The sequence below is a fragment of the Peromyscus leucopus genome, chromosome 6 (assembly GCF_004664715.2).
Source record: "Peromyscus leucopus breed LL Stock chromosome 6, UCI_PerLeu_2.1, whole genome shotgun sequence".
Classification (NCBI taxonomy): Eukaryota; Metazoa; Chordata; class Mammalia; order Rodentia; family Cricetidae; genus Peromyscus; species Peromyscus leucopus.
In genome coordinates this window covers 68,920,277-69,051,856 of record NC_051068.1, presented here as the reverse complement: position 1 = coordinate 69,051,856, position 131,580 = coordinate 68,920,277, and the positions used below count along the sequence as shown (strand labels likewise).

Here is a 131,580-nt window from a genome sequence, read left to right as displayed (position 1 = left end):
ACTGACATGGAAGTAAAATACATCACTGGTGGGTGGGGAAAGGTTTGCAAAACATTGGTCAGTTAAAAAATAAAAAATGGACTTCTCTCCTTGACTATATAATCTCAGGGTCAGGAGGTCTGTAATTGGCTTTCATCTACTCTGTCCTCCTTTACAGTCCCTCCCTCCCTCTCTTCCTTCCTGGATAGGGTCTCGTTATGTAACCCAGGCTGATCTTGAACCCTGATTCTCCTGTGTCCGGGTCTCTTAGGTGCCGAGACAACAGGTGTGAGCTATCGCATCAACCTTCAGTCTCTCTGCTTGGTAGAGTCATAGCCCATCAGACTAGACCCTTTCAGTCATCTGACTCCTCTTTCCATTTCACAATCGAATTATATCCGCTTTGTCGACATGCCAAAGTCACCTTTCTTGAAGAATCTCGCATGTGGCCTGTCCCATGGTCACAGCCCACCCTTAGCCTGTTGCCTTAAGCCTGGATTACTAATGAAGGCATGCCTTGCTGCCCTGCACCTCTAGTTACCACCGAAGATTTATTTGAATCTTGTCTAAAAATATCATGTACTTGCCTATGGCAGCGCACTCACAGCTGCCTGTAATTCCAGCCTCAGCGGATCCAATGCCTCTGGCCTCTGTGTGCACAGACGCACACACATAATCACAAATAATAAAAATAAGTCTTTTAAGAAAAGAAAATGCAGAGATTGTTACTGCTAGGATATGGGGGGAAAGAGGCAAAGGAAGAATTTTAAAAATAAATAAAAACCCACCGCTGTTATCTGTGCAGCATTGAGTCAAGTGCTATAGGATGGGCTGTGTTGGGTGGGTAGGCTCCAGATGAGTGGCTGGACTGACCTGTGAACAGGTGAGTGATAGTGAAACATGAGGAAAGCCAAGAGACAAGAAAGGATTCTACCTTAGATCTGAGCCTGGAGGAGCTGAGTCTGGAGGAGGAGCTGAGCCTGGAGGAGGAGCTGAGCCTGGAGGAGGAGCTGAGCTAATGGAGCCTAGGAGCCTGAGCTGAGTGGAGCTGAGCCTGGAGGAGGAGCTGAGCCTGGAGGAGGAGCTGAGCCTGGAGGAGGAGCTGAGCCTGGGAGAGGAGCTGAGCCTGGAGGAGGAGCTGAGCCTGCTGAGCCTGCTGACTGAGCCTGAGCTGAGAGAGAACTGAAGGAGGAGCTGAGCTCTCTGCTCTGACTGGAGGAGGAGCTGAGCCTGAGCTAGCCTGGAGGACAGCTGAGCCTGGAGGAGGAGCTGAGCGAGCTGAGCCTGGAGGAGGAGCTGAGCTGAGGAGCTGAGCTGAGCTGAGCCTGGAGGAGGAGCTGAGCCTGAGGAGCTGAGCTGGAGGAGGAGCTGAGCCTGAGCTGAGCTGAGGAGGAGCTGAGCCTGGAGGAGCTGAGCTGAGCCTGCCTTGAGCAGGAGGAGCTGAGCCTGGAGGAGGAGCTGAGCCTGGAGGAGGAGCTGAGCCTGGAGGAGGAGCTGAGCCTGGGACAGGAGCTGAGCCTGGAGGAGGAGCTGGAACCTGGAGGAGCTGAGCCTGGGAGGAAGCACGGAGGAAAGCCCACAGTGGAAATCAGCTGGCATCCCTGGGGGACAGGGAGCCCAGCTGAAGGTCTTTGGGGGAAGTGGTGGAAGTGACCATAGGCCTTCTTTAGGACTCTTGATCTTTATTTATTTTTTTTTTATTGTTTTTTTTCTGAGACAGGGTCTCACTACATAGACCTGGCTGGCCTTGAATTCAGAGATCTAGCTGCTTCCGTCTTGAAAGTGCTGTGATTTACAGTATACTTTTTATCAACTACAAGTAGGTTTTTTGTTTTCGTTTTGCTTTGGTTTGTGTTTTTGGCGACAGTCTTACTACATAGCTCTGGCTGTCCTGGGATTCACTGTGTAAACCAGGCTGACCTCGAACTAGTGCTGGGATTAAGATCATGTACTACCATGCACAAGTATTTGATGGATTGATAGGCCAAAGGGGAGGGCATTTGAGGTGAAAGGGATGGTGCCAGCAGATGTGTTGATTGGACTCGGCAGGAGGCGTGGGGAATACAGCCTGGAGAGAGGAAACCCAGGATGATGAAGACTGAGAGTAGCCAGGCACCAAGACACGCCCACTTCAGCAGCATGGGTAACACACCGGAGTGTTTATTTCAGCCTGGTTAGAAACAGTCTTTTTCCTTTGGCAAAGCTGTTGCAAGTGTCCATAAGATTTCCTGCCTGACTTTTACCATTTCCCAGATGCAGCGTAGCCTTCAGAACAGGCATTTGTACTGGATACAAAATACTCAAGCGCAGTTCATCCTCACTTACCCATTTCCCTATTGTGGAACATGTTAATTTTTTTGTATGTTTCCTTTTTTTCTGTGTATCCCTGGCTGTCTTGGAACTTGCCCTGCAGATCAGGCAGGCTGGCCTTGAACTCACCTGCCACAGCCTCCCAAGTGCTGGGATTAAAGGCGTGCGCCACCATCGCCCAGCAAACATACCACATTTTAATTAATTAATTAATCTATTTACTTATGATATTGTGATAAACACACAACAAACCTGTTGTGCTGAGAGAAATGGAAAGAAACTGAGTCTTTGATGAGCCCTTCAGTATCTCTGAGCCAGTAAGACAGCTTTTATTTCCCAGGCCAATTGTACTGACATTTTCTCTGAATTGCCTCCTACCTTATCCCACCTGACACAGATCCCCAGGGGCAGGCCCACACTTGTTTTACAGCTAGGGCCCTTCCTAAGTCTTCAAGGCATGGTGCCTCACAGAGATGGGAGGAGCTTAATAAATATGTGCAGAGAAAGACTGTGACCTCTCTTAGTGGGTCCTTAGTATTCCTATTAACTTGTTTGTGTTTGTTAACTAAATGTTGCCGATGCCTTTTTCTTTTTAGTGCATTGGTGTTTCGCCTGCATGTATGTCTGTGTGAGGGTGTCAGATCCCTTGGAACTGGAGTTACAGACAGTTGTGAGCTGCCATGTGGGTGCTGGAAATTGAACTCCGGTCCTCTTGAAAAACAGTCAGTGCGCCGGGCGGTGGTGGCGCATGCCTTTAATCCAGCACTGGAGCAGAGCCAGTGGATCTCTGTGAGTTCGAGGCCAGCCTGGACTACAAGTGAGTCCCAGAAAGCGCAAAGCTACACAGAGAAACCCTGTCTCGAAAAAAAAAAAAAAAAAAAAAAAAAAAGAAAAAAAAAAAAAGAAAAACAGTCAGTGCTCTTAACCACTGAGCCATCTCTCCAACCCCTGTAACTGTCTTTTTAACTTCATTATTTAAAAATAATTTAAAAACTCAATTTTTATATTTTGGGCTAAAATGTTTTCCTTTGTGATCTTGATAAAACAATTTTTTATTTTAGTTTCTGTATATAGTTGTTTTGCCTGCATGTGTGTCTGTGCCCCATGTGTGTGCCTGGTGTCCATAGAGACCGGAAGACGGTGTTAAATCCCCTAGAGCTGGAGTTACAGACAGTTGTGAGCTGCCATGTGGGTGCTGGGAATTGAACCCAGGTCCTCCAGAAGAGCAGCCATCTTCCTCCAGAAGTGCCCTTAACCCCTGAGCCATCTCTCCAGCTCCCCTTTGTGATCTTAATATAAACATTCTAAATATATATCACCTTTATATATGTAATTGTATTTCTTTCTAGTTTTCTGCAGTTAATTTAAGTATTTAATCAACTTACTAGAGTTTATTTAGGTGTGTGGTTAAGGCTAAGTCCTGTGTGTACATAATACACATAGAACTCTAAAATAGTAATTCTGTGTATATAAGAATAGTATATATTCACGTTGCTTAATGCGGTATTTCAACACATGCCTACAAGGTGTACTGATCAAGGTAATTGGCATATCTTTTATCCCAAAATTGTAAGCCACTGTTCAAATGCCTTTCCTCCCACTGAGCTGCAGTATTAATATGAAGTTGGGTCTATTCTGTCTGGCTAGAGTGCTAAATTGATGTGCAGGCTGCATAATGTCTATTTGTCAGGCCTAACTCTCTGCCACTTAAGCTCTTGTCAAAGGGTTTGCTTTGCTTACGCTGCCTTCTGTGTGGTGGGCAAAGCCAGAGTTTCAGACCCTTGAGGCAAAGGCTCTGCAAGAGGAGCTGTGTCCCACTGTCTTTAAGCTTTGCTCTTTTTTTCCTGTTTATTTTTCCAGATGAATTTTAAATAGTGATATCCTAATTAACCCTAAAAATATTATATTGAATTAAAACATAATTGACTGTAATTACACCAACCAAAAAATAAATAAATAAATTTTTAAAAAATTCAAGAGCTTTATAATTTAACTTTTTCCATTCAAGGAAACTATTTTTGTTTTTGTTTTAAAATTTGTGTGTGTATAGTTTGAGGAGCAATTTAAATTATCATTGTATGTAAGAATACAAGTATAAATTAAAAGTCCCATAATGCACCAAATTTTCCTTTATACAAAGTATTAAAATATATTTTTAAAGGAAATTATATGTGCACAGTTGTAAGTATGCTAAGTCAGCGGCTGTACAGCCGTGAGAAAGAGCGGGGCACACATAAGTGCAAACGAACATTCCTGAGTTCCCTTGTCTCACTGCACGTCAAAACCCATCAATCTTAGCTCAGATTCACTCCTTGCCCATTGATTCTTAGGCATTTAAAAAGAATCGTTTGTTGTCGAGACAGAGTCTCACTGTGTAGCCCTGACTAATCTGCAACTCCCTATGTAGATCAGGACTGCCTCAGATTTACACATTCCCACCTCTGTCTCTTGAATGCTGGAATTAAAGGTGTGTGGCACCATGCCAGATTCTGATTTTTCTTTTTCTTTCTTCTTCCTTCTCTTTTTCTTTCTTTCTTTCTTTCTTTCTTCTTCTTCTTCTTCTTCTTCTTCTTCTTCTTCTTCTTCTTCTTCTTCTTCTTCTTCTTCTCTCCTCCTCCTCCTCCTCCTCCTCCTCCTCCTCCTCTCCTCCTCCTCCTTTTTTCGATTTTGTTTTTTTGAAACAGTTTCTCTGTGTAGCCCTAGCTGTCCTGAAACTCACTCTGTAGACCAGGCTGGCCTCAAACTCCCATAGATCCACCGACCTCTGTCTCCCGGGTGCTGGCATTAAAGGCATGTGCCACCATGCCTGGCCTGAGTTTTCTTCTTTGAGGTCCTGCCAGAATCCTCAAACCTGTGCTGTGTCCCTCTGGAACCCACCCAGTCATGCACACCATCTGGACCATCCTGTTGTAGAACACAGTAACACTGTTTTGCGTTATAATCCAGACCTTGCTTGTTTCTTTCCCTAATTAGACTGCAAGTGATTAAACACTAAGGCTGTCATTAGTCCACACAGTGCCCAGCCACACAATGACTTAGAAGAAACCAGGATTTTTCTGTGCTGAAGGCACTTGTTTTTGTTTTTGTTTTTTCAGATTTATTGATTTTTTGATATGTATGAGTGTTTGGCCTGCATGTCCGTATAGGCACTGGGTGCATACCTGGTGACTGAGAAGGTCAGAAGAGGGCATCAGATCCCCTGGGACTGGAGTTACAGGTGATTGTCAACCACCATGTGGGTGCTGGGAACCAAACCTGGGTCCTCTGCAAGAGCAGCTGATTCTCCTAAGAGCTGAGCCGTCCCTCGGGACCTGCACCACCCTGTTTTCCTCCCCTTCCTCCAGCTCCCTCTTCCGCTTTGGTTCTAACAGGGTCTCTCTGGATAGCCAGAAAGACCTCACGTGCCCCAGCCTCCCAAGTACTAGGATTGTGGGTATACACCACACCACACACCTTTTTTTTTTTTTTTTAAGGGTCTTGTATAGTTCTGACTGGCCAGTTCTTGAACTATGTAGAGTATAGCTTTGACCATACCGTCTAATCCACCCACTTCTATCTCTGAACTGCTGGGATCCGTGTGTCACCATGCCCAGCTTCAGTTTCCTTTTTAAATAATTCTTTTCAGCTGGGCATGGTGATACATCCCTGAAATTCCAGCATTTAGGAGGCTGAGGCAGGAAAACAGCCTGGGCCCAATAGGGAGACCCTGTTTTAAAAAAAATACTTTGTTGGGAGCTGGAGAGATGACTCAGCAATTAAGAGCATTAGCTGCTCTTCCAGAGACCCCAGGTTCAATTCCTAGCACCCACATGGCAGCTCACACCAGCCTTTAACTCCAGTTCCAGGGCTTCTGACACCTTCACACAGACATACATGCAGGCAAAACACCAATGCACATAAAATAAAAATAGATTATTTAAAAAAAAAAAAAAGAGTGTTCTTGGGCTGAAGAGATGGCTCAGTGGTTAAGAGCACTGGCTGTTCTTCAAGAGGACCTGAGTTTGATTCCCGGCACTCACATGGTGGCTCACAACTGCCTTCAGCTCTAGTCCCAGAGGATCTGACGCCTTCTTCTGGCCTCTGAGGGTACCAGGCATGCAGATAGTGCACATACATGTGGGTAAACACACTCATACACATAGAAAAAAAGATAAAGAATTTTGTCTACTCTCTTAGTTGATCCCAGGGGATGAGAAACAGGTAGATTGTGTGTCCCAATATGCTTATGGAAGAATCAAGTGCCAAGCACCAGCAATAAAGAATCTCATTTGATGGGAGCCATAAGCCTAAGCGACCCTTGACACACATGCTGCCATATTTAGGCTTCTCTCCTCTTTTCTTAGATCTAGGCCTTGCTTAAGTCTCCATAGCATCAGAACCTCTTCTCACAGATACCAGAACCTCTTCTCAGATATCAGGTGAATGAGCTGCAGTTAAGCAATTAGGCAGTTAGACAAGGGTAGAGAGATAACCCTCAGAGCAACATTTCCTGCTGGCCCAACAGCCCATAATTTAGTCCCTTCCTGCTTGCAACCCCCATTACTAAGTCCCTTCTTGCTTGCAACCCCCATAATTAAGTCCCTCCCTGCTCACAACCCCCTTTGCCTACCTATATATGCCTTGAGAGGAAAATAAAATTTCGGAGCTTGATCAGATTCCTGTCTTGCTCTCATTCTTTGTATCTCTTGTCCCTCTCATTCGCCGACCCTCCCTTTAGGTCCCCATTGAAGACCCTGCTTGCCGGGGCACTCATTTGTCACTCACTGTCCTTGCATTTGGTCATCTAGCAGCAGTGATTTAGACATTTAAAAAAATTGTATGTGTACAAGTGCTTTTGCCTATATGTATGCTTATATACGCGTGTGCAGTACCCACAGGGACCAAAAGAGGGCATCAGATCATCTGGAACTGGAGTTATCGATGATTGTGAGCTCCATGTGGGTTCTAGGAAGTGTATGCTGGAACTTCACAGCAAGAACAAGTGCTGTGAAGCACAGAGGCACCTCCCCAGCCCCCTTAAATGTCTCTGTTCAGACCACTGCTTCAGCTATGAGGGAGTAAAGCACAGCATTACACATGGAGCTATGGGACCAGACTGCCCGTGACCTCGCTCCATCCATTCTGTCTATCTGCATCCTTCGACTTGCTCTCTTGTGTCTCAATTTCTTCCTCTGTCAAATGGGAACTAGATGGTGCCTAGTTCACTCTAAGCACTCAGTAAATATTCCTAGTAAGTAGACATTATCATCTTGGTTTTACAGATGGAGAGATTAAAGCTTAGAGAGTTGAAATAACTTTTCCAACTAGCAGAGCTAGTAAAGAAGATATAACACAATAAGAGCCAAAGCCCGTGATGGTTCTCTGAGCTCATTGCTACACAGTCTCACTGTGTAGCATGGAGCATGTCTGGCACACTGTGGACACTGAATGTGTGATTTATTGTGAGTAAATATTTCTGAGCATTTAATATATAGGGCTTAACTGTAGGGTTACAAGGGAAATTCAGCGAACCTGTCCTTAAATTGCTATTAATCTAAGTAGTACCACAAGACATCTGTATGCCAGCAGGCAAGTAGTCACACATCATTTCTAAAAGAAAGCTCAGAAAGCATACAATCTGGATTTAAGGCAACAGGGCACAAAGGTGGGTGTGGGTACAGGTGGGCATGGGCAACCGAGGGCTACTTTAGGTTAGAGTTGGGACAAGAGTTGGGATCCATAGTAGGGGCTTGGTTTTCGTTCTAGGAAGAGCATCCTAGAAAGAGCTGGAGAAAAGTCCTGACCTGTAGACGAATTTCTAAACAGTCTTTTAACATAAGAAACACAGAGTCAAATATAGGGGTGAAAGCGGTAGAGATCAGAGCAATAGCCGCCAACTAACCTTAGCTCACCATGTTGTGCCATAGCTTCCCAAGACTTCCTGTCTAACCTGTGCCTTTATTGCCTTGCTGTTCTGCCCTCTCATTGGCTCTTAGCCCAGCCACATCACTTCCTCATCACTGCCTGTCTGTACAGACCTCCAGGTCTCTATGGTTGGTACTGGGATTAAAGGCGTGTGTCACCACGCTTGGCTGTGTCCTTGAACACACAGAGACTCTGCCTGCCATGTGATTGGATTAAGAGTGTGTGCTACCACTGCCTGACTTTTGTTTATGGATGACTATCTATGTCCTCTGATCTCCAGGCAAACTTTATTTATTAACATGCAAGTAAAATATCACCACATTTCAGCACAAATAAAATATCACCATATTTCCCCCTTTTTTCTAATAAAAATAAAAAAAGAATAAAAAAGTTATAACTAATATAAGAAAAACTATATGCAATAAGTACAATAACTATATATAATATAAGCAATAAATATATCAACACTATCCTAACTTATATTACTATCTTATAATGTCTTTCAAATTTATACACTTGACACCTCTTTAGTGAATTTCTTTTCTGAAATTCTTTTTTTTTTTTTTTTAACTCAAGCAGCTGGGCACATCAGCGAGGGATTTTTTTCTTTCTTTCTTTCTTTTTTTTTTTTTAGATTTATTTATTATATACACAGAAGAGGGAGCCAGATCTCATTACAGATGGTTGTGGGCCACCATGTGGGTGCTGGGAATTGAACTCAGGACCTCTGGAAGAACAGCCAGTGCTCTTAACCTCTGAGCCACATCTCCAGCCCCTGAAATTCTTAACAAGGAAAACTATAACTATCTAATTTTCACTGACCCTGTTCTGGGATAGCTTAGAGTACTGTCCCTTGTAGAAGATTGGGGTGCAGAGAGTGAGGGATGGGGAGATGTCCTGCTTTCCCCAAGTTCCTCCCGAGCCTTTCGGATCACCTGACTCACCTGAGTCCCCAGTTGTGTGTGTGTGAGGGTGCTGGGTTCAGTTCCCAGCACCTCACACATTCTGGGTGGAGCTTTACTACTGAGCTGTATCCCCAGTGACTCCACATTTAATTTTTTTTCCTGTGAGTTCTTATTTACATTTTATGTGTCTCAGTGGTTTGTTGTTTGTGTGCAGTGTCCTCAGAGGCCAGAAGAGGGTGACAGATCCCCTGGGATTGGAGTTAAGGGTGGTTGTCAGCCACCATGTGGATTCTGGGAATTGAACCTGGGTGCGCTGGAAGGACAGCCAGTTCTCTTAACAGCTGAGCCATCTCTCCACCCCCTTGTTGTTTTTTTTTTTCTTTTTAAAGATTGTGTGTGCGCGTGCGTGCGTGCGTGCGTGCGTGCGTGCGTGCGTGCGCGCACGCCCACGTATATAAGAGTGCAGGTGCCTGCAGAGGCCAGAAGGGGGCATTGGATCTTCTTGGAGCTGGAGTTACGGGTGAGCCCCTAACATGAGTGGTGAGAACCCAGCTCCAGTCCTCTGCCAAGGCAGGAAGCGCCCTTACCTATTGAACCATCTCTCCAGCCCTCAAGTCCCGAGTTCTTAAGTGCCATTGTGCCTTTCCACATTGAAGAGGTGACTGTTTCTCTTTCCCCGTCCTCTATTGAGTGTGGGCTCTTTGCCTGGCTCCTTCTCTAACCTCAGTGTGTCCATACTCAAAAGTCTTAACCTCTCTGAGCTTCAGATTCTCTACTATTAAAAAAAAAATGGTGTGTGGGGGGGAGAGGGTAGAGGGGGAGGTTAGACTGAAGTCCCTTTCAACTCATTTAAGAGTTTGGCGAGCCCAGTGGAAGGACTCTGCACCTCCAGGTTGAAACCAGTAGAGGGCAGCATGTCCTCGAGCACCTGGGCAGGTGGCCACTACGAGCCCCGAGGGACAAGCTGGAGGCCTCAGTAGTTCTCATGCTGTAAATACCAAATTAATTCTTTAAAATATTTTTTAGCAAAGGGCAACAGCTGAACTAGGGTGAAATGAGGGATTTTTACAAATTAGGTCCAGCACCAGAAGAAGAAAGGCCAGGCCTAAAAAGAAGCTGGATTATAGGGAAGTAAATTTTATTTAAAAACTGCACACGTCTCCCTGTGCTGGTTTTGCTTGGTTACGTGTGCCGTCAGAGGCAGCCCTCTGGGAACATTCTAGAGGCTGCAAACATTTTGATACAATGAAAGCTGATTTTAAGATCTCATTTATAGCTAGACAAGATGGGACATGCCTGTAATCTAGTGTTTGGGAGGCAGTAGAGGTAGAGGCAGGGGGATTCAGAATTCAAGGACATCCCCAACTACACAGCACATTGGAAGACAGCTGGGTTATATGATACCCTGTCTCAAAACAGCGACAAAAAAGGTCTCATATATGCTGCATAGTGGTGGTGTATGCCTGTAATCCCAGCACTCGGGAAGCAGGGGTAGGTGAATCTCTGTGACTTCGAGGCCAGCCTGGTCTACAGAGTGGGTTCCAGGACAGCCAGGGCTACATAGAGAAAGAAAAGAAAAAAAAAAAATCTCATTAATAAGGCTTGGTGTTGAACCTCCTCTTCTTAGAGTTCCTGGATAAATGTTAGTTCATTTGCTCATGTTAAATGAATTCATGAAAGAATTGGTTCTGGAGGTTTCTAGAAAGCTCGGTCAAGTTCCCCCCCTCTTTTTTTTTTCTGGAGAGGATGCTGTAGCCAGGATTCTCTTGCCCTCGCTGGATGCAGATCACAGCCTAAGCACGCGTAGGGGAAAGCTCAGCGTGGGTGGTCAGGAGGGCGGGGCGCTGGCGGGGCTTACCCCGTGGGGACATGGTAAGGCATTTCACTAATCTGAACCCCAGGTCCTGCTTCTCTCAAATAGCAGGTTGTCTGAGTTCCAGTCATCAACGGTCACATTTTGTATAATCACAAGCTGCCTGAGAACTCAAGCTGGGTGTGGTGGCACGTACATAATTGTAATGCCAGCACGTGAGGGCGCGAAGGTCAGAGGATCAAAAGATTAAGGTTGGGGGCTGCAGAGACGGCCCAGTAGTTAAGAGCATCTGCTGCTTTTACAGAGGACCTGAGTTCAGTTCTTAGCGTCCGTGTAGGGTGGCTCATAAGTGCCTGTAATTCCAGCTATAGGGGATCCAACACCTTCTAGTGGCCTCCATGGGCATTCACACTCATGTGTGCAAACACATGCATACACACACACACACACACACACACACACAAATAAATACATATTTTAGCTTGGTGGTGGCGGCGGCGGCGGCGGCGGCGGCGGCGGCCCACGCCTTTAATCTCAGCACCCGGCAGGCAGAAGCAGGCAGATCTCTGTGAGTTGGAGGCCAGCCTGATCTCCAGATCGAATTCCAAGACAGCTGGGACTACACAGAGAAACCCTGTCTCTCAAAAAACAAACAAAACAAAACCAAAAAATACATTTTTTTTTTTTTAAAAGGAGTTCCAGGTTGGACTAGTGGGTCAAATCACTTATCCTCTGCTCTCCACATGTGCCTGCCCCTCCCAAATAAAGGAAGAAATAATAAACACCTGTTCAAAAGGTGTGGCCGCCTGAGTTCAATGCCTGGCATCCACGTAAAAGCAGAAGGAGAGAAGCCACTCTGAGAAGTTCTCCTCTACTACGCTGCCTTGTAATCGTGTAGAGACCACAGGACAGACTTAAGGACGTGACAGCCGTATAGAAAGATAATGGTGCTCACTCAGCAACCACGGCTGAGCTCCCCTCCCCTGGCCATGGAGATGTGACAGCTGCGATTAAGCTTTCCGGACTTCTGCTACTGTGCGGCGGCTCGTTTTCTGAGATACCGGTTACCTTTCCTCACTTTTTTTCTGCTGTATGCTTTTGCCTTCTTCCAATCCCCACTCAGAGCCAGGAGAGATAGTTGGGGTAGGGGGCTGGAGGTGAGGAGTCTGTTACCAAGGCTAGTGACCTGAGTTTGATCCTGGGGACCCTTGTGATGGAGAGCACTGACTCCTGAAAGTTGTCCTTTTAACCTCCACACTCACACTATAAGCCAAAACAAACAAACACAACCCTGGGCCAGCAAGGTAGCCGGCAGGGAAAGGTGTTTGCTGCCAAGGCAGGCAACTAGAATTCAATTCCTGGGACCCATATGGTGGAGAGAAGCGATTCCCAAACGTTGCCCTCTGACCTCTGCAGATGCACACGGCAGGAACACCCCTCCCAAATAAATAATGTTAAAAAAAAAAAAAGAAAAAAACAAACAGTCCTGAGCAGTAATGGCGCATGCCTGTAATCCCAGTCCTTGAGAAGGGAAGGCAGTGGGATCGGGATTTCATGGTCAGCCTTGGTTACAAACTAAGTTGGAAGCTAGCTTAGGCCACAGGAAACCCCATCCCCAAAAACAAAACAAGGGCTGTGGACGCAGTTCAATGGATAGAGTACTTGCCTAGCATGCACAAAGCCCTGGGTTCAATCCCTGGCACCACATAAAACCAAGCTACGTGACAAGTTTGAGGCTAGCCTGGTAAATGTGAGACCCTGTTTCAAAACCAAAGAACACCCCGACAGCTGATGCCTGTTGGTGAACCCCCACCCCACCCCCAGGATGCCGGACAGTGTTTATCATCCTCTACCGTGTTCTCTCAGCACCTGGTACATAGTCTCCAACTCCACAGTACTTGTTTGTTGTCTTGTCTGCCTCTAGCCCAGGCCGAGGAGAAGTCGTAAACAGCAGAGGTGATTTGTCTCCCTCTCTCAGCATTGGTCCAGTACCTAGTAGCTGGTGGGCACCAGTGTTGGGAGAGCCACAGTGAAGTGTCTGGGACTAGCAGGATGTTTACAAGGTGGCTGTCCTGGATCTCTGAAGAAAAGATAATCGCTCCTGGAGGGAGCCCTGGTGCACTTGCCTGGCACCAGGGGCTGAATGGAGAGACCTGAGTGCCGATATTTCATGTCTGTGCACTGGAGGGCACATATTATTTAGAAATGATGGAGCTGGGTAGGGAGTTGGGAGACACAGTGGTTATGAATTCCAAGCCACCCTAGGCTACGTAGTGAGAATCTCTCACAAACCAAAACCAAGTGCCAGATTAGTGTGACACCGTGAGTTCCAGGCCAGCCAGGGCCCCACGGTCTTGGAAAACCAAACCAGAGCCAAACCAAGCAGAAAACTTGATAGAAGCTGACTGAAACCCATTTTAACTCCAGAAGAGATTTAAACGAACTTTTGGGGGGCTGGAGAGATGGCTCAGTGGTTAAGAGTGCTGGCTGCTCTTCCAAAAGACTTGGATTCGATTCCCAGAACCCACATGGTGGCTCACAACCCAAAGCTGGGCCGTGGTGGCACACGCCTTTAATTCCAGCAGAGGGAGGCGGATCTCTGAGTTTGAGGCCAGCCTGGTCTACAAATCGAGTTCCAGGGCAGTCAGGGCTACATAGAGAAACCCTGTCTAGAAAAACCAAAAACAAAACAAAACAAAACAAAACAAAAAAAACTCAAAACAAAAAAACAAACAAAACTACAACAAAACCCACCAACCCCCCACCCCCAAGAAACCCCCCAAAAAACTAAAAAAAGCTTCTCAGAGTAAGCACCAGGGCTTGGGTTTGAGGGGTTGGGGAAGTCTTAGTCAATGATATTTTCTAGGAAAATTGCCTGGAATTACTGAATTGAAGTAAACAGACAATGTCTAATTCCAGGTTTATAGACTGAGCCAGATAGGCATTTTGCTGAGCTCTGGATATGGGACACAGGCTGGGTTTCAGTAGTGTGGTCTGGAGTGTCCTCAAGCTCCCTGACATGGGTGGTGGGAACTGAACCCAGATCCTCTGGAACAACAGTGTGTGCTCTTAACCGCTGAGCCATTTGTGTGGGGGTCAGACCCTCACGGCCATTGCAATTCTCAGCACGGCTCTCACAGCTTTGCCTCATGTGCAAACGTCCAAGGGACTGTAAGCACGAATACATAGATGTTGTCAGTAAACAGACTTTTCGGGAGCTGCAAACACCCACTCAGGCTTTGTGCCTGGGCTTCTTTGTGGCTTGGAGACTTCCTCTCTGCCTGCCTGTCCCAAAGGCTCTTGGCATAGATAGGAAGTGAGCCAGCTATGTTGAAAGAGGACAGAAAACAAAGGAATAAATGAGCAGGTGACCTTCAAGGGGAATTGAAGTGGATATGGCAGTTGATTCCAGTCTGCATACAACATTCCCTTACAATGATTTTATTACTATTATTATTTAATTTTAAGGGTGGTTCTTGAATTGTATCAGTCAAAACAACTCTGGAAATGTAACTGGGTATGGTAGCACTCACCTGTAATCCCAGCACCTGGGAGGCTGAGGCAGGAGGATGATTCCAGCAAAAGATTGTGAAGCCATTGAGAACCTATCTCAAATAAGATTAATAATAATTCCAGTAATAATAATAAATAATAATAATAATAACAATAATGAAAAACAACCCTAGGGCTGGAGAAATGGCTCAGTTGTTAAGAGCACTTGCTGCTCTTCCAGAGGATCTGGGTTCAATTCCCACCACCCAGGTCATGCAACTCATAATCACTTGTAACTCTAGCTCCAGGGAAATCTAATGCCTTTGGCCTCTGTTGGCACTGTACTCATGCACATATTCACAGAGAGACCCACACACAAACACATAAGTAAAAGTAAAATAAGTCTATAATAATGATAATAAACCACATGTCTTAGTTACATTTCTACTGCTATGACAAAACACCATGACGAAGGCAACCCATAAAAGAGGAGTTTATTTGAGGCATATGGTTTCAGAGGACTAGAGTCCACGACCATCCTGGTGGAGAGCATGGCGGCAGGCAGGCAGGTATGGCATTGGAGCAATAGCAGAGAGAGCTCACATCTCGAGACACAACCTCAAGGCAGAGAGAGCTAACTAGGAATGGCATGGCCTTTTGAAATCTCAACTCCCACCCCCAGTGACACGCCTCCTCCAACAAGGCCACACCTCCTAATCCTTCCCAAACAGTTCCACCACCTGGGGACCAAGTATTGAAACATACGCATTTCTAGGGGCCATTCAAATTCAAACCATCACATCCTAGCACTCAAGAGGCGGAGGCTGGAGGTTCAACATGAGTTTGAGATCAACCTGGTCTACACGGTCAGTGCCAGGTCAGCCAAGTTTAAACAGAGAAACTCTACCAGTAAATACATTAAAAAATAAATAAGGCTGGGCATGGTGGCACAAAATTTTAATCCCAGCACTAGGAGGCAGACAAGTGGGTCTCTGTGAGTTCAAGGCCAGCCTGGCCTACAGAGGGAGTTCCAGGACAGCCAGGGATACACACAAAAAACCTGTCTCAAATAAACAAAATAAATAAACAAAAAAAATAAGAAATCAAAAAGCCCATGAAACCCACCTGAGGGTCTGAGGAAAGGGGACGATGGTGCAGACTGGAAACAAGCAACGGCTAAGGCCGGTAAATGGTTCTCATTCACAGGTGAAGGTGGGTGAAGTTCGGCATAAACGCTGTTGGAAACAGCCGTGTACTAACACAGCTTTCAAGCTGAACAAAATCATTTTGCTTTGTGTCTTGAATATTTTCACTGCTTTCTCTATGTAGCCCCAGGGTGTCCTCAATTTGGCTACGTAGACCAGGCTGGCTCGAACTCACAGAGATCCTCCTGCCTGTGCCTTCTGAGAAAGTCTCTCTTATTGTGGTAAGTTAGATAAAACATAAAATTTAACATTTAGCCAATTTTAAGTGTGTGGCTGTGGCACTAATTATTTTCACAGTGTTGCGCAGGCACCCCGCCCCCACCCATCTCCGCAGATTCTCGCACCTTTCCCGATCCAAATTCCGTACCTCTTAAAGATTCTCTTCCCGTTCCTCCCTTCCTCAAGTGCTGGTAACCGCCATTTCACTTTCTGTCCATGCCACATAGAAAAATAACCACATCATGCTATAACTGTAAAATTGTCTTTTGTAACTGGCTCATTTCATTCAGCATTATCTTCAAGGTTTACCCTGTTGGAGCATGTGCTTCATTTTTTTTTTTTTTTAAATTAAACTATTTTTTGTAAGTGCCCTGTAAATTCTTATTGATTGATTTGGAAGTATGTACATGAAGATGAAGCGGCACCACGTGGCAGCTTATCCAAAACCACCTTCTTGCTGCCACCCACCCTTTGTATTTGAGTCTGGTGTTCCCTGGAAACTATACGTCCCTGTGACAGGTCTACTCTAAGCCCCAGGAGGAAGAATTGACTAAAACTAGTCATGGTCGTTGTTTTTGTTTTTGTGTGTGTGTGTTTGTTTTGTTTTGTCAGTAGATGGTTTAGCACATTAGACGGGAGACAGGAGGGAATGCTGGGAAAAGGTGGCTGCTTGGGAGCCTGCCGCTTTCCTTCCTGTGTGTGTGAGTCCCACCAGTAGGTAGGCCTGTGCAGCACTCGCATGCCTGGCGCCCTTGGATGTCAGAAGAGGGTGTGGGATCCTATGGAACTGGAGTTATAGATGCTTATGAGGCACTATGTGCGTGCTGGGAATCGAACCCGGGTCCTCTGCAAGAACAAGTGCTCTTAACCATACACGGCCAGTTCATTTGTTTTCCAGAAGCTTACATTCAGCTTGGAAAGGTAAAGCCCAGCTAGACCCTTGCTGCTGTTTCTAAACTGAGTTGTGCTGACCATAACTGATAATAAATGCAGTGAAGGGTTATATTGATTTTTCTTTTGCAGTATAACCAATTACTACAGACTCAGCAGCTTAAAACGCCACGGGCCCTCTATTCAGATCTCACTCGGTTACAATCAAGGTGCTACTGGACTGTCCTTTGTGGAGCTTGGATCCAAGAGGAAGACCACGTGTTATGTGCTTGTTGGCAGAGTTTCATGAGGGTATAAGATGGAGGGACCTACTTTTTTGCTGTCCCCAAGAGCCACTCAGGTCCTGAAGTCCCCTGAAGCTTCACATATGTGGCTCTCCATAGATGGTTCTCAACCTTCCACTGAGCCACCAGGACCAGTCTTGCCAAGAAGGAACACTGATTGCATAACACCGCAGAACCATGGGTGTGACATGGCTGTCACCTCTGGCACATTTTATTGCCCAGAAGCAAGTCACAGGTCCTACTCACCTTCAAGGGAGGGGGTTGCACAAGAGCATGACTCATGAGGGGTCCTCTGGAACTGTACTTGCCTCAGGAATTTAGAAAAGGGAAATGTCAGATGGAGCTGGAGTCTTCAGGGACACCGGAGGGAGATTTCGGCTCGGGCTTGGACGAGGAGACTTCAGAGCAGCAAAAAGCTAAAGCATAAGACCAAAAGGCTGTGTGAGCGGAAGTGCAGAGCTGGGCTTTCCCCCTAGGAATCCCTGCTGGAAGGGAGCTGGGAACCACTGCCTCTGCAGGGTGCAGGAGGTAGGGAGAACTCATTCAACCAAAAAGAAGATGGACAGAGGAAAGAGAGTGGCCTGGCTTCGGTCGGAACATCTGGGCTCAAGGTTCAGTCCTTGGGTTAATGAGCAGTGTGCCTGTGGTCTGCTGTTATCCAAGCCTAGTTCCTTGGGATGATTTCTGTTTACACGGTTATTGTGAGGGTAAACTGAGTCCCAAGGTGGGGTGTGCTCTGCAAACAATGAATGGTCCAGTCTGATGTTGAAGACAGTATCACTGACTTCCCAGACTCCACTCTGTCTGAGTCCCCTGGGTCCCCGGCTCCTCTTAGCCTTTCACTGATCTCTTTCCTCATCGAGTCTTCTATAGTGTGGCTAGAGGTTCTGCACTCAGCACCCATCTTAGCTCAATGTGTGGTCTACCTTACTCTGTCATTTGTCACCACCCAGAGCCAAAGGCTCCCAAAACTGTGCTGTGGCCCAGTGTCCAAATAATGGCTAGACAACTCCTCTTGGACCTCTCACAGGCCCTTCAAGTCTACCTGGCTCCAAGTACTTCCTCCCCTGCACACCTCCTCCTCCTTCTCGTGCCTCATCTTGGGGGACTGTGGACCATCGCTTCCTCCCTGTCCCAGGGCTGAGATCCTCCCAGGCTCCGAGTCTTCCCTCTCCCATGTCCCCCTCCTTGTATCCCCACTGCTACTGCCCTAGTTCGAATCCCATTAACCTTCCTGCATCACTGCAGCTGCTTCTTAATTATCTATCTCAATTCATTCTCCACACGCCCTGTAGCATGAACTTCTTCAAGTGCAAGCATGATGATGTTTGGATGATCTACCCAAGAAGCATTCAAAGGCCCCCTAAATTCTTAGGAATGAAATTCCAATTCCTGGGCATGAACAAACAATATCCAGTCTCTGGAGCCCCGAAAGATCTGACTCTCTTGTCCTCCTGCCCTGACCCCTCTGTCCCAGTCCTACTGAGCTGCAGATTCTCACGCTACACTGATGGTCATGCAGACCTCAGCGTCCCCCACCATCATGTTCTGTGTTGTGAGCTCTTCTCCTGTATAACGACATCTCCCCTGTGTCCTCACCTCTAGGTCTGGAAGGCTTCTTTCTCCTAGGAGCTTGTGCAGGTCTCTGTCACATCTCTCATTGTGATTTAATTGTTAGTATTATTTTGTCTTTTGCTATTAAGATCTTTGTGAGTTCAAGGCAACACTGGAAACAGAGCCAGGCAGTGGTGGCACACACCTTTAATCCCAGGAAGTGATGTCTGGACAGAGAAGGGTATATATAAGTTGTGAAGAAACAGGAACTCATTCTCTTTAGGCTGAGGATTTCATAGAGGTAAGAACTAGTGTGTGCATGTGCGTGCAGATCTGCTTCTGTGATCCTAAGGGAAGTTTATTAGGGTACACAATATATCACCACATTCATTCTACTGAAAATTTGGAAGTTAGAGAAGAGTTAATGAAAAGGAATAATGTGAAAAGTCTCTCTCCTACTTCTGTTCTCAGCCTGGCTGTCTAGTCTCCCTTCCTAGCAGTAATCCATGCTATCAGTTTCTTGTGACTATCTAAAGATACAGTTATATGGTTCCTCTTTTATACACAAACGGTTCTACAGTCTGTGTTCCATCTCATTCTCATGGAACTGTGCACAGTCTCTGTGAGCTCATTTCATGCCATACCATAAAGAGCTTCCTTATTCCTTTTGTTTAAAGTGATTCAGTTTTCCATTGCGGATGTATCATAATTTAATCAATGACTGTTATTAGGTTGTTTCCAAACTACTGTGAATACAAACAATACTGAAATGACTTCCTTTATAAAAGTGTTATTTCCCAGGTGTGCGAGTGGAAATAACTCTGAGAAATGGAACTGCCACATGAGGGGCAGGTGCAGTTTTATGTTTGACTACATACTACTGATTTTCTTGGAATCTGTAGCCATCTCATTTTTCTCTGCATCTCTCATCACTGTTATAAAGCCTAGAACAGAATGTACACTCAGTGTGTGTGTGTATGCATGTGTTTATATATATATGTATGTATACACACACACACACACACACACACACACACACACACACATATGCACACACAAGAAAAAGGGTCTCTTATAGTCCAGGCTAGCCTTGAACTTGTTTTATAGCTGAGGATGATGACCTTGAACTTCTGATTTTCCTAAGGCCTCTATGCTCTGAGTGTATCACATCTTGTTTATGTGATAGGAATTTAAGCAGGGGCTTCTTGTGTTCTGGTAAGTGGTCTACCAACTGGCTAACATCCTTAGCCTTATTCAGTTTATATATTTTTTTAATTTTTTATTTTATTTTTTTTTAAAGATTTATTTATTTATTATGTATACAGAAGAGGGTGCCAGATCTCATTACAGATGGTTGTGAGCCACCATGTGGTTGCTGGGAATTGAACTCAGGACCTCTAGAAGAGCAGTTGGTGCTCTTAACCTCTGAGCCATCTCTCCAGCCCCCAGTTTATATTTTTAAAAAGGTTTATTTATGCATATGAGTGCTCTATTTGCATGTATGCCTGCATGACAGAAGAGGGCATCAGACAGAAGTGGGCATCAGATCCCATTACAGATGGTTGTGAGCCACCATGTGATTGCTGGGAATCAAGATCAGGACCTCTTGAAGAGCAGCCAGTGCTCTTAACCACTGAGCTATCTCTCCAGTACTCATTCAGTATATTTTTAATAAATAAATTACAGAGATTGGCTAGCCTCTGCCTCCTGAATGCTGGGATTGAAGGCATGGGATTGACAGAAACTAGTTCTTTCAGCAACATGTTCTTTCCACCCAGTGTTCAATTATGATTAATTATGTTGGAGCAAAGCTCATTGCACCTTTACTCTTGGAGCATTTGAAAACTAACCAAGGATCTTCTTTATTAGCCTTGTTGTAAAATAAGGTCACCTTTATTCCTTTTGCTTATAATTCAAAACATTTTTTACCTTCATATGCAGGCTCTAACTGTAGTGACTTTGTGACTCCAGTATTTTTCAAAATTTCTAAATTCCTCTATGACTTCCTCTATCACCTATAATCCTAAGAACTCTGCATAGCCCCTAAACTCTTTCAGGAGGGTGTTTGCTGCTTTTATAAATCGCAGCCTCTCCAAGCATCTTTATGCATCTACAAAATAGGGAACATGATAGTGCTGTAAGGAGTTAATGAGCTACAGATGTAAGTGCTTGGCACATGGTAATGTTGAGAAAGAGTTCTTGGTACTTCTGCTCATCTTCTGCTGTATGCCAAGAACGCAGACTCCTGGCTGGTTACTCCAGCATGGTTATTTCTCAGTTGTGGGGTTGTGTGAGCATGTGGCTTTGAAAGATGAAGTAACGTATCCCTTTAGGACAAATAAGTTTCCTTCCTTCCTTCCTTCCTTCCTTCCTTCCTTCCTTCCTTCCTTCCTTCCTTCCTTCCTTCCTTCTGTCCTTCCTTTCCCTCCCTCCCTCCCTCCCTCCCTCCCTCCTTCCCTCTTTCTTTCTTGTTTTGTTTTCCATGTGTAGCCCTGGCTGGCCTGGAACTCACTTTGTAGATCAGGCTAGCCTTGAACTCAAGAGATCCACCTGCCTCTGCCTTCCGTGGCATTGAGTAGGCCACTAATTGATGTCTGTGATTCATTGAAGTCTTGAATAGCTCATTCATTTGTATATTCATCTTGGGCGATGACCCAGCAACCGAGTGATAGAACCAGATTGCGAATTTGGTTCCTTATTTCATGTATTAGGAAACGGAACCTTAGTGTGGCCAAAGTCAGCAATTATGTAACACAATCTAAAGCTCAGTTATTTTTGCACAACTTTTTTATGTATTGCACCTTCACATAAACTATATACAGGCATACAAAAAGTGTGTGTGGAGGAAAACAACAGCCTCCATGATTTAGAACTGGATATTAGAGTGGTCAACAATTTCAATTTAGCAATAACTTCAGTTTCGAAGTTGACTTTATCTCATTTTTTTTTTCATTTTTTCCCAATAGCACAAGAGAATTCTTTGAAAACATAGCAATTGATGTTTTTGGCTACCTACCAAAATATAAACTTGATGATGTGCAGAGTTCCTGGTCACAACAAGAAGAGTAAGGCCAGAGTGATGAAAACCGCAATCTGAGCAATTACTACTCTAGTCTGGTGTTTGATTTTACCCCACTGATAAGGTCACAAGTTAATCTGTTACTGTTTAGTAGATGTTGTAGAACACACAAGATTTTACAAATCAAAGACAAGGCTTCAGCATGTGTCAGTTCTTACCCACCCAAGCACCATGTAAATAAAGAGATCAGATGAATGCTGGTCCCTTAAGTGGTCAGGGCCTAGGACACTCAACTTGGAAATGTTTCCACTCTATAGAAAGGAATAAATTAAGCCAGGAGGTGGTGGCTCACGCTTTTAATCCCAGCCCTTGGGAGGCAGAGGCAGGAGGACCTCCGAGTCCGAGGCCAGCCTGGTCTACAGACTGAGTTCCAGGACCGCCAAGGCTACCTACGGAAACTCTGTCTCCGAAACCAAAATCAAAACCAAACCAAAACAAAAGATGCTCACCACCCAACCAAGGAAACCCCTGCCAGAGCCCAAAGCCCAATAAACCACAACTCCCAGAAGGCTTTGTTCCCGGATGCGTCACGCACCCGCCCCCTCCCCCGCGAACTACATCTCCCAGCAAGCCCCACAGCGCCCAACCGTCCGCTTCCCCCGCCCCTGCTCCCCCTTTCCCCCTGCAGCGCGGTGGCCGTCTGGCTCCAGCGGTCGGCGGGGCGGGCACGCGCCGGGGTCGCGCGGCTGCCGAAGGAGGGCGCGGGCGGGCGGGCGCGCGCGCAGGAGGAGTAAGAGGCGTAGGGGGGCGGGGGACGGCTCGCTTGCTCGCAAGATGGCGGACGAGGACGGGGAAGGGATTCACCCCTCAGCCCCTCACCGGAATGGAGGCGGCGGCGGCGGGGGGTCCGGGCTCCACTGCGCCGGGAACGGCGGCGGGGGAGGCGGCGGCCCGCGGGTCGTGCGCATCGTCAAGTCCGAGTCCGGCTACGGCTTCAACGTGCGGGGCCAAGTGAGCGAGGGCGGGCAACTGCGGAGCATCAACGGGGAGCTGTACGCGCCGCTGCAGCATGTGAGCGCCGTGCTGCCCGGGGGGGCGGCCGACCGGGCCGGGGTGCGCAAGGGGGACCGCATCCTGGAGGTGTGAGTATCGCGGCCGCCACGCCCCGTCCCCTTCCTTCCCCTGCGCCTGCCCTGGCCCCCCACCCTGTCACTCAGGCCTCACCTCCTCTCCCCCACCCCCCTCCCCAGCTCGCGAGCCTGCCGCGACCCTCGCCCCCGGCGGGCCTTCGCGGCTCGCCTCGGAGCCCTCTGCCTTCCTGGCGTCTCGAGTTTGTGCCCTGGCCCCGCCATCCCAGAGCTCTCCCCGCTGTCCCGCATGCCTTTGGCTGCTCTCAACCCCTGCCTTTCCCTATGGCATGCTGCTTTCTGCTCCTTCCTGGCGGAGTCTCCCTTTCCACCCAGCCAGTACTGTGTTCTCCCCAAGTTCTCATCTTTAGCATCATAGTTTCCTGGTCTCTGCCACTCCCCTCAGACCCTGTGGACCGTCCCTTCTGCCCTCTAGACCCGTTAGGACCTCTGGTCAGCTCCTTTTCCTCTGGAGGCATCGTCTCTTCCCCTCCCCGAGCCTCCCCCTTCTCCCCTTAGTTACTCCCCCCCGTTATGGTAAAGCACACCGACATTTTTGTATCCACCGCTTGGCCTTTTCTCCCTGCTTCTTTGTAGTCACACAATCTCGAGTGTACCTTATCATCCTCACCGCATCGCATCGTTCTTTTGGGGGGAGGGGTTGACACTAGTTTTTCTTCTGATCCTGGTATTCCAGCCCGATTTTCAATCTGGTTTCTCCATGGCCACATTCCTCGGAGTGCGCACCTTTTCTGGCTCCCTGTCTCCCCACGTGCACCGCTCCTTACACTTTGGAGTGCCGTTTGTGGTCGTGCTTTCCTAGTTCCGACTTCCCCCTGAACTGCAGTCGCCTTGGGTCTTTGCCTTCTCCATTTTCCTCCTGGTCTGTGCTGTTGCAATCCTACCCTTTATCTTATTTGTTCCTCTAGATAGTTTTCCCTTCTCTTCCGAGGGCCCCTTCTGCTCTTTGAACCCACCTTCTACAGCAGTGTCTTCCTTCATCACCACATTCCTTAAAGCTCCCAGGATGTTGCCTTGTCTTGGCAGTTTCAGCGCACACTTCCACCGCCCTGGCTTGTTGTGTTTGTGATTTTGTACTTCGTGCTAAATCTGTCTAGTGGTTGCTGGTTGACTTGTAGGTGCTGTGTGCACTCATTGTCTCCATTCTCCTCCAACCCTGTACTTCTCTCCTTACTGCATCTATGTTGCGGCTCCGTCCCCGCCCCCCTCCCCCCCAAACTCAGGGGCTCTCTCCTTCCATGATGGGATTTTCCCACATCAGTCTTTTCTTTTTAAACATTTCATTTTAATTATAATTTCCACAGCTGCCTGTTTTCATTTTGTAAAACAGCTTGGCCCACGGTCTGTACTTATCTCGAGAGTCTGTCTGTCCTTGCAGAGAAGTCATTCCCTCCCCCCCTCCCGTTTTTGTGCCCATTACTCTTACTCTGTGGAATCATTCATTCTGCTTCCTCTTCTTAGAGTAGCTCTTTAATACATGTGTTTGGAGATTTTGTGCATTTCCTCTGACCTTTCTGGAAATAGATGCTTACTATATTACTGACTATTTTCTAATATTCTCTGGCAGTTATATTCTTAGTCTTTGTGGGGAGCATTAAGATATTGAATACAATAATGACTTTTTGATGCCTTGCACCTGAGTACCTAGGTATTTATTTTCTAGATAACTCAAAATCTGTGACTGGTGGTTTCTTTTGTTAGAAACTTTTAGAATTATCTTGCTTTCTCTTTGGAAATTTAACTCGATTCAGCGTTTTAACTTTAGATTTAAAATATATAAAGTTATAAGTGTATTAAAGTTCTAGGTCATTTGCTCTATAGAATCCAAAACAATGAAACTACAGCTGATGTCGTCTACTGTGAGTGTGTAAGCCAACAGACATAGTTGATGCGTTTTGCCTTTACCGTAGTCTGCAGCAGAGAGCCCAGCTGTGACCTAGTCACTGTAGAGATCGTATGAGTGGTCCTGGGGACCCTGTGAGAGGGTTGCCTTAGGCCTACGTTATAGGCGGGGAGCCTAGGAAGTAGAAGCTAGCATTTTTGGTACTGCCCTTGGTGAGAGTAGTTTTTGTCATTTTTAGGTGGCAGGGGAAAGAAACACTGCCCAGAACAATTCTCTCTGGAAGGTTGGTGATGATAGAAAATCTTCATGGTATTTGCTTTTGTACCCTGTCAGCTGTTTGTGTTCTGATGTTCAAATTCTTTGAAATTTCTATGGTACTGTTGTAGAAGTAGTGGTAGTAACTATTCTAAGCTAGTTGATAACTTCTGAGACCTCAGTATCTCCCCTCTCCCCTCTCTCCCTCCCTCTCTCCCTCCCTCCCTTCCTCCCTCCACTTAGATTTTCAAGTAAGAGGAGAAAAATGAGCTACCAACTTAACTTTAGAGATCTGTGTATTTATTTGAGGCAGGATGTCATGTAGCCCAGACTGGCCTCAAGCTCACTATATAGGAAGACCTTGAACTTTTGGTCGTCCTAGCTCCACCTCCTGAGTGCTGGGATTACAGGTGTGCACCACTTCATTGGGTTTAGGTGGTGCTGGGGATGGAACCCAGGGATGTAGGCTTCAGGCTTGCTAGGCAAGCACTCTCTAATCTACTCTGTTTATTCCCAGCCTGAGAGCTTTTCAATCTGTCTTCTTACTCAGGTTCTTAAGTTTACCTCTCAGTTGTCCTAGGAAAACTTTTCCTGTTGATGAAATACTGAGTGGTGGGGTCTGAGTTAAGCATAGGTGGATTGTTACTATGTAGCTTTGATTGTACACCAAGTCACGGGTGGGTGTCTGGACCTTGATAATTGAGGTTTGAGATTTCTCCCTATTTTTAAACTCTTTTCCCTATGTACATCCTTTACTGCAGTTTAATGTTGCAGTTTGGACAATGGTAGAGGTGTGAAAGAACAGGAACTGAGATCTAAGTGGGTACAGACTTGGATGTTAGTAAGGGATCCATTTCTGTGTGCTGCTCCTAGAGTCTGCTTACCAAGGCTCATTGCATCTCGGGATAATTGTCACCTGGAGCCAGGATTGGCTCACTTTCTCCTTCTTCCTTTTGAGGCTGACTAGATTGTGACTGGTTTGAGAGAGAGAGTCATGTTGCAGGGCTTGGTACTACACAGTGAAGATGCCCTCTGGGCTCTAAATTTTACTACGGATGGAAAGTTTTCTTGACTAACAGTGTTAGCTCCACCTTATAATTTTTCCCAGTATAATGTGTACTGCATGTCTTCCCTTTGATGTGCATATACCTCGAGGCCAGTGTGTGGTGTGGAAGATGCCTTCAATAAATAGAACCAAAATCAGTCTATGCTTGCACTAATTATATAGTACGGGAAGTAACTGACCAGGTTAAACTGTAAGGTTAAAATAGGTTGAGGACACTTGTTGATTTCTTGAGAGTTGCTTTAGGAGAGTTGCTGTGTGTAGTGGATATGGATATGGAACTGCCTACATTTTTTGAGATTATGTTTGTTGGCTTTTTTTGGCTCAGTACTGGGATCTTTGTGTGTGCACACACACACAAATGACAAGACACACTTTAAGGAGTTCTGTAAGTTGGGGCAAATTTTCCTGTCTCTACCTCCTGTCTCCTTGTGGGGTAGCTGGGGTTACAGAGATTTTCACCAGTGCATCCAGCTTTGAGGTGGGTTCCAGGAATCTGACTCAGGTGGTCAGTCTTGCACAGCATACACTTTTACCCACCAAAGCTGCTCTGGGGAGTGTGAATTTCCAGCATGGCCCCTTAGAGTTGGCTTGTCAGCATTCAAAATCATGATGTGTCTATACTATTCAGAGAGTATGTGCTCTCCTCCTTAATAGCTACCTGATAATATACCCATTAGCTTTTGCTCGTTAAGGTTAAAGCATAAGATAAATTATGTTGTATGTGACAGTTTGTTTATTGAGGGTTATTTTTTGTTTCATTTCATGTGAATGTTTGAAAATCATTGAACAAAGAGTTTGATGCAGTAGGTATTTTTACAGTTGAGTGAGTCATGAGACATTGACTGTTAAGTATCTTAAGAGCCTTTAAAAAATTGACTGATTTCTTTTTGGCTCAGATTATCCAGGTAGACTTGAATAATAGTGCTTGAAATGATTGTTGAGCAAAGGCAATGATTACAGCAAAGTTCTCACACTTTGGTGTGCACACGAATCACTTGGGGTGCGAGTCAGAAACACAGGTTTGCAGGTACACTGATGGCTGTGATTCAGTGTGTGCTGCATAAGTCTGGAATTTGTTGTCACGCCTTTGCCTGGTATAGAGACTGTAACTCACATGCTAAGCCACATTCTCAGAACAACCTAGTAGTTCTGGACTGTTCTAGACTATTCTTAGCTCATTGTGTGTTATCAGTATGGTTACACTGGGAGTCACTAGCTAGGACTTGGCTAACAAATAGTGATTTATTAAGCGCCTGAACTCCAGACTAAGGGGAAGTCAGTTCCTCACCCAGTAGTCTGTCCACTTGTACCTACTTTTGTGGATCTGGCTGTCGTCCAGCAGCAAAGGTGTACAGTTAAGAGACAGAACAAATGATAACAATCATTGTATCATCCTGCAGTATCTGTGGTGTGTTGCAGTTTGCAGTGTGTATGCATTTAACTACAGGACAGCCTCTTTAGGGAGGTGTAAAGCTCAGGGCGGGGACCGTGTTAACTGTTAAAGTTTTTTGAATCCCTAGCCAAATGTGTGGTGGTACCTAGGTTTTCTTAAGTGAGTATTTGCTGAATGGATAGGAGTGAAATTATCCCTGTTTTGTGAGGAGAAAGGAGTGCCTCATTGAGCCACAACCAGAATGGAATCCAGGTGTTAAGATGCTTTCCCATTTTTTAAATTTGTTTTGTTGGTTATTGACTTTTTTTTTTTAGATTTATTTATTTATTTTGTATACAGCATGTATGACCAGAGGAGGGTGCCAGATCTCATTACAGATGGTTGTGAGCCACCATGTGGTTGCTGGGGATTGAACTCAGGACCTCTGGAAGAGCAGTCGGTGCTCTTAACCTCTGAGCCATCTCTCCAGGCCCTGGTTATTGACTGTTAATAGTCAACTTCCTTAATTGTTATTCTTTGGAAATTTTACAGATCTATACAATGTATCTTGATCATATCTACCCCAACTCCTTCTTCCATCCCTACGTAGGATCCCCCATGACATCTTCCCAACTTCATGTCCTCCTTCTATAATTAATTAGGTAATTTTTAAAAATAATTTATTTTTTATTTTATATGCATTGGTATTTCACCTGCATGTATGTCTCTGTGAGGGTGTTGGTTCCCTTAGAACTGAAGTTACAGGCAGTTTTGGGCTGCCATGTGGGTGGTGGGAATTGAACCTGAGTCCTCTGGAAGAGCAGCCAGTGTTCTTAACCACTGAGCCATCTCTCCAGTCCCCTAATTAATTTAACCCACTCAGTCCAGTTAGTGCTGTCCATATAGGCATGGGTGGAGGTCACTCACCGGGGCGCCAGGGAGAATCTCCCAGCGGCTCTACTCCTGCCGGTACTCTTAAAGTAATTTCCTTCCCCAGCAGCCATCACCTAACTGCCTGGAGCTTCACAGCTGGGGGTGGGGTTGCTGATAGTCCACTTTTCTTGATGGAAACAGCCACTTAAAATTGTTACATTCCTGTAAAAACAGATAGCAGTTGAACTTTGTTTCTGTTTGTGAAATGTGACTTAGGTTTTTATTTATTCTTTATCTCCTTGTTAATTTGGAGGAGAGGCTGGGGGCTAAGGCAAGCTTTCTTTGCCCATGCTATTGCTGTTTTTCTGTTATCAGCAAAGGGAACAGGACAGTCATACTTGTTACTTCAAGAATACTTTTTGTCTCATGCAGTGAGGTGGCAAACAAATAACAGGCAACTTGAAAATGATATATATTACCTTCCCTCAGAAATCACTTGTATGGATTGCTGTGACCAAGAAAAGAACTTTGGTGAGGTGGTGTCACACGCCTTTAATCTCAGCACTTAGGAGGCAGAGGCAGGTGGATCTGAGTTCGAGGCCAGCCAGGGATACATAGAGAGACCCCCATCTAAACCCTTCCACCCCAGTCTCACAGAGAGAGAGAGAGAGACTTTGATTAATAGCATAAGAGCTGGTTTTTTTTATTTGTGGTGAACAGTTGTCTTTCCAGCCACCACTAATTAACCACTAACAGTTAATTGTAGTTTGTTTTAGGTGAGAGCTTTATTACCATGCTCTCATGGATAAGCATTTTAGAAGCTAAGCCTCAATGGGAATAATTCTTATGAAATGGTAGATAAGCAGAGAGTTAACTGACAAGCAAACATTTTAATTTATGATCACAGCAAAGTACTTTAAGAACAGGATCTGTGGTAAGATTATTCATTGGATGATGGCATTACTGACAAAGACTTTTGTGGTAGTGTAACTTAGAGCCAGCTAGGTTCAGTCTATTCAAATGGCAAAAGACAATCTTTAGGTATTGTTTAAAAGCTTTTAAAAAACCTACACACACTATCCCTACACTATCCCTAGCACACAGCGGGCTGAGGTAAGTGGATCTTGAGTTTGAGACCAGCCTGTGCTACCTATCTCAACAACCAAAAAAAAAAAAAAAAAAAAAAAATGAAGACAACAAAATAAATAAATTAAAAAGATAACAAAATAAAATAAATAAAAATAAATCAAAACAGAAAACCAGAATTGCAACTCAAAACAAGGAATACTTCTTCATTACAACTCAGTGTACACACAAACCAACACTAACACAGTGTCAATCAAACCACCCAAAGTAAGTTTCAAGAAAGCTGTCTGTCTGTCTGTCTATCTATCTATCTATAGAGTGGTCAAGTTTTTTAAAGCAATGTCTTTAAAAAATTTTTATTTATCAGCACAGTGCATATGTATGAATGCATGCACACATGTATGGGTATTCGTGTGTGCTGCAACATGTGTGTGGAGGTTAGAAGATAACTCTGGAGTCCACCTTTCTGTGGGTTCTGGTGCTAGAACTCAGGACAGGCTTTCCAGGCAAGGGCATTTCACAGTGAGTCAGCCTCTTCCCAGCCTACTAGTCATTGTTTGGGTTCTGTTTGTTTGAGTGCTTGTTGGGTCCTGTTCATACTCTGAAAACACTGGCTTGTCCATCCTGAGGATGCTAGGACTTATGCATGCTAGGCAGGTGGTCCACCCCTGTGAGCTTATCTCCAGCTCGAAACACAGTGATTTAGACATTTTTTTTTCTCATGTTGGCCCACTTCATGTCAACTGGTTCCACTGTTCGGCACAAACTACATGTCAAGTATCACTAGGGTTATGAGTCAGTACGCCTGGCTCTCTGCCCTTAGGAAGCCTGCTTTGCAGTCAGGGAGGTACTGGAAGCAGTTTACTCTGTGAAAAGCTGAATAAAGTAATGGAGGTCAATGAGAACTGGAGTGGGAATTTAGAGGAAAGAGTGGATATGCTTGAGAAGATTGATAAGGGGTTAGATAGTTCACAGAAGGCTTTTATAAAGTTAAAAAAATGTGTGTTGTGAGCATTCGGCAGACACAGTGCCTGTGTGTAGGTAGAGGACAACTGTATCAGGAATAAGTTCTCTCCTTCCACCGAGGCTTCCTGGGATTGAACTCTGGGTGTTAGGCTTCCGAGGCAAGCACTCTTTCCCACTGAGCCTTCCTACTGGCTTCTGCATAAGGCTTTTAATTTGAGACTGAAGGACAAGTATAATTTCAGTAGTAGAGAAAGAGGAAGAGGGTTTCATAGGTGGAGGGTCTATGGGAGGAAGGTGTAAGGGAGAAAGATGCTCGAAATCCTTAGGATAGCAAGGATCTTCAGGAAGCTGTTTGCAGGCTGATGCCATAGAAACTGGAAAGGAAGGCTAAAATGAAATACAAAAAGGCCTTAAAAGCAGCGCCAACAAGTTGGGCACCCATTCACCAGACAGGGTTTCTCTGTGTAGCCCCGGCAGTCCTGGAACTCACTCTGTGGACTGAGGGATCTGCCTGCCTCTGCTAGGATTAAAGGCATGTGTCACCACTGCCTGGCTAACAAGTTTGGAGTTTGTTCTTATGTGCTAAGAATATAGTTGTGTATATATTTATACCCATAGTTTCCTGAGAATTTTGCTTTTATTTGATTGAATACATTTCCATGGCTAGAGAGGAAAAATTGCTATTAGAATTAAAAGAACCATTTTTTCTCTTGGACGGTCTTGTACTATATAAAGAAGGGAGCTGAGGACAAGGAAGCTCTGACACCCAGTGCTGAAGCAGCTGATGAGAAGCTGCCTTTCATTTGTTTCCACACTTTGCTGCCTAGTCAAGCCAGCTTCTGAAATGTCTGTTTCCTGTCACCTTATGTTGTAATGACTGTGCTTCTGCTTATCGCTGTGTTATAGCATTTTCATCCTCACGGGCTGCAGGGCCTGCCTATGATGCCTTGTCTTAGCTATGCTTTTCTCTGTCTCTGACTGTAAGATGCCACCTGGACTTGAAATCTCTTCTGTTGGCGGTGCTGGGGAGATGGCTCAGGGGTTAAGAGCAGTAGCTTCTTTACCACAGGGTTAGAGTTCAGTTCCCAGCACCCACATGGCAGCTCATCAGCTCCAGGGGATCTGATACCTATGTCTGGCTTCTGGGCACCTGTTTTGGCTCTCACTTGTGTGAGCACACAGAGACCTATATAAAAATAAATCTTAAACCTTTTGTTTTGGCATAGCTTGCTGGGAGTTGAGGTGACTAAAGATGAGAAGTTGATATGGTACTAAAATGTATACCCGAGTCAGTCTTCAGTGTGAGAAGGGTGAAGTTCTGTTGTGTCAGGAATGGGAAGAGTACTTAGTTTTGTGAGATGCTCTTAGTTAAACGTCATTTCTTACTACTGCCTCTGCCAGCCAAGTAAGGTTCCCCTCACTGGAGGAGATGTACCTGTCACTGAGTATTTGAGTTGGTGAATGAGGTGGTGTGTTTGAGTGACCTTATGTTTGTCCTTCAGTGAACTTCTGTTATTGTGAAAATATTCTGTTTTGTTTGGGCAGTAGCCCAGGCTGGCCTCTAATTCACTACTTAGCTGAAGCTGGTCTTGAACTCTTGATCACTTGCATCCCATGCATTACCACATGCAGCTTTGTTTTATTAGGTTGCTCAAGCTGACCTCAGACTTGCTGTGTAGCCAGGTTGCCTGTCCTTGATGTTCTTCCATCTCTACCTACTGAGTGTTGGGGTTCAGGCATGTGCCATCATACCCAATGGAAAAACATATACATATATATATTTAAAGACAAGGTTTCTCTGTGTAGCCCTGGCTGTCCTGGAACTTGCTCTGTAGGCCAGGCTGGCCTCAAACTCACAGAGATCCGCCTGCCTCTGCCTCCCGAGTGCTGGGATTAAAGGTGTGCGCCACCACCACCCAGAAGAAAAGCATCTTTTAAAAAATGTTTTGTTTTTGCTTAAGCTAGCTAAAACTTGTTTTTGTTTTGTTTTGTGTTGGAGTTGAACCCAGGGTCTATGCATGCCAGAATACTCATTCTTTCTTTTTTTTTTAACTTTTCTTTTTGTTTACTCTTTGTGTCCTTCATATCATGCCCCCTCCCCCCCCAAAAAAAATCTAAGAGAAAAAAGGAAAAAAAAAAAAGGAAGGAAAAATCTCATCATGGAAGCTACAGTGAGTCACACAGTAAACTCCTTTATTCATACATTTTTATATGCAGGCATTCACTGCAGAGAATCACTGGTCTGGTTCGAGGCCCCGGTCTCTGCTGCACCATCGACACTGGGCCCTCACTGGGACTCTTCCTGGGCAGCCCGTTGCTGCCCTGTGTTGTAAAGATCCTGTAGCCCTGGGTCCGCAGGACTAAGCTCCCCATCCCCTAGGTGCTCCAACAGATCACAGATGAGGTGGATGTTGGGGTAGGCTATCTCATAACCCTGGTTCTGGGTAGTTGCAGGGTTGGTCAGCCCACCAGCTCTCCTGTCTTCACTCCCATGGTGAGCTCTCCAGCATTGCCCTGGCGAGTTCACCCCTTGCAGTGATGAGCAAGGGGTGGGGCCAGTTTTCTCCTGCTTTCACATCCTCAGGGTCGGTTCTCCTACACCCACACCTTCAGGGCCAGCTTTACTGTGTTGCCTAGGTGAGGTGTATGGCCACTCTGATGAGGGGCAGGGACAGCTCTCCAGCTCTTGTGACCACAGGGCCAGCTCTTTTACCTGCCTCAGGTGTTGGTGTGGGGGGGCATTTCTCCCCCTCCCTGTCCATGCTACCACAGGACAGATGTGTAATGGGGACAGCTCTCTCATGCTCACAACATCAGGGCTGGCTCATCCACACCTCTGCCAACAGGGTCAGCTCTACTGTGGCTGCTCAGTCGAGGTGCAGGGTCCACTTTCCTGAGTGCTGCAGCTGGTAAGGGGGAAAGTCAGCTCCCTTGTCCACCAGAGGTGGCAGGGTCAGGGCCGGGGAGGGCATCTTTCTCTCACCCTCACCACATGGTAAACAAAGGGGGTGTGGCCAGCTATCCCCCTCTTAACACCCTCAGGGCTGTCTCACCTGCGCCTCTTCCGACAGGATCAGCTCTACTGTAAAGCACTGTACCCCCAACTTCATTCAAAATGTGATAGATTGGCGTATCTGACCAGATCTATGTATTCTGTGGACTCATCCACAGCTGATTTGCTTACTTCCCTTTGGAAAAGTACAGAGCCATCTGGAGGAGTTAGCTGCTGGCATGGGTACTCTCCAGCTGCTTTCAGGCTGGTTAGTACAGAACTGTTCAATGAAAATAATAAGGAAATTGCTCCTCAGTACAGCAGAAGTTTATTAAATGTATTTTTAAAATTGGGAGACAGATTGTGTATTTGTAGAGTGTGGAAGATATGATAACCTTGGAAAGTTTGGAAATGCACTTTTGCCAGTTTACTCATCTACAAAGTGTGCAAGGTCTTTGTCTATTGAATATATTATGAGGGTTGTTGTATATATACATATATATGTATATTGAAAGATGCTATTTAATTGCAAGAGCAATAAGCCTTTCGGACTGGCGAGATGGCTCAGTGGTTAAAACACTTGCTGCTGTTGGAGAGGATACAGATTCAGTTTCCAGCACCCACATTGCAGAGGCTCACAGCCATCTGTTACCCAAGCAACCATTGCCCTCTTCCAAACCTTGTGGACACACACATACACAAGCATGCCCATAAATAAACCTTCAAGCAGGGTAAGGTGGCACATCCCATTAATCCCAGCACTCAGGAGGCAGAAGCTAGTGGATCTTGGTGAGTTTGAGGCCAGCCTGGTCCACACAGCAAGTTCTAGGACATTCACAATTATAGAGAGAGACCCTGTCTCAAAACAAAAAAGAATAAGCCCTCATCTCCACTGAGCTGTGTCTTCAGCTCCTGGAATTTTATATTCTAGTAGGAGTGAAATGAATGAGTTTGGTTTTATTATTGATAAAAAATTTTGGCTTCACAGGTAATTGCCAAACTTTTTTCCTGAATAGCTTGATTATATTTGTATAGTCTGAAAAATATCTTAAAGCCTTATAGTTACTTTCCTGAATGACAAATTGATTCATTTCCCAGAAATATATCTGCCTGAATAGATTGTATTTGTAAACTGATTGCCTTGTAATTATAGATTTAAGGAACTTTTTATTATTTCCTAAGCGATAAACCCCTGTTTGGTCTGCTGGAGGTGTTCAGTTGGAGAGGATGAGCTTTCTGTCCTTTCCTTGCCTCAGGCAGACGCTTTGGGCGAACAGCAGCCAGAGGTCAAGTTGCAGTGCAGCACATATCCTTTCCCAGTTTGGGAGCAACAGGTGCTGACCTACATGGCTGGTCGGTTTGGCCAGGGCCAGTTTTGACTGTTACTAAAATTCTCTTTGCCCAGTGTCAGTTTTCTGCATGGAAATACTTTTTTTTTTTTTTTTTTTTTGTATTTAGAGACAGGGCCTTCCTACATAGTCCTGGAACTCACTATATAGACCAGGTTGGCCTCAAACTCACAGAGATTTGCCTGCCTCTGTCCTCTGGAGTGCTGAGTTTAAGGTGTGTGTCACCACACCTGGCTGGAAATGCTTTAGAAATATTGGTAAGGGCTGGAGAGATGGCTCAGCGGTTAAGAGCACTGACTTTGCAGTCAGAGAACCAGAGTTTAGATCTTAAGCAAGGTGTCCTATAAAAGCTGTAACTCCAGCCTCTAGGGATTCGATGTCTGCATATGTACACACACACACACACACACACACACACACACACACACACAACACAAGAAAAAAAAAATTATAAAGCAATGTAGTGTATACAGCACTTCGAAGACTAAGGATGGCCATGAGGCCAGCCTGGGCTACATGGTGAGACTTAGGAACAAAAGGGAAAACTTGCTTTTGATTCTTAAAAAAGACACCGAAGAGCCCAGTGCAACACAGTGAGGCATCAGGGTCTCTAGTTTGAAGCCAGCCTCAACAAAGCAAAGCACCAGAGGATCTGTAAAAGGGCTGAGAGTGTGCAACTTGACCTGTGTGCAGATAACATTTGTTTTGTCCCTCCTTAACCAAAGATGACACCTACTTAGATTAAATCGAGGTGTTTTGTATTTGTACTTATTTATTGGTTGTGTTGTATTTAGTTTTGGTGGTTATAGTTTGAGTCAAGGTACCTTTTCTTTCTCTCTCCTTCTTCTTCTTCTTCTTCTTTTCTTTTCTTTTCTTCCTTTTTTTTCTTTCTTCTTCTTTCCTTCTTCCTTCTTTCTTTCTCTTTCTTTCTTTTCTTCTTTTTTTTTTTTTTTTTTTTTTGAGGCAGGGTCCCTATGTAGCTCAGACTGGCTTGCCTTTTCCAACAGTGAGAAACATGGTTTCTCTCACCTGCTGTACATTTTCTTGTCTTCTGTGTTATTTATTTATTTATTTGTTTGTTTGTTTGTTTTTCGAGACAGGGTTTCTCTGTGTAGTTTTGCACTTTTTTTGGATAGCACCTTTCTTGGATACTCACTCTGGTAGACCAGGCTGGCCTCGAACTCACAGAGATCCACCTGGCTCTGCCTCCCAGTGCTGGGATTAAAGGCGTGTGCCACCACCGCCTGGTGTCTTCTGTGTTTTTGCAAATGACAAAAAAAACTCAAAAAACAAAAACAAAAAACCATTCCATTCCAGTATATAGATATATTCCAGTATTCATATATAGCAGTAGCTGAATTGTTGACTCGCACCCTTGAAGAAGCAAGCTTACTGACAAATGTGTACTCCTTTTGATTTTAGGTTTGTGGACTCCATTTCCGATTACTTAGGTCCATGTCTTTTTCTCACCCTGTTTGATGACCTGAGTTTATTTAAAATACTCTGAGATAAAAGTGGATTATTTTGTCATAGTCTAGGGTTCTTCTGGTTTTAAAAATTGTGTACATTAAAGTTCATTCTGTTGGATAGTTTACAGGTTTGACAAGTAGCATTGTGCCATGTTTGCAGCTGTGGTGAGCTGCCATGTGGGTGGTAGGAACTGAACCTGTGTTCTCTGTAGGAGCAGTCAGTGCTCCAGCCAGTTTGCTAATTCATCCACCCATTGAGGGACATTCTGGCTACTTGTAGTTTGGAGCAATTATGAGTAAAGGTGCTCTAAAGCATCTGTGGAGAGTCTTTTGTGTGGATGTGAATTTTTCTGTTCACTTAGATCATTGCATAGGAGCATGATTGATGGGTTGGATGGTAAACTATATAAAAAGTTGTCAACTTGCCTTCCAAAGTCACCTTTCTATTGCTGTAAAAAGAATCCATGACCAAGACAACTTTCTCTTATAAAAGAAAGCATTTAACTGGGGGCCTGCTTACAGTTTAGAGTTAGTCCAGTATCATCACAACAGGGAGTAGGGTGGCAGGCAGGCAGGCATGGTACTGGAGAGGTAGCTGAGAGCTTTACATCATGATCCTCAGGCAGCAGGCAGACACACACACACACACACACACACACACACCACACCACACACACACACACACACACACACACACACACACACACACACGGCTTGGCACGGGCTTTTGAAACCTCAAAGCCCACCCCTAGTAGCACACCTCCTTCAGCAAGGCCACACCTCCTAATCTTCCCCAGTTTATTAACAAGGGACTAAGCATGTAAATACACAGGCCTATAGGAGCCATTCTTATTCAGACCACCACACAAAGCAACTGTGCCATTTTTCATTCTTGCAACAAGGAGAATGGTATTTGTTCCACATCTCTAGTTTTTGGTGTTTGACACGATCAGTTTGGACTTTTAGCTGTATTTAATGCCATGCTATTGTCTTGATTTGGAATTCATCCATGATAGATGTTGAATATCATTTCGTTTAATTTATTTGCCATCTGTATATCTTTAGTGAGATGTCTGCCCAGATAGTTTGCCCATTTTTAATTTGAGTTGTGGGGCCAAGAAGAAGGCTCAGCTGATAAACTTGCCACCAAAAGTTACTTGCCCAGTAACCTTAGTTTGATCCTGGGGCCCGTATGGTGGAAGGAGAGAACTGACTCCTAAAAGTTATCCTCCGACTTCTATGTGCACATAATGCCATGTACATGTCATACCCCCAATAAGTAAATAATTATGATCAATTGGGTTGTTGAGTTTGAAGAGATTGCCATGTATTTAGATACAGGCACTTTGTTTATATTTTATTTTGTTTTTTTTTCAAGATAGGTTTCTCTGTGTAGTCCTGGAACCAGGCTGGCCTCAAACTCACAAAGATCCTCTACTTCTGCCTCCCAAGTGCTGGGATTAAAGGCCTGTGTCACCCCCCCCAGCATTTGTGGACCATGTCTTTAGTATTGATCTAAAGTCTCATCTTCAAACACCAAATCACATAGATTTCTCTCTCTCTCTCTCTCTCTCTCTCTCTCTCTCTCTCTCTCTCTCTATATATATATATATGTTTTTTTTTTGGAGACAGGACCTCACTATGTATCTGAGATTGGTTGTCTTAGTTAAGGTTTCTATTGCTGTGAAGAGACACCATGACCTCTTAAAGGAAAACAGTTAATGGGGCTGGCTTACAGTTCAGAAATTTAGTCCATTATCATCATGGTGGGAAGCATGGTGGCATGCAGGCAGACATGGGCTTGAGAAGGAGCTGAGAGTTCCTATATCTTGACTCACAGGCAACAGGAAGTGGTCTGAGACACTGGGTGTGACTTGAGCATATATGAGACCTCAAAGCCCACCTCCGCAGTAACATATTATCCATCCAACAAGGCCATACCTTTCCAACAAAACCACGTCTCTTAGTAGTGCTGCTTCCTGTGGGGGCTTTTTTTCTTAAATCACGCTGGCCTTGAACTTGCTATGTAGCCCAGAATAGCCTTGAAATCAGGATCCTGCTGCCTCAGCTTCCTGAGTGCTAGGATTGTAGCAGTGTTCCCTCCCTGCAACTAAAATTTCAACTTTACAGTACTTGTTTGTTTGTTTATTTATTTATTTATTGATTTATTGGGAGTGCTGGGGATCCAAACCAAGGGCATTATGCATTGATAGATAAGCTCCCTACCATTGACTCATAACCTTGGTCTGTATATAGTACAATTTTCCAAAAATTTTGTTTACTTATGTTTAAATGTACATGTATACATGTGCATGCATGTATTTGTGTGTGTGAAGGCTAGAGGACAACTTTGAGTGTCAGCCTCAGAAATTCTGTCCACAATCTGGGAAAGGTGGATAAATGGTTAAAGCTCTTGCCACAAGACCAAGAGGACTAGAACCCACATAAATACCACATGGGTATGGGGTCTCCTGTATTGCAGCCTTGGAAAGTGGAGGCAGAGGGACACCTGAGCAAGTTGGTTGGCCAGATTAGCATGTTGGTGAGCTCTGGGTTTGACTGAGAAGCTCTTTTAAGAAGAAGAAGAAGAAGAAGTGGCTGTCTCTTAAGAAAGATTCCTGACATCAACCTGGGGCCTACACATGCATAAACACTTGAGCGAGTGTGCACTCAATAAACACACACATGAAAAAATGATGTCTGTTTCATTTGAGACATTGTTTCTCTTGGCCCCAAAGCTTACACATTAGACTGGATTGGCTAGCCAGCAAGCCCCAAGGATCTTCCTGTTTCTACTTCTCTAGTGCAGAGATTACAGTTCTGCTAGAGTGTGCTCAAGCATGCAAACACACACAGGTACACATGTGCACACACACATACACGCACACACAGTCTAACTCTATGGTGCTCTCTGATCTGGAAGTCACTATATAGACTAAGTAAGCTAGGCCTGATCTTACAGAAATTCACCTGCTTCTGCCTCTTGAGTGCTGAAATTAAAGGCATATGCCACCATACCTGGAGTACCTGGCTTTTTGTTGTTTTGTTTTGTTTTTTTGTGGGTTTTGGGAACCTAACTCAGATCTTCATGCTTGTGAGACAAGGACTTTACTGACCAAGATAATTCCTGGGCATTGGTTCTTTTTTTAAAAACACATTTATTAAATAAGACAGAAGTGTAGATGCAATCCAAATAACAGTATTTTGCTTAACAAACATTTATGAACATCTTTGGTAAAACTTGGTGTCTTGTTGGTGTGTTTGTTGCATATGGATTGTAGTGTGTAAGCCTGTTCATGTGCATGCAGAGGCCATGGGAGGACCTTGAGATCTTAACTGTATTGCTGTGTGTGGTACTTGTTCTTTTGAGTCAGGGTCTCTCACTGAGCCAGAAGTTTGACCTTTCAGCTGGGCTGACTCCTGGGATCTATCTATCTTCATCCTCCATTATTGGAATTACAGGCCTGGCTTTTTACGTGGATGCTGGGATTTGAACTCAGGTCCTTATTCTTATATAGCAAGAGCCATCTCCCCAGTGCGCTTGTCAATTAAAATCTTAGTTCTTGTGGGCACATTGCCATTGTGTTTTAATGTAGAAAGTTGAAAAGCATTTTATTGCTTACAATTATATGATTTATTGTCTACTTTTATTTTTAATTAATTTATTTATTTGTTTTTTTGAGACAGGGTTTTTCTGTGTTGTTTTTGTGTTTTTTTTTTTGGATTTTTGTTTGTTTGTTTGTTTGTTTGAGACAGGGTTTCTCTGTGTAGTTTTGGTGCCTTTCCTGGAACTCACTCTGTAGACCAGGCTGGCCCTGAACTCACAGAGATCCACCTGGCTCTGCCTCCCGAGTGCTGGGATCAAAGGCATCACCACCACCCGGCTATTGTCTACTTTTAAAGGACTGCTTTTGAGGGACTAATTGTCATTTAATTACTCTTGCGTGTCACGAGGGGTCAAAATATATTGTGCTTACTGTGTAGGAATGGCTCCTTTCCCTGGTGTCTATAGCAGTTTGCTTTGTTATATTTCTACCCATTATGTTTCATTATGTTCAGCTCCCTTCAGAAGCAGGGTACAAACCCTGACTATGTAGAACTTTCTTCTGCTTCTGGGAGTGTTTACATCAGCTCTGTAATCTCCTCGCTGGCTAACTTTGGTTGACTTGGATAGTGTTTGAGGCCACTTCCACTAGCTAGTGGAGTCAGACGGTGATCTCAAAGTAAAAAACGAGAATTGCATTAAAATTATCAAGTGCATCTTTACAATGCTGAAAACACCCAATTAATTTGAGTACCACTTAGATTCCCAAGGAAACAAAATTCTGGTCTTTTTTATGGGTTTCATTATAAAGCATTTTCTTATGAAAAATTTCAAACACCAAGAAGTTGAGTTTTAAAGTGAGTACCTGTATGCTTAGCATCTTTTAAATGTGTTCATTAATTATTTGTTTTTTGTTTGTTTTTTAGTTTTTCCAGACAGGGTTTCTTTGTGTAGCCCTGGCTGTCCTAGAACTTGCTCTGCAGACCAGGCTGACCTTGAACTCACAGAGGTCTGCCTCTCTGCCTCTGTCTGGGATTAAAGGAGTGTGCCACCACCCACTGGTTTATTTATTCTTAATTATATGAAAGTGTGTGTGTGTGTGTGTGTGTGTGTGTGTGTGTGTGTGTGTATTTACGACCACGCATGTAGGTGTCCAAGGAATCCAAAAAAGGGTGTTGGATCCCAGGAAGTGGAGTTCTAGGCAGTTGTAAGCTGCTGGTCGTGGGTGCTGGAATCTGAACTCAGGTCCTCTGCAAGAACAGAGTGCTCTTGACTGCTGAGCCATCTCTCCACCCGCTACATTTACCCTCCTCGTTCTATAATAGCTTCAGCTTTATTTGTTTAATCACCACATATTTGTTGAATTATTTTTGATAGTTCATTGAAAACACTGACTTTCTTTGTGGAAAAGCATAGATTGGTATGTCTTATCCAGTCTCAGATCCTTTTGTGTTGTTTGTGGGACTTGTGTGGTTCTCTTGTGCTTGCTTATTTTGTGATCATTTATTTTCAGATGAATTCTTGATTATGTTACAAAGAAAGAAGGCAAGCAAAACTGGTAGAAGAGGTTTTATCGTCCTGGAGTACTGAATTCTGCCAGCCCACTTGCTGGTGTGGATATCCAGTACTAATAGCTTTATCAAGTGGCTCCATGTTCCAGAGCTACAGCTTAGTCCTCATAGCCACTTCATTAGCCATAGATGTTATTGGCAGCTTTTTATATGGATTGGGGAACTGAGGCATAGTGAGACCAATAAGTTACCTAATACTAAGTAAGCTCCTATTTGTTAGATGGCGTCATTGGTATTCAAACCCCAAGCATATCTGATTCACCAGAGCACGTGCTTTGAACCAGATGTCTGCACTGCTGAAACTTCCCTTTTCTACTTTGCATTTATTTATGCCCATGTTTGTACAAGTTTGGGGTCCATACATAACTTGAATCTGGTTTAGTATTCTTGTAGAAAACAATGTATCATACCAACATTTTTATGACTAATACTTTGTAAAATATTTATTATTTTTAAGTGTGAGTGTGTGTTTGTGTGAATGAGTTTGGGTATGTGCATGTGATTGCCAGTGCTGTCAGAGACCGGAGGGGTCCTGTGCCTCTGGAGCTAGAGTTATAGGTGGTTGTGAGCCACATGATGTGGGTGTTGGGAATTGACCTTGGTCTTCTGCAAGAGCAGTATACACATGCACTTAACAGCTGAGCTGTCTCTCCAGCCCATGACTAATACTTTATGATTGTGAAGTCCTTGAAATTCCTGAGGAGGGAGGGCCCTGTTTCAGATCAGACAGCGGCCTGGAGTTTTTGCTGACTTCATTCTCTGCAGAATGAAAGACTTTCTTTCTTTGTTTAAGTTGAGGCGTACATAGCATTTCTTCTGCAGTGGAGCCAGGTCAATGTTAGCAAATGTGTTTAGGATGTGACACAAAACACTAGAAGTCCTGTCCTGTTTTGTGTTGTCTCTTTCTTTTTGGGGGTTGAATCTAGGGCTCATGCAAGCTGTGCAAATGCTCCACCACTGAGCCATACCCCACCTCTTGACTGTATTAATTTTTTTAGTGAAGCTTTTGGGATGGTAGCCAGTTGGAAGTACATTCTTGATAACAAAGATAGGGAACTTAAGCTGTTCCCTTTGCTCTCTGGCTGTTTATGACACTCACCTGAATTTCTCTGGAGTCATTCCTGGATTTATTTATTTTTGACTCAGTCTCACTGGCCTGGACCTCACTATATAGAGCAGGCCAGCCTTGAACTCACAGAGATGTGTCTGCCTGCTTCTGCTTCCAGAGTGCTGGGATTAAAAGTGTGTGCTGCTGTGGCCAGTTTCAGGGGGAATTTTTGTGAGTGACTCAAGGAGTAGTTCATTTCTCTTGACAACTTAGTAAAGTTGTGTTTTGAAATCAGTAGGTTTTTTTTTTTTTTTTCCTCTTTTGGTTTTTCAAGACATGGTTTCTCTGTGTAGCCCTGGCTGTCCTGGAACTCACTCTGTAGACCAGGCTGGCCTTGAGCTCACAGAGATCTGCTTGCCTCTGCCTCCCGAGTGCTGGGATCAAAGGTGTGTGCCACCACTACCTGGCTGAAGTCAGTAGTTTTTAATCTTTTAAAACCACACATTCCTTTTTGAAACCAATGAAAGCTATGGAACTTCTCCCTTCAAAAAAAGACACACGATACAAATATACTTTTACGTGTAGGTTTTGTAGGGTCCCTAACTCTCTTCAGGCCTGAGTGGGGTGACATGCAGGCGGGTGAAGCCCACACCAGAGGAAGTGCAGCAGCAGAACTCAGCAGGGCGAGGCCGCCTTGTCAGAGCCTGTCTGGGAAAGCCAGGAAACGCTCACTCCTCCCTTGGAGGCCCTCCTACTCCTACGTTCCTCTTCTTTAATAAATCTGTGTTTGCGCTGCTAAAAATAAACAAAAAACCCTGTAAAGGTTTGAAAAAATGGGCTCTGTGGAGACCCTGTCTCAAAACACCAAAACCAAAAAAAAAAAAAGGAAAGGAAAGAAAAAAGTTGGGAACTAAAAAAATAAGATTTGAGGATAAGTTCACAAAAAATCTTGTTAGCATCTCGAATATTATATTGTTCAGTCTCTGAGATGTCTTGTGTCTTCTATTTTATTGAAAAGTTAAAATGGATATTTGTGAATAAGCTAAGGTTCCTGAGGATAGATGAGTTCTGTGCTGATTTCTAACCTTTACAGTTTAGTTTTCTCAGAAGTACTAAGCCCAAAGAACTAGAGGAACTCCTTTGCCAACCCGTAAGTTTTGGTTTCAGTTTCTCCTTTACCTCAAATGTCTTCATGCAGTGTTCTGCCAGCCCTCAACTCCAAAGTGAACCCAGCAGGCTCTCCATGGCTGAGCTGTATACACCGCCCCCCCCAGTGGCTCTCCATGGCTGAGCTGTATACACCCCCCCAATGGCTCTCCACGGCTGAGCTGTATACACCGCCCCCCAATGGCTCTCCACAACTGAGCTGTATACACCCCCCCACGGTTCTCCATGGCTGAGCTGTATACACCATCACCCCCCCAATGGCTCTCCACGGCTGAGCTGTATACACCCCCCCCCCCCACGGCTCTCCATGGCTGAGCTGTACACACACATACCCCACGGCTCTCCATGGCTGAGCTGTATACACCCCCACACACACGGCTGAGCTGTATACACCCCCCCCACACACACACGGCTGAGCTGTACACACACACCCCCACGGCTCTCCATGGCTGAGCTGTACACACACACACACACACACACACACACACACACACACACACACACACACACCCGGCTCTCCACGGCTGAGCTGTACTCCTGCACAGTTTGCTTTCCTCCTTCCTCCTGTCTGCTCTTTGACTCTTCAAACTGTCAGCTCTTGTCACCATGCAAATAGAGACTCACTCGATTCTGCCTCCAGAGCTGAGGTTACATTCGGAAAGTTGGAATTTCATCTTCTGGTTTCTTTTCAGATTGTGCGAGTTGGGATTTCTATCAGCAAAAGGACCCTTAATTTTTTATATATACAACTGTTTTTGGTTAAATTACTACCTTAAAGAATTTGCTTATAATTAGAATTTTAGTTTGAGAAATGTCAAGACTTTTGAGGATCACGGATTTTTTTTTTAAGGTTTTTTTTTTTTTGGTTTTTTCAAGACAGGGTTTCTCTGTGTAGCTTTGTGCCTTTCCTGGAACTCACTTGGTAGCCCAGGCTGGCCTCGAACTCACAAAGATCCGCCTGCCTCTGCCTCCCAAGTGCTGGGATTAAAGGCGTGCGCCACCACCGCCCGACTTTTTTAAGTTTTTTGAGACAAGTCTTGCCATATAGCTCATGCTGGTCTTAGAATTGAGGCAATCCTCCTGCTTCAGCCTCCTGAGTGCTACAAATGTGTCCTCCCATACCCAGCTGGATTGACTGAATGTAAGGGAGGAGGAGGCTAGCTGAGGCCTCTCCTGTCTGCTCAGGTACCAGACTCTGACAGAGGCGAGCCCGTGAGAACTGCGGAAGGCTTCTTACTAATCTTAGCATTCTTCCTTTTCAGGAAGGGAAAACCCTAATGGTTTGGAACAGAACTGAAAAAAAAAAAATTAACTCAGAAGGGCTTTACATCTGTAAATGAGTTTTACATCTGAAAGTGTATTTTTCCTGTCTTCTGTGAGAGCAGTGGTGGGAACCTCCAGGCCAGCCGCCCAGGGGTTTTTGCTGAGGCAGCTCTTTAGGTCAGCTGCTCGGGAGGTGGTTCAGTTTGTCGAGGGCTTGTGAGACTCAGCATCTTTCTTGACCGAGTGGTGTTCTTTTAGATCTTACACTCTCCCTTATTTCAGCCTTTCGTACAAGTGAGCAGCAGGAACATGAGTGGGGTTGATTTACTGTGTAACTGTAGGTGTGCATTTCTTGGTTTGGGCGATTTTACAGAGTTTTGAGTGAAATGTATGGAGCAGGAAATGTGTAGCTAGAATCCTGAGAGGATTATCCAGACTGACTGGGAGAACAAAGGAAGTTGGGTCAGTTAGAGAAGTATTGCTCCTTTAAAAGCTAAGAGAGAGAGGAAACCAGTCTATATGCAGATTAATTCTTTTTAACTTTCAAGATAATGAGCTGCTATAAAGGAAGAGGAATTTGAAGATATGGGGAAAATAGATATTTAATGTAAAGGAGCTGTCTTGGGGACACATACACACTTAAATCTCTATAAAGGGAAGGTTTTTTTGTCTTTTTTTTGGTTTTTGTTTTTCAGGACAAGGTTTCTCTGTGTAGCTCTGGCTGTCCTGTAGACCAGGCTAGCCTCAAACTCTGCCTCTACCTCCTGAGTGCTGGGATTAAAGGTGGTGCCACCACTACCTGGCTAAGGGAGGTTTTTTTGTTTTTTGTTTTCTGTTTTTTGTTTGTTTGTTTGTTTGTTTGTTTTTTGAGACAGGGTTTCTCTGTGTAGTGTTAGTACCTGTTCTGGATCTCACTCTGTAGACCAGGCTGGTCTCAAACTCACAGAGATCCGCCTGGCTCTGCCTCCTGAGTGCTGGGTTTAAAGACATGTGCCACCACTGCCTGGCAGGTTTTTTTTTTCCCTCCAAGAAAATTCCTGAAGTTGGAGATATGACTCAGTGGTTGAGAGTGCATACTGCTCTTATAGAAGACCCAAGATTGGTTCCCAGCACCCATACTGGATGGCTCACAATTGCCTGTAACTCTGGCTCCAGGCCTCTGTCCTCTCCAGGCACCTGCACTAACATGCACATACCCACACATACACATAGTTAAAATAATAAAAGTAAATCTTAGGAAATTTCCGTGAAGTGTAGGTGAACAGACTATGATAAAAATGGGAGAATTATCAAGCCGCTTTGATTGTATGGTACATATGGCTGCTGATACATAAGGTGAGGAGAGTGGACTGTTGAGCTGAAAGAGCTTTGTTTCTTCCCAGCAGCACTGTCTGTCTTTCCCACGGCTTTCCTGATTCTAGGCTAGAGAGAGGGAGAGGGTAGGTCTCTCACCTGTTTGCATTTTCTCTCCTTGCCGTAAGTTCACAAACAGCGTTTCACTTTACGTTCTGGAAGGACAGACAGCTTTCCTGGAACCAGACGAATCTTCTGATTTCATAGTTCATCCTGTGACACTGGAGTGGGGACGGGGTGGAGTCACAAAGTGTTTGGACCCTCCTGGTTTATGGGATTGTTTTTTTTCCCTCTTTCCCCTTAGGAACGGCGTGAATGTTGAGGGGGCGACACACAAGCAGGTGGTGGACCTGATCCGAGCAGGAGAGAAGGAATTGATCTTGACAGTGTTGTCTGTACCTCCCCATGAGGCTGACAACCTAGATCCCAGTGACGACTCCTTGGGACAATCATTTTATGATTACACAGAAAAGCAAGCAGTGCCCATATCGGTCCCCACATACAAACATGTGGAGCAGAATGGTGAGAAGTTTGTGGTGAGTGTCAGCCCAGCTTGGTCCTCAAACATTGAGCTTTTATTTCCCTCACTCTCATGAATATATTTCAAGCAGTAAAATAAAAGACTGCAGCCTAGGTGAGTTTGTCTGTCAGGAAGTTGGGTTCACTCAGAGAACATCTTGGCACTGATTAAATTGCAGGATGGACTTACACTAATGAAGAGTCCTGTTTCTGCTTAAGTACAATTTCATTTTATTTCCTGACAGTTTCAAGTTTGTATCCTGGTCTTTTGTAAAAATACATGAATTTCTTTTGCCATATGTCTGTGCTAATTGTTTGATTTACTGTTGGCTCTGAGCTATAGACCAAGATTAATTTTGAAAGATATTTTCCAAAATATTTGGATAATACAGAGGCTTGTTATTTTGAAACCTGTGTATTCCTATACTTATTCCTTTCCATATTTTGTTCCTTTTCATTTCTTGGTGATGTCTATGTGCATGAATGACTTCTGAGTTTTTTCTCTGTGGTCCTAATATACTCTGACTGCAATTCCTGTGAGCTGTTTATACATTTCTATTTTGTAGCTATTGTAGATAAGTAGAACTCATCTTGAATTTTAGGTGATATGTGACAGCCCATTTCCTGATGCTGTTTGGTCTTCAAAACGTAGTTGCTATTAATATTCCAGACTGTTTTTCTCTTGTTTGCATTGTTTTATTTGCCTTTGATTGTTTCTGAAACCTTGACATAATAAGCATTAATTCTTTTATCCTTTGTGGAAATGCAGTGGGTTCTGTTAGATATTGGCAAACAGACCACAGGTGTTTAGAGCTGTAGGGCTGGAAGTGTGGCTCAGTGGGTAGAGTGCTTAACTATCGCGTGCGAAGTTCCGGCTCCAGCACTAAATACAAGGCTGATCTGCTGATTAAAGTTACTGCCCCTGCAACTTGGATTTGTCCCTTCTGTAGGAATGAGCCAGTGAACGCGTGAGGAACTCTTCCTCCCAGTGGGAGGTGAACAGAACCCTGAAGTTAGCTGGGGATAGTTGCACGTGGCTTTTGTGTCTGCATGGTCTCTGTTCTTAGAGCTATACACAAAGTTTAGAAAGGAGAGCTGATTGATTGTGGAACCTTTGAGAATTACCTATGGCTTTGACAACTTCTGTAGCCTTGAGACAAGGAATGAAACTACTAATTGTTCTTTTGTAAAAGGTCTGCTGTATTAGCTAAATTTCTGTATGTTTAATCATTCATCTAGCTAGAGGTCCAGTTTTAATGGTGTCCATAGTCTTTTATCTATTACCACAATAAAGACAATATTTTCATCATGCCCCAAATTTCCTTACTCTGTTTTGCAGTTATTGTTCCTTGTTAACCCCTGATCTGTTTTCTGTCTCTTTATTTTGCACTTTTTTTTTTTAATGTCAAACACATGGAAACATATAATATGTATGTGTATTAGTTACTGTTTTTGTTGCTGCAACAAAATACCTGACAGAAAGAAGCTGAGGAATGGCAGGTTTATTGGCTTTGAGTTTGAGAGGACTGCCACATTAGGGAAGGCGTGGTGGCTGGGGTGCTTCTAGCTGCAGTGTGGAAGCATCGAGCAGTTAGTCACACTGCACCCACACTCAGGAAGCAGAGAGACCAGTGCTGCTCCTTAACTCACTTTCTTCTTTTTACTTTTTATTTAGCCTAGGAATTGTGACCACATTCAGGGTAGTCCTTTCCTCAAGTTCAACTTCATTGGAAATGAAAGTTATCGCTAAGGTGATTCTGTATCCACTCAGGTTCCCAATGAAGATGTGTGTGTGTGTGTGTGTGTGTGTGTGTGTGTGTGTGTGTGTGTGTGTGTGTGTGTAGAGGCCTGAGGTCACCATCCTTTCCTCAGTTACTTTCTACCTCTATTATTATTAAGTTTTTACATTATTTGTGTGTTGGGGTGGGGTATGGATGTGGGTGTCCATGGGTGTCTGGAGGTCAGAGAACAACGTGTAGGAATTGGTTCTCTCCTTCCACCATGTGGGCTCCGGGGATTGAACTCAGGTCAGCAGGCTTGGTGGCAAGCAGCCTCACCAGCTGAGCCCTCTCACTGACCTTACGAGAAATTGGCAGAGCTGACAAGATAGCTCAGTGGTTACACTACGATGAAGACCTGAGTTTAGACTCCAACACCCCTGCAATAAGCTACATATGGTTTCTTGCTCACCTGTAACTGCACTGTAGAAGGTAGAGACAGGACTATTTCTAGTACTTGTTGGCTGTCAGACTACCTGAGAAACGAGAGCCCTTGCCTCCAACTAACAAGGCAGACAGTGATGGAGGAGGACAGTCAATGCCCACATTACACAGGTCTGCACTCAGGCACACACTCTGACGTCCACTGCACACACACAAATACATCCCTGCCAGACTTGGATTGCAGGTGTGACTCAGGGGGAGGAACTGTGCTGAGATTACATGAAGCTCCGGGTTCGGGCCCTAGCACCACAGAAACAGGTGTAGTAGAGTGTGCCTGTGATTGCGGCACTCAGGAGGACCAGCAGTTCAAGGTCATTCTCAGCTACACAGAAAGTTTGAGGCCAGTCTATAGGAGACCCTGTTTCAAAAACTCAAAAGAAAGGAAACTGACAAACTACTTTTCAAAAATGCCTTTGTCATGTTTTCATTTTCATTTGCAATAGAGAATTCTAGTTTTTCTATAACCTCGATATGTGGTATTTTAATATCCCCCCCCCCAGGTAGGGACTTGCCAGGTATCCTTGGGTGGCATTTAACTCATAGTGGTGTTGCCTCAGACTCCCAAGTGCTTCAGTTAGAGAGTGGGGTGAGGCACTGTGCCTGGCCTGTCTTTTTTGTCTTTGTTTGTCCTTTGTTTTTTATTTATTTATTTATGTCAGGACTGAACCCAGGGTGTTATGCTTGCTAAGCATAATTTCTCCCACTGAGTTACAGCCTTGAGCTTTAGTCTTTCTTTACTCTTCCTCATTTTTTTAAAAGAGGTTTATTTTCTGCTATTTTTGAGATGGGGCTGGAGGGGGGAGAGGAGTGTGTATGTTTGTGTCTGTGTGCAAGTGCCCACAGAGGCCAGCGTTGAGGCCAGAGGTGTCAGATCCCGCTAGAGCTGGTTGTGAGCCTCTAGGTGGAACCCGGCTTGGGTTCTCTTCAGGAGCAGAACATTCTCTTAACCGTGGAGCCGTCTTGTCAGTCTTTTAAGATATATTTGTATTTTTTATTTACGAGTGTGTGTGTGTGTGTGTGTGTGTGTGTGTGTGTGTGTCTGTCTGTCTGTCTGTCTGTCTGTCTGTGTCTCTGTGAGTGTATGCCAACTGTTTGTAGGTGCCTGCAGAGGTGAGAAGAGGGTGTTGGATCCCTAGGGCTGGAATTATAGGAAGCTGTGAACTGCCTGGTATGAGCTTTTGCAAGAACAGCAAGTGAACTTAACCATGGAGCCATTTCTCCAGCCCCCACTGTGGGCATTCTTGTGGGTAGAGTGGTATCCCACTTTAGTTTTAATTTATACTTAGCCAATAACTCATCAATAATGAATTGATTTCCTTATGATTAACTGCTATTCATGTGTTATCATTGATATGAAGAATCTGCTAATTTTCTGCCCACTTAAAAGTTTGAGTTTTATTATTTTGTGAATAAGAATTTATTATGTGTACTGGATATAAATTCTCTCTTAGATGTTTTGTATTTCTCCTGGTCTGTGGCTTGTCCTTTTATTTTTTAAAGTGTTTTTTTTTTTTTCTTTCTTTTTTTGGTTTTTTAGAGACAGGGTTTCTCTGTGTAGCTTTGTGCCTTTCCTGGAGCTCACTTGGTAGCCCAGGCTGGCCTTGAACTCACAGAGATCCGCCTGCCTCTGCCTCCTGAGTGCTGGGATTAAAGGCGTGCGCCACCAACGCCCGGCCTATTTTTTAAAGTGTTTTAAAGAACAAAAATTAGAAATTTTGATAAAGTCCACTTTGTCAAATTTTAATTATTGGCAGTGCATTTCATGTTTTAGTAAAGCTTCTTAACTCCAGAATGCCGACCCCCCCCATCTCCTTCAGCAGGGTCTTACCATAGAGCCTAGGTTGGCCTTGATCATGATCCTCCTGCCTTAGTCTTCTGAGAGCTGAGGCTCTAGCTATATACCACCACACTTGACTTTATTATTCTGCTATCTTATAAAAGTTTTATAGTTACTTTAACTATTTTTGTAATAATGTATAAACCATTACTATAATCATTCATATAAATTGTGTAGTTTGATGGTATTTAGAGTGTTTACAGATTGTACCACAACAGTCAATTTTACAACATTTTCATTACTTTGATGCACTGTGCACTATAGCCATCATCCCCCTAGACCTTCCATCTTCCTTCAGCTCCAGCTCATACTAGTCTACTTTCTGTCCTATAAGTTGACATATACTGAACATTTCATTTAGCTATTTTCAAGGCTTACCTGTGTTGTATTATGAACCTATATTTTATTTTAACTTTATTAGAATTCCACAACATGGTGTACTTATTAGTTAGGGTTTTCTGAACGAACAGGACTGATAGAAATTCCCTTTTAACATATATGTGGGGGGGGGCATTTATTGGACTGGCTTATAGGATGTGGTCTGGGTTGTGAACAGTGGCTGTCTCACAATGGAAAGTCTGAGAATCCAGTAGGTGATCCATTCATGAGGCTGATGTCTCTCTGGTCCCAATTTGGTGCATCCTGGAGGATTCCTGGAGAGCTGCTAATCTTCAGTCTACATTGGCATCCTAAAAAAGTTGGCAGCAACAGGACAGATGAACTTATCAACAAGAGTGCAAAAAGCAAAAGGCAAAGCTTCCTTCTTCCATGTCTCTTTTTGATGGTGGGGGAGTTGATACAGTTTCTCTGTATAGCTCTGGCTGCCCTGCAATTCACCAGGCTGGCCTCAAACTCAGAGATTCACCTGTCTCTGCCTCCTGAGGGCTGGGTTTAAAAGCATGCACTACCACTACCTGACCTTCCATGTCCTTTTATGTGAGCCACCACCAGGTATGACCCAGATTTATCTTCCTGCTTTAAAAAATACCTGATTAAGAAAATCTCTCAGCTGGGTGTTGGTGGTGCTTGCCTTTAATCCCAGCACTTGTGAGGCAGAGGCAGGTGGATCTCTGTGAATTGGAGGCCAGCCTGGTCTACAGAGTTAGTTCTAGGACAGCCAGGGCTACACAGACAAACTGTCTCAAAAAAACTTAAAAAAAAAAAAGAAGAAGAAAGAAAGAAAAAGAAAGAAAGAGAAAGAAAGTCTCACAGGAGTGCCCAGCAGCTTGGGTTTTAGTTGATTGCATGCAGATGTAGTCAAGTTGACAACCAAGATCAGCCATCACATACAGTATAGCACTTTTTTTTTTTTTTTTTTTTTTTTGGTTTTTCGAGACAGGGTTTCTCTGTGTAGCTTTGCGCCTTTCCTGGATCTCACTTGGTAGCCCAGGCTGGCCTCGAACTCACAAAGATCCACCTGCCTCTGCCTCCTGAGTGCTGGGATTAAAGGCGTGCGCCACCACCACCCGGCCTAAGCACTTTTATGTTTTCAAATCTGTGATCCACTTTTGTTGATTTTCTGGGTGTATTATGAGGGTCAAGTTTACACACACACACACACACACACACACACACACACACACTATTGTTAGTTCTTTGTTGTGACACCTTCTAGGAGGTTGGCTGAGTCAGAATGAAGGCAATCTCTCTTTCCCAACTACTGGCTGTCAAAAACCCATTGAAGTGGATGATGAATGCAGACTTTGTACTTTGTCTGAGAATCGAATGGCCACAGAAGTAGCCGCTGGTGCCCTGGGTGAAGAGTGGAAGGGTCACGTGGTGCAGTCAGTGGTGGGAATAACAAGGTGTCTTGACTCATGGCGGAATGTGCAGCTGCTGTTGACTGGGAGCATTCTTGTTACAGACCCAGGAGAACAGAACCACGTACTGTGGATGTCAACCTGAGTGTTCTCAACTTGGTTAATATTGAAAAGGATATTACTGGATTTGTGCTTTGGCAGTTGCGGTCCAAAGCATAATCTGAAAGCATTTCAATCACTCAAAAGATGATACCCACCAATATGTTGTCAGAAAGCCCTTAAACAAAGGTTGGAGGTTCATTACCAAAGCACCCCAAATATAGTGTCTTGTTACTCCATGTGTCCGTCCTGCAGCACAAATGCTATTGAACTACTCTGAAGAAACAGCACACCAAGAAAAATGAGGAGGCTCCAGAATATGCTAAACTTTTAGCCAAGAGATTGTTGTTCAAATCTTAGATGGTCTTTTAATAAAAAACCCAGAGCCAGGGTGAAAGCTGAAAGATCAGAGAAGCAGAACAGCCAGCCACTAGTTCTTACCTCACAAAACCCTCAGCCTAAAGAGAGTGAGTTCCTGTTTCCTCACACCTTATATACCTTTCTCTTCCCTGCCATATTATTTCCTGGGATTAAAGGCATGTGTGTGCTTCCCAAGCAAAGCATGAGATCTCAAGTGCTGGGATTAAAGGTGTGTGCTACCACTGCCTGGCTGTTTCTCTCCTATACTGGATCAGTCTCATGTAGCCTAATGTGACCTTGACCTCACAGAGATCCAAATGGATCTCTGCCTCCTGAATGATAGGATTAAAGGTGTGTGCCATCACTGTCTGGCCTCTATGTCTAATCTAGTGGGTGGCTCTGTCCTCTGATCCTCAGGCAAGTTTATTGGGGTACACAATATATCACCACAAAAGAAAAACTCCAGTAACAGATTGCTAAGAGACATAGGCTGTCTTCACTGAGAGCTACTTCTAAGTCCGAATCCAGTCAAAAATAAGCCCATAAGAGTAACAAATAAATGACCAGACCTTGACTCTCAAAAAAAATTAACCCCCTTATTATAATTTATTCCAGTCATTACTATATATGTACTTAAAAATCTGTAGCAGATCTGGGGGGACTGCTGAAAGTTAAAGGCTAGCTTAGTCTACATGTGTTCCAGACCAGCCTGGACTAGACTACTGAGTGAGACACTGTTTCAGAGACACATATGTGTATGCATACACATTCGTGTGTGTGTGTGTGTGTGTGTGTGTGTGTGTGTGTGTGTGTGTGTGAGAGAGAGAGAGAGAGAGAGAGACAGAGACAGACAGAGAGAGACAGAGAGACAGAGACAGAGAGACAGAGAGAGACAGACTATGTAATGGCTCAGGTTGGCTTCAAACTTGTTATGTATTGCTAGCAATTCTTCTAACCCAATCTTCTAATGCTAGGATTATGAGCATAGGTTATCACATCTGGATTAAATATATTTTTTAATATTAACTGACACAGTCATTTTACATAGTTGTGGGGTACAGTATGCCATAGCAAATCCTTGTATATAATGTGTAATGATCAATATAGAGTAATTGAACATATTTGCCTAGTTCTTGGTCGTAGAAGAACAATTTCAACTTTCCCTCATTGATGTGATTTAGGCTGTGGGTTTGTCCTATATAGTCCTGACTGTGTTGAGATACAATCCTGGTATACTTTCCTGAAAGCTTTTTTTTTTTTTGGAGGAAAGCTGAACTTCAGCAAATACTTTCTCTGAATGTGTTGAGATGATGGTGATTTTTAGTATTCATTATTTGATAGGATGTATTTATTGATTTGCATATGTTGAATCATTTTTTTTATTTGTTCATCTATAATTTTATGTATTGTTAAATTTGATTTACTAGTATTTTGTTGAAAAGCTTTTACATGTCTGTTCACTAAGGATATTGACTTTTAGTTTTCCTGTTTTTGTTGTATAGGATCTGGTGTGTGCGTGCATGTGTGCGTGTGTGGAGAGGGGGGTAGGTGCATGCCAGGTATGCATGCCAGGGCACAGATACGAAAGTCTAGAGCACAACTTGTAGGAGTCAGTTCTCTTTTACTGTGTGAGTTCCAAGCATTGAACCAAGGTCATTAGCCTTGTCAGCAGCACCTTTACCCACCGAGGCATCTTGTTCACTTTAGACTACTTTTCATGTATTTGTACAGTTTGTAAATCTTGTAAATTAAATCTTATTTTTGACAGTTTCATGCTTACAAACAATACAATGTATCTTGATGATAATGCGCTCCAAATCTCTCTTCAACTTCCATAAAGCACCCTGACATTTCCCCTTCCCCTTCATGTCCTTTCCTTATTGATTGATTGATTGATTGATTGGTTGGTTACCCACTGAGTCTTGGTGCTTCTTGTTGGAATGTTGACTGATGTTGTGTAGGTGACCATAACTGTAGAGAGTTCATGTCATGTCCAGAAGGCAGCATTTCACAGCACCCTTCTCATCCTTTGGCTTTCTCTCTCTCTCTCTCTCTCTCTCCTCTCTCTCTCTCTCTCTCCCTCTCTCTCTCTCTCTCTCACACACACACACACACACACCCTTACACATTGTTTCCTGAGCCCTGTGTTGAGGAAGAATTAATACAGATGGTTCATTTTGGCCTGAGTCCTGAATGGTTACTTAATCCTCAGCACTTTGACTGATTATCATTCTGCATTAACTGCTGCTCATTGAAGAGAGCAGCTTTTCTGGCTAGGATTGAAGGAAGCATTTATCTGAGTGTATAAACATAATTATTTAGAAGACTATTTGACATTTAGCAGGACCACAGTAATAGGTTGCTCTCTAGAACTTATGACTCCCTTAGTCATGGCCTTTTGACCAGATTCATGTAGTAGGCATGGATTTCCTCCTGTAGAACAGGCCTCAAATCCACTCCGACAATCATTGTTGGTTACCCCTTCTGTGTGCCACAAGTGCACCAGTGGGCACATCTTGCCTGATATGTCAGTACTGTAGCATGCAGGTTCACTGCTAGGAGTACAATTGGTGGTCTTCTCACCCAGTAGCCTGCAGAGGACCCTCTCAGGCTGTGAAAGCTAGCCAGTAAGTTTTCAAGTCAGTTCCCGCTTGATTTCTCTATGTCCACAACCTAAGTATGTTGTATCTGCAGCAACAGAGTTTGATCACCTCGTTTTGATGGGCAAGCAGGAGCAATGTAGCAGCCTGTGTTTTGGGGGCCTCTGGAGCATCCCTGACTAACTTACAGGGAGGCATTCCATACCTCACACTGAGATTTCATTAATAATTCATGCCTGTTTAAATTATACTTTTAATTAGCTTACAAAATAGTGGGTTTCCATAAAGGTTTTCATGTTGATTTCTTGTGTGTGTGTGTGTGTGTGTGTGAGAGAGAGAGAGAGAAAGAGAGGGAGAGGGAGAGGGAGGGGGTGGGGTATTGGAAAAACAGGTTTATTATCATTTCTTTGACTTTGTTGAAACTTGATTTGTAGTCTAACATACAGTCAGTTCCATAGAATTCTATTTGATGATGAAAAGAATGTGTGTGTGTTCCATAACTCTTAGATAGAATGTTGTATAATTTTTTTTGGGTGTTTTTAGTCCTTAGAATAGGTTGTTGATATTTTGGAGAGGTCTGCGTGGTTGCCCAGTAATGAAAGTGTGGTGTCAAGTTTCTAGCTGTTAGTGCATTCGAGTCCCCTCCTTTTAGTTATAATAATATTTGCTTAGATAATTGGATGCTTTGGGGATTATATTATCCCCTTATTTCTTGTTGAATTTGTCCCTTTATCATTATATATTGATGCCTTTTGTCTCATACAGTTTTGGTTTTTTTTTTACATAAAACTTATTTTTATGTAAGAATAGCTACTATTGCTTGCTTTTATTTTATTTTTCTATCCGTTACTTTTGATCTTTGTGTTTACTTGGTAAAGTGAATTTCTTAAGGTAGCATAGTGTTGGTCCTGTTATAATTCATTCAGTCTATATTTTTTATTTTATTTTTTCAACTAGATAGGGTTTCTCTGTGTGTCCTTGGCTGTCCTGGAATTTACTTTATAGACCAGGCTGGCCTCAGACTCATAGGGATTCGCCTGCCTCTGCCTCCTGAGTGCTGGGATCAAAGAGGTGTACCCTTCCAAGATTATTGATAAGTAAAAATGTACTCTTGTCATTTAATATTCTAGTAATTTTGTGCATTTTTTTCCTTGTTCATTTTTGTGGTTTGAGTTTCTGTATTATTAAGGTTTCATTGTTTTCTCTTTTTATGTATATATTGTGTTAGTTTTGTGTTTTCATGATGATCACCATTTTTTCCCCCAATGGAGGATGCCTTTAAGCATGGCAGTAATGAATTTCTTCAGGTTTTTTACTTCTCTTGGAAAGACTTCATTTTCTTTCTTTCCTTTTTTTTTTTTTTTTTTTTTTTTTTTATGAAAAGCTTTACTGGTATATTTGGTTGGCAATTTTTTCTTTCTGGACTTTAAAAATATCATCCCTTCTCTGGCTTATGAAAAGTTTCTGCTGAGAATCTGATGTTAGTGTAATGATTTTCTCATTCATGATTTGACTTTTTTTTTCTTTTTTTCTTTTTTAAATTATACTCATGATATTTATTAATTACACTCATGATATTAATCACATTTGTGGTATTCCTAGATTACATTCGCAGTATTCATTCAATTATATATATATATATATATATATATATATATATATATATATATATATTTAATTTTAATTTTTAAATGCCGAATGTCATTTATTGAAGGAGGGAGGAGGTCTTAAATACAGGCTTACAGCACAACGGGAGAACCCCAGAGGGCTACTGATGTTTTACAATCTTGCATCTAAGCTGTTAATGTCCATTATTCAGGATACACAGACAAGGAACTTCCCTTAAGCATTCAGGAGGGTGGAACCCAACAGGGAATTAGCATAGGGAGGATATCAAGGTCAAGGTCAGCAAGCAAGGTAACAGTTACCCAAAACAGGGGGGGGGGGTGGGGCAGGAACCTATAGGTCCCCCTTTTATTAAAAATGAGCTTCTTTCTGACTTGGGTTGTGTGGGACGTCAGCAGGTCACCTTACCCGTCATGGAGACGGCTGCCCAGGCCATACAGGTGCTCTGTCTTAGGTCTCTGAATACTCATTATCATACAGGCTCACATGATTTGACTTTTATTTTAAAAATGTATATGGGGTTGGGGGTTGTTTGGTTTTCCCATCGTTGTCTTTAAAAAGAGAAAGGATTTATTTTGACTCATAGTTCTGAAGGGGATGCAGTGCACCATGGTGGGGAAGGTGTGGTGGCAAGGGCATGAGGCTCACGTTCCTCAACAGTCTGGGAGCAGAGCTGTGGTTTCCCTTTTTTTTTTTTTTTTTTTGAGGCAGGATTTATGTAGCTCAGGCTGGCCTCAGACTCAATATATAGCTGAGGATGATGCTGAACTCATTGTCCTCCACCTTCCAAGTGCTGGGATTACAGGCCTGCTCCACACACCTGTCTCTTTGTCTTGTTCTTCTGACATGTGACCACAAGGTGCCTCAGAGAAGACCTTTTATTGCTGAAATCTACTAAATTTGAATTATCTTCCCTAAGATTTGAAAACTTTCCATCAGCTTTTATTGACTAGGGTTTCTCTCTCTCTCTTCCTCTCCTCCCTCCCTCTTCCTCAATTATATGTGTATGAGAGTTTAGTCTATATGACTGTATATGTACCATATGGATGGCTGGTGTCCAAAGACACCAGAAGAGGGCATCAGATTCCCTGGAACGGAAGTTACAGATGGTTGTGAGTCCCCATGAGGGTGATGGGAATCGAACCTGGGTCTTCTGCAAACACCAGTGTTCTTAACTGCTGAGACATCTTTCTAGCCCTATAATTGTTTTTTTAAAATTAGTTGAGGCTGGGGCTGGTCAAATGGCTCAGCAGGGAAAGGTGCTTGCTGCCAAGCCTAATAATGCCCCAGAACTCACCTAGTAGGAAAGAACCCACTTTAAGTTGTCTTCTGACCATGCACACACCCCTGTTTAAAGTATTAGTTGAGGAAAAGAATTCATCCTTTGAATCTCCTTTTAGATGTTTTGCTGACTTCTTTTCATTTGAGGTCTGCTGGAGAGTTACTGTGTTCCTTTGGAGATGCAATGCCATTGTGCTTGGGTTTCTGCATTGTTTATTCATTTGCCACATCATTGCTTGTACCAAGTTAAATAAAAAATACCATATAGTGTATGGTATATGTGTGAGTGTGGTATGTACCACGGGGTGCTTGTAGTGGCAACTTGTCAGAGGTGTGTTTGTCAGAGGACAACTTCCAGGAGTCTATTCTCTCTTCCACCATGGGATTGGGAATCAAATTTAGGTCATCAGGCTTGTGTGCCCAAGCCCAATGCTTTTTACCCACAGAGCCATCTTGCCGGCCCTGCCTGTATCAGTTTTTTTTTTTTTTTTTTTTTTTTTTTTTTTTTTTTTGGTTTTTCGAGACAGGGTTTCTCTGTGTAGCTTTGCGCCTTTCCTGGAACTCACTTGGTAGCCCAGGTTGGCCTCGAACGCCTGTATCAGTTTTACAGGGTGGTTTTCATTAAGAAAATGGGAAGAATTTTCCTGGCATTGTGTCCTGCACTATCATTTTAATAGGTTGCATCAGCATTGGTTAGGGGTGAGTGTTTTAATGTGTAGTTTCTGTGTAGCTTCTACAAGTATAATCAGCTTTGGTGGTGTCTGAATGTTTTAGTGTTGTATAAATTATATGATTGTAATACAAATCGGAATGCAGCTCTTTTGGGCAGGTTGGTTTAGGCATAGAGTGTGCCTGTCAGTTTCTGTGGGTTGCATGGAGGTGGCTTTACCCTAGAAGAACTGTAGAATATAGGTGAGATGCAGCTGGTGCATTAGCAGAGGTGTGTTATCATCACATTTTTAAGGACCATGTCAGGGTATGGCCATGTTGGTAAGTTTAGATAAGTATGCATACCCACAGCATGACTGCTAGCAGAGCAGAAAATGTATCAGTATCTAGTGCTACATGGGCACCAGGGGGTACCCATCAATGTCTGCATGAGTGACTTTTCAGAGCTTCTCACTGACTCATTTTAATATCTACTTCCTGGGGTAGAGGGAAGGTTGGCATCCAGGGCCTGTGGCAAGGTGAATGAAGCCATGCAGGGGTTCACAGGGCTGGACCTATCAAGCTGTCTTTTGCTGCTTCCTAAGGCCCTGGTGTAGAAGTCTCAGGATGGCAGTAGGAGCTGGGGAGGGATGGGTGAGTACAATTTAATTACAGTAATGAACAGTGATAATAGTAACTGGGCCCAGGCCTGTGTTGGTTACAATCGTTTACCACCAAGTGTTCCAGGTATGTATGGAAATAGCTGGGGCCTCCTACTTAGTCTTTTTCTTGCTACACAGAGACCCTCTTGGCTCAGGGTTAATCTTGAGAGATAAGATGATAAGTACTATGTTGTTCTTAGTTCTCTTTTGGAAATTTATTTATTCATTTATTTGTTAGTTTTGGAGATAGGGTCTCACTGTGTAGCCCTAGCTGACCTGGAAATTGGTATGTAGCCAGGGTGGCCTTGAAGTTAGAGATCCCTATGCCTTCTGAGTGTTGGAATTAAAGACATGGGCTATACATATCCTGCCCCTTAAAAATAAAACAATGCCTCACAGACTTGCCTTAGGCCAGTTTTATGGAGGCGTTTTCTCAATTAAGATTTCCCCAGATATGTCCTAAGTTTGTGTCGATTTGACAATAAACTAGCCAGGACAGTTGACCACACCTTGTCAGTTTGACACACAAACACGTCATTTACTAAGGCCATAATCTTTTCCTTTCTTGATCATCCTGAAGATTTCATATTAATATCAGCATCACAATATGAAACATTCCAGCTTTTTAAACACTCTACAGTCTTTGCATTTTCAGTTTCTTTAAAACATCCAGTTTCAGCTGGGTGGTGGTGGTGGTGGTGGTGGTGGTGCTGCTGCTGCTGCTGCTGCTGCTGCTGCTGCACGCCTTTGATCCCAGCACTCAGGAGGCAGAGGCAGGTTAATCTCTAAGTTTGAGGCCAGCCTGGACTACAGAGTGAGTTCCAGGACAGCCAGGGCTACACAGAGAAACCCTGTCTTGAAAAACCAAAACAACAACAACAACAACAAAACCCAGTTTTCCTGAAATATCCATAATTTCTCTAAAATATCCACAGTCTCTCTAAAATTCCTAAACCTCTTCACTGTGGTCTTCTGTAAAATAAAAATAAATTACACACTTTCTCACTCCACGATGGAAGAACCGGAGCATAGTTATAATCAAATCAAGCAAAACTAAAGCTGACCAGTGTAGAAGGCTTAGTGCCTGACGTCTGGGGCCCACGCACAATCCTCTGCCTCTGAAGGATCTTAGCAGCACCTCTCAGGCTCTGCTTTCCACAACACACACAGCTCCACCCCACAGCTGCTTCTCTCCTTGGCAGTCATCCTGTGGTCCTGGCATCTCTAGCATGCTGGGGTCTCCGTTACAGCTGGACTGCACCTTCACTAAGAGCCTCACCTGAGCTCTGTGTTGACTCTGACCCTGCTATACAGTGTCACGTCCCGGATGCTCTCTATGACTCCTTCATGTCTTCAAAACCAGTATCCCCGCAGAACCTACACATTACCAGGTTTGACTGCTAGTGCAAAATGCAGCTTTGGACCATCCTGGAACACAGCTTGTGTGTGCTGACCCCAAGGAAACACTTTTTGTTGTTGTTTTGAGACAGGGTCTCTTTACATAGATCTGGCTGTCCTGGAACTCACTATGTAGACCATGCTGGCCTCAAACTCAAAAGATTTGCCTACCTCTGCCTCCCCAGTGCTGGGATTATAGGTGTGCAAGTTTCTTCTTAATCACAGTGATTCTTCAGGCCCAGCTGACCAGTGTTGATTGTCCTATCAAAGTAACATTTTTGCTTTGTAGTTCTGGTTTCTTGCTAATCACTTTAGCCACAGCCTAAGCTACAGATGACCAGAACCACAGATTCTTAAAGCTCAAAATATCAAACAGCCACAATGAAGTCTATAATGGACTCTCAAACTTTCTCCTGAAACTTCACAAGCCAGTCCTCAGGGCAGACATTGCTCTCAGAACTTACCTTCTAAGTTCCCATAATACCTCATTAAGCTCTGAACACTCAATGGCTTTTCTGTCCCAAAGTTCTAGTGTCCTTCCATACTCCTCCCCAAAACATGGTCAAATCTGTCACAGTAGTACCCTATGGCCTGATACCAGTTTCTGTCTTACTTGGAGTTTCTATTGTTGTGATAAATACTGTAACTAAAAGCAACTTGGCTAGGAAAGGGTTTATTTTATCTTACAGTTTGTAGTTTATCACCCAGGGAAATCAGGTGAGGAACTTAGAGGCAGGAACTGAAACAGAGGCCATGGAGGAACTTCCTTGCTGGCTTGCCCCACATGGCTTACTCTGCCTACTTTCTTATACAACTCAGGGATACCTGCCCAGGGCTGGAGAGATGGCTCAGTGGTTAAGAGTACTGGCTGCTCTTCCAGAGGACCTGGGTTCAATTTCTAGCATCCACATGGCATCTCACAACTGTCTGTAACTCCAGTTCCAAGGGATCTGACACCTTTCCACAGACATTCATATAAGGAAAACACCAATGCAGATAAAATAAAAAGAAACAAATCATTTAAAAAAGAGAAATATTCCAACAGGCTTGCCTATGGGCCACTCTAGTGTAGTCATTTTCTCAGTTGAGAGTCTCTTTATTGAAATGACTGGCTGTGTCAAGTTGACGGTAAACAAGTGGGACCCCTGTGCAGATAGATCTCTGCTTGGAGCTCTCCTCTGTTTGCCAGCTTTCTAGAACACATTCAAATTCCTCAGGTTTCTTTTGTGTGTGTGTTTTCTTCAGTAGGAACATTAGTTTGTAAGGAGTATGTAATACCTGAATCTGAAGTTTTATAGGTTTTTCTTTATGTATAAAAAGCTATTATTTAATGAACTGACTCCTTTAACATTATTATTATTATTATTTTTTAAAGACACAGTTTTTCTCTGTAGCACTGGCTATCCTGTCCTGGGACTCTCTCTTAGACCAGACTGGCCTAGAATTCAGAGAGATCCTCTTGCCGCTGTCTCCTGAGTGCTGGGATTAAAGGCGTGTGCCACCACAGCCCAGCCAGAGTGTGTTTCTTTCTTTCTTTCTTTTTTTTTTTTTAAAGAATTATTTGTTTATTTATTTATTTATTATCTATACAGAAGAGGGCGCCAGATCTCATTACAGATGGTTGTGAGCCACCATGTGGGTGCTGGGAATTGAACTCAGGACCTCTGGAAGAGCAGTCAGTGCTCTTAACCTCTGAGCCATCTCTCCGACCCAGAGTGTGTTTATAAGATAGCTTATAACTGATTTTTCATGTAATCTGGCAATATTAGTCTTTATTTGAAGTATATAAATTATTAACTTAGTGTAATTATTACTATAACTAGGTTCTGCCATTTACTTATTTGATCTCTAGGTCTTATTCTTTATGTTATAAATTCTTTTATCTTGTTAACTTTGCTTTAAATGATAACTTTCGGGTTAGGTGTCTGGGGTCAAACGCAGAGGCTGTGCAAATGAGGAGTATCACTGAGCTACCTCTAGCCCAAACTGAATTATTTTTTTATTCTTTTGAAACTATGTAGCCCTGTCTACCTTGGTTCTAAGTAGGTGTATGCCACTGAACCAGGCTCCTATTACTTTAAAAAATTATTTTATTAATTATTATTATTAGCGTGTGTGTACATGGAGGCATGTTCACGCTGCTGTGTGCTTGTAGAGGTCAGAAGACAACTTCTGGAGCTGATTCTTGGGCTTTGAGGATCAAACTCAGGTTCTTAGGCTGGCTCAGCGGGCACCCCCCCCTATCTCCTGAGCTCTCAGTTACCCCTGAGTGTCTGTACAACTGACAAGCCCCTCCCCCTTTTGCTGTAACTGTTTGTTTATTTATTTGCTTATTTGTTTACTGTGGGTGTGTGGAGGTCAGAGATATCCCAGAGTCTCCACCATGTGGATGTTGAGGCAATAACTCAGGCTGTAGGCTTCTGGCAAGTGCTTTTACCCCCTGAACCAACATGGTCTCACCAGACCCTGTTCACCTGGTCTCTGTCATGTTAGACCGGGGTAGACGATTCTTGTCTTGTATGTGGACTAGATGCATGGTAGAGGTAAGTAGCTATTGTTTGGTTTAGCTTTTGTTCTAGGTTAGTCTTTGTCTCTGTTTTTTTTTTTTTTTTTCCTTCTGCCTTTTTTTACTGAGGTTGACCAACTTTGCCGTGTTTCTCCTGAATCAGAGCTCTTGTTATTAATGTCTTGGTAGGAATGTAAGCTGGTGTTCCTTCACTCCTAGGGATATGGAGTGACTTGCTTTTACTCTTTCAAAGTCTTTGCCTGTGTCCTCTGCATCACAGGGTTTACTGTGATCTTTTTTAGTAAAAGACAAGGAGCTGGGTAGTGGGTGGACATTGTGTCTGATCCAACAACCTCCTGTATGCTTGGGCCACCAGGTGAAACTGTCTTTAGTTTCCTGCAGTGTACCAGGTTTTTATTGTGAGCACAGTAGAGGCCCATGGAAGAGGCTTGCAAGTCAGTGGGATGTATTGTGCCAGTGTGGTAAGTCTGGATTCGGTAGGCATCTCTAGAGAGGTTCAACGCTCTTGTTTGGTGGGATGAGGAATCGGACAGAGATGTGGATACTAGTAAAGGCAGAGACAGTTTATTTAGAGATGGCACACTTTGGAAGAAGGGAAAACAGGTTGGAGCAGAGAGTTTAATATCTTACTGGGGTTGCTACACAAAGGATAATTTTTATGCCACACTGTCTGGCTTTCTGGAGACTTCAGACACTGCCATGTTTCCAGTATCCCTCTGCCAACTGGTTTCTTTTCTGTGTTCATTTTCAGCCTTTGCTTTGGTCTCTCAGACCTCAGTGCTCTTCGACCTCAGGTGGTGAAAGTTATCATAGAGCTTTCTAAATCCCAAAGAGAAGCCAAAGCCAGGTGTACCACAGTCCCCTACTAAATTCTTGTCTTTTTCTCCCCTGAGTCTCTTCCTACTGTTTGGTCTTTCTTCCGACTGTCTGTAAAATTTTCATGCTTCCTTGTATGTCTGTTACATTTTTTGTTGGGTATTAGATACTGAACTTAATGCTATTAGACACTAGATTTTGTTAGATTCCCACTCTTCTGCACCCCCGAGACAGGGTTTCACTGTGTTGTGTAGTACTGACTGTCCTGGAGCTCACTCTATAGACCAGGCTGGCCTTGAACTTGGAGATCCACTTGCCTTCCAAGTACTAGGATTAAAGGCATGTACCACCAATACTAGGCTAGATTCTTTTTTTTTTTTTTTTTTTTTGATTTTTTGAGACAGGGTTTCTCTGTGTAGCTTTGCACCTTTCCTGAACTCACTTGGTAGCCCAGGCAGGCCTTGAACTCACAAAGATCCGTCTGCCTCTGCCTCCTGAGTGCTGGGATTAAAGGCGTGCGCCACCACCGCCTGGCAAGATTCTTTTTAAAAGTAGAAATTTTAGTCTACTGGCCTGTAGGAGATGATGGGGGTGGTGGTGGTGTGTATTAGACAGGGTGTCATTATAAATAAAGCTCTGGCTGTTCTGGAACTCACTATGTAAGCCAGGCTGCTCTCAAACTCACAGAGACTTGCCTGCCTCTGCCTCCAAAATGCTGGGATTAAAAACATGCACCAACATACCTGGGATTGTATAGCTTTAAAAAAACCTAGTAATTCATAAAGTTAATGTTGAGTATGCTGGACAAGCTGTATGAATTATATATATATATCCCTAGCTAGAATAGCTCATAGTCTAGAACTAATCTAGTCTCCTTCCTAGAGCAGGCCTTTTGAGCTGTTTTTTAAACTCCAAGAAATTCAGGGAATTCTGTTTAGTTTTTCTGGTTGGAGGAAAGTTGAATTGTTCTAAACCCAGTGTGAACTCTGAGAGTTGTTCATTTACAACTCCCCTAGTGAGAGTTCTTTCCTTGAATTGCTGTTCATTCAGAAGTCAAGGTGACCTGGTGGGGGTTTCTGGAGCCTGCCTGGTTTAAGCACCCTTGTGTACGCTCAGCCCCACGGATCCAGCTGCTTCAGCCTCTGTGCACTCGGTACACTTGGTTCTTGTAGCCTCCTTGAGCCTTGCTTTCGAAGTTACCCAGGCAGAGAGCCAAGGAGCTGTGGTGCTCATCTTACTTTTTCCCTCTTCTTAGGGATCACAGGTGGAACTGCTTGCTGTCCCGTGACTGGAAAAGTCGTTTCCTGTTTTGTGTCCAGTTTTCTATTATTTATAGTGAGTGGTTGATACAGACCACTTGAGGACATGCAGCTTGGGTGGCCTATATTTGTATTTAGGGGAAACAATTAAAAATTGATTTAAGTATTCTTGACTTCAAAAGAAATATCAAAAGTAAAAAGGAAAAAAATGAGAAAATTGCCAGTAGAACTCCATATTAGAAAAAAATCACAAGTTCTTATAATAAATATTGGCAAATAGATTTTAGATCTTTTCCCCCACTTTATAGAGACAGAGTCTCACTGTGGATTCCTGGCTGGCTTTGAACTTGCTGTATAGACCAGACTAGCCTTAATTGAAATTGCAGTGATCCCCTTGCCTCTGTTTCTTGAGTGCATGCATTACCACACTCTACTTAAGTTTCAAATCTGTGTGTAGAAAAAAGTTTGTTTAGACACAGAAGTGTTCTTTGTGAAGAAGAGTGATAAACTACACTTTTAAAATTCAGAGCTTTTTGCTGTTCTTGGTGGAATTGTTAGCAAGGAATAAAGGGTTGTAATCTGAGCTAGGTATGGTGGCCCAGCCCTAGAGAGAGAAAGAGTAGGATCAGAAGTTGAGGGCCAGCTTTAGCTACATAGTGAGTTCCAGGCCAGCCTGGGCTATATGAGACCATCACAAAACAAAGACACTCAAAACAAAACAAAATCAAATAAATAAATGAATAAAACTAAGAGCTTTTATCATTCAAAAGACCCTTAAATAAAGTTAAAATAACAGTGAAAAATGGGAGAGGATATTCACACTGAGCACAAGTGAAAAAGATTGTCAAGAACAACAAAAAGCTGGGCGTGGTGGTACACACCTGTAATCACATTGTGTTTGGGAGGCAGAGGCAAGAGAATCTCAAGTTTGAGGCCAGCCTGTGCTACACATTGAGACCTTGTCTCAAAAACAACCAAACAAAAATCCCAGTGGAAAAATCATACAGAGCTTGGAGTGGTGACTTGTTCCTTTGCCCTAAAAGGAGAATCACTTGAGCTCAGGAGTTTAGGACCAACTGGACAACACAGTGAAGCAAACAGACATCTCAAAACAAAACGAAAGACTACAGATCTATGAAAAATGCACACAGATTTAAGATGACAGTAGGTGAACCACAAGAATTGGTATTTTACGAGAAAAGATACAGGAAGAAATGTTCATCACAGAGAAGTTTTGAATGTTGAAAGACACTTTGGATGTTTTAAAGAGACTGAACTCTTAAAGACGGCAGGACTTTTTAATTTTTTTATTCCTGAGACAGAGTTTCTCCATGCAGCTTTGGCTGTCCAGGAACTTACTCACTAGACTTGTCTGCCTCTGGCTTCTGAGTGCTGAGATTAAAGGTGTACCCAGCCAACTGTGGACTTTTAAAAGTTAGAATGTTTTAGATTGTGATGCTGATATTAATATGAGCTCTTGGGAATGATCAAGAAAGGCCTTAGTAAGTGACATATTTGTGTGTCATGTTGACAAAGGAACAACTGTCCTGGCTAGTAACTTGGAAAAAATAAATTAGGATCATTCTGAGTTTTTTCTTATTCATTCTATCAACAGAAATACATTTCTTTTCACATATCTCAGGCTGGCCTTGAATTTGCTATATAGCTGAGGGTGATCCTGAACTCTGTATCTCCTAAGTGCTGGGATTATGTTATGTCCCACAATGCCTAGTTTCTCTGGTGTGCAGTTCTTCATGCTAGGAACTCAGTGTTCCTGCATGTTAGGCAAGCACTCTACCAATTATACTTCCTTCCCAGCCCCTAAAAGGGTTTTTTTCCTTAGACGCTAAGGAAAGGAGTGTAAGTTGTTAAAAATCCCACAGTTTAGTAGGACACTGTCTCCTGAGGTTAAATGCACATATCTTTGAAGCCTCAGTTCAGTTCCCATATCGGTGTGTACAACAGGAGACATGTATACAAACATTTATAGCAGTATTGTTCACATTGCTAGCTAAACTCAGAAACAACCCAATACCATCAATGAGAGAAGAAATAAAATGGGAACAACCATAGAGTTGAGGAGATGACTAAGCAGGTAAAGGCCACCTAGCCTGAAAACCTGACTTTGCCTGAGACCCACATGGTGGAGAGAACTGACTCCCACAAGTTTGTCCTCTGACCCCCCCCCCCAAGACAGGATTTCTCTGTGAAACAGTCCTGGCTGTCCTAGGACTCTATAGACCAGGCTGGCCTCAAACTCACAGAGATCCGCCTGCCTCTGCCTCCTGAGTGCTGGGATTAAAGGCGTGCGCCACCGCTGCCCGGCTTCTCTGACTACCTTTGACATTGATTGTAGTGCTAGCTCGTCTGGGCTACACACGTCAGTCATACTGTTTTATAATAAATCTTAGGTTTTTATTTCCTTCCTGCTTAGCTTGTTTGTTCATTCATTGTATTTATTTGTAGTGGTTTTGAGAGACTTCTGGCTTTCTGAAAATAAATCCACTCTTAAAAACTGACATTTGCCTTTGAAGTTACTTAGATGTTGGAGAAACTGGTAAAAATAAGATCATACCTCTCTCAAAAGGAGTAGTCTCTTGTGTGTAGAACTTTTGCCATGTTTATTAAGTTTTCTTTTAAAATGGCTGTGCACATTCTTTGTGCAGTGTGTAAGAAGACATCATAGCAGTGCCCACCTGACTTTAGATGACTGTGACTTCCCCATTCTTCTGTCTCACCAGGTGTACAACGTTTACATGGCAGGGCGGCAGCTGTGTTCTAAGCGGTACCGGGAATTTGCTATCCTGCACCAAAACCTAAAAAGAGAGTTTGCCAACTTTACATTTCCTCGACTTCCAGGAAAGTGGCCATTCTCATTATCAGAGCAACAGCTAGATGCCCGGCGTCGGGGATTGGAAGAATATCTAGAAAAGGGTAAGCCAGACTTGATTTCTTAGTAGGTAAAGGCACTTGCCACCACCTCTAATGACCTGAGTTTAGTCCCCAAGACCCACCTGGTAGGTGGAGAGAACCAGCTCACTCAGGTTGTCCTCCGACCACCACTCATTTGCAGTGGTAGGTGTGTGCCCCACCCAAATGGACAAATAAATAAATGTGAGTTTTAAAAATGTTTAAAAGGGGGAAGGGATGGTGCATGCCTTTCGTCCCAGCACTCAGGATGGGGAGGGAGGTGGATCTCTGTGAATCTGAGGCCAGCCTGGTCTACAGAGCGAGTTCCAGGACAGCCAGGGCTACACAGTGAAACCCTGTCTCAAAACAAACAAACAAAAAAAAGGTTTAAAAGGTAAGCTAGTCTATTAAATGTTGTTATACTGAGTGGGCATAGCTTCTGATTCCTAAGTTGCATAGCCGTGTTTCCTGAAAGTCAGTAGTGTAAGGAAGTCATGGTTCGTAAAGAATTAGTAAAGGATCTGGGCCCTGAAGGCAAGGCTGACATGTTCACTACAGTGATAGTACCCTGCTTTGCTAATTTGCAGAGGACCTCATAGCAGAAAAATGAATAGTTTTTGGTCCTTGGTGGACTTTTATTTATAGGGTTATATTTACCTAGAAGTACATATTATGGTACATTGATGATTCTTGGATCATGGCAGTGTCCTATATAAAAATTCCTTTTACAGCTGTTCCTGTATAGGTTTGCTCAGCAGTTGGCCATGTAAAGTCTCCTTGTTCTCAGCAGCCTATAGGTAGAATTATTGAAACTTCCAAATGATAACTTGAGATTCTGTGGATGTGGATACTGAAATATTTGTTTCTCTAGAAATGACACGGATATGAATAAGATAATCTAGTGGTTGTGAGAAGAGACTCACTCGCCTGGCTGTGATATCACAGCGGTATAGCTTGCTAGCTGTGTGCCTTAGTTACTGTTCTATCGCTGTGAAGAGACACCATGACCAAGGCAGCTTGTAGAAGAAAGCATTGAGCTGGGGGCTTGCGTACAGTGTCAGAGGGTGAGTCCTGGCCACCATCCTGGCGGGAGCATGGTAGCAGGCAAACAGGCAGTCAGGCATGGCGCTGGAGCTGGAGCCGTGCGTAGTTGAGAGCTTACATTTCATCTACAGGAGAGGCATAAGCTTTAGAACCCTCAAAGCCCAGAGTCACACTTCCTCCAACAAGGCCACACTTGTCAGTCCCCACCAAATAATTCTAGCAACTGAAAATGAAGCATTCAAACAAATGAGCCTATGGGGGCCATTCTCATTCAATCACCACACTGTGCAATAGGTTTTTTAGAATATTAGTTTAAAAGAATAATAGTGTAAAGACTAATTGACCTAATTCAATCTAAAATTAAAACAAAACAAAACTAACTTTGGCAGTGACCCTTATTCCTGAAGAACTGTTTCCCACATTGAAAGTGGTGGGACTTTCCTATCTGTTTTTCCTAAAGGAGACTGGCCTCTGAACACGCTATGGGGACATTAGATAGGGTACTTTAAAAAAATGCAATGAAATCGTCAGTGTTCTTCATCATCCTGGGTTGGGGCTACCTGTTTTAGACAACTAGTTACTCGGTTACCTGCTTTCCTCCTTCCCTTCCTTTCTTCTTCCTTTCTCTTCATGTGTCTTGCTCTGTGTGCCTCTCTGTCTTTCTGTCTCTCTCTTAAATCACTTTGTAGGTGGAGTTAGATGCTCTGTTGAGCTCGAGTCTTTGGTTACCTGCCCCTTTCCCACAGTGATGTTAGATGATGTTCTCTGACTTGCTGTCCTAGAACAAATACATGTGTTTCAATTTGACACTGGGTTTATTCTTACTTGACCTTTCTCCTCCTCCCATGGCCTCTTTTTCCCTGTTTTGACATGATAATTGATCCCATAGGATGAAAATTTAAATATGCTATGCTTTTTTTGTTTTTTTGGTTTTTTTCGAGACAGGGTTTCTCTGTGTAGCTTTGCGCCTTTCCTGGAACTCAGTTGGTAGCCCAGGCTGGCCTTGAACTCACAGAGATCCACCTGGCTCTGCCTCCCGAGTGCTGGGATTAAAGGCGTGCGCCACCAACGCCCGGCTGCTTTTTTTGTTTTTAATAAACGACACCTTTGCATTTCCTTTTATTGTACTGTTCTGTATCATTTAGGTGAATTGTTTGTCATGCCTTAAGATTGCATATGCTAAGGATACATACTGGGTTGTAGTTGCCTGTTACCGATGATTTAAACAGTTTCTGTTTACCTTTTGATAGCCGGTCTTGCCGTAGAGCTCAGGTTGACTTTGAACTAGCAGCAAACCTTTTGCTTCAGACTCGAGTACTAGAATTGCAGATATGTATGACCATGCTCGGCTCTGACAATTTAAATGTAAACCTTAGTATATTCTTGATTTAGGGCCTGATGCTAGATTCTGTCTTTGTTTTCTACAGTGTGTTCCATCCGCGTCATTGGTGAGAGCGACATCATGCAGGAGTTCTTGTCAGAATCTGATGAGGTAGGTGAACACCTCCTGCACGGATAATTTCCTGCTTAGCTTCTCATGGGCAAAAATGTAGATAATGTTTGTGGGTTAAGTTGCAATCAACTCTCCAAACAACTGTATTTCTTCCATTGCCTTTTCATATATATCTGCCCTTTCAGACCTAGAGCCGGGTTCTTTTTCTCTTAATTGTTTCTTTTTAGTTATGCTATAAAATAATAAATTCATCATGGTATTTTCAATTACACACAACATGTATATGTGCAGATGCCCGTGCACACCCATTGTGTTTTGTCCATATCCCTCCTCATGAGGCTCCCTGTCCCTTCCCTCTGTCTCCTCCTTGTCTCCAATAGTCTCTCCTGCTTTTGTTTTCCATTTGTATTTATGCATTTGAGTTTGGGGTCTGCATAGGAGAGAAAAATGTGCTACAGTCTCTTTCCTGCTGCATCCTTCTCTATTGTCCCCTGACCCCCTTTCCTGTTTGACGCCTCTGTACGGTCCCCTTCCACTTTGTCCTGTACATGTATTAAACTCTGAGAGAAAGCATGCAATGCTTGTCTGTCTTCTGACATGAGTCTGGTTGGTTTTGAACGTGATGGTCTCCTGCTCCACCCATTTTCCTTGTGAGCCTTCTGTTTCTCTCCCAGCTGGAGCTAGAAGATACTCACTTCTTTTCACTATACTGTTCCTCTGCATGTCTACCTGTCTGTCTCCCTCTTCATTTGCTATTTTTGATGTTATTTTAAAGGTGATTTTTTTCATCTGATGACAAATGGCAACCACAGTGGTTATTCTGGACCTTCATGTTGGTAAACTGTATTTCTTCATGAGATACAAGTTTCTCTCTGTATTCCTGAGGTAATATTTTGATCATTTCTGCATTGTCTGGTGGACCCTGCTTCGTCAACAAATGTGATAACTTACTTCCTTTAGAATGCTGTAAAATTATGTAGAAGTGACCTAGTAGCCTGCTGATCTCAAAGCTCCTGAGGCACTGGTTTAGGGTCGCCTTTATGTTGGGGAACCTTCTTAATGGTATGTGTGGCAGGACTAATTGAAAGTTCACTGCCATAATTCCGCTGCTGTGAGAAAATGCCCCTCCCCTCTCTCTGCCCCTCCCTTTCCCCTCCCCTCCCCATCACTCCTCCTTACTTCTCTGTCTCTGAATAAACGCATGGCTCATCTTTCATGTTAAAGAAAAAACAAAGTTTGATTCTTTCTAGTAGCCATTTTTCTGTTCATTGCTAAGGTTCTTAGAGAACTGTTCTGTTTCACTGCCACTTCCTACTTCAGAAATTTGAAACTTGCCCACAGTTTTCAGGATTCAGTTTGAACTCCTACATGGCACATCCTGGTCTGGCCTCTCTCTAATATCCATCCCTACCAATTGTCTGATATATCGGTATTCCAGGAACTCTAGTACTTTCATTTCTCCTTTATGGTGCTACGATGCAAACCTTAACACTCATGCATGCCAAGCGAATGCTCTGCCGCTGTGGTACGTCTTCAAACCTACAAAGTATGTTTTTACCATCTGTTTGTTTATTCTGTGTCTATGCTTGTACAAGCAGTGCAGCATACCAAAACATGGTAGACAGCTTGGGGAACAGTGGTTCTTTCCATCATGTAGATTTTGGGGACCAAACTCATCAAGGTCATCAGGTTTAGTGGCAAGTGCCTTTATCAACAGAGCAAACCTACTGACCCTCTCATTGGCTCTGGAGTACTTTTTATTTCCTTAATCCGTATGTCATTCCCTAGAGTCTCTGCTCTTCCAGGGAATCTCCCCCTCACTTTACCTCCATGCCCATTGTTTTGTACCGCTCGTCCTTTAGAACAGATCAAAGGTCACTTCTCTCTGAGCACCCTCCTGGCTCTGCACTTTTCAGCTGTCTTTATCAACTCCTCTTATGCTATGCCCTGCTCTGTTCTTCCTGCCTTTGGAATGGAATCTGTTCTTTGTTACTTTGACACAGTGAACTCATTCACTGTGCTATGCAGAGGCAGTTTCTAGTCTGATGTTTTCCAGTCTACCTTCTCTTTGAAGTCTTTCTTCTCTGATGACTCAAGTCATCCATTTTTCATCCTACAAAGAACTTCTGCAGTTAGTACCACTCATGTTATTGCCATCTCATTTTCTAATTTTTATACATATAATCAGTTTGTCACTTTATATTTTTAGCTTACAAGAGTGTGTGAGCTACCAGTAGGTAAGAGCTAAATCTTGATTATCTTTATATTCCCAGTGCCTTACCACAGTGTCACGCATGTTGGAGGTGCTTAATAAGTATTAATTGGAAAGAAGGATGAATATGTAATACTAATGTGTTGTCCATCAGTTATTTAATATGTATATATCTTGTTTTCCTGACTAGATTAGAGGCTTCTTGTTGATAAGGGTATAAAATATAATAATGCCCTCTCTTGTCCATGGTTTTATTTTGTTATCTGTGGTTGGCTATGATCTAAAACTATAAAATACAATATTTCAGAAATAAATGCTTTGTAAGCTTCCATTCTGAATACCATGCTAAAGCTTTATGTCATTCTGTGCTGTCCCATTTGGGACCTAAATGGTCTTCTGTCCAGTATATCTACTCTGCATATGCCACCTGCATGGCAGTCACCTAGTAGTTTGGTCAGTTATCAGATTGCCTGTTCTAGTATCACACACAGTGCTTGATGTATTCAAATAAACCTTAATGATGCTTTCAATGTGGGAGAGTAGTAGTATTAGCAATCTCATAGACCCAAGGGAAGCCATAGAGTACTTCCTTAACAACAGTAAGAAAAAGAGTCCTGGTCAGATTGCCAAGGTCTATAGTAGGAATGCCCATTCTATCTATGAAATTATGGACAAGAGAAAGTAAATTTATGCTGGTTTTGCAGGAGCACCTTTAACTATAAAAGTTACAGCCATGGTGCATGATAATTGCTTAGTGCAGATGGGAACAGCATCCATTGTGGTTTTCAGTACCAACCACCGTTCCTGGCATGCATTGTGGATCTTGGAACATAACCCCTGTGGGTCAGAGGGAAACTATTGTAATGTTTAGGTACTTTTAAAGACAAAGATTAGTAATTTTAATGGTCAGTGAAAATGAACTTATTCCTAGATGGTTATTTCTCAGTAATAAAAATTATAAGGTCGGGCTGGAGAGATGGCTCAGTTGTTGAGAGCACTGACTGCTCTTCCTGAGGACCTGGGTTCAATTCCCAGCACCTACATGGCAGCTCACAACTGTGTGTAACTCTAGTCCCAGGGCACTGGACACCCATGGCAAAACATCAATGCACATAAAGTAAAAATATATAGAAGAGGAAAAAAATTACAAGGTCAAAAATCTGTTAGAAGCTTGGCATGGTGGTTCATGCCTATAATCTCAGCATTCTAGAGACAAGGCACCTTGAGTTCATGGCAAAACTATCTCCCCTTTCCCCCCACAAAAAACCCCAAAAAGACGAAAGACTAACTGTATTAGAGAAATACGTTGAGGCTTGAGAAGTGGCTTAGCAGTTAGGAGCCTTCGGTGTTCTTGCAGAAGATCTGGGCTCAGTTCCCAGCAACTGAATTGTGGCTCCCAGCTGATCTGTCCTCTAGCTCCAGGGGATCCAAGATGTTCCTGACCTCTGTGAGCATTGGTATGCACGTGGTGCATGTACATATATGTAGGGACACCATACACATAAGTCTAAAAAATTTAAAAAAGAAAAATATGTTATTCTCAAAAGCCATGAGGATTAGTGTTTTGTTTTTGTTGTTATTGTTTGTTTGTTTTTTGTGCTAGATCCCTAAGCATTGTAAGCAGGCATTCTCACACTGAGCTATATCCCCAACTCTAAGTGTTTGATTTTAAATTAAGTAGAGTAAGAATTGTGTAGTCTTTGCTTAGAAAATTGGGCATGGAACTACTTTATATCCCTAAGTCTCATCCATTTTTCCTTTTGAAGATGTATATCAAGGTTCAGAAAGGACATCAGCATATCTCTTAAGCAGATCTAGCTGCCTAATTACTCAGCCAGTGTTGAGACTGCTCCTGTCTGTTGGGTTTTTTTCTCCATTGTGAGTTCTGAATGGGTGACAAGAGTGAACCAAAATCTCATCTGGGTTTCAGCTAGACTTTTCAACAGTATTCTATTTTGAAATGGGAACATGATTTTAACTTCTATACCCTAAAGTCAGCTTTATGAGCTGTAAATATATTAACTTTTAAGACTTCATTTTTCCTCATTTTAATTGAATTTACTTCCTGTTTCTTATGTTAGATATTGTTTTGCTAGCATGTAGCAAGGAGAGTGAAAATTTACTGGGTTGCAAATTCTTTCTTTTCCTTTAGAATTACAATGGTGTGTCTGATGTAGAGCTGAGAGTAGCATTACCGGATGGAACAACAGTTACCGTCAGAGTTAAAAAGAACAGTACTACAGACCAAGTATACCAGGTAAGCTAAACTTGAGCAAGTCGACTTGACATTGGATGATGTGAAGCCAAGTAAAAAATTAAATGAGTTAATACATACAAAATGTGCAGAATACACTTACTAATTCATAGGACTAATGTGAAGTAGCTTTGTCCTTCTTAAAAGAAAGGTATATGCGAGCTGGGTGTATTGGAGTGTGCTTGTATACTTGTAATTCCAGCACTTGGGAGGCGAAGGTAAGAATGATGCAAATACTAGGGTAGCCAGGACTATATAGCAAAACCTTTTAAAAAAAGAAAGGTACAGTAAATACCCCAGAGTGCAGTGGTTAGGATTAACTTCCTTTTTTGTTGTTGTAAAAACCCCTTTTTAAAAAATGGTATATGTAGTCAGGCAGTGGTGGTACACGCCTTTAATTCCAGCACTTGGGAGACAGATGCAGATGGATCTCTTGAGTTTGAGGCCAGCTTGGTCTACAGAGTGAGTTCCAGGACAGCCAAGGCTGTACTAAGAAACGCTGTCTCCAGAGCCATTTTTCCAGCCCTGCAAAAAACTTTTTTTTAACATATATAGAATCAGAATAGAATCATAAATTTCCCTATATGCTTTTTTTTTTTTTTTTTTTTTTTTTTTTTCCAAGACAGGGTTTTCTCCGCGTAGCTTTGGAGCCTATCCTGGATCTTGCTCTGTAGCCCAGACTGGCCTCGAACTCACAGAGATCCGCCTGCCTCTGCCTCCCGAGTGCTGGGATTAAAGGTGTGTGCCACCACCTTTCTTTTTAATGGAGTGAGATATAGAACCCAGGGCCTTGGGCATACTTCTTGGGGAAGTATTCTATCACTGAACTACATCCCCAGTTCCTTCATTAGTCATATTTAGTAATAATTATCAAGATCTTGTTACATTTACACCATGTACCCTTTTTTCCTTTTCTTCTAAGGGTATTTTGTGTTTGTTTTTTGTTGTTGTTTTTTTAATTTTGTTTTTGGGCAAAATCTATGGTAGACCTGTGTGTATAGTTCAGCAAACATCTAAAACATGCACATTCTTTATACATAACCATTACCATTATTAGATCTTAAAACAACACCATTTCTTATTGTTAATTAACTCCATAGTTAGAATTTTTCAGTTATTAAAATGAATGTTTATAGTTGGCTTGTTAAAAGTCTGACAGAAACAGGTCATTAGGTCATATTTGGTCTTAATTTTTACTTACTATAATATAAAGTAGTCTCCCTTCCTTGCTTTTGTGTGTGTGCAGAAGTTGGATCATGCTGAATTTATCTGCTTGTTTCCTTGTAGGTTATTTATCATGTCCTTCTAGTTCCCTGTATTTTCTAGAAATAGAAATTTATTCTAGAATCTTGATTATATTTAAGTTTATTTTTTAATACAAAATACAAATACTTTATAATTAGGCTGTATAATATAAAGTGTTGCTTCTCAGTAGGCACTACTCAGTCTCTGCTTGTCCATTTTAGTGGTAACGTGATTGATGAGTAGTTTGGTGGCGTTTACCTAATGTTTTCACTGCAGAGTTTCTCCTGATCTTTTACCAGATGAGTCTGTCCATTGCTAATTGTTACCTTAATCAGTAATTTCAGAAAGGTTGCAGTGTGCTGGTTTCTAGTTCTCTCATTTTTTTCACATAGCTAGAATTCTTCTGTAAGTAACTTTTTCTTGTCAGTGAAGGCTATCGATTTAGCCTGAAAAACAGTTTGTGGGAAAGAAAGGTTAAAAAACTAATTCTTTGCTTTATTGGCAATTTTCAGAGTAAAGAATGGATCCTTTAGTTGATTCCAGTGTTGTCCAGTGTAATAATTATTAATAGTTTATTTTCAGTTACAGGTAAATTTCTAATTAAATGTGATTTAATAAACAGCATGTTGTTATCTCTTTGATGCTCAAATGGTTGCATCTTTGGCCAAAGGAAGTTCCTTTATGTCTGTCTGTTCCTGTGTACTTTTGGTACTATCCATTAGCCTATGGGGTATTTTATTAAAACAAGATATCTTGGTCTCTTCTTTAGACATTTCTTGGCCTAGATCTAGAATAAACCCCTTCCTCTATTAGTCTTGGTTTTTGGTGAGAAATAACATTTAAAATCACAGTCTGGGTGTTGGGTATAATCACTATTTGCAGGCCCATTTATTTGCCTTTAATCTGAACTGGATCAAGATTTTCAGGGAGATAGACAGATTTCTGATTATCAGCACTTATTCAAAGCACTCCTTTATAGCAAACAAGAAAGTCTATCCTTCATTAATCATCTGCAGTTACCATGGCAGTTGATTATTTGTAGGATTCCAGCCATCTTTGAATTTTATAGGAATAGAGTATATTGGAGTAATTGCAAAAGTTTTGATTTTACTTTTTGGGGGTGGGGTTCAAAACAGGATTTCTCTGTGTAAAACTCTGGCTGTCCTGGAACTACCTCTGTAGACCAGGCTGGCCTTTAAACTCAGAGACCCACCTGCCTTTGCCTGCCCAGTGCTGGGATTAAAGGTGTGTGCTACCACCACCACCACCACCACCACTGCCGCCGCCACCACCACCACCTGGCAACTTTTCAGATGTTTTGTTCTCTACTTTTTTCAATGTTTCTTTAGAAAAACCTAGGGTGTTTTTTGTTTAATTTTTTTATATGTTTGTATAATCTATGAATATGTATATAAACATTGTTTGCAGTTATCTGGAAAGGCCAGAAGAGGGCATTGGGTATCCTGGAACTGGAGTTCCAGTGTGGGTGCTGGGAACTAAACTTATGTCCTCTATAAGCGCAGCAAGTGCTCGTATCTGCTGGACCACCTCTCCAGCCTGGACTCTCCCTTCCTCCATCATATTCCTGAATCTTGTAGCTCAAAGCCATTTTGGTAAACCCTGAGAGTATTCTAGTTTTGATCCAGTGCCGTATAGAAAGGTGATTTAGAATACTTGTAATTTCCAGTTCCTACACAATATCAGTTGAACCTAGGCTGGGTATGTGAGCAGATCTAGGAAGAAGGGATATAATCATACTTGGTTCAGTCTTCTAACAGTTTTAGCTGTTTAATGAATTGTTTAGTGAATGTCTTGCTTATATTGGGAGTGCTCTTAAAAAACTGATTTTGTTTTCTGCTGTGTACTTTTTTTTGGTTTTGTATGTAATTTCATTTTGATTTATTTGCACATGAAATCTTTCCATTTCTTTCCCATTTGTCATGTTAGGGCCTTAGTTTCCAGAGAGGATTGGGTCTTGTTTAGTGTGCTGTTTGTCAATGTTTGGCTACTTCTGTGAAGATATTGGTGACTTCAATAAATAAATAAATAAATAAATAAATAAAAATAAATAAATAAAAAATAAAAATAATTTGTGAATTCTGAATAGAATTAACAATGTTTTAAGCCCAAGAATTAAGCACAGAAATGTACACATATATATAGTTCCAGGTACTTAGGAGGTTGAGCTTGTAAGAGGACCACTCTAGTCTAGGAGTTCAAGGCCGATATAACCAACAGAGTGAGAGCTTGTCTCTAAAACAAGAAAATAAGAATCAAAGGTTGAGAGGTCTGGAGAGATGGCTTAGTAGCCCTGGCTGCTTTTCCAGAGGACCCAGGTTTGATTCCCATCACCCACATGGCTGCTGATAACTGCCTATAACTGCATTCTTTGGGGATCTACATATTCTGGCTTCCATGAGCACCAGTCATACAGACAGATACACATGCAGGCCAAACACTCATACACATAAAATAAAATAAAAATACTTAAATAATCAAAGGCTGAGATTTTTGTGTGTTAACAGCCTATAGTAAATGTAAGCTGACTATGTAAAACTAGGTGTCAGAGAGTCTGTTTTTAGGTATGGTGAGATGCCTCAGTGGGTAAAGGCTTTTCCTCTAAGCCTGACAGCCTGAGTCATCCTTAGAGCAGCGCTGATTCTTGCACATTGTTCTCTGACCTCCACATGAGCTCACCCCCCCCACATACACAGAGACATACATATATACACACACACACAAACAAAGTGAATATTTTAAGTATTTTTTAAAAAGTTGTTTTAATTTTATGATCTGTCCTATCAAGTATATTTCTTTAAATGATATAAAACACCTTTGTCGGGGCTGGAGAGAGAACTCAATTCTAAGCGATCCATTGTCTTTTTCTAGTTTCTGTGGGCATCCAAATATACGTGGCATTCATTCACACAGACACAGACACACACACATACACATTAGTAAAATAAATTCCAAAAATACCTTTGTGGAATTAATTCATATTTTAAAAAGGAACTTTGATACTAAGGAGGAAACTATTGTCAGCTTGTGTTGGAAGAGAGATGCTCACAGAGGGCAGCTGTATTTGGATTCATTCATATGTGTGCACATGTGTACCTTAAGGATAGTTGTGGGCCATGGTGGCTTTTATGAAGCCAGGATGCAGAGTGTCTCCCTTTCCCTTCTCATACATCTACCTGTGCCCATAGCATTGTCTGAAGTTACTTTTCCTGAAACAATTCTATCATGTTTAAACTTCAGGCTATTGCAGCAAAGGTTGGCATGGACAGTACAACAGTGAATTACTTTGCCTTATTTGAAGTGATCAATCATTCCTTTGGTAAGTGCTAATGTCTGTTACTCTATTTTGTTTGGGGTGTTTTAGTCTAATACTCTTGGACAGAAACTGCTTTGCCAAAGAAGAGCGTAAGGATGAGAACAGAGCCCACTTACTACTACTGCCTTCAGCAAGCAGACTGGGAAGATCATGTAAAGAGTTTCTGATCACTGTCCATCCATCATTGTCTTTTGTCAGTCTACAGCAACTTGAATTCCTCGGGAGCAACCATCTTCCTAGTATTTTTCTTCCCAATTCTCAGTGGCCTGATACACAGATAGAAATTGTGTTATAAAGAATTGGTAGGATGCCAGGATGCTTGGATTTTTTTTTTTTTTTTTTTTTTTTTTTGGTTTTTCGAGACAGGATTTCTCTGTGTAGCTTTGCGCCTTTCCTGGAACTTACTTGGTAGCCCAGGCTGGCCTCGAACTCACAGAGATTCGCCTGCCTCTGCCTCCCGAGTGCTGGGATTAAAGGCGTGCGCCACCACCGCCTGGCTCAGGATGCTTGGATTTTAATCTTATCCTTTCAAAGCTTTAGCCTCACTCTCTATAAAGGGGAAATATTGAGTCTGTCTTTTGTAGTGTTAGAAATGCCTTAGGAGCCAGTGTAGGGGTTAGAAATAGTAAACTGGGTGTGGTGTCACATGCCTGTAATCCCAGCCCAGTGAAGCCAGGCTGTTCGGAAGCTGCTCAGAAGATTCCTGGACTGTGGCAAATGCCTTAGGATTTGGGGAGTAGGTGAGAAAGAAGTACTTTTCAGTTCTGCACAAATAAATGCAGTACATTGAGAGTGGCCATAGGAGAGAGTCCAGATGTCCCTAGCTGGGTAAGAAGAGAGGCTGCTCTGAAGACATTGGTGGATAGCATGTCTGTCCACTGATGTTGGTAACTTAGCAGGTCAAGCATTTTAACTAGTTTGGAGTGGGTACACTTTGCAGTCATGTCAGCGGAAAGACCTGCCATTCAAGCAGTAGATTTCAGTCATTTGCCTTACTGGCCAGAGTCTTCGTTAGAAAGGGTAGATTTGGCTGGATCTGCAGGTATGTGTTCTTGAGCTAGAGTTTCTTGATGAGTTTGAGCTGATGCTGTAATTAATGACGACTACTATATTGGTCTGCCTTGTACAGTTTCTACTTGGGAAAGAAACTCCTATATACCTCTCCACTTCAGCTTTCTTTATTTTGTCTTCTTCAGTACGTAAGCTGGCACCTAACGAATTTCCTCATAAACTCTACGTCCAGAATTATACGTCTGCTGTACCAGGCACCTGCCTGACCGTTCGCAAGTGGCTCTTTACAACAGAAGAAGAAATCCTCTTAAATGACAATGACCTTGCTGTTACATACTTCTTTCATCAGGTAGGTAAACAAGTCTGCCTTCTAAAAGCCAATTTTTTTTTCTGTATGTAGATAGGTGGTAATTTGACAATTCAGTGTGACTCCTTGGCTCTGAGTAACACAGTACACTGTATCCCATTTCATAGGAGACAAATGCTAGAGTTATGCCAGAGTTTTTTAAAAGTTCAGGTTTTTTTTTGATCAACAAGATGAGTCTTACGACTATATGTGTTCATTGTTTTTAAAGCAGTATTATATATGCTGTATGTCTGAGAAAAGCAAGATATCTTTTTTTTTTTTTTTTTTTTTTTTTCCTGCTATGTTCTCATATCATAGTCAACACAGAAGACTTCTGTGATGTCAGGGGCAGAGAAGTTTCTCCCACCAGCAAGTGTGTGATTCTTCAGTGGATACCACCCCAGGCATCATTAAGTGTAATTCAGTTCTGACACTATCTACGTGGAAATATCAATCTCAGAGATCAAGGGCTAAATTCCTCAAACTACCTCCATTTTAGACGTAGTTACAAGTCCTCTGAAACTGCTAAACAGCTGGCTGCAAACTGAAGTTCCCACGACCTCCTCCCCACCACACACACTGCTTCTGCTTGAGTAATTTGCTTAATTTGCTCACAGAGCTCAAAAAACTTAATATTTACCACTGTATTACAGAGGATATTTTAAAGGACATGAATAAGCAAGAAATACAGTGATGTATAGTGAGTTTAAAAAGGTCTAAAGCATAGGAGCTTCTGTCTTGGAAGAGTTGGGAGAACACTGCCTTCCTGGAAGGTGGGTGAGTTCTCATGTTCATTGTTCTGCAAACTGGTCATGTTAAGTAGTCCAGGGTCTCAGTCTTTGGGGTTTCAGGGTGTGTGTGTAACATGCACTCAAATGTGGCAGTGTGCACGCCCATACATGAATATGCTGAGGCCAGAGCAGCACATCAAGTGCCTTCCTCTGTCATTTTCTGTGTTACTGTCTAGAGATAGGGTCTTTCCCTGAACTAGCCCACCAATTAGGCTAGCTAGGCTGACTTGCCAGTGATTTCTCTGGATCCGATGGCTCCTCCCAGTAATGCTTGGATTATAGGCAGCAGAGCCCAGCCTTTTTTTTTTTTTTTTTTTTTTTACATGGGTGCTGGGGACAAACTAGGCCCTCATACTTGTAGAGCAAGCACTTACCCACTGAGCCATCTTCCTTCCTTCCTGAGTGTGTGTGTGTGTGTGTGTGTGTGTGTGTGTGTGTGTGTAAGTGTGTGTGTAGAGAGAGAGAGAGACTTAATACATGAGCATGACTGAAATATAAGCAACCATATTAAAATGTGATTGGATATACCAGGTTTGGTTTAATGCTGTTAGACTGAATGATGATACCCAACTTGGCCTCTCTGTACAGCATTCCTTTTTCATTGGGACCAGGATGCCCTTCATAAATAGGGGTCTTCTCAGGAGAAGGTTTTGTTTCATTTGGGTATGTATTCATGTGTAGAGAGTGGTAGTGTGGGTAAATAAATGAGCCTGTGTGTGTAGAGGCCAGAAGTCAACTTTGGGTGGTGTTTCTCAGGAATTACCCACTTTAGTTTTGAGACAGGGTCTCTCACGTGGCTTGGAACACACCGTTTAGGCTTTGACTGGCCAGCAAGCCCCGGGGACCCTGCTGTCACTGCCTTCCCAGCACTGGGATAACAAGCGTGTGCTACTACATCTGGCCTTCTTTTTTTTTTGGGGGGGGGGAAGTGTTTATGAGTGGTCTACCTGCATGTATGTATGTTTACCATATGCATACCTGGTACCCAAAGAAGCAAAAAGAGGACATCAGATTCTCTGGATGTTACAGATAGTTGTAAGTACTATGTAGGTGCTGGGAACCAAATCTGGCTCCTCTGTAAGAGTAGCAAGTGCTCTTAAACAATGAGCCATCTCTCCAGCCCTATATGAAGCTATTTGTACGAGAGCTGGGGATTGAACTTAGCTCTGTGCTCACACAGCAAGCAGTTTACCAACTGAGCTCTCTCCCCAGCATCTTCAGAGGGTCCCTTTATAGCCAACTCAAAGATAGAAAGACAAGGGGAAATTAGCACCACCCCTGTGAGGACATTTGGGGGCCTGGGAAAATGACTCATTGGGTAAGAACACTGGCTCTGCAATCATAAAGACCTGAGCTCTAATCCTTAACACTCACATTAAAAAGGTGAACATGCGTATGAACCCACAGAGACTGAGGTAGCATATAGGGTCTGCACGGGTCTGTACCAGATCCTCTGTGTATATATTATGGCTTCCAGTTTTGTGTTTTTTTTTTTTTTTTTTTTGGTTTTTCGAGACAGGGTTTCTCTGTGTAGCTTTGCGCCTTTCCTGGAGCTCACTTGGTAGCCCAGGCTGGCCTCGAACTCACAGAGATCCGCCTGGCTCTGCCTCCCGAGTGCTGGGATTAAAGGCGTGCGCCACCACCGCCCGGCGAGTTTTGTGTTTTTATGGGATCCCTGAGTGTGCAAACAGCTATATTTTGCGGGCTGTTTTCCTTCTGTTTGTTTTACCAATTCCAATGTATTAGTTTTGTTTTTCTTACATTTTTATTATTATCCCTTAGGGCCCTACTTGTTTTCTAATGAGAGATAAAAAGGGAATGGATCCAGATGGGAGGGAAGGTGGGGAGAAGTAGAGGGAGGGGAAACTGTAATTAGGATACATTATTTGAGAAAAAAAATCTATTTTTAATAAAAGGAAAAGAAAAAGCTGAGCATGGCTGGGCATGGTGGCATACATCTTTAATCCTAGCACTCTGGAGGCAGACAGAGGCAGGCCTCTGAATTCCAGGACAGCCTGGTCTACATGTGCGTTCCAGGCCAGCCAAGGATACATAATGAAATCCTGTCTTTAAAAAAACCCAACCAGCCGGGCGGTGGTGGCGCACGCCTTTAATCCCAGCACTCGGGAGGCAGAGCCAGGCGGATCTCTGTGAGTTCGAGGCCAGCCTGGGCTACCAAGTGAGTTCCAGGAAAGGCGCAAAGCTACACAGAGAAACCCTGTCTCGAAAAACCAAAAAAAAAAAAAAAAAAAAAAAAAACCCAACCAAATGGGGACTGGAGAGATGGCTCAGTGGTTAAGAGCATGTACTGTTCTTCTAGAGAATCTGAGTTTGATTCCCAGCACCCATGTCAGGTGATTCACATCCACCTGTAACTCTAGCTTCAGAGAATCTGTCACCACTGGCCTCTTTAAACATCTGCACTCACGTGCATATCTTCCTGAGACACATACACATATACATAATTTTAAAAAGGTAAATAAATAAATATTAAAAAACAAACAAAATAGTTGAGCATGACCCAAGTGCCTATAATTCCAGCATGAGGTGACGCTCACTGTCTCAAGCCAACAATGCAACAAGAGAGCGGAAGAGGAGACACCCTGTGTCCCACCCTCTCTCCTTGTGTGCATGTGCATGAGTGCCAACACACACACACACACACACAACACACAAAAAAAAAAAAAAAAAAAAAAAAAAAAAAAAAAAAAACCACCTTCTAAAGACAGTTAGAGATCCAAGTATTTATTGTAACAGTTCTTGTTTTCAAAAGGAATCTTATGTGGAGCTTTTTGTCTAGTGGGTCTGAATTAGTGCCCCTGTATACTCTGCACATCTTCATTTGATGTTTACTCTCATGATCTCCTATATGGATCTCTATTTCTATGGCTTGAATATACGCCTTCCCATCCCCTTTAATCCTTAACTTTGGTAGAATCGAATACATACTCAGAGTCAAGAAGAGGAGGGTACCTAGAATATCACATTTAAAATCTTGACTAACTGAAGATGCCCTCACATTTGATTGATGTTAGGGTTGGGAATAGAATTCTAGGTTGAAAATTATTTTTTTTTTCCAAATTTTAAAGCATTATCTCTGGTTTTTAGGGGGGTGCATTAGAGAACTCAAAGCAACAGATTTTGGGTCTCTTGGTGGGTCACATAATACCCAGCTGATGATGGTTATCTCAGGTCACATGGTAACTTGGTGACCCATTGTCAAACATTCAGTTTCCACTAAGACCAAGTAGCAGGCCAAGAGCTGTCTCTCAAAGTAAGAAATAGTTATCTGCAGATGATGGTAGATCTGCATAGATGATAGAACTTGCTCCAAAATCCCAAAGGTCTCCTCAGTGACTCACCGATAGGGGCCTGCCCAAGGCTCCAGATAGCATCCCTATCTTGCACTGACATCTCAAATACTCTAGGTTCTGCTGGCTCATGTGTCCAAGTGGTAGAGCAGCCTGCACAGCAGCCAGGACCTGTCGAAGAGACTGCTCCCATTCCAGGCCCCACACAAAGCCAGCAGCTTTCCACGTCACTTGGTATATGGGCTGCAGTAACACACCCGAGTGAGGAATGTGCTGTCTCCAGAATCCAAATAGGCCCAGGAAAGTGTTCTGCTGATGCTGCTGGTGGCAGCTTCTTCAAGATTGAGTTCATTTTTATGTATATGAATGTCTTGCTTGAATGTATGTTTGTGTGTCATGTGCATACGTAGTACCTGCTGAGATCAGAAGAGGGCATTGGGTCCCTAGGAGCTAGAGTTATGGACAGTTGTGGGTGGAATTGAACCTGGGTCCTCTGCAAGAAAAACAAGTGCTCTTTACCACCGAGCCATCTTTCCAGCCCTAGTATTGTACTTCTTTTTTGGTGGTGAGAGGGCCAGGTGTAGTAACTTACCTTTCACCTTAGAAATAATATCTCTACATGCCCTGTACCACTAAACCCCTAGAGATTTCTCTGAGGTAGAAGGCCCTTGAATTTTGATTGGATTAATTTCCCATCATCTGATGCACATGTGCATTACCAACAAGTCTAAAGGAGCTGTCTCCTCCTGCTCACTTGGTCTTATCAGCATAATGTATCAATATAGTGCACCAATGTGATATTTTGTGGAAGAGACAGATGATCAAGATCTCTTCAAACTAAGTTATGACACAGGACTGAATATTTAAAATACTTTTGAGATGAAACTATAAAGGTATACTGCTGACCTTGCCTACTGAAAGCTAAGTACTTCTGGTGGCCCTTATGGACAGGTACTGAGGTCAAGGCATTTGCTAGATCAATAGCTGCAGACCACGTACCAAGAGATGTGTTAATCTGTTCAAGTAAAGACACTGCAGTGGTGCAGCAGTTGCAGTCAGAGTCACTCACTACTTGTAAGTTTGCAATAGTCAAAATGGTCATTGTCCATCACCCATCTACCTTTTGAGTAGGCCAGACAAGAGAGTTACAGTGAGATGTGGAAACCACCTTCCCCACAATTTCAAGTCCTTGAGGTAGCACTAATTTCTGCAGTTTCTCCTGGGACTTGATACTGGTTTCTTGTTCACTGTTTTCCCTGGTAGGCAACTCCAAAGGCTTCCATTTGGCCTTTCCAACTGTAGGAGCCCTCTCTCCACAGGTCAGGAAACCAGTGTGGGAATTCCACCAACTTCTAAGTATATCTGTCCCAGTTATACAATATGGACTTGGGAAATAACCACAGACTGAGTTATGAGACCCACTGTGAGTTGGACTTCAGTCAAAACTCCATTAATCACCTGATTTCCATAAGCCCCTACTTTAACTGGAGGGCCAGTTCTTGGGATCTCCCGGCATCAGTGTTAATTCACAACAGTATCTAATAGACCCTGGGGTGTCTGATTGTTTCCTTCCCCCAGTGTGCCGTTGCCCTCGTGTTCATGTTCATCCGGGGAAGGACCGGAGAATGGCTAACAGTAAAACTTTAGAGTGTTTTATCAGAGTTCCTTCCCCAAGGGAACCAGGCTTCCCCTTCATTCAAGGAGTTCTGGGTCTGCAAACTGGTTCAAGTCTGGTATTTGGGTCACAGGCTGAGATTTCCTCTTGCCACCATCCAGTGTACCCTTTTTTACATTTGTTTGAGAATTTTTCTGCTTATACAGATGAAGCAAAAATGCAGTAGGCTTTTTATCTACTTCAAGGTTGGAAGCACCATGATGTATTAGTTAGTACCAAAGGTCCGTTCCAGTCACGCCACCCTAAATGTCATTTTGCCTATGCTGACCATTGTGGACCTTTCTCTGCCTGGGCTGCCCGTTATGGTAACTGCCACCACTCTGCCTCTGGTGATTCAGTGCTGCCTCCTGGCCCTGCCACTCCAGGACCCAGGTAAACCCATTGTGCTTTATTCGTCCAACTGAGCAACTGCATGCATCTCCAGCCCTAAGGTCTGACACAAGGACAAGGGTGACAACAAAGCCCTTCAGTGTGCTGGTGCCTCTCACAGTTCGGCATCCTACAGGATTAGTGAAGGGCATGTCTTCTGGCCCTTCTACTGTGGAGGATTAGGTTTTACACGACATTCCCACTCTAGCATTGCGGTTTCCCTGAGCCTGAAAATCCCTTCAACCTTGAGCCAAGGGATATCAGGGATCTTCAGCTTCTTTTCATTAGGTCATCTTTTATGATGTTTTAGCCAACTGGTCACACTTTTGACACCTTTTTAAACTGTGTGTGCTACCATATGAAACCTAGAGTTTCCACTCAGCATGTCCACATTCATAAACTCAGCCTAATTCAGTTTTATGTTCCTTCTACCTTATTTCACACCCTTAAAATCCATTGTCATGCATATTCTCCAGACTGTTGGAATGAATTAGCAAACTCATTAAGGCCTTTAGTAATACAGCACACCCCTTCATGACCACACCTTTGCTCTCCACTGCAGAAGCATGTTTAGTCTTTTTTTTTTTTTTTTTTTTTTTTTAATGTGCATTGGTGTTTTGCCATGGGTGTTGGGTCCCCTGGAACTGGAGTTACAGACAGCTGTGAGCTGCCATGTGGGTGCTGTGGGAATTGAACCCTGGTCCTCTGGAAGAGCGGTCAGTGCTCTTAGCCTCCAAGCCATCTCCCCAGCCCCCGAGCATGCTTAGTTTTAAGTCTAGTTTTGAGTCTAGAGACAACTATTGGTCTCTGAGGGACATCAGTATTGCCTTGCCTGGCATGTCCTTCAGAGAAAGTCACTAATGCTTCAGCAGACAATGAAGCATTAATTCCTCCAGGCAATACTTCAGGGGTTGGTGATGTATCCTTTGCTAAGGGTGGGGAGACTATTTGCTCATGTGAGATAACCCTTTGAGAATCTAGGGGTTCAAAGTTCTCAGCCTGGGGTCCTCTCACCCATCTTTTCCTCAGGTTACCGGATCCTATTGCTTGTCCGCTTCCTTAGACACTGACCCTCCAGGGCTGGGACTGGAGTGAACACTATTGTAGGTTACAGTGAGGGCTTGGGTTGGATTTTCTGCAACGTGAGCCCTGTGGCTTCTGGAGAGAAGACTCTTCCAGGGCACACTTAGAAACCTAGACTGTGTGTGTGAACCTGGAGCTGGCTGATGTTTTCATTGAGCTCATGCTTTCCCATTGCCGGTTTATCCAGAGCTTCCAGGAGAAACCAGCCAGCATCATTACTTTCCTTACCTATCCATAAGTTGTCTAAAGTAAATTCCTGTTCTCATCAAATGTTTCTAGCCATGGGCTTTCAATGTTCTTCATGTTACCAGGGAAGGCTTCAGTAACTATAGGTGTCAGTGAATTGCAAAGCCTATTCTAGATACTTCAAAAATTCATCCTTATGTCAGGCAGTGGTGGTGTACACCTTTAATCCCAGCATTCCAGAGGCAGAGGTAGGTGGATCCCTGAGTTTGAGGCCAGTCTGGTCTACAAAGCTAGTTCCAGGACAGCCAGAGCTACACAAACCCTGTCTCAAAAACAAATAAAACAAACAAAAATATAACAAAACAACAACAGCAAAAACCCAAACCAAAAATTCATCCTTATAATTCTGTTTCTCTAGAAACACTCCTAGTAAAACAATCTGTATTAGGGTCCTTTAGAGGTACAGCACCAAAGAAGTGTGTGTGTGTGTACGTGTGTGTGTGGACTTACTAGACTACCTTACAGGCTGTGGCTCCACTAGTCCAACAATGGCTGTCACATGACAGAAAGTTCTTGAACACAATAGTTGTGCAGTACACAAGACTGGATGTCTCAGCCAGTCTTCAGTCTGTGTTGGAATCCCAAAGAAGTAGGTTCTAATAGCAGTGGAGGAATGCCTCACTAGTGAGAGTAAGGGCAAGCCAGCAAAAAGCAAAACCTTCCTTCTTCCGTGTCCTTTTATGTGTGCTATCACCAGAAGATTCTGTTCAGATTTGGGGTGAGTCTTCCCACCTCAAGTGATTCAATCAAGAAAAATCCCTCACAGGAGTGCCCAGCTGCTTGGGTTTTAGTTGATTCCAGGTACAGTCAAGTTGACAACCAATATCAGCCGTCATACTGGTCTAGAACTCGGCATGTAGCCCTGGCATTGACCTCTATGTCTACTTGTATTATATCTTCAATGTGGGGATTTATAGGCATGTGCCACCATGCCTTGCTATGGGTACCTTGCTATGGATTTATTTTCATTTATTATGTTGAGCTCTGTGTGGAAATTTTGTCTTTTCTGATCTGGAAAATTGTTTGAATGATTAAACTGATTAATAGTCTGTCCTTCATGTTCAATTGCTTGTGCTTGTTCTCTCTCTCTCTCTCTTTCTCTCTCTCTCTCTGTGTATCTGTCTGTCTGTCTGTCTGTAGGCGGAAGTTTCTTTGTCCCTCCAGCAACTCCCAAATACCCAACAGCCACTTCCCAAATAATTGACTTGGAGGCTTAATATTACTTATAAATGCTCTGCCAGTAGCTCAGGCTTATTACTAACTAGCTCTTACACTTAAATTAACCCATAATTCTTATCTATGTTTAGTCATTTGGCTTGATAATCTTTTCTCAGCACGGCATTCTCATCTTGCTTCCTCTGCATCTGCTGGCAACTCCTGACTCCACCCTCCTCCTTCCCAGCATTCTCAGTTTAGTTTTCCTGCCTAACTTCCTCACCAACTACTGGCCAATCAGTGTTTTATTAAACCAGTTCAAATGACAAGTCTCTGCAGTGTACAAGAGGATTATTCCACCGTATCTGTCTGTCTATCCCCGACCACTTCATATAGAACAGGCTGGTCTTGAACTCTGTGTAGCTGAGGATGACCTTGAAGTTCTGGTTCTCCTGCTGTCGATTCTCAGTTGCTATGATTATAGGTGTGCACCACCACATTCCAGTTTTTAAAAAGTGGGTAGTTGAGGAGTGTTTAGCCATTCATTTTGTTGTGCAACAGATCTCCAGAACTCTTTGGACGCTGAAACTCCACACACGTTAAACAGCAGTGCTCGTTTCTCTCTCTGCCATCCCTGTGCAACCACCATTCCCTGGTCCTTTAACTCACCTCATGTAAATGGGATCTAAACAGTGATTGTTTTTTCCAGTGATTAGTCCATTCAGCAAAATGTTCTTAAAATGCATTCATGGCAAGGTTTCCTTGCTTTCAAAGGCTCACCAGCATTACATTCTATTTTGTCTTTCCATTCATTTCGGGGATGGACATTTGAGTTGCTACTACTGCTTGGCTGAGTAGTGCTGCTATGAACATATATGTGCAGATGTCCATTTGAAAATCTCCCTTCCAATATTCTTAGAATTGAGGTTGTTGAGCTGAGTGGTGGTGGTGGTGCACGCCTTTAATCCCAGCACTAGGGAGGCAGAGGCAGGCAGATATCTGAGTTTGAGGACAGCCAGGGCTACACACCTGTAATTCTAGCTCTTGTGAGGCTGAGGAAGAAGGATTGCTGTGTGTTTGACACCAGTCTGAGCTGCAGTGTGAGTGAGGGGTGTGTGTGTGTGTGTGTGTGTGTGTGTGTGTGTGTGTGTGTGTGTAAAAAGAAAACATTTCACTAACACATGTAGAAAGAGTTCTCTCAGAATTGCTAGAATAGGTTACCCTCTGTCCTAGGAAGTATTCCTCAAATGCTTAGGTATGATTTATGTTGTGACAAATACCACTGTAGGTATTGGGAATTAGAACCAAACAAAAATCAAATTCTTTTATTTGGTCATCAGTAAAAAGAACGAGCTCAAATTTGAATTTTCTATTTCTCTCTGTTCATCTTCCCTCTGTCTGTAGTCTGGTTACTGGTCTGTCTGTAGTATGCGTCTTTGTCTGCCTGAACGGTCTCTGCTGTGGACTGTCCCTAACAGAGAGCTTTGCTCTGTATTTATTGACTAACACAGAAGATAAGGCATGGGGAAGGAATAAGGGGTACTTTATAGAAATCTTTAATAGTTTTACATGGGATGAAACTTTCCTGTGTCTAGCTAACCCCAGAGCACTCAGAAAAACAAATGTACTGTAAACAAATGTTATTAAGCTATATTCATATGCTGTTTCCAATATTTATGGCTGATATTTATTTTATAAGGTTGCTTCCAACCTACTGGCTGCTTTCAGCAAACCATCACAACACACACACACACACACACACACACACACACACACACGCACGCACGCGCACACACACACACACACACACACACACACACACACACCTCTGAATTTAGGGACTGGAAAAGAGTATAACTTAATGCATTAGCTTAGGTTATAAATGGGAGATCATATTAAGGTTGGTTGTTGTGTGTGTTCTCTTAAAGTTGGGTTAAACCTAAATAGTCTGAGCACACAGTAGGATAGTAGGCTAAGTCTTTTTTTATTCTTTTTTTTAAATTTTATTTTATTTTATTATTTTATTTTTTTTCCTTTTATTTTATTTTACAATACCATTCAGTTCTACATATCAGCCACGGGTTCCCCTGTTCTCCCCCCTCCCACCCCTCCCCTCCCCCAGCCCACCCCCCATTCCCACCTCCTCCAGGGCAAAGCCTCCCCCAAGGACTGAGATCAACCTGGTAGACTCAGTCCAGGCAGGTCCAGTCCCCTCCTCCCAGACTGAGCCAAGTGTCCCTGCATAAGTTCCAGGTTTCAAACAGCCAACTCATGCAATGAGCACAGAACTCGGTCCCACTGCCTAGATGCCACCCAAACTAATCAAGCCAATCAACTGTCTCAACTATTCAGAGGGCCTGATTCAGCTGGGGGCCCTCAGCCTTTGGTTCATAGTTCATGTGTTTCCATTCATTTGGCTATTTTTTTTTTTTCAATAATTGAGTAAAACCGAAATTTATTATAAGCCACAGTCGTCCTAGGGATCTCCATGCTATATATATAGCCTCCATGGTTCTATGGGTTGTGGTCTGATTGTTCTTTATTTTATATCTAGAATCCACTTATGAGTGAGTACATACCATGACTGTCTTTCTGGGTTTGGGTTACCTCGCTCAGGATGATTTTTCTAGTTCCATCCATATGAGTAGGCTAAGTCTTTAGTGAGCTCAAGTTGCATTATTAAGTTGGCTGTGACGTCCAGCAAAAGCTTTGTCTCTTTGAATGCAAGAGATATTTTCATAAAATTGTTATCACTTCAAAAAATTGTTAAGTTCTGTCATCTTTTTTTTTTTTTTTTTTTTTTTTTGGTTTTTGGAGACAGGGTTTCTCTGCGTAGCCCTGGCTGTCCTGGAACTCTCTAGCCCAGGCTGGCCTTGAACTTAAGATCCACCTGCCTCTGTCTCCCGAGTGCTGGCAGCATGCTGTCATCTTTTGTTGTTGTCTGGACGTGTGATTGTCTGTCTGTCGAGCTGTGGGTTCGGATGACTCTGAAGTGAACATTGGCAGGGTGTGGCAGGCTTTCTTTTGGGCCACCGCCTAGCTCCCAAATAAAGACATGGAGACTCATTAGTTATGAATGCTCGGCCTTATCTTATACTTGTCTCACTAGCTCTTATAACTTCATTTAACCTGTTTCTCTTCATCCACATCTTGTCGTGGGGTTTTACCTTTCTTTCACACTGTATACCCTACTTTCACTGTTTCCCCAGTGTCTGGCCACCGGCCGGCCGGCCCCAGGTGTCTTCTCCTTTCTCTTTCATTCTCTCTTCTCTCTCCTCCAGCCTAGAATCCTCCTCTGCCGCCAGCCCCACCCATCCCTCTCCTGCCTAGCTATTGGCTCATCAGCTTTTTATTAGCCCAGTCAGGTGCCTTAGGCAGGCAAGGTGAAATGGCAACACATCCTTACATAGGTAAACAAACTCAGCATAAACAAATGCAGCCTAATTTTACATAGTTAAAGTAGTGTTCTACAACGGCATAGAGCCAGGAGTTGATGCAGTCTCTTGACTCCAATCTTGAACTCCTTTCCTGAGATTTTGGGAAACCAGGTATGGTGACACACATCTGTATTCTCAGAACTCAAGTCTGAGACAAGAGAACCATGAGTTAAAGACCAGTCTAGTGTACATGGTGAACTCTAAACAGGCCTGGGTGAAATACTGTCTCAAGAAAAAAAAAAGAAGCAAAACTATGGGAAGTGATTTGTACCTTAGTGCTACAACATCTGTGTTCTCCTTTATTCCAGTCCTTCCTCATCCTGGTGTGTGTGTGTGTGTGTGTGTGTGTGTGTGTGTGTGTGTGTGTGTGTGTGTGTGTGTGTAAAGAGAGAAAATAAGAGAGGGAGAATGAACATGCTTATTTTAGCTCCATACTTAAGTTCGTTGCCTTAGGTCAAAGTAGCTTTTATTTAAGTCCAGCACATGTGTTTCCTAAATGAATTTAGGCCACACCTATTCCTGTTCCCTGACTTCATCAGAGAGTCTTTCTCACTCAGCCTGCCCAGGGAGGTCTGCCTTTGGCTTCTCCAGTCACTGTGATTACCGCTGCTCCTGTTCTGAGTACACTCTACACACTTTTCACCATACACTTTGTTGTATCATTATTACCTTTAACAGACAGTGTGTACTCTCTCCTTCCTCTCTTCAATGTTTTCATGTGTTTAGATTTACTTTTAACAAGAGATTTCTCATCTGCCACCCTCCTTTAGTACTAGTTATTCTGGTACATACACCTGTGTGGTGACATTCACTATGGCGATGATGATGGTGCTGGTGGTGGTCCAGGTGAATATAAGGTTCTCTGAAAATGCATCAGGATAAATTTTCTTTCTCTGCCTTTGCTTTGTGATAGGCTGTGGATGATGTAAAGAAAGGTTACATTAAAGCAGAGGAGAAGTCTTACCAGTTACAGAAGCTATATGAACAAAGGAAAATGGTCATGGTAAGTTTGTGTCTCCAAATCCTTTTCTAAAATGCCCCGATTACCTCTTAACCTTCTTGTCCTAGTCAATTTTGAAAGGTACCACAGCCTGGTGAGAGGCTTAATTAATAAAGAGGGGGTACATCAGACTTTGATGTAGAATCCCATTGTGTTTCCCCACTTATTACATCAAAAACCTAGATTATTACACATAGGTACATAATTTGTTAATAATAACTAAACCATATTCTTTTGTATGAAGATGGGATAGGACAAAGCTGGGAATAGTGATCCACTTCTGTAATCCTAGCACTCTGGAAGAAAGGAAGAAAAGATTGTCCTTAAATGTCTAGTGAGTTCAAGGCCAGCCTGGGTTACATGCGTCCTGTCTCAGAACAGCACAGCCATAACACTGGCTGGAGAGTTGGCTCAGTGCTTAAGAACACTTGATCTTGCGGAGGACCTGAATTCGATTCCCAACCCCGCATGGCTGCTCACATCTGTAACTCCAGTTTTAGGGAATCTGATGCCCTCTTCTGACCTCTACGGGCACCAGGCACACACATGGGATACTTGTATACATGCAGGCAAAGCATTCATACACATAAAATAAATAAATCTAAAAAAACTCCTTAACATTATAATATAAATATTCTGTAAGAGCCTGGTATTTAGATTTTTTTTTTTTTAAGTTTTTAGTATTTATCAATTATGGAGCATGTCTTAGCCCCGGTTAGCCTGGAGCTTGGTATGTAGCCCAGACTGGCCTCAAACTGTAGGTATAGACCAGGCTATCCTTGAACTTTCCATTTTAGCTTCCCAAATGGTGAGACTACAAGAACAAGCCACCACATTCAGTTAAGTCTTTACATTAACATTTAGTTTAGTTGTGGTTAGCAAAGTCATTACTTTTACAACTTGTTTTTCTCCATTTGTTTAGACAGTTATGCTCAGTAGTGCTTTGTTTAAAATGTATGATTTCCTAGAATTGTATTTGATTTAGCCACTACTGGCTTCATGTAGCTTTTTAAATATAAATTTGATTTTTAAAAAATTTATTTAAATTTATTTTATGTGCATTAGTGTGAAGATGTCAGATACCCTGGAATGTGGGTAGCCATGTGGGTGCTGAGAATTGAACTCAGGAACTCTGGAAGAGCAGCCAGCGCTCTTAACTGCTGAGCCATCTCTCCAGCCCCTAAATTTGAAATTATTTAAAATTTATTCCTTTGGTTATACTGACCACATTTTAAAATAGTCCTGTGTGGCCAGTAACTGCCATGTTGGACAATACAGGTCTAGAACATTTTCAGCATCGCAGGAAGGTCTGTTGGACAGTTCTGCCTAGCAGGTTCTTTAAATGTTTTAAAATTAGTTTTTAATTTGTATCTGCCGTAAATACAGTGGTGGACATTGTTAAAAAAAAAAACTAGTAAAAATAAAACTGGTAAAGAATACTTACAAATAATATATTTACAATTTAATATAATTTAATATAATTTATAGTATAATGTAGTATATTATAAATTATAAATATAAATTTCTCTCTTGGCATATCATTGACAGCTGAAATTTTTGCAGTGTTCCATGTGTATCACACAGCAGCAGATGCATTGCTAATGATCCTGATAGACTACTTGAATTAATTTTTTTGCCTTCTCTATACTTATTATCCATTTAAGTTAATTTATTGCTTTAATTGGGCCAGGTGTGGTATATACCTATAATCTCAGCCCTCAGGAAGCTAAAGCAAGAGTATCATTATTGAAGACTAGACTGGTCTGTCTAATGAGTTTGAGTTTGAGATCAGCCTGGACACATAGTGAGACCATGTCTTGACATCATTCATCACCCCCTGTACGTACACAGAGAACCATTAAGTTAAAAGGTAAATAGCCCATAACCTACATCTAGAAAGGATATTTTATCACTTACATGATAAAAAAAATAATCTCTTTTCCATAGAAAATTACCAGAAATCAGGGAACCATCTTACCAACACAAGCTAAAATAGAAAATAAAAAATCTTAAAAGTATAATTAAATATTGGCAGAATTTTGGCTAAGGGAAAATAGATCACTGTGAGTGAGGCTGTTCTTTAAGACAGTAGCCCTGGGACCAGGTGTGATGGCATACGTGAGCAGATCACTGTGAGTGAGGCCAGCCTGCAGAGTGAGCTTCAGGCCAACCAGGGCTACTTGGTGAGGTCTTGTGGGCTGGAGAGATGGCTCAGTGGTTAACTGCACTGGCTGCTCTAGGAGAGGACCGAGGTTCAGTTCCCAGCACCCACATCAGCAGCTCACAATCTCTAACAGCAGTTCCAAGGGATCTGATGCCTTCTTCTGGCCTCCACAGCACCAGGCACACATGTGGTGTATAAACATACATGCAGGCAAACATGCATATACATACAAAAAAAGTAAAACATTTTAAAAAGCATACTTGAGCTGGGCAGTGGTGGCACATACCTTTAATTCCGTTACTCAGGAGACAAAGGCAGGCAGATCTCAGTGATTTCAAGGCTAGCCTGGTCTACAGAGCGAGTTCCAGGACAGCCAGAGCTGTTATACAGAGAAACTCTGTTTCAAAACAAAACAAAACAGCATCCTTGAGATTGTGAAACCTGAAGAGCTTCATAATCTCAGTTCAAGTTTGGGGGGACTCCCCCCACCCCCTGCCCCAGGTTCCTCTCAGGCCCTTATCTCCATTAGACCTGGTCTGTCCTTTGGCAGGTCAGCTAGGAGAACAGGATTCTTTAGAAGGATTGTTAGCCCATTCACCTGTAGTGTACTGCTCTGTTAGGCACCACACCTCTCTCTTAGCAACTACCGAATATTTATACAATGTCCTTTACTATATCTTTCCTCTTCCACCCAAGTGGTTGACATATCTAAGTCATATGTAATGAATCAAGATCATATTTAGCTATTCAAAATTGAGAATGGACAGAATAATTCTATGTGGCTGTTTTGTCTTTAAGACAGGGTCTCATGCCCAGGCTAGGGCTGTACTTGCTGTCTAGCCAAAGCTGGTCTTGAACTTCTTCCCCACTTATATCTCCCAGGTCCTAGTATGACAAGTATATACCACCATGCCTAGCTTTAAAATTTTGTTTTTTAGATACATGTTGTAAATATGTTAGAAATAAAAATTTACCTTTCTAGTTTTGAATCTATGTAAATTTTCAATGTTCTTTTCAAGTTTGCTACTCAACAGTGTAGGGATTGTCTACTTAAATCTGAGAAATGGTGCTGACCTGAGAGTCTCCAAAGACCTTGGTCCCAGTAAGACTGTATCTGGCTTCTCATCAAGGACACGAGTGCCTTAGTTTCCATTCAGATTATTTTTAGGCCAGTCTTGGAGGTCTTTTGATTTCAAGGGTGACATCATTGACTCCAAGGACAGGAAGAGGAGATTCGGTCTGTGACAGTCCTGTTCTAGACTGGTTATGAAGTATTCGTCTCATTTTACAAAGTACACTCAGAGTGCAAGCCTTACCCAATGTCTTGGTTACTTTTCCTGCTTGTTGTGACCAAATACCGGACAAAAAGCAACTTAAGGGAGGAAGAATTTACCCTGGCTTACAGTTAGAGGGATATAGTCCATCCTGGTGAAGTGGGGGACAGCTGGTCAGGGCCTGCCTCTGATCACCTACTTCTTCCAGTAAGGCTCCCCCTCCTGAAGGTTCCACAGCCTTCCAGAAACAGTGCCAGCCAGCTAGGGACCAAGTATTCAAACCACACGAGCCTATCTGAGACATGTCACGTTCAAACCACAGTGTCTAGGATCATGTGACTGACTAGTTAGAGCTAGGATTTGGAGTGGTATTAGAACTCCAGTGCATGTTTCCCCGGAATCAAGGGAGAGAGGGTGTCCTTTACTTCCAGGCGGCCTTTTTTTTCTAGTGGGAAGGCCCAGGAATAATACTTTCTTAGTATCACAGAGCATTCAGGATACACAGAGATCCATATCTCTTCTGGTCACTTTTTCTAATCTTTATCTACATGTTGCTTTAAACAAAAAAACCTTTACAGAGGGCTTGGTATGGTGGTATAAACATGTGATTCCAGTACTCATGAGGCAGAGACAGAAGCACAAGTTTAAGGGTAACCTGGCATACTTAACCTGTCCCAGGCCAGCTTACCAGGCTACATAATAAGACCCTACCTCAAAGACATTCACCTCACCCCGACAAAAATTCTGTACAGTCAAGTGCCCCATTAGGAATATGGCAGGTGTTTGTCAGAACAGCAGATGTGTGTCCAGAAGAAGACAATTTTCAATGGATTTTTTTTTTTATGCTAGCTGTTTTTTGTTAAAGAACATGAGCAGAACTAATCTTCAGGTTCTGTGATACCCACCTGCATTACAGCTTTTTAAGCACCATTAAGCAGCATAGCTGTGTATTGAGCTTATCAGTGTTTCTAATGACTGTATTAGGAGTATGGCTTGGATTGAATGTTGGAGGCCTGGGTTTGGGGCATTTTTTTCCCCTTTACTATTTTATTGTAAGGTTTTTTTGTTGTTGTTTTGTTTTTTTGGTTTTTTTTTGTTTTCTATTTTTTATTTTTATGTATTTATTTTTGGTTTTTCGAGACAGGGTTTCTCAGTATAGTTTTGGTGCCTGTCCTGGATTCTCTCTGTAGACCAGGCTGGCCTCGAACTCACAGAGATCCACCTGGCTCTGCCTCCCGGGTGCTGAGATTAAAGGTGTGCGCCACCACCGCCCAGCTTATTGTCAGTTTTTTAACATACAGAGAAGCTGGAAGGATGGTGCAGAAGGTACAGAAGGCCCCATGTACCACGTGCTACACTAGCTGGCAGTCTTCACCTTTCTAACCTGCATGCTGTGGTTGGCTTTGTCTTGTACTGGAGTTTTTGGATTTTTTTATTTGCTTGGTCTCTGTGGTGCTGCAGGTTGAACCTAGGGCTTCACACATGTTTGGCAAGTATTGTTTTGCTGAGTTAACACTCCCAGTCCCTACCCTGGAAGTTGTTTTTGTTTTTAATGTGTGGTGTGTGTTTGTCTGCTGGTCTCTGTGTACCACATGCATGTAGTGCCCAAAGCATCCAGAAGAGGGCGTCATCTTCTGGAGCTAGGGTTATAGCCAGTTGTAAGCCCCAGTGTGGGTGCTGGGAACCAGACTTTGGTCCTCTGCAGGCACAGCTAGTGTTTTTAAAATCTGAGCTCTCTCTCCAGCCCCCTGCTCTGGAGTTTTTAGAAGTAATTTCCAGATCTGTCATTTCATAACCATTCTTTTTTGCACACCAAGTGGGTGTACGCTCACTCCTCTAGCTCTCAAGCCATTCTTGAGAGGGAAAATGGTTGAGCCCTTTGGCTAATGATAATGGAACTTTTAAAAAGATTTCAAATGCTGGCCAGTGGTGGCAACACACCTTTAATCCCAGCACTTGGGAGGCAGAGGCAGGCGAATCTTTGAGTTTGAGGCCAACCTGGTTCCAGCCAGGGCTACACAGAGAAGTTTTGTCTTGACAAAGAAGACAAAAACATATTTTTTAAAATTGTCATTTGTTAATTATGCATCAAATTCTGTGCTAAGTATTTTCTATTTGATGCTAACAAATAACACTGTGACCTAGGTGCTGTCATTATTTCCCACTTTATAGAGTAAGAAGTTAAGGGTCCAGGAATGAGTAACTTGCCTAAAGTTCTATAGCTAGAAAATAATGCATTTGGATTCCAGTGTGAGGTAACCTGAGCCCAGCCCAGTGAGCCGTCACTCCTCCGTGTGCCGCTGTCTGTCCCAGGCCTGTCGCTGGGTCTGTCACATCCACCTGTGTGTCGCAGGCCTTGTCCTCTGCTCACAGCTGGAGCAGTGGATGGTGGCCGAGTCTACTGGTAGAGGAAGGACAATAGAAAAGGAAGAGACAGACGGGTGGAGCAGTGATGGGGGAGGGATTGGGGAACAGGCTTGAAGTCTTCTGGCTCTTCTGAACTCACGGGCCTCTGTTCTTGTTCGCTGTAATTTCCCATCTTCTAAGTTACTGTATTGAAGAAGAAATATAGTAGGCAGCGTGTGACCCTTCTTCCTGGACACCTAAGCTCCTCATAGCAGTAGTGCCAGTCCCCAGTAGCTGAGCCGCAGATCGCCTGGTGTCTCTTTGTGCTTCTGTCATTTCCTTTTTTTTTAAAGCAGTTTTATTTTATTTATTTACTTACTCACTTATGATTTATTTATTTATTATGTATACAGTGCTCTGTCTGCATGTATGCCTGCAGGCCAGAAGAGGGCACCAGATCTCATTACTGATGGTTGTGAGCCACCATGTGGTTGCTGGGAATTGAACTCAAGACCTCTAGTAAAACGGCCAGTGCTCTTAACCTCTGAGCCATCTCTCCAGCCCCCTGTCATTTCTTAGTAAGAGAGAAGGCTACTGTCTGGTTCTCAGTATGGAATTCCTGCCCATATGCTGAAGTCACCTAAGGTAGTGTGCCCCTGCCCATACCAACAGTGGCTAGTCTTCCGTGACTTTCATGTGAGGGTGTGGATGCTCAATGCTGTATGCATATTTCCCAGGCAACCCTTGAAAGCACACCAGCTCAGGGACCATGAATCTTTTTACTTCCTCCTTATCTCCTTGTAGCATAAATCTTAAAAGTTCTTATTAATAAAAACAAACCCAAGGCCAATTATTGGGGTGAATGCTGGAAGATCAGAGAAGCAGAACAAGCCACAGCTTCCTCACCTTGCCAATTCCTCAGCTGATCCTGTTTCCTCAGACTGGAAGCTTCTGAATCCTCATCCAGAATGGATCTCAGCTGAACTGCTTCTCAAAAGTCTAAAAGTTTAACCAGGCTCTAGTTCCTCGTCCTCACGCCTTAAATACCTTTCTGCTTCCTGCCATCACTTCCTGGGATTAAAGGTGTGAGTCACCATGCCTGGCTGTTTCCAGTGTGGCTTTAAACTCAGAGATCTGGATGGATCTCTGCCTCCCAAGTGATAGAATTAAAGGCGTGTGTGCCACCATTTTCTGGACTCTGTATCTAGTGGTTGTTCTGTTCTCTGACTGCAGATAAGTTTATTAGGGTGCACAATATTTTAGGGAACACAATATCACCACATCTCCTCTTGTCTCTTTTATGCTTCATCCACGTGTCTTCTGTTTTTCTTGCTCAACTTAGAATGTGAGTTGAGTTAAAGACCAGCTGAAACAGTAGAGTGGGAACAAGGCTGAGTGAGCTTCAGAGTTCACAGCCCTCTCTGGATTAATCTTGTGAGGATCATGTATTTACTTGTTTGGGTCCAGATGCTTTATGAGGAGTCATGTTGTCTTAGTTTCATCCATGCTGCTGTGATGAAATACCGTGACAAGCAGCCTAAAGTTTATTTTAGTTTGCAGTTTCAGACTGTTCTACGTTTCACAGCATATGCTCATAATACATGCATGCATGCCTATGTTCAGCTCACCTTTTTCTCTTTTGACAGTCTGATACCCAAAGCCAGGGAGTTGTGACAGGCATGTTTAGGCTGTTTACCATATCAGTTTAATCAGATAACTCTCCACAGACATGCCTACAGGCAACCCAGTCTAGACAGTTCCTCACTGGACCTCCTTTCTCAGTTGCCTTTAGAGTGTGTTGTTGACAGTTAAAACTACCACACACACACACACACACACACACACACACACACGCACACGCGCACACGCACACGCACACGCACACGCACACACACACACACACGAACACGCACACACGCACACATGCGCACACACACTTGAGACTCAGGACAATTGAGCACTTAGGAATTAGCTGATGTGAAGAAAGGCAAGTCTAGGGATCTAGTTCTAATTGTCGTTTCTGATGAATAACCTCAAGGTAGGTTCACCTCCCTCTGCGTTCTGTAAAATGACAAAATGACTGATTGGGGTTTTTGTTTGTTTGTTTTAGTTTTAACATGTTATGAGTGTGAGCTATGTAGTCTTCATTAAGATCGGTGCAACTTGATTAGCGAAGCTAGATTAGATCCCCACCCCTTAAGTACAGTGGAAAGAGGACCACACTGACTGCCATTGGGACCTCCTTTCTAATGCTAGTGTCTTGACTATGGTGTCCCTCCTGTCACTTCATTCCTGTGTCATTTTTCCGTGAAGAACTGGGTGTTAGAAGGATAAAGGCGTGCCACAGAGGCCTGACCCAGTGCAGGGACAAATGTGAAGTCAGAAGCCAGGTCTTTGGGTGGTTAGGTGAAACACTCTTGTCCATCCCAGCAACTGCACTGTGCTTCTGTGTCTTTGTGACGTGGTTTTCACTTTTATTTATTTAGTATCTCAACATGCTGAGGACTTGTGAGGGCTACAACGAGATCATCTTCCCACACTGTGCCTGTGACTCCAGGAGGAAGGGGCATGTTATCACGGCCATCAGCATCACGCACTTCAAACTTCATGCCTGCACTGAGGAAGGACAGCTGGAGGTGAGAGTTCCGCCTGGGACTGGGCCAGGGCTCTGTCATTGGGCACCTTGTTACTTTCTGTGTTTTAGTTCCTCCTTATGGGGCAAATGAAATCAAAACTGTGTTGATGATAATCAGTGACTCCAGATTGATCCTTATTTCACTGGTTCCTTGCACCAAATTACTCATTTTGATTATTGTGTGTATGCTATGTGTGTGTGTGTGTGTGTGTGTGTGTGTGTGCACGCGCGCGCGCGCGCGTTATGGTATGTGTGTGGAAGTTACTGGACAACTTTGTGGAGTCATTTTCTTCTTCCACCTTTGTGTGGGTTCTGGGGCTCAAACTCAGGTCAGCTTGCCCAGTGAGCATTTACCCACTGAGCTCCCTCACCAGCCTCAGTTTCTCTTATCATAACCTTTCCCTGAAACACTGAGCATTTCTCCATCCGAATCCCTTTGCCTCAGCCTAAACTGTAGACCTTACTCTGATGTTCTTGGCTGTCTAGAACCAGGTAATAGCGTTTGAATGGGATGAGATGCAGCGATGGGACACAGATGAAGAAGGAATGGCCTTCTGTTTTGAATACGCACGAGGAGAGAAGAAGCCTCGATGGGTTAAAATCTTCACACCATATGTGAGTGGGAGATGGGAGGCATGGGGGAAGTAGAGTGGACTTTTGAAGTAAGTCCTAGAGGGAACTAAAGGAAAAATAGCATGAATCTAGGGCTCTAGGAAGCAATGAAGTCACAATCCCAGGGAACTCTTTCTTTCCATTGTCTTGCCGTATTTGGTCGTTTGTTTGTTTATGACAAGCTCTCACTGTGTAGCCATGGTTGGCCTGGAACTTGCTAATGTAGACCAGGTTGGCTTTGAACTCAAAGAGATCCACCTGTTTCTGCCTTCTGAGTGTTGGGATTAAAGATGCATGCCACCACACCCTGGGTTTCTCTGTATTATTTCTATAGCCCCTGAATACATGCTTTTATTCCTTTGTTGATAACCGTAAAATCAAAAGGACCAGTTTGATGTATTGTCCTGTTGGGATTGTGAAATTGGCATCCTGTACGTCATAGTCACCACTAGAAGGAGCTAGAGAACAATAGATTGCCAGGTCTGTCTATGGTTCGCAGCAGGGTTTTTTCTATCCTGGGTGGGTTGGGAAGGTGGGATGATAGAGCTGAAGTTCAAAGTCATGTTCTTGTGCTGGTCTTGGGAAGCCAGTGAGTATTGCTACCTTTTTTTTTTTCCAGTTCAATTACATGCATGAATGCTTTGAGAGAGTGTTCTGCGAGCTCAAGTGGAGAAAAGAGGTAATTCTAAAGAATTCCAGAATGAATTTCTTCATCTTCTTGTTTAAAATGTATAGGCCCATGACCAAATACTGGGACCCTCACCTCCATTTCTGTCTTTCTAGGAATATTAGTTAGAGACTGATTATCCCATGTGAGCCAGGACATTCTCCCAGCGAGGCTGGCCTCTGGATGGTGAATGGGCTCTGCAAAAAAGCCCGGCTTCTTCCCTTGTGTAGAGGGTGGACACTGGCTGCAGGCTCTCCCATCTCTCATGACTTCATGGACCCTCTTCTGCTTGTTTGATTGATTTTTGTTGTTGTTGTTTTAATCAAATAACCCTCCATGTTGTTGCTGACCCAGGAGAGCTTCTGCCCTGAGCTTAGCCATCTGACTGGATAAGTCACAGTAGTCTTTCTTCACTAACCAAGAACATGTATGTGGGGGAAATTTGTTGCTACTCAGTGCTGGAGCAGAATTTAGAAGACTCTGTCAAAATACTTAGCTACTTATTCTCAAAGAAAATCAGGAAGTGAATAAGTCCAGTCAGTCATGGGGAAGTTGATGTTCTTGCTATAGTAGAAAGAACACTGGGCTCTGGAAGTCATCTGAGATTTCTCCTGCTTCTTTTATCTGTGATTTGGGCAAAGCAACCTCCTTAGATCTGAATTGTCTCTTGTAACAGGAAGACTGAGCCAGGTGGTACTATTGAGAGTCCTCCATGCCCAGAGGCTGTGGTTCTGAGTGGGAAGATGGATCCAGTTGTCAGCCAGGCTTGCTGCTCCTGCTGTGTGCGGGCTGTCTCCAGACTGGAGGCCACACTGCTCCTCAGTAATTATTCTTTTCTTTTCCTTTCAGAATATTTTCCAGATGACGAGGTCACAGCAGAGGGATGTGGCCACCTAGCCTTGCCTCATCCCTTCCCTTCTTGTCCTCATCCTCTTAGCCTTTTGTCTCCCATGCCAGACAGTAACCATTAACACAAAAGAAGAAAAAAGTCATATATCCCAAAGTCCTAAGCTAAATATTATTAATACTTCCCTGTGAATTTCACGTCTCTGGAACTGAGCTGGTAGAGAAGAGCAGGTTGATAGTGCCAGAAGTCCACTGAGATCAGACAGAAATAAGGCCAACCAACTCGCCAAAGGCATCTTGGTCATTTTCCGGGCCTCATACCAACAGACTCTCCTTGTACTATATTTTTAAAACTGGAACTATGAACTCCATCCATTTGCACTGTTCAAGCATATATATGTATGTATGTAAAAAATTATATATACACAAATTAGCTGCACGTATATACATATATATTTCTTTTTAAATTTCATATTGATGGCAGTACCTTTTTTAGCTTGTGTTTTTACACACCTTCACTGATTCATGATCTCTCTCTTGCTCTCTTTATTTTGAAACAAACTTTAAAAAGGAAAAAAAAATACAGGGAAAATACCTCTCCTCATGAAGGACTCGAAAAGTTTACAACCTGCTTGGGTTTTCCCCCTTTTTTGTATCGAGTACAGTTTCTGGCTCTTGGTTTGCCACAGAGTCTGAGGAGCAAGGAGTGTGGTGTCTTTGTCTTCAAGAGGGTGCTGAGGAGGAGAAAGGCTGTTTCTCAAGAGCAGTGAGACTGCGCGTCTGCAGGGAATCTAAAGATCCATGGTCTCAGTTCCAAGTCGTCTTCCCGGTCCGTCGCTCCCACTGCAACCCGCTAGTCCATTCTCCATCTCCTTCCTGTTTAGGGCCCAAAGCAGAGTTGAGGGCAGTCTCAGGAAGCTGTTCTCACAGGCAGCTCTTCTTCTGCGACAGGGATAGTATTAGAGACTGGGAGTGAAGCTTGACATCAGAGGCACAAAGGTTAGACGTGTGGAGGGAAGGAGGGAGGCAGTACCTCTTATCTATGAGGGTTTTACCTCCTCCATTCCTGTCCCGTAACCGCCTACATTTTACATCCTCCCAGACTTCCTTAAACAGTTGTCTGGGGAGGGAGTGGCTTGGATAAAGTTAGAGTCTGAGTCTCTGTCAGCCAAACCATAGCTCTGCTCATGCCAGCCAAGGGCCCAGCAAGAAGTGGAAATGTGCTTGATGTTGGTTGATTCCACTTTTTACTTCAAAGGGGACTGGAGAGAAGTCTCTCAAAGAGTTCTTCAGCTGGGGCTGGGGCTGGGCCTCTGTTGGTAGAGTGCTTGCCTAGTATGCATAAAGCCCTGGGTTCCATTCCCAGCACCACATAAACCTGGGTGTGGCAGTGCACATCTGTAATCTCAGCACTTAGGAGGGGAGAACAGCAAGGTCAGAAGTTCAAGCCCATCCATCCTCTGCTAAAATGTGAGCTCAAGGCTATCCTGGATCCCATGAGACTCTGTCTCAGAAGTAGAAGAGGTCCTTATCTGCCCTTGCATTTAGACTTCCTAGGACCTAAGAACTACATTTGGGACACAGGCCAGGGCTGGCACTGGGGTAATATTCTCAGACCTTGAGTTCCTGCTTCTCTGTTTTACCTTCCAAATAGAAGCCTCCATAGGCTGGCATCCTTGACTTTATGTAGCTGGAAGGCAGCCAGAATCGGGTGTAGTTGGCAGTGTTGGGTTTCGTTTAAAGTTTCTTTCATACTGATTTTGCAGAATACTATGAGGCCACTTTTCTGTCTCTATAATTCTGGTAGCCACTTGTCTCAGGAAGGTGTGAACCTTTTAGGACAGCCTATTTATTCCCTCTCTGTGGGACCACAAAGTATAAAATATAAGAATGGGGAGTGTTTAAAGTTGAAGAAGATAATACTTGTTTTGAAGGCTTTAATCCAGGATCAGCTCTTTCTTCTGGCTTTAATAATGTCTGAGTACCTTAAAAGTAGATGCATTGATTTCTACTCCAAGATGCTTTGGAGGCCATCTTTGCTCAAACTATAAAAATAGCGACAGTGTGCCCTGCTCCCTCAGCGGGATAGGCATGAAGGTCTAACGACAGTCTTCAGCGTAGAGACAGGGCTTTCTGGAGGTCCCGAGGAATGAGCTCCGAAGGTGTTGGCCTCTTAACAGAGTCTGTGTGGGAGCAGAGCTGTCTTGAGGCAGTCTCACAGCTGCAGCCAGGAGATGGGGAGGAGGAGACCCATAGGGCTCACAGTGGGGCTCCAGTCATGGGGGCCCACAGGATCAAGCCCCTGTGCATGAAGCTGTGTTAGATGTAACTCTACTCCACCCCATCTCCACCCCCGTCTCCCCTGCACTTCCTCCAGCCTCTACTGCGTTTCTTAGTCCTGGCTTCTGCCCAGGGTGGCATCTACTCAGTCTTCTTTTGCAGCTTATCTCTGAGAAAGGGAATCCCCCTCCCCAGCTTCACCCCAGCAGGATCTTCCTGGTCTCCCATTGTTTCCTCCATGTTTAGTTTCTATTCTCTGAGACAAAAATTCGAGATTTTTTTTATGGACCCTGAGAAACTTGGCCCTATAGGAAGCTTTGCCTGGGTAGTGCTTTGAGCTGGCCGCTCTTTGTACTTTTATCCTGGTCTCCATTTTTCGCCCTCCCCATGCTGAGGCCTGAGCTCAGCACAGCTACAGATATATTAGTGCTCAGGGCAGCTCTGAGGCCTGGACAGAGCTCTCAGGGAGGAACGAGATCAGTATTCCAGCATCCTCTTGCCTGCCCATTTAGTTTTACCCTTTAGTTTTCTGGGCCAGTAGCTTTGAGTTATCCCCTTTTATAGCTCCAAATTCAGTGCTTGGAGCAGCAGAGTAGGGCACTGATAAGAGGGGACACCTCTTTCATCTCAGAATTTCCAGCTTAAGGGCCAGCTCCTAGAAAGCGGTTTTCTTAAAGGGACCTGAATGCATATGAGTTGACCTCAAGTCTCCAGGATGGGAGGGTCTCCCTGCTCTCCTGTCCATTATGCTGTCTGGGGCAGAGAATGGCCTCAGCACACTGCTGCTCCTTCACCAGTTTTATGGGTTACTTTAACTTCTTTTTGGAGGAGGGAGAGTGTCTAAATACTCAGAGCTAGTGGGAGGCTAGTAGGAGAATGCCTCTTTAGCCCTCCACCTTGGGTTCCTCTTAATCTAACCCTGATTGTATCTGCCAGGCCTCCTTTACCTAGACAGCAGCAGCTTCCTCAGTAGTAACTGAGGGTGTATGGAGACTGGGCTCTGAAGACGGCCTGACGATGGTAGGAGCTCTTGGCCAGCTGCTAAACATGGGTGCCAACTTGATACCATGCCCCCTTTTAAGCCAGTGAGCTGGGTTTTAGTTTTTCCCAGGCCATGCATACTTTTAATTTATTTGAGAGAAACTCTAATTGTATTTTCACTGCAGTATCTTGTATTTTTATTTGTGATTTATGAAATGTGAAGAGAAAATGCAGAGACCACACTGGCTCCAGTGTTTCTCCAGCCCCTGCTCTAGAGCTAACCACTCTAAGATTGTTTGGTAATGTCACTTAGTGTAATTAATTGTAACATATTCTTTTAAATAAATTGATTTATTGATGAAACAATTTCTTGGTTTCCTAGACTGCAAATCCTTTGGGTTATGTGGGAAGAACTAAACAGGGGCCTTTGAGAGTTCAGTCGGAATGGCTAGTCTGAAATGAGAGGGAACATCTAACTGGGTTTCCCAGGTAACCGGTGAGGCAGGGAATGGAGGCAGGAAGGAGCAGTTCTTTTCCCATTGGCTCCCTCAGAAATTCCATCTACTACCTCAGCTCGGAGTTTGTTGAGCCCTCCTGCACAGAATCCTGTGACTCTCCACAGACCCCTCACTAACCAAGCACAGCTAAAACCTGGGGACATGGTGTTAGGCCCCGCCCACCCCAGTGTCGCTTTTCTAAATAAATAAGGAGACAGTTTTATATCGCCCCTAGTGAACGCCTAGGCAACAGCAGGTATGCGGCTTGTGTTCACTCCTCTGATCATGTGCCTGAGAATAAGCGTGGTCCTGCTGTCCTTGCTCTTACAGAGAGCCCAGGTACCAGGCCACCTCCTACTCAGAAGAGAACCTGCTCCCCAAAAGATCAGCATTTGTAGTGGGTCAGACATTTCTTGGTATTTCATAGCCCTTTACCACATGCTTTTGTTCCTTTGTTGACCCTGAGAGCAAAGACCACCGAGCTTGATATTTAGATTTGGGGAGAGATGATATTCACAGTCTCATTCACCCAGCCACCAATATCTAGTGTTTGGAATCTGACAAATACTATGCCACTGACCACTAGACATTAAAACATATTTTTTCTCTTTAATAAGGAAAGTTCCATAGAAAGGTAGAATTATAGAACTAGAATTACAGAGGTCAAAGTCAACACCATTAAATACCATCTGTATGGGACATTGTGTAAGAAACCGCAGTAGATACAGGCATGCTCATAGCCTTACAGAGGAGAGACAGGACAGCCTCATGATACATAGTGGAAGGTTTCAGTGCCGTGAGGACACTAATAAAAGGCCCAGACATGGTGCATGTCTATAACCTCAGGATCTGAGGATTAAGAGTGCAAGACCAGCCTCAGCTACACAGTAAGTTCACAGCCAGTCTGGGCCACATAAGACCCTGTCTCAAAATTGAAGGAAGGGCCAAGATGGCTCAGTATAGATGCTTGCTACCAAACCTGACAACCTGAGTCCCTGTGTCCCACATGGTGGAAAGAGAAAACTGATTTTCACGAGTTATCCTCTGCACACACATGAGTTATATTGATTGCACATATACAATAAATATAAAAATATTAAGACTTACAGATGAAGGCATAAAGGGAATCTTAAAGTGATATTTAATGTGAATTATTTAACATGAGTAGGATTTCATCAAGCAGGACTTAAACAGTAAGGGGCTGTTATGTTCAAGACATTGAAGCAATGGAGAACGAAGAAACCCAGGGTAAGAAAGACCAGACTTGTCCAGAGCACAGTGGAAATATTGTTTCAGCGGAATATGGAGTATGTACAAGAATGAAGTAGAAGGTAAGGGTTTCCACAGCCCCCATTTTTACGTGTGTGTATGTGTGTGTGTGCGCGTGTGCGTGTGCGCGTGTGCATGTGCACATGTGCGGGTCACAGTACACATGTGGGAGGCCAGAGGACAGTTGTGGCAGTTGATTCTTCTGCCATATGAAAGGCGGGATCAATTAGAAGACTGATACAATTATTCCATTAAGAAGCAGACACAAGCGGGCGGTGGTGGCGCACGCCTTTAATCCAGCACTCGGGAGCAGAGCAGGCGGATCTTGTGAGTTCGAGCCAGCTGGGCTACCAAGTGAGCTCCAGGAAAGCGCAAAGCTACACAGAGAAACCCTGTCTCGAAAAAAAAAAAAAAAAAAAAAAAAAAAAAAAGAAGCAGACACAATGATGACTGAAAGGAAAGAGAGAGAATGACAGGCTGTAGAAATGAAATCTTTCATAATGTAATAACACTGAATGTCCATGAGAGGAGAGGAAAAGGCTCCCAAGCTCTGTGACTAGAGAGTGGAGAGCTGAGCCAGGCCAGGTCACCTGCAGTACCAGCACTTGGGAAGTGAAGGGTTAGGAATTCAAGAGCGTCTTTGGCTATATAGCAAGTTCGAGACCAGTCTGGACTTCATGAAATCCTATCTCAGAAAATAAAGCAGCCTAGAGGGAGGCCTCATCAGTTAAGAGCACTGACTGCTCTCCCAGAGGACCCAGGTTCAGTTTCCAGAACCCACATGGAGGCTCACAACCATCTTAACTTTAGTTCCAGGGCATCCAATCCCCTCTTGGGTTTCTTTGGGCACCAGGCAAATGTGGCGCACAGATAAACATGTGGGCACTCACATTAAAAAAAAAAAAAAAAAAAAAAAAAAAAAAGCCAGGCATGGTGGCACATGCCTTTAATCCCTCTAATGCAGGGAAGCAGAGAAAGGTCAATTCCCTGAGTTTGAGGCCAGCCTGGTCTACAGAGCGAGTTCTAGGCCGGCGAGGGCTATACAGACAAACCCTGTCTTGAAAAATCAAAAATCAATCAATCAATCAATCAATCTTTAAAAAAAACAACGAAAAGCCCCAACTTTGAAAGTGTTTTAGTATTGGACTATTCACATTTAGGCACGTGTGGGAAATCCCGTATAGATGACTAGGAGTGGTTTCTTTAGAGGTGTGTGTGTGTGTGTGTGTGTGTGTGTGTGTGTGTGTGTGTGCGCGGCGCGCGTTGGGATTACCTGGCCTGGGGTTACAGGCAGTTGTGGGTTATTCTGTGGGTGCTGGGGCCCAGAAGCGGGTCCTCTGCAAGAACGGGAAGCACTTTTAACCACCAAGCCATCTCTCCAGCCCCTGTGGTTATTCCTTGTTTACTAAACAGCTTCTGGTGTCGAGGGCACCTGTTGAGGGCAGTTGGGCTTAGCAGTGAAGAAGGCATGTGAAGTCACTCTACAATCGTGAGTGAAGAGTTGACTCCACCCATGGAGAACAGGTTATATGTAGGTGAGCAGGTGGAGGATGGTGGAGGCAGAGAAGCGTCCTGCAGACTTCTTTCGTGGGGCAGTGGGTTTAGACAGTAATATAGTCGGGAAGCCATCCAGACCTGAGGAACTCAGTCGGGGCTTTTTTGTTGGACTGACTGGAAGATGTGGGAGAAGCTGAGTGTGGTGGCCCATGCCAGTCGTCTCAGCTCTTGAGAGGTCCAGGAGGAAAGACTGAGTCTGAGGCCACCCTGTCTCAACCACCCTTCCCAAAAACAGAGGGGGGAAAAGAAATGGAAAGGTTGTAATCCAGATTTGGACATGAGTGGTGCATGTGGTAATGTTTACTAATAGAAAAATGAAGGGAAAAGGTTGTACCACATGAGTTTAGGAGAAAAGTGAGGGACACGTATGTGGCAGGAGGTTTTTTTGTTGTTGTTTTGTTGTTTTTTCAAGACAGGGTTTCTCTGTGTCGTTTTGTGCCTTTCCTGGATCTCACTCTGTAGACCAGGCTAGCCTTGAACTCACAGAGATCTGCCTGGCTCTGCCTCCCGAGTGCTGGGATTAAAGGCATGCACCACCACCTTTTTTGAGCAGGTGAGAGAATCTAGTCCATTGGATGGAAATCTTGCCTCTGGCAAGAGAAAGTTGACTCGGAGAAATAGAAAGACAGTGAGCCCCATGTGCTAATAAACACCTGTGATCCCAGAACTTGGGAGGTGGAGGCAAGAGGAGCAGGAGTTCAAGTTCATCCTTGACTACAAAATGATTTGGAGACCATTCTAAGTTACATGTGACTCAGTGGGCCACCAAGGTGATACAGTGGTTCAGTTGCTTGCTACCAAGCCTGATGACCTAATTCAATCCCCCATGACCTGCATGGTGAGAAGAGAATAAACCTCTCCCCAAAGTTACCTTCTACCTACCACATGCCTTGGCACATGCTTGTCCACATATTTGCATGTGTGTGCACATTGAATAATAAATGCTTAAAACTAGAGGCTGAGCCCGGCAGTGGTGGTGCACGCCGTTGATCCCAGCACTCAGGAGGCAGAGGCAGGTGGATCTCTGAATTAACTAAGTTCCAGGATAGCCAAGGCTACACAGAGAAACCCTGTCTTGAAAAGCCTAAATAAATAAATAATTTTTAAAAATAAGGCCTGAAAAGTGAGAAAACAAAGCTTTTCTAAGAACCAAGAGGTCAGATCTCTTCAAATTCTCATGTTTAGAGAAGATACTGAAGCTTGGCCATGAAGGAAATTCTTGGGTCACAAATACTTGAAACCAAAGAAGTGAAAGACTGTCTCAAAGAGGCCATGCTGAGTCAGCAAGGACCAGTGTCACGTGGGGCACGTCACACGCACATGCATATTTTCCAGCCTTCGAATTGTAGGAAGAGAAGAGTTTGAACTCATCCAGGGCTTCCCCCCTTCTGTGTCCTTATCAACTTTAGTCTCCTGCCTGGATGTTTTCCTTAGTGTTGGGTTTGGGTTCTACAATTTAAAGGACCTCTGTCTGGTCTGTGACTGTGCCACCTACACTCTGGTGCCTCACACGTTACTAAAGCACACAATGGAGGCAGTCCCCAAGAGCAGGCGGGTGCCTGGAGGGAGGGGGGACACTGGGAGATTTTCTTGGTCTGAAACTCACCTTTCATCTTGGTTCTGACCTACAAACCCTTCTAAAGCCAAGATGGCTCTGGAAATTCACAGATACCGCCAATGCCTGTTGGCCTTACACTTGCTCCCCATTCTTGCTCCCATGTGCATGGCACACACAGCCTGTCGCCTCGGTTTCAGGGACTCTGTTAATTAGCTGAGCATCCTGCCCGAAGCCTCATTCTAAGGCCTTGTAGTGGCTAATCTTCGTTGTCAGCCTGACTAGATTTAAGACCAACCTAGGAGAGCATGTCCCGAGAGGATGAACTGAGAAAGGGCCCCTGCGTTTGGGTGGGACTGCAGGTTATCTGCTCTAGAGCCATAAGCAAGCAGCCTCCCACTGCCGCCATGGTGGACTGCCTTCCTCACCAACATGGACTATTCTCCTGAGCCATGCACGTGTAAGCCTCTTCTCCCTTGAGTTACTGCTTGTCAGCTGTTTGGTCAGAAGAAAAGTAAGAGCCAAAAACCAAAAAAAAAAAAAAAAAAAAAAAAAAAGCCGGGCGGTGGTGGCGCACCTCAGACGCCATCCCATTCTTGATCTCTACTAAGACCTGCTTTCCCTGAAGCCACACCCAGATGTATCTCCAATAGTGCTTCGTGTGTGTGTGTGTGTGTGTGTGTGTGTGTGTGTGTGTGTGTCTGTCTGTCTGTCTGTCTGTCCTTTCATCCCAGGCTAACCTCAAACTCCTGAGTCCTCTGCCTCAGTCTCCCAAGTGCTGGAATTCCAGCCATGTGCTGCCATGCTCTGCCTTCTTTTAAACTATTAGATGCTGCTGAGAAGAGAGGAATGGGGAGAGGTGGGGGTTAGCTGTGAGGATTTACACATGGCTGTAGCTTCTCTCTTGCCCCGATTCTTCTCCACCGCCACCCCCCACGCTTCCTTTTCTTACTCCCTCGCTTGTTTCCTCATTTCCTCTGTGTTGGTGTGAGCATCCCTGAGCATCCTTGGCACGTGCTTTGCCCTTGGCCTACATCCCCAGCCCGCAGTCACACTTGACTGGACACCTCTGGCCTGAGGCCAGGTCCTAGCTGGATGGGGTCAAGTTTGTAAGAAGAGCCTGGGGAGAGATGCTGCCTACCAGCAGCAGGTGGGCGGTGCACAGTGGCGGGAGACCATACCACGTGATCCCTGTGAGCTCACAGGGTCCTAAGAACTGAGTTCAGACCTTCCGCCACCGCCACCGCCACCGTTGGAGCACTCCAGCAGCCTGTCTGGTACTGCTGGGGACCGTCACCTCAGGTGACAGCAGGTGGAGGGCAGCACTTGACAAATGTTCAGCTTCCCTAGCTTCCTCCTTTCTGGCATGTGACTCTGGGAAAAGGAGTTAGCCTTCCAAACATCTTCTCTGTCTGTCAGTTATCTTCTGCCTCTAGGGCTGTTGGAGAATGAGGAGTGAACGTCAAGGGTCAGCACAGGACCCCCAGCAGCAGTGGCAGGGTTACAGCCAGCTCCTAGTGCCCCCGCCCGAGACAAGACTTCAACCTTCGGAGAGGTGGGGCTGGTTCCCCGAGAGGCCCCTGACCAGTGCTGGCCCCTGTGCTCAGCTGCAGATTTTTCCCTGTGCTTGACTCTGAAGAACATTCTAGAATCAAGCCCCAAAGGTGAGTGGAATAGGATCATGAAGTTATGAGCAAGGTTTGAACACAGCAAGGGCTTGACCTTCTTGAAAGTTTTGTCTCCATAACCATAATCTCTTCCCTCCCTCCCTCCCTCCCTCCCTCCCTCCCTCCTTCTCTCCCTTCCCCTCCCCAGCGTGAACACCTTACTCCCAACCTTCCAAGACTCATATTTGGTGCTTTTAAACTTTTTTCTTTATTTAGGCAGAAAAGACCAACTCTTTAAAAGTAAAACTCAATAAATAAATAAGTAAAGCGTAGAGAACTGTCAGAAATTGACTCCCCTCCTTGCCCTTTACCATCCCACCCCACCCATGTTCCTTTCCCTAAAACCTCTTCCTAAAGAAAATGATCAGGTAATAAACCCCTTAGCCCTCCCCACACCCTTCCTCCCAAATACCCAGTTACCCCCAAAGCAAAGGGAGAAATCAAGAGAGAGGGGAAAAAAAAATCCAAGGGCAACATTGTCTAAACTCCCAGAGAGGGATGGCAGCGTCTGGCTGGTTGGACTGGTAATGCCCTGGTGGTCATGGTATATACATGGAGGGGCCAGCAGAGACTGTAAACATTTTTAGGGATTCAGGGGAAGGTCTTTTCCTCATGAAAGGAGGGTCTCTGTGACTGACTGGCAGAGAGGCAGCCCTCAGGGCTCCCCCACACCCTCCTTTGAGGGGGCCCTTGGGGGAGGCCGTGAGCTTTAGGGCTGGGAGCCTGGGATTTGGAGATACCCTCCCTCTAGCTGAGGGTAGAGGGAAATGTGAGAACCAGCTTCTGAGAAGCCCCTCCTGGGGAAGAGGCTGGGGTGAGGACGCTTGGGAGAGAGGACGCCCGTCCGCCCGGCTGCCCTCATGGGCCTGCACAGCCACTCCAGGCCCACTGAGGGGAGCAGGTGCGAGCAGCCGGTGCAGAGGCCCGACTCGGAGCCTCAGCAGAAGGCAGATACCCCTGAGCCTTCGAGCCTATTCCCTGCTTCCTCACAAAGGCCAAAAGGGCACTGGGGAGGAAATAGGCTCTTGGAGCCAGGGAAGCAAAGCCATGGCCCTTCAGAGAGGCAAGGTGGTGGAGCGAGTCAGGTCCTGGGCCCTTAGGGCCACGAAGCAGCTTTTGCCCCAGACTCCAATCAAGGCCCAGGGCGGATGTGCAGAGAAGGCCGGGGCCAGTCATGGGAAGAGAGTATCAAGTGCCCCTTCCTCTGGGATCTCGAGACCTGTGAAGGAAGGAAATATGGGTGAAGCACAGGGAAGATGGCGAGGACCGGTCACGGGTTCCTGGAGGTGGGGGCAGGGAGTGATGGCGGGGCTACTTGAGAAAGGCAGGCCATCAGAAAGGCCTTGTCCCAACAGAACCATCCGCTCGCCTCCCCCATCCCTCCAGCTATGAGGGCATAGAGCAGGGAGAGAGACACACGGGGGAGGAAGGGCGAGACAGTATAGAAACTGAAGCTGTTAGGGAGAAACACATCCAAGATGGACTGGAAGAGAGAGAGAGAGCTAGATGGGGAGAGAGGCAAGAAAAAGAGACAGACAGGCAGGCAGAGAACTAGGAGGAAAGAGAAGGGGTGCATGGACAAGACAGACACCTGGAGAGGGGAGCACCCGCAGAGGCCGGGGTGACCCAGGAGGGGCTCAGGGATGGAGTCTCCCAGGGTGACACCCCACTCCCAGCCCTTGGGTAGTGTTCTCATTCCTTTTTGGAAAGGAACAAAGGAAAGCAAGAGAAAAGTGCACAGACCACAGACCACAGTCACCAATCACTGTTGACCAAGCACATCCCGCGAGCTGCCCCCGGCCCTGAGCCTGGGCTGGGGGGGGCGCTTCCCTCCACAGCCCCTCCCCAGATAACAAACAATTGGCTCCAAAGACAACACGCTCGTTCCATGCAACTTACAGGGGCCCGGAGCAGGGGTCCGGGATGGGGGCTTCAGCCGACAATGGACACGGACCCTGGGCTGGGGGCCCCCAGGGTGGGGGGGATTAAGCAGCCAGGATTGGGGGGAAAGGGGAGAAACAGAAATGTGGGTATTGTTCTTGGGTTGTGATTTTTTTCCAAGGTCTGGTCCAAAGGAGGTTAAACAAATCAAAAGTAGCCAGGGTTCACAGGTCTGTGCCCCAAGTCTGGATGGCAGCCTCACCGGGCTGGAGGGGCCCCCCGTGTATTTCCCAGGTAAGTGCTAGTTCACTTCCTCCACTAAGCCAAGCCACGCCCACTCCCAGCTGTACCACGGTCTGCCCTGGAGTTGAGGGCAACAGGCAACAGGCAACAGGACCCGAGTGTCTCCACTTCGTAGGAGACAAGGTTTCAAAACCAAGAGGCTCTATGACCCCCGAGTTCTCTAAAGCAGACTCCTGGCCCCCAAAACCTACTCCACTAATTTCATCCAACCCAAAGGAAAACCAGAAAGAGAAAGACACAGACACATGGACACTGACCAGACAAACAAGACCAGATACTGTGGAAAACTCTGGGAGCAGACACAGGTGTAGATTTGGCTCTCTCTGGGGTGGTGTGTGAGTGTGTGTGTGTGTGTGTGTGTGTGTGTGTGTGTGTGTGCCCGTGTGCCCGTGTGCCCGAGCGTGTGCATGCTGGTGGAAAGACAACTGACTGAACAATAGCTGGGGACATGGTCCAGACCTGAGTTCCTTATGCCCAGCATCGGGGTGGGTTGGCAGTGGAAGAATGGTCACAGTGTGTGGAGTCTGGAGATGAGGTCACAGGACAGAGCAGCACCCACCTGAAGCCCTTAGTAGGGCCTGTTTGCATCCTTAGGCCGCTTTAGCTGGACTTTGAGGCGCTTCATGCCAATCTGGAAACCATTCATTGCCTGGATGGCAGCCTGGGCACTGGCCGGATTGTCGAAACTCACAAAGCCTGAGGTGAGAAGGGCATAAGGCCCGGCCCGGCCCCACATCGCTGTCCTGCCCTGGGGCCAGGGCTGCTTGCTTGCTTTCCCTGTGCCACCCTACCTCTTCCAAGCATCTCTAATCCCTAGAAACCTGCCTGGCACACAGTAGGCATTCAGAGAGAATTTGTTGATGATAGATTTAATGAGTGAATCCAGTCCAGCCATTCACAAACTAGCGTGTGCTTTCCATGTTCTTTGAAAGGTGGCTCTTGGCCTAAGAGTTCTCTGAAACCTGCCTTTTGAAAACCCTGTAAGTGACTTTTGAAGCAAGGGTCTGAAGCAGGCTTCCAAATGAAACCTACATCCTTTTGAAATCTAGTATCTCCAGACTACATGAAATGGAGTTGGCTCGTGTGTGTGTGTGTGTGTGTGTGTGTGTGTGTGAGTGATATGATAGAACATAGGATCTCATGCCACTACACGTGCTCAAATTTCTGAGCTACATCTCTAGCCCCAAGGTTGGTTCTTGAGGAAGATGAAGCTGTGACCTTTTTTACAAGAGATGGGCTTGGGTGGCAACTGTATGGGATGGTGGGTGTGTCAGAAATGGTTCTTTTTTGGTCTTGTGTATTCAGGCTTTCAAAGACTAAGTTCGTTGAGACCCTAAATGCCTCCAAATGTAACAAACTTCATTCTAAGAGTTCAAACAAAAAATGTCCATAGTCTGTCTTTTGGATCATCATGTTCTTACCAAAACATTTGCTCTGATTGGTGGCCCGGTCAACAAAGACTTTGGCTGAGATGACATGACCAAAAGGGACAAACATCTGGAGGATCTCTGAGTCCGTGAACTCCTGGGGCAGGTGGTAGATGAAGATGTTGCAGCCATCAGGGCCTGGGTGGCAGCAGAGATAGAAGGGATAGATAGCTCAGAGCCTGGGAAATGCCGCCTGGAACGGCGGAGGTGCGGGGGACGGCAGAGAGCGGCCCCTGGCCCTGGCCCCCCAGCGGTGTGGGCAGGCCTCCCCGCTCCTTCATCCTCACACACAGGGCCAGAGCTGAGTCTGGCACAGAGCCGTCGGGAGCACCCGGGCCCACAACATGGGCGATCTTATCCCTGCAGGTTCGCAGCTGTCAGGACCCTGCCCCAGGCTGGTACCTTCCCGTTGCTGCTGCTGCTGCTGTTGCTGCTGCTGCTGCTGCTGCTGAGGTGGTGGTGGTGGTTGCGGGGCCACCAGGGCTGGAGGCTGCGGGAACGCGGGCGCAACGAGGCTGTAGGCTGCAGGATAGGCTGCCGGGGTGGTGAAAACAGAAAAGGCAGATGGGGTTCCCCTGGCCCCTCACCGCCAGCCTTGTCTCCCTCTCCAGCCCTATCCAGTGGAGTCCACAGGGCTGAGAGTATCAGGGAAGGGGCTTCCTCAGACCAAGTCCTGGGGGTGCTGCCCTCAGGCATCCGTTCTCACGGGCACAGCTTGTCAGGAAGGCCTGAGGGTGTGGCTGGCAGGGGGCGTAGCCGCTTAGACTGTAGTTCTAGATCTCTTTTCCTCATGCCATGCCTCCCACCTGGCCAGGGCCTCACCTGTGTAGTGCTGCATTCCTGCATAGGCCTGCTGGAGGGGATCCACAGGGGCAGCGGGGCTCTGGGCTGCGGAGAGCATCACAAGCCATGAGTGGGTCTGGGACACAAAGGGAACCCCACCAGCACCTCTCTCAGCAGACAGAGCCTCATGGGGGGCGGGGATGAAGGGTGAGGTGAGAAGGGGAAGTGCATATGGCAGTAGGAAAAGGGGAAGAGCCCAGTGTCTGTCAGGCCGGTCTGTGACTGACTTGCCACTATGGCCAGGTCTCTAAGCCTCAGCTGCCCAAGCCAAGAACACCCCCCCCCCCAAAGCCAGGTGGAGTAGCGCACGCCTTTAATCCCAGTACTCAGGAGGCAGAGGCAGAGCAGGCGGATCTTTGTGAGTTCAAGGCCAGCCTAGTCTACATAGTTCTGGGACAGCCTGGGCCACACAGAGACACCCTGTCTCAAAAGCACTAAAAGAAAAGAAAGGAACCCGAGGAGCATTTCTGCCCAGGAAGAGAGCAAGAAAAAGCACCTTAAGCCCTGAGGTTGGAGTGGGAAGGTGTGTCATGGCTGCCCGCAAGGGGAGTGGTGGCCTGGATGGCTGATGGAGCGAGGTGGGGCGGGCAGAGACCCCCACCTGGGTAAGGGTGAACCCCGTTGGGATACAGAGCATCAGGGGCAGGCTGCCCCGTGGGCTGGGTGGGCACCGGGCTGTAGCCGTTGACGCCCAAGGCAGCAGGGATGGCAGAGACGGGCGTGGCGGCAATGGCGGGCGGGGTGCTGGTTCCTAGGGGGAGAAAAACGACAGCGACAGAGCAGAGGGACGGGCGCGCAGATGCAGAGAGCCAGCCGGCAGACCCGGGGACAGAGCGGAGCAAGCAGGCCTTTCTCTGACCCTGAGCGCCTCCTCTTGGACCCCGTGGCTTCCCTACTCCCCGCCACGGTGCTCCTCTTCCCCGCCCAGCTGCGTGTCCCTAGCCCCACCTGCCTACCATAGGCCTTACCTGAGGATGGCGTGATAGGGGTGGCGATGAGGCCATTGGCATTGATGGCAGCCATGTGCTGCATCTGCACGGCAGCCATGGTGGCCATCGGGCTGAGGTAGGCACTGTGAGCTGCTACCAGGGCTGCCTGCTGCTGCATCAGCTGTGGGATGGGGGAGAGGAGAGTAGGGCCAGGCCCCCAGCGCGGGCGCGCGTTCGTCTCCCTCCCAAGCCCTGCTTTGGTGAGGTGGAGGGTGGGCCGTGAAGGACATGGAGATGAGCAGGAGCTAGCTCGCACCGGGATGGGGGGCATGCTTACGGCCTGAGTGTAGGCGCTGTAGGCTCCAAACTGGAGGGCGATAGGGCTGAACATGCCCAGCTGGGCAGCCACCTGTTGCATTCGGCGGAGACCTCGCTCCTTCTCAGTGTCAGCAAACTTTACCACCAGGCTGGACGAGGCACCCTGGGCAGGGGCCCACGTGTCACAGGAAGAGTCGGCATCTGCTCCCTGGGGGCCTCAGCATCTGGCCTCTTTGGGAGCACAGCCATCACAGTGCCCAATCCAAATGGGGAGATCCTAATCCCACCATCTCCCTGCACTGGGATGTGTAAAAGGCTAGATAGAATTGAGGAATGTGAAATGCTCAAAATTGGACAGGCCTGTGGGGATGGGAAGGACAGCGCTGCGAGGCGTCTGTGCTGGCAACCCCCGGCGGATTAGCTGTGGGGAATGTTAATCGGAACATCCACAGGGATAGTCATAGAGTCCTAGACTCTCAGAGCTGAAGGGGCCCAGGGTTCAGTTCTGTCTGATGTTGAGCCCTCTTCTTGTTTGATGTCTGCCCTGCCTCCGCTGGAGACCCTTGAGTTGTGGGAAGGCCCACATCTTTTGAAGCAGCTAGTCAGGTCTAGTTAGGAACTCCAGCTCACATTCAACTGACCCAACACTAACATTCAGGGGCATCAGTATCAACCCGTGCTGGGCAGGGCAGGTGGGGCCTTGAAGCCAGGGTCCTGACATCCCAGGAAATGAGGTGGGGCATTTGGGAGGGTAGAGAAGAGAAGGCTGAGGAGTGGAGGAAGTCGGAGAGGAGAGGGTGTAACACTTGATTCAGTGGCTCTTTTGCAAAAACGTAAAAAAAAAAATTAGAAGTTCTATCTGAATGAATCTTGATCTATGCTAGGGCCTGGTGGGTGTACCATTGGGAAGACAAGGAGGGCAGTGGAGCTCACCGGCAGGGTCCGGCTGCTGTGGAGGGTGTTGATGGCTGCCTGGGCCTCGGCGTGAGTCTGGAACTTCACAAAGGCACAGCCTAGAGTGAATGGTTGGGGCAGAGGAGAGGAGGGTTGAGTGTCTACCGTGAGGGCGCCCTCTGGGGTTCTACGGGCAAGGGGAGGAGTGGGCGGGACTACCTTTGCTGGCACCGTCTGGAAGGGGAGGAGTGGGCGGGACTACCTTTGCTGGCACCGTCTGGCCCCCGGAGCACAGTGCACTCGTCTATGGTCCCAAATGGTTCAAACATCTTCCGGACATCCTCATCTGTCTGCTGCTTTCCTAGCATCCCCACAAAGAGCTTCCGGTCTTCTGGGGGGGGGATAGGAGGGGGTAATGTCCAGGGCCTGCTGACCACTCTCCCAGCCCCGCATCTTCCACCTGGACCTGTTGCTCCTGACACTATTCTCCAGCCTGGGGAACAACAGCTCTAGGTGTGAAGGAGTGGTAGCCGGGAACTGGGGTCCAGTAACGTGCAGTACTCTCATCCCAGTTCAAGAAGGACTTGAACTCTGTTTTTGTCATCTCTACGAATAGTCCAGATCTTGTCTCCTGCCGCCACACTCACCTATTCCTTAACCCCAACCTTAGGTAATTCTTCAGTACCATCAGACTTCCTTCCTTCATCCCTTTCAAGCCCTGAGCCTGGGGGTGGGAGGAAAGGGGCTAAATCCAAAGTTGTAGAACCTACCTCCTCGACTCTCGCTGTCGGCTGGCTTGACCTGGATCGGCCTGTTCATCTAGAGGAGAGAAAAGAAGGAAGCTGCCAGGACCTCCACGGAACATCCAAGAGCCCTCCCCAACTGAGATGGCCAGAGATGGAAGGGAGCAAGGTTGCCCCAGCCCTCTAAGTTGATGGGAAGGAAAGGGTAGGACCAGTCTTGTCTAGAATTCAGAGCTGAAAGGATTAAAGGTATGGGGGAGAGGGGATGTGTTGGAAGATGTTCATGGGGTGCAGCTCTGGGCTCAGGTTGACCTCAGAATGCTTGGGCCACCCATAGGTGTTGCTCTCTTAGGTGAGAAATGCCTGCCCATAGGACACAGGTCTTAAGTCAGAGCTCAACCAAGGGACTGATCCACCAGAGCTGCCTCCATTCTGCAAAGTAGGAGCAAGCAGAGGCTATCCCATGGAGAACCCCCAGGGAAGGATGAGGGAGACCCCACAGAGGCCCAGAATTCCTTCTGACCACTGGAGGTGTGTCAGCCTCTCTTTCTGCTCCCCTACACCCCTTGACCCCAGGGGGAAGGCACTCGGGCAGCACAAAGGGAGCAGATGCCCAGTCTCCGTGGCAACGGGAGAATGCGCACCATGGCAACCGCCCACTCAGCCTGATTTATCCGTCCCCGTCGCCCTGGCGACCGTGGTGATGTCATCACTTCTGCTTTTCCACACACACCCAGAGAAGGACTGGGGGTGGGGGGGGTGCGAATAGGGTATGCTGGGGGTGGAGGATTGGGTGGGGACTGGGAGGTGGGGGAGGGGCCCTGGAAAGCTTCCTGGTCCTGGAGGGAAATAAGTGGAGCGAGCCCTGCAGGGGCCATACGGTTTGTTCTCCTGCCCTTCCTCCTCCAGAACCAACCCTTGGTGTCTGAAGAGCCGAGGAAGCGCTGGAGGAGCGGAGGCTATCCATGCTCCTTTGCCATCCTCCCTGGCTCAAAAGTTCTCCAGAGCTCCACCCTCTCTCCCTGACACCCAGAGTATCACCCTTTGTTCAGCCTTCAGTGTGGGTAGAAAAATTCCTAGTTCTATTCTCCGTGTCTTGTTTGGTGAGTGAACTTGGGAAACACTCCCACAGGTTGATTTCCTTAACCAAGATGGCGCGGGTGAGCACGGTAGTGACCGGAAAGCGGAAGAAGCATTCAGGAGTCAGTGCTGAACTTCTCTCGCCGTTGAGGACTTTGACTGCTAGGGTCACACCCAGTCCCCTCACTCATGTGATGGTGGGACCATCTTAGTCCCAGAGACCAAAAGCCTAAGGTGAGGCATTCATTTACATGCTAAGGGTACTGCAATGAAAGTCATTTAACTGAGAGGAGACTCGGGGCCAAGCAGCCCTGCCTCGCACTAGCTGGGTGCCATGGCTAAGTTGTTTCTTCCTCTAGGCTTCAACTTACTCCTCTGTAAGGGGACAGACCAGGAATCCTGTGTTCAGGTGCTCCTCACCTCTGGTACTCGAGCATTTGGAGACCTTGAGTGACTTAAATTAACATGGAGAATACAAAAAATGCCGTTCCTGGCTGGACTCTGCCAGCCAGGTGTTCACAGCCTCAGATCAACCCTAAGACCCATCTCCAGTGATATTCCTGCACCCCCTCCTTCCCTCCCCCAAAGCTCTGGGTCTGTGAGCAGCTGGTGGGGGGTGGGAGGGTCCCAGTCACATAAATCCTCCTGCCAATCTGCCCCCAGATTTACCTTCTACCAATCTGGGATTATCCCATCTGAGACTCAAATCTCCTAAGGGTGTGTGTGTGTGTGTGTGTGTGTGTGTGTGTGTGTGTGTGTGTGTGTGTGTAGGGGAGGTCTATGCCTAGAGAGTTATGGTCATTCACCTCCCTTTCTGTACTGTAGCCAAAACAGGAAATTCTCTCCCAGGTACCACAGCACATCCACCCCTCAAAATGGGGAGACAGAACCAGGGACATCATGGAGCATTCTTATGATTGACACTAGGCCCTTCCCAACAAGTCTCTGGGAAAGTTGCTGTTCTCTCAGAGACTGAGAACCTGGGAGAGAAATGATGTCGTGCTGGCCCTGCACAGGCTTCAAGCACAAAAATAGCATATCAATAAATACCCACAGCTGATGTGCACTCTCACAGAGACACAGCGCAGACCACAGCATGGACAGAACCGCCCACAATACCCTCACCGAGGTCTCCTCAGTTCTCCCAATGCCCATTTCCAGCCCCCCTCCCACTCCTGGCATGGCACTTCCTGTGGGAAGCTCAGCTTTGTTAGCTTGCTTGGGCACACCTGCCCCTTCCCCTGAGTCCAGCTGTGCTGTGTTTACCTGGCAACCTGGCAGGTGCCTCTTCCCTAGCTACCACCCACCAGGTGATAAGCCCTCCCAAGAGCCTCCCAAAGAAGAAGAGGCTATTTACACTCCAGTCAGGGCACTTGGTCTGCTTTCCCTAACAGGACCACTGTTCGGGTCCACCCCTCTCATTAACAGTCAAGATCCCACATCCAAAAAGATCTTACTCATCCTCAAAATCTAATTGTCTTGAGGGTGCAGGTCGGAAACCTTGCCTCTCCTGGCGTCACAGTTCCTGGTGCCGCAGAAACCCCCCCTCCCTGCCTCAAGCTGATGGGAATGCCCACATCGCCAGGGTGGGAGTTTCATTCAGAACAGATGGGGAAGAATAAGCCAGGCAGAGGCATCCCTCACAACCGACTTCCAAGAGGCCACACCCTGCTAAGCATGGATCCAGGACCTGGGACAGAGCCTCCCTGGGAGAGAAGAGGACATGGGGCTTGACAGCCACAGGCCAGCCTGAAACATCATCTCACTATGGTAGCACCTTCTAGATTCTGGGTGATAAAGAGGAGAAGCAAGAAGCAGGCTAAGATGCACTTGTTAAAATATACCATGCAGGAGGGCTTGGAGATAAGCAAAAACTTAGAGAACAGTGCATTGGCTGACACCCTATACACACACGCAGACACACACACACACACAGACTGACACACACAGATACACACACATACTGAGTGTCAGTGATACACAGACACACACACACAGACTGACACATGAGTGACACACACAGACTCACATATACACACACACACAGACTGACATGAGTGACACACACAGACACACACACAGACTCACATATACACACACACACAGACTGACACATGAGTGACACACACATACACACACACAGACTCACATATACACACACACACAGACTGACACATGAGTGACACACACAGACACACACACAGACTGACACATGAGTGACACACACACTGATACACACACAGACTGACACACACATGAATGACATACACAGACACGAGTGACACACACATAGACTGATAGACTGATACACACATGAGTGACACACACACAGATTGACACACACATGAGTGACACACAGACTGATACACAGGCTGAATCACACAGACACACACAGACTGACACGAGTGACACACAGACTCACACACACATGAGTGACACACAGACTCACACACATGCACACACAGACACACACAGAAACTCACACATACGTACACACATAGATACACACACAGACTCACAGATACATGCACACACAGACACACACGCGCACACACACAGACACACGGCAGACTCACACATACATGCACACACAAAAACACACACTCACACACACATGCACACAGACTCACACTCACATGCACACACAGACACACACACACACATATCACACAGAGACATGTACACACAGACACACACACACACACACACACCCTTGAAGGGGCAAATGGCAGGATAAAACACTTGGTAGGGTACAAAGACAAGAGTTGGGTTATAGGTATCTGCCCCCTTGACTGCCCTGTCCGCTTTCAGAACCCCTTAGCATGGGATCCTTCCTGGAAGAATGGAACCCCTCACTTCCTATTAGAAACTCTATCGGTCCCTCTGGATTCTGTCAAGTGTGCCAAAGGCCACCGTGGGAACTCCGTGTCACCTGGGCGGTCTGGCACAAAGTGAGAGAAGCATTCTCAGCAGGGGCCTTCCCCACTCCCACGCCCAGCCCATGAGTTTTCAGGAAAGGCAGGCAGTGTCACCCAAGACAGAGTTTTGCCTGAGCTTCACAGGCAACTGGAGGGGACAGATGCAGGGGAGTTATCCCTAGCTGTACTCTGCCTTTGGGGCGCCCACCCCACATGGTCCTTCTTCCATGTCCCTTTTCTGGCCTTTCTTGGTCTCCTCCCACTGACTCTAGTTCCAGCAGCAGCTCTGAAATGAGGAACAGGAAACCCAGAGCAAGGAAGGTGAAAATCTGGTCTGTGAAGCCCCCTCCAGAGAAGCAAAGGAGGGGAAGTTGGGATGCGGCAGCTTGCATGGACTCCTGGCCTGCAAGGTGCTCACATGCATGTGTGCATGAACACATGCTCACCCTAGACCCCTAGGCCAGCTCACTCGCATGCACTGGTCCTACATGCCGGGCAATGGTGGGTCCTGTTGGTTGGGATAAGATGGTGGCGAGGGCCAGAGGGGACCTCCAGAGAGCTGGAGGTTGGGGGCGGGATAAGCAGTTCTATTTTCTATTTCCCCACCCCATCTGTTCTGTCTGTTTCCTCTCAGGAGGATGGATGGTCAGTACCATTCTCTGTCCCACGTGGTGCAGGAGTAGAGGCTGGGACAGATGTCTCCAGCCCCCAGACAGGGCTGAGCAAAGGTTTGCTGTGAGGCTTCCTTGGGACTCACAGACTGAGAGAAAACAGAAGCAGATAGCCAGCCAGAGGGGCCAGGAACCTTCTAGATGCCTGCCCTCAGTTACCAGCCCAGGTAGGAGGCCGGCTCAAGAAACAAAGAAATGTAACCTTGCAGGAGGGAAGCCACCTGAGGACCACCTCTGCTTCCCTGACCTCCCTGGGCACACTCGGTGGGGTCAAGCCTGAGCTTTCACCATCACGCCAGCTCTGCCTGCTGCCCCAAGCTCATATCCACCCCAGACCCTGCTCCACTTTGGTGCCCCGTGGCTCTGTTTTGGAGTGCTTCCTGGGAGACAGGCAGGGAGCCTGTGTGATCTCAGAAATCAGCACAGAAGAGTCCAGCAGGCCCAGCTGCCTGTTCTCAGGGCAGCACACCCTCCCCCATCTCACAGGCACCACAAAAGAGTGCCGGGCGCCTCTTGCTCCCTCTGACACAGGTGTTCAGTCTACTGTGTGTGCCCCTCATACAGCTAAATCCTCCCTCTTGCATGGCCTGGGGACGGACTGGGGACAAGGGGAAGGAGCTGCAGGTGCTGCTCCTCAGAAAAGGTCACATTTACCCCACTAATGGTTCTTTTTTTCACACATCAACAGAAGGAAAGGGATGCTAGAAGGACTGCCTGGTGATGACAAGAGGTGGAAAATAACTCCGTGTCCTGGGAGGGCCGTGGGTCCCCTGCCACTCCTAAAGCTGCTCTCAGCCCCCTGACCCTGCAAAGCACAGGACTCACCCCTGGGAGAGTCTTCTGTTCGTGCAGGGCGCTCTGGGCCTTCAGGGCTGAATCGCGGGCACAGTATGTCAGGAAGGCACATCCTGAGGAGACACAGGCGGAGAGCCAGGGTTGGGGTGAGCCCTCAGTTTCCCCTTCCTAAGGGGCTTCCCCAGGAGACTGAGGATGGGGGAGGCATCTCCCCTTCTTGCCATCTCTGCCTGCTGGGTTGGGGAGGCAGCCCAGAGGGATAAAAATTATACCTTTTTCTCTGGGGCGGAGACCTGGAGGTAAGGGAGGAGAGCATTCGATGTGTTGAGAGACGGGACTGGGACAGGAAGAACTGATATCCAAGCAGGTAGGGCAATGTGGTTCTCTCTCTCTCTCTCTCTCTCTCTCTCTCTCTCTCTCTCTCTCTCTCTCTCCTCTCTCCACCCTCTTCCCTTCCATTTCCCCCACTTCTCATGTCCCCCAGGCTCCATCGGAGGCAGGTGTGGGGAGTGCACAGAGAAGGGAGAGGAAAAGCAGCAGCCGGAAGTGCTTTTTCCAGAGCCTCGAGATCCAGGGAGGTGCGGTGGCCCTGGGTTCCCAGCATCTGGAGCTCTCCAAGTGCTGATCCCGGGCAAGCCCTGCTTCTGCAGCACACACAGCTCTTGGAGAGAGCTCAGGGGCATTTTCCTAACAACTTTCTAAGTCCCACAAACGTTGCCCAGTCTCTCTTCTCCCCGCCTCTCCTCTGCTCCTCGCTTTAGTCCTGGACTGCCCTGGTTTGGCTATATCCCACTCTTTCTAGGTTGAACACCTGGCCAGCCATCCCAGCATTATCTGGGGCAGCTCACATTGTCGATCTTGATCCTCTCTCCTAAAACTTGTCCTTCTGACCCTTCTGGAGCTCGTCCCGTGCCATCAACACCCTCCTCCATCTCTAGTGCCGAGTTGTCTTAGTTTTGCACCCGGCAGTCCCTGTCACTCAACTGAGTTCTCATTCAGCTCCTCCATTCAGTCCCCAGCCCCTGAACTCTGCTTCCAAGTCATTCCTTTCCCACCACTCCATCCCTCCAGCTTCCCCCATCCTTCCTGCCTCCTCTCCAGCCTGGCCTGACCCCTCACCCTTGTGCAGCCCGGTGTACTTGTCCTTGATGACAGTCAGCTCGAAGATCCGACCGAACTGCTCGAAGATGGGCTTCAGGTCCTTTTCCTCCAGATGCCTCGGGATCTGCCCCACAAACAGCTTGATGGCATCCGGCTCCTTCATTGGGGCGGCCCAGGAGGAGGGGCCAGGGGGGAGCAGGGAGAGGCCCAAAGACAAGGGAAGCTGCCCAACCAGGAGGCAGGTGATGGGGCCCAGGGGCCCAGCAGGGCCGGCTTTCCCTTTGGCCCCCAACCACAGTGCCGATCAGAGGAGAGCTCTTCACACAAAGGAGGCCTGGGGAGTTGAGGGCTAGGGGTCAGGGGTCTAGGCAGATACTGTCAGGCCACCAGGGGGCATAGCCCAAACAAACAATCTCCCTCCCAGAGATCTGGCAAATATCCCAGGATGGGGGTCAGGGCAGCTAAGCCCTGGGGCGTTCGGGTGGGAGCGGGATCGCCGGAGCTCAGAGCGCGGGACCAAAGGCACAAATGCCAAAGGAGTTGGGCAGAGAGTCAGAGGGGGCGATGGGAAGGAGGCTGAGAGGCTAGGGCCCTGACAGGGTTGCCAGCAGCGTCATGAAGGGTCCCTGCTCCTGATGCGGGGCAGGTGACTCTCTGGTTGGCTTCCTAGGGAGGACACCTCCCTTGTGGCTGATCCTTCTGCCGGGTCCGAAGATCCCTGATGCCAAACGCTTGATCTCTGATGGCGGCAGGGCACCGGGGGTCCCTTCTGCCCTGCCCCCTTCAGGTTCTCCCTCGACCCCCCCTCCCACCCCCACCCTGGATGGTTCCCCGGCCTGGGCTGCTGCCGGCTACTCCGGACGCTAGGGCTGCCTGCTTTCCCGGTCACCTGGGTCCCGGAGCTCTGCTCTCCGGCCGCGCTCTCCTCAACAAAAACCTCCCCCCTCCACACCCCCCTCCCCACTCCCACCTCCTTTCCCCTGACATCAGTGATGTCAGTCTCAGGGGTGGAATACAAATTCTCCACTCTGGAGAGAGACGCACAACTCATGCGAACGCCACTCCCTCTTTCTATCTCTATCCTCCCCGACTCCCTTTCCTCCCTAGAAGAGCAGCTGGTGTCGATAACAACCCTTCCCCCATCTTACTACCCAGTCAGGAGTTGGGCAATACACGAAGATGGAGAATTTATAGAGGAGCCCTAAGGTGGGGTCCATTGTTCCGGGGGCTGGAGCTGTCCCTGGTGCTGGAAGAGGAAGCGAAGACCCAGGGGATGGAAGCTGGGGGTGGGGAGTAGAGGGGAGTCTGGCGATTGGGGAGCCTCAGAATGAGGTCCCAAGGAAGGAAACAAGGAAGAGAAACGAGAGAGGGCAGGCAGGCAGGTTGAGGGGCAGGAAGGGAGGTGTAGATGAGAAAGGAAGCAGTCACAGGGTCTGGGGGAAAAGCGCAAAAGTGAGGCAAAGAGGAGAAATGCGAAGCGGTGTGGGGAGAGAGAGCCAGTGGAGGGGAGTGCAGGAAGAGGACTGTGTATTCTTCCAGAAAAGGAAGCAGGGGAGCTGTAACAGCCTGGCATTTGCACACGCCCCCTTCCCTCTCCCTGCGGGGTTTGTGTGTATAGATGCATGGGCAGGGAGGCGACAGCCAGTGGCAGCTCTCACTTGTAAGAAGACCCTTGAAGACCAAGATTCCATTTAACTCAGCATCCTACCGTCCACAGAGTCTCGTGTGGTGTCTTCCTTATACATAGTAGGTGCTTAACAAACACTTCACGCAAAGAACCTGTGACATGTGGAGATCCCCAATGCCTTCTGTGGGAACAAGCCCAGCTGCTAGGCTCCCCTTGGGGGCAGAGTACCCAGTTACTCCTTCCTTTGCTCACAGTCAAATGAGAGGAGCCAAAAAAACACGTTCAAAGGATCATCCCCCCCCAAACAATGACACTTCTCAACCTGATCATGCGTGCGTTCTGTGACCCAGAGGAAAGTTGGTCCTCTCTGCTCAAGCACGACACCTGCTCAGTGCAGGGTGGATCTGTTGGCATCAGCTCTCAGTGGTAGCAGTCCCTGCTCACCATCCACACTTCACTGGTAGCTTCTGAAGAGTGCCCTGCTTCCCCATTTTCCATGCTTCCACCCAGGGTGGAGCTGATGTCTCTAGAGTCATGTGGGTGTCTCTGGGACTCCCAGATGTATCCTGGAGGCCTCCATTCCTGAGTTATCCACAACAAGCAGGTTCCTCTTCTGGAACTGAAATAACAGAACCATGTCTTAGGGATTGTCCCGAATGTGTGAGAGTTTCTAACTTGTTAAGCACACCACTCTCTATGATATGGATGAAGAAACCAAGACACAGCGTGGTGAAATAACTTGGCCAAGGTCACACAGCTAGAAACACAGCCAGCTGAGACTCCAGCCTGGGAGGGTGGGTCCTGAGTCCCTGTGTTGAACTCTCACATGTGGGGATGCAGTGATGTGAACCTGGCCTTTCCCTCCCTCCGTGCACAGTGAAGCGCTGTGTAAGAGTTAGTGTGTCCTCTACTCCCCCATTCCCTGGTGACCACTTCCACCTTCTTTAACCTGGGTATCTGTTGCCTGAAGCTACATTCTGGCAGATGTGTGTATTTGAGTGAATGTCTGTGTGGAGACTTGATTACTTCATCATTCAGATGCCCAGGTCCTCCCAATAGAGTGCCCTAAAATGGAACAAGAGGGTGAGGTAACGGGGGACTCTGGGATGAGTGGCCGGAGATGCCCTGGTAGTGCCAGGGGACCGGGAAGTGGAAAGCTATCTGTCTCCACAGTAACTTTCCATTCACCTGCCCCACCCCCACTTCTCCCGTCTTGCCTGCTTTCTAATCTGATCTTGGCATTTATGGAGATGCTAAACAGATCACGCCT

General features: G+C 45.1%; 2 protein-coding genes across 10 annotated transcripts; one reads left to right on the top strand and one right to left on the bottom strand.

The window, feature by feature from the left end:
- The first annotated feature begins 22,385 nt into the window (after positions 1 to 22,385).
- Positions 22,386 to 108,601, top strand: Snx27 (sorting nexin 27). 2 transcript variants are annotated; one of them, XM_028857446.2, is made up of 12 exons: positions 22,386 to 22,717; positions 46,245 to 46,476; positions 68,296 to 68,488; positions 70,936 to 71,000; positions 75,326 to 75,430; positions 79,931 to 80,009; positions 81,203 to 81,366; positions 94,344 to 94,433; positions 102,701 to 102,850; positions 103,336 to 103,464; positions 104,081 to 104,140; positions 104,978 to 108,601. In XM_028857446.2, exons 1-12 carry the CDS (start codon positions 22,410 to 22,412, stop codon positions 105,023 to 105,025), a joined length of 1,623 nt encoding a protein of 540 aa, XP_028713279.1. In that variant the 5' UTR covers positions 22,386 to 22,409; the 3' UTR covers positions 105,026 to 108,601. The 2 variants fall into 2 exon arrangements, with proteins under 2 accessions (XP_028713279.1, XP_028713280.1); XM_028857447.2 differs by having other exon boundaries at positions 104,245 to 108,601.
- Positions 108,602 to 114,964: 6,363 nt separating this feature from the next.
- On the bottom strand, positions 114,965 to 129,620 carry Celf3 (CUGBP Elav-like family member 3). 8 transcript variants are annotated; one of them, XM_037206862.1, is made up of 14 exons: positions 129,573 to 129,620; positions 128,702 to 129,017; positions 127,613 to 127,695; positions 122,146 to 122,194; positions 121,638 to 121,766; positions 121,415 to 121,494; positions 120,501 to 120,644; positions 120,203 to 120,344; positions 119,836 to 119,985; positions 119,214 to 119,279; positions 118,794 to 118,925; positions 118,386 to 118,529; positions 117,524 to 117,660; positions 115,913 to 115,999 (listed from the first exon to the last, which is right to left on the bottom strand). In XM_037206862.1, exons 2-13 carry the CDS (start codon positions 128,844 to 128,846, stop codon positions 117,533 to 117,535), a joined length of 1,392 nt encoding a protein of 463 aa, XP_037062757.1. In that variant the 5' UTR covers positions 128,847 to 129,017; positions 129,573 to 129,620; the 3' UTR covers positions 115,913 to 115,999; positions 117,524 to 117,532. The 8 variants fall into 8 exon arrangements, 7 of the variants coding, with proteins under 7 accessions (XP_037062758.1, XP_037062757.1, XP_037062761.1 ...); XM_037206866.1 differs by having other exon boundaries at positions 128,702 to 128,807; positions 129,573 to 129,618; XR_005091793.1 differs by lacking the exon at positions 129,573 to 129,620 and having other exon boundaries at positions 116,680 to 117,660; positions 128,702 to 129,475.
- Between the last annotated feature and the right edge of the window lie 1,960 nt (positions 129,621 to 131,580).

Coding starts and splice junctions, on each gene's coding strand:
- Celf3 (XM_037206862.1), bottom strand. CDS start 128,846: ATGAAGGAGCCGGATGCCATCAAGCTGTTTGTGGGGCAGATCCCGAGG. Junction 121,495..121,637: donor GCCAGACGGTGCCAGCAAAG/GTAGTCCCGCCC, acceptor CATTCACTCTAG/GCTGTGCCTTTGTGAAGTTC. Junction 120,345..120,500: donor ACAGCGCCTACACTCAGGCC/GTAAGCATGCCC, acceptor CCCATCCCACAG/CTGATGCAGCAGCAGGCAGC.
- Snx27 (XM_028857446.2), top strand. CDS start 22,410: ATGGCGGACGAGGACGGGGAAGGGATTCACCCCTCAGCCCCTCACCGG. Junction 46,477..68,295: donor AGAATGGTGAGAAGTTTGTG/GTGAGTGTCAGC, acceptor CTGTCTCACCAG/GTGTACAACGTTTACATGGC. Junction 75,431..79,930: donor CTACAGACCAAGTATACCAG/GTAAGCTAAACT, acceptor TTTAAACTTCAG/GCTATTGCAGCAAAGGTTGG.